The sequence below is a fragment of the Ostrea edulis genome, chromosome 1 (assembly GCF_947568905.1).
Source record: "Ostrea edulis chromosome 1, xbOstEdul1.1, whole genome shotgun sequence".
Classification (NCBI taxonomy): domain Eukaryota; kingdom Metazoa; phylum Mollusca; class Bivalvia; order Ostreida; family Ostreidae; genus Ostrea; species Ostrea edulis.
Window position 1 is genome coordinate 76,708,115 of NC_079164.1, and position 132,500 is coordinate 76,840,614.

Here is a 132,500-nt window from a genome sequence, read left to right on the forward strand (position 1 = left end):
CAGATACCGGTATATTTAACCACGATTAGTTTTATTCTACAGATATTGTGTTATTGTTTATTATTCTACAGTAACTTATTCTGTAATATTTCCTTTTTAAAGATCGTCTTTATAGTGTTAGGTGGTGCCATTAACAGAGTAATATTTCTTTTTTACGGATCGTCTTTATAGTGTTAGGTGGTGCCATTAACAGAGTAATATTTCCTTTTTACGGATCGTCTTTATAGTATTAGGTGGTGCCATTAATAGGTAATATTTCCTTTTTACGGATCGTCTTTATAGTGTTAGGTGGTGCCATTAACAGGCAATATTTCCTTTTTACGGATCGTCTTCATAGTGTTAGGTGGTGCCATTAACAGAGTAATATTTCCTTTTTACGGATCGTCTTTATAGTGTTAGGTGGCGCCATTAACAGAGTAATATTTCTTTTTTACGGATCGTCTTTATAGTGTTAGGTGGTGCCATTAACAGAGTAATATTTCCTTTTTACGGATCGTCTTTATAGTATTAGGTGGTGCCATTAATAGGTAATATTTCCTTTTTACGGATCGTCTTTATAGTGTTAGGTGGTGCCATTAACAGGCAATATTTCCTTTTTACGGATCGTCTTCATAGTGTTAGGTGGTGCCATTAACAGAGTAATATTTCCTTTTTACGGATCGTCTTCATAGTGTTAGGTGGCGCCATTAACAGAGTAATATTTCTTTTTTACGGATCGTCTTTATAGTGTTAGGTGGTGCCATTAACAGAGTAATATTTCCTTTTTACGGATCGTCTTTATAGTATTAGGTGGTGCCATTAATAGGTAATATTTCCTTTTTACGGATCGTCTTTATAGTGTTAGGTGGTGCCATTAACAGGCAATATTTCCTTTTTACGGATCGTCTTCATAGTGTTAGGTGGTGCCATTAACAGAGTAATATTTCCTTTTTACGGATCGTCTTTATAGTGTTAGGTGGCGCCATTAACAGAGTAATATTTCCTTTTTACGGATCGTCTTTATAGTGTTAGGTGGTGCCATTAACAGAGTAATATTATCCAGTTGAAATTTTTTGTGTCAATTTAAATTTTGAAAAGGTTTGACAGGGACTATATTTTGTGGCGGAAGGATTCACTAATCAAAAAGTTCTAATTCTGCATGATATTACAGTTTCTGTTTCATCCAATGTATCGTCTAGTTTTTATACCCCTATACGTGTATTTCAGTTTTATAATTCATGATACAGGTAATTTAGACTTGGAACTAGTTCAAATGTTGTAATTTATCAACTTGGTTGATATATTTTTCCAAACAGAACACCGATTCTTAAAAAAGTTCTAATTTTGTGTTAAAAATTCAGTATTTTCGCCAATAATTAAAAAATTTGGTCTCCACCCCCCACTTTGTTAAGTTGCATTTTAAATTGGAAGACCAGACCTTGAAAATTATGTAAAATTTTAGAAATTGACATTACTCCTAATATGTCCTTTTAAACTCTCAATTTTGATATCATGAAGGGGTTTTTTTTGTGTAGGCCTATATCAAGTGCAAAAAGGTCATTATTTATTTCCTTTACTAGTGTTAGAGGACATGGTTATGTATCTATTTTATGTAATGATTGATTTCTGTTGCTTATGTTGTGTTGACACTAACAGAAAAATCAAGTTTAATTGAATAAATTTTAAGTGCAAAAAGGTCATATTTAGAACACTATAGCTCAATAACAAGCGTTGCGACCCCAGTTTTTCTTTTTAATTTCCTAATTATCCTTCAATGTAGAAATCAAAAATACACTTCCCAAAAAATTGACATTACTCCAAATGTCAGGTGCGAACCTCTTTAACAGATTAATATTTCCTTTTTAAAGATCGTCTTTACAGTGTTAGGGTTAGGTGGTGCCATTAACAAAGTAATATTTCCTTTTTACGGATTGTTTTTATAGTGTTAGGTGGTGCCATTGTGATATTTCTTTTTTACGGATCGTGTTACCGTAAACACGGAATTGACGAAGACAATTCCTTTTGTGATTGTGAATTCATACTTTTTAAATGGATTAGTTAATTGACTTGAAATTAGGATATTTATCAAATATTACCGTCCTGGCGTTCATCATTGCTCTTTCGCGCAAAATCTAAAAAGAAAAATGAGATTTAGGGTGATTTCCCTGTTTCGTATATACTTTACTTTTACTTTTTCCTTCCGCTTGTACCGTCGCGTGGAGATACAGTCGTCTGTCATCAACAAAGCAAGTGGCCTGGAGGAGGGACATCTCGTGAGCTCTGAGGGTGTCTGCCACGTGGTCGCTCCAGCGTCGCCTTGGTCTTCCTCTGGCTCTCCAGCCAAAGTATCTGGTGTTGTATGCATAAAGAGCTGGTTTGTCTGGAGGCATTCCGTGTGAGATGTCCGAACCACTTGATCCTCTGGTGCTCGATGTGTCGTAGGACTTGTGTTGTTTCTACCATGTCTCTTAAGACTTCATTTCTGATTTTGTCTCGTCTTGTCTTGTTCACCACTCTTCTTAGACATTTCATTTCGCATGTGAATAGCTTCCTCTCGAGGGCTTTTGTTAGGGACCATGTCTGGCACTGGTATGTGAGTGTAGGTAAGAAAATGACATTGTTGAGTTTCGCCTTGGTGCTCATGGGGATGCTGGGGTGTCTCAGGAGAGGGGCAAGTTGACAGCTGAATGCATTGGCTTTCTGACATCTTGTCTCTATTTCTCGATCTAGTTTGCCGTTTTCTGTGAAAATGCTGCCCAGGTATTTAAATTCACTGACTTGCTTCAGCTGGGATCCGTTGATGTCCAAATTGTCCGGTCTCCTGCTGACTGTCATGACCTCGATATTGCTGACACTAATCTTCCCGTCATGTTCCTCTCAGCTTGCTTTGAGCTGGTCTGTATGCTCCTGTAGCTGTGCCTTGTCGTTGTTCATCATTACGTGGTCTTCTGCAAACATGAGTTCGTTGAGTGCCTCGGGGTCTGGGTGGCCTCATTTGTAATTTAGTCCATGTAGGTCACGAAGACTAGGTTGGTGGCGTGCTCCTGTAATCTAGCTACTTAGAGGTCAGAGTTCCTGTTTCTAAACAACATTATCAGCGATTTTTTTAACGAAATGAGTTTCGAATTACAGAATATCACCGACTGAAAATCGATACTGACAAAACAAACATGTTCAAAATATTTTTATTTTTTATTTTATCAACATGTGAAGAAAAAATCTATTTCCGTGGCCTTCCACTCAACATTTACTTAGTAGATATATCTACAACAATTTATCTATTAACAATACTCCTCCTATTTATTCAATTCATATGTAGATTCGATATATCCCAGTGAACTCGAAATAAGACACAACAGTCTTCCGTATCTGCTTCATATTTTGATGTTTTATTGAAAATAAATGTTAACAGCAAACTAACAACTCAGCTTTATGAAAATAGCCTAAATAGGGCGACTTCATTTTCTCCTTCGTCAACCTTCAATATTTATGTAACAATATTTTATTCATATCAATTTCAAATGGTGTTTTATGTCTCTCAATTGATTCGAGACCTGGTCATGTTCTGCGTATGAACATTTTTTAACGATCTAGATAGGTTACTGACAAATAAGTTGATGTTACAGGAGTTTCAACAGAGTTAGTTTGCATGGATATAAAGTTAGTTCCTTGAAATCTATCGTGCACGGATTATCGAGTTAGTTATCCAAAAGATTTAGTGTATTCGGATTATCGAATTACTTCTAAGAGATTCAGTCTACATGGATTATCGAATTAAATTAGTCTACACGGGCAACAAATTAGTTTTAGTCTACACCAATTACCGAATTAGTTTATACGGATTATCGAATTAGTTCCTAGAGATTCAGCCTATACACGGATTATTGACTTAGTATTCCATGAGATTTAGTTGATACGGATCTAAAAAAAAAAAAAAAAATCTAGTCTTTATGGGTATCAAACAATTTTAGTCTAAACCAATTACCGATTAGATCTGCAAAAGATTTAGCCTATACGAATATTAAATTAGTTCCAGGTAAATCTACAAAAATGTTGTTCCTATCTGTGGTAGCAGGGACATCTCTTGACCAAACTTTGATACTGTTTTCAAGGTTCCCTTCCTGAATTGCAACTGTACGTAGAAGGTGCGTACGAAATTGTTGTCCCTCAATTTAGAGAATTCAAAAACAGGAAACATCTTACCATACACGTTGTAACAAGATCAAGCGTGTACAAGACAAGTGGAATGATGTCCGGTGTCAGTGAAGAGCGACATTTCACAAATACTCTTCTGGAATTATTTAAACGTTTTTATAGGCTTTAAAAATAACCACGAGATTAGGTGACGAGAGAGGAGTTTCTTTATGTGGTGAATTCATCGTGTTTTCTGTCATAAATCGTCAATTAGCCTGCTCCTTGACATGGACAGTTTATGTCTTTTGCCTCATGCCCTGGATATGAAACATGAAAAAAGTTCAAGCTATGGTGTAGAAAACATTCTGCATTGGACGAATTCCTTGTAGGAAATGTGGATTGTTTGAATAACAGGATGCTCACAAATTTCATCTGTGACGTTTTTATTCATCAAACAAATACTGTACAAAGAATGATAAAATTGTAATATATCTGCATCATGCAATTTTGATTTAGTACATTCATCTGTAAGTGTTTGTCCCATGGTAAGTTTTATATAAAACTATCATTTTTATTTTCCAGACGAAGAACAATACCTATCTATAATAAATCAATTTCACACTGGAAGCCCACATACAGTAATACTGGTTGAATGTACCCGTAAAACAGTTTTCTCAATTTGGATTTCTCTTGATCTGTAACCGATTCTTTAAGTATTCTCGTCATTCAAGAACTGAAAGAAAAAACAATCAACTGCTAAAGGTGGAATGACACAATAATATAAGTATGATACTAATCGGAAACTACGTAGAAATGAATTGTTACTTTTTTCCATACAGATTCGAATGTTGGGTAAAATCCTCGATGATTTGAAACACTCAACCGGGATCTACATTCAGAGATAGAAAATGATGCCGTGGTCTATTTTCTACAGCAAAATTGGCTATATGATGTGGTGTATTTCCATAGTAACATTGGCTATATGATGTGGTGTATTTTCAATGGTAACATTGGCTATATAATGTGGTGGTTGATTGATTGATTGATGTTTTCCGCCACATTCAACAACTTTTCAGTTATCTGGTGACGCCCAGTTTTTATTGGTGGAAGAGAGAACCAAGATACAATGTACCTGGGAAGAGACCACCGACCTTCCGAAAGTAAACTGGGAAACTTTCTCACTTACCGGCGCGAGTGGGATACGGAACTGCGCTGACAGAGGTGAGAGGTTGTGTGATTTTGAGCGCGATACTCTAACCACTTGGTCACGGAGGCCTCTAATGTGGTGGTGTATTTCCCATGGTGACATTGACTATATAATGTGGTGTATTTCCATGGTAACATTGGCTATATGATATAGTGGTGTATTTCCCATGGTACATGTAACATTGACTATATGATGTGGTGTATTTCCATGGTAACATTTTTTATATGATGTGGTGTATTTCCATGGTAACATTGGCTATTTGACGTGGTATATTTCCATGGTAACATTGGTTATATGATGTGGTGTATTTCCATGGTAAAATTGGCTATATAATGTGGTGTATTTCCATGGTAACATTGGCTATATGATGTGGTATATTTCCATGGTAACATTGGCTATATGATGTAGTGGTGTATTTCCCATGGTACATGTAACATTGACTATATGATGTGGTGTATTTCCATGGTAACATTTTTTATATGATGTGGTGTATTTCCATGGTAACATTGGCTATTTGACGTGGTATATTTCCATGGTAACATTGGTTATATGATGTGGTGTATTTCCATGGTAAAATTGACTATATAATGTGGTGTATTTCCATGGTAACATTGGCTATATGATGTGGTATATTTCCATGGTAACATTGGCTATATGATGTGGTATATTTCCATGGTAACATTGGCTATATGACGTGGTGTATTTCCATGGTAACATTGGCTATATGATGTGGTGCATTTCCATGGTAACATTGGCTATATAATGTGGTGTATTTTCCATGGTAACATTGGCTATATGATGTGGTGAATTTCCATGGTAACATTGACTATATGATGTCGTGTATTTCCATGGTAACATTGGCTATATGATGTGGTGGTGTATTCCCATGGTAACATTGACTATATAATGTGGTGGTGTAATTTCCATGGTAACATTAGGTATATGACGTGGTAGATGTTAACCCCAGAGTACATTACCTTCTACAGTAAGTGTGACAGTTCTGGTCCGGAGTCAGGGAAATACAAACAGAACACATGCAGCTCTGTATAAAGGGGCGGATCATAGGGGCGGGCTCACCTGTAACAGAAACAAAGGTAATACCGAAAACGTCATGACTGACAATCTGGGTACTTGAAGAGTCTATCTCTATCTTCCTAACACGTAACTAGCTATTGATCTTGATTACAAATACAAAATCGCCTGTTACAAACTGTAGGGAAGTGCTTGCATGCGTTTTTGTAGTGCGCTATCTTCTGTCCTGTATGGACAGTTTACACTTACAGAATATGGCGTCTTTGTTCTTGATACCACAGAAAAGTTCTGGTGAGTAGCTCAGTGCTCGTTCTGTAATGACACCGGGTGTAAAATTAACAATTTATCACTAAGAGAAATTAAATTACAAGCAAATAAGAGAAAAATGTTATTTACCAAGTCTATCCTGAGGTTCACCAACATCTGCAAAACAGAGAAACGAGGGATTCTAAATTTTCCATACAAACCTAAACCTAAAGCAATAATGTTATTCAAATCCTGTGGGCTGTATTCCTGTCTTATAAACTTACTTTCATCGAATCTCGCACAGAAGAAGTCCGAACAACTTCTGTAGTGGGTGGGGTCGCTCCGACATATGTTACACAGAATGCCATTCATGGCGTTTATAGAGTAGTAGTCAACACCTGGAAAACGAATAGAATGATCTGATTGGTAAAAGTTAGGGAAAAGAGTAAATAGCAAAGTAAAGATAACGAGCAGTGATCAATCGCGTAAACCCTATATATAATCAATACAAAATTGAGAGTACAGTACAGCAAACACGGACCCCTGGACATACCAGAGGTGCGATCAGGTGCCTAGTAGGAGTAAGCATCTCCTGTTGACCAGTCACACCCGCCTTATATCTTGACCAGGTAAATGGAATAATCTGAAGTCAAAATCAGTATGTAAAGAACGGTCTAACGATTAGTATGAAACACGTCAGACAGCATTGGACCTAACGGCAGGTTGTAATTGCAAATAAGATCATTATAACGACGATTTTAAATGAGTCTGTTGAAATCCCTGTAACATCAACTTACCATGAAATCATTCTTCGTAGATATTGTGGGTAAATTTATCTCGCAAATATCACAGCACAACGAAATACACAATCTATTCAAAGTATATACACAATATCCACGGAATTATATCCCAAAGAAAGCGCAAAATCTTGACAATCCATGAAAATTAACCCTCGCCAATTTAAATGACTCCACGCTATTTGTCAGGAACATATCTTGATATAATATTTGATCATGCATAGAATATGCTCTCCCATATTGAATTAGTTGAGAAATATAACACTATATGCGGGTGATAATGCAATAATAATACATAAATATGGGAAGTTTGACGATGGAGAAGATTGATTGATTGATTGAATATTGTTTAACGTCCCTCTCGAGAGTATTTCATTCATATGGAGATGTCACCATTGCCGTTGAAGGGCCATTGAGCAGGGAGGGGTCTCATCCGAAGGACCGCCCCATTTAGTCGCCTCTTACGAGAAGCAAAGGGTACTGAGGGCCTATTCTAACCCGGGCCCCCACGGGACTCGATGAAGTCATCCCGTTTGTCATAAAGTTTAGTCAGTGATGCTGCCTTTAAAAGTGACATTTTGTTATGCTGGTCAGTCAATTATGCTACCTTTAGAAGTGACATTGTGTTATGCTGGTAAATCAGTGGTGCTACCTTTTGAAATGACATTGTGTTATGCTGGTAACTTAATGTTGCTACCTTTAGAAGTGACATTGTGTTATGCTGGTAACATAGTGTTGCTACCTTTAGAAGTTGCAGTCGTTTCTGGAGGGAGTGTAGTAACACCTGCTACTGTTGTTGTCCCGGAAACAATATCTGCCAAGGTAGTTGTCCTCATTGTTGTCTCAGAAGACGCCGTTAGAGGACCTATGGTTGAGGATGTTGTTGTCTTTTCTGTTGTGGTAGGGGATGTTGTCTTTTCTGTTGTGGTTGAGGATGTTGTAGTTTTTTCTGTTGTGGTTGTGGTTGCTTGTGTAACAGGTTGTACAGAACCTACAGGAAGAAACAGAAATTATCTCGTAACTTTCCATGTGATGTGTACTTCTAAAGCTGTTGAATGTTACCATTCTATTTGACTTCCATGATTATAAAATATTACCATTCTATCAGAGGTTCTTGTAAATGAGCTGATCTTTGAACTTAGTCAAGACCTGCAAAACAATCCAAGCCCAAATACCTTTTATTTGTGTGCAGAGATAAGCATTTAACTCACATGAACAATACGTCTCTGGACAGTTATTAGGGCAGTTGTCCATGCACCATTTGTCCATTCCTGGAATATTGGCCACTACGCCTATGGCCTTGCAGGTAGTGATGTCGCCTGTGTCCAACTTCTGAATCAGCGGCATGGAGGGATCTGCAACGCGTTTATGTGACGTGAGACTTCATAGGGAATAAAGAATTATTTGAAAACTTTATCGTCATAATTGGAAGAGAATAACTGAACACCAGGTTTTACACGCAACAAACCTGAACATCGACAAACATCCGGGTAACAGCTGCCATCAGTTGATGATCCGCAGTTATCCTCGCACCACTGATTCATCCCAATAATCTGGGCGTAATAATTAATGGCAAGGCATTTCCTCTTCGTGGGTACTGTAGGAAAAAACATTCTTAACTTTTGCAAACCGATACAATGATTGCAACACTCCTACTGCACCTACATAATGATACGAAATGCAAACGTTATTCTAGCGGGAAATCGGAGAAGCTTTATATCCCCAATGATAATGGCTATTTCTGCGTCTGTAGATGGTACTCACCAGTTGTGGTGGTGAGCCGTGTGGTGACAGTACTAGAGGTGGTGTCTACTCGGTTGATCTGATCACCTGTCAGAAAGTATTGAAGTGCTATATACGTTGTGTTCGAAATGCAGCATTTTTTTTTTATATCTTAAAGAGGTAAGAGTTTTCTTACAAGACACTAACTGTAATATACTGTTGCTCGTAACAAGGCGAGAGCGTGACAAGATATCTGAAACAATTGGTATTGATAGCGAATATCTTGGTCAGCGCTACTTACACTCTGGATATTCTTGACAACTTCCGGTTAGTTGACATATCCGACATTTTGTGTGAAGTCCGAGACTTATCATCATATTCTCAGAAGAACCTGGTAAATAAAAGAAAAAGCTATACGTGTCTTTGTGGGTTTTTAACAGAGTAACAGTAGCGAAGAAGGGTTTTTAAATTCTATATTTAGTTTGTAATTTTTAGTGATATATTTCTTTACAGTTGACAGTACTTACAGAACAACTTCTGACATATAGAATCGTTGCTGTCGCAGGTTGTACAGAAATAACTAGAAAGATCTCTTATTTTCTGGGTCAACGTTCCTGGAGAAAAATAAAACACTTATTCAAGTTAAAGGAGAAAAAGTAAAATTATCTTGGTAATTTAAATTTTAAGAACAGGAATCCATGAAAGTACTAAATAACGCTAAGGAACAGTCCATACACATTTCTAGATATACTGACCTGTGATTTCTACGTTTACGGCGTTGTCTGTAATGAAAAATAAATCAACTGACCGCAAGCTCAATTATGATTACATGCAAGTATGATATTGTCATTTTTAATACTTTGTAATTAGCTTACATCCGGGACAGTAAAGATCAGCACAGTTTCCTTCCTTTCTCTCCCTGCAGTATTCACAACCTTTGCTGACGAGCACACGAACGATACCAGGGGCATTTTCTGTGGAGGAAGATAAAGCATCGGGAAAATCCCCTCCGTTATAGAATCAATTTCATGAAATCCATTTCATACAGACGACTTACGATATGCACTTACCATCATGTGACATATTGGTTGTTGTGGTATGCGCATGCGTCGATGTGAGGTCAGTCGCTAACGTTGTTGTTGAAGCTGGTGTCGTTGGGGGCGTAGTTCTGCTGGTTGTAACTGTAGCGGGGATCAGATCTGAAAGACAATAAATTATTAACGAGGGTTTGGTTGATGGTGAAATTTTATATACGGTGATTTTAGAATACTTCACCCTGGCACTGGTAGTGAGAGGCGAGGTAGGGTTAGGGTAAGATCCCTGGCACTGAGAGGCGGGGCAGGGTTATAGTTAGATTCTTACCCTGGCAATGAGAGACGGGGCAGGGTTATGGTAAGATTCTTATCCTGACACTGAGAGGCGGGGCATGCTTCCGGTTAGATTCTTACCCTGGCACTGGCAGTGACGGGCAGGGTTAGAAGTTAGATTCTTACCTTGGCACTGAGAGGCGGGGCAGGGTTAGCGTTAGATTTGTACCCTGGCAATGATAGGCGGGGCAAGGTTAGGGTAAGATTCTTATCCTGGCACTGAGAGGCGGAGCATGGCTCGGGTTAGATTTTTACCCTGGCATTGGCAGTGAGGGGCGGGGTTAGGGGTAAGATTCTTATCCTGGCACTGAGAGGTGGGGCATGATTCGGGTTAGATTTTTACCCTGGCACCGGCAGTGAGGGGCGGGATTAGGGTTTAGATTCTTACCTTGACACCGGCAGTGAGGGGCGGGGTTAGACTCTAACCTTGACACTGGCAGTGAGAGGCGGGACAGTAACCAATGCCACAGTTGTTCTGACACCATGTGTTCATGTTGGGTAACCCTCTCCACGCTCCAGCAGCGAAACAATTACTAGTAGATCTGCGCTGTCGGGAAATTCTAGAGCACGGTGCTGTACTACACTCCTCCCCTTCACACTGAGTCAGACACCACCATCTCAGGTAAGCACTCCTGGATGCTGATGGAATTCTACGAAACCACAAATACAAATTTAAAAAAACTTAACGTAAGCCGTATTACTTTGGCATTGGCGCTTCAGCAGTTTGATCTTTGACTTGATCACCCATGTAGATATCGATGTTTTGGCCAAATAGCTTAGATATTGTGAATAAATAATTCCTGAGCAGGGAAAACCTCTGATACCTTCTGAACTTTAGTTCTTCGTACTGCTGTCGTTTCTTGAATTGTTCATCTTTCTTTCCCGTAGCCGGTGTGACAGATACGTCTGCGCAATTGTAGAACTCTTCCTGTTCCTGCCCGCAGCCATAGCAACATTCCGTCCGATTACTCTCTGCACAACCCCACAGAGAACCTGTCGACAAAACAAATTGCTATTATTCTTTAGTTGTGTATATAATTACTCTTCAATGAAACTGGTTAAATAAAATAAATCTAAAGTAGATGAAACCTTGTATCATTCTAGAAAAGTTTTTTTTCTTAATCATTGACGCCGCGTCAAACCGAAGTTATTTCTTAATCATTGATGCCGCACCAGCATAAGTAGTTATTTCTTAATCAATGATGTCACGTCAAGCCTACGTACATATATGTAGTTATTTCCTAATCATTGACACCGCGTAAAACCTAAGAAGTTATTTCTCAATAATTGACGCTGCATTAAGTTACTTCTTAATCATTGACAGCACATCAAACCTAAGTATTTCATTCTCAATAATTGACGTTGCGTCAAGCCCAGGTAGTTATTTCTTAATCATTGACGCCGCGTCAAACAGAAGTTATTTCTTAATCATTGATGCCGCATCAGCATAAGTAGTTATTATGCCACGTCAAGCCTACGTAGTTATTTCTTAATCATTGACACCGCGTCAAACCTTAGTAGTTATTTCTTAATCATGGACACCTCGTCAAACCTGAGTAGTTATTTCTTAATCATGGACGCCGCGTCAAGCCTAAGTACATAACCGGCCCCCAGTATAATAATTCCAAAGTATGTATTTTCCATTTATTTAATTATTCTTGGTTTTTAGATACCTCGCCCATCCCCCTTCATAAGACCCTTGACCCGCTACTGGGCGCTTTACCCTAAGCTGGTAACATCGCTTCATAAATAAAAAATATATATATTGAATAACAAACATATTATATTTTGTTTATCAGCGATACATACATATTGTATACAAGTGTTACCTGTATGATATTTCCATTGAAGTAAACATCGATCACATTCCAAATTTTCCGGCAGTTTCACGGGTATCACGTGATATCCCGATCTATTCACTCGGTATCGTGTTGTTCGAGTACCACCAATTTCAAGTAAATAACTATTTAAATCTTCTTGTGCAATGTCTTTATTATATGGATGAATTCTAAACTCCATCCATCCTAAAGAATTTTTGTTCATATTAACTGTTAAGTCTATTACAGAATTTCTTTTATATGAAGATGATATGTGATTAGTGAAATATTTTCCTCCAAGTTCGTGGTCACGTGGATCACTCCACGGATCTCCACATAATCCACATTTTCCATTGTTATTTTTCCATTGAGTCTGAAACATAAAATCGTATTTTCAATAATAAACGTGAATATACAACACATTTTCCAATGTTACTTTTCCATTGAGTCTGATGGTAAAAATGTAACACGTTTAAAATTTTAGATATTTAATATTAGAACGCGACATGCCTACTCAAAAGAAATTTCTGAAAATTCAAAAACCCGTTGGCGACCAATCTTATAACATGACGTCAACATACATATTAATAAAATGATTCACAGAACCACTAAACTCAAAATACTTAGTCACGATGGACAGAACCATTAAAGTTACAGAACCACTAAACTCAAAATACTTAGTCACGATGGACAGAACCATTAAAGTTACAGAACCACTAAACTCAAAATACTTAGTCACGATGGACAGAACCATTAAAGTTACAGAACCACTAAACTCAAAATACTTAGTCACGATGGACAGAACCATTAAAGTTACAGAACCACTAAACTCAAAATACTTAGTCACGATGGACAGAACCATTAAAGTTACAGAACCACTAAACTCAAAATACTTAGTCACGATGGACAGAACCATTAAAGTTACAGAACCACTAAACTCAAAATACTTAGTCACGATGGACAGAACCATTAAAGTTACAGAACCACTAAACTCAAAATACTTAGTCACGATGGACAGAACCATTAAAGTTACAGAACCACTAAACTGAAAGTAGCAAAAAATCAATGTACGATGTGCTAAGAATAATAAGGACAATTTTATTTACCTATCGGATGTCAATTTGACTTGCTTAACATAGTTGTCACACCTGTTTAATTTTATAGGTGTGAAATATGGGACTTTGCTTTAGACATAGTCAAACGTGTTCATATGAAATTGTTAAAAACAACAACAAAAATTTAATTTGAAGAGTTCTTGGGTTTAAGAAGAAACTAGGCGTTTTCTGTGTACCTCAGGGTATATACCAGAATGACCTCGCACTAGAGAAAACTAAAATTCTATCTATCATCTATAAGTGTTTCAGCATACAATTTGGAAAAGGCTTTAAACATGTATTCATGGAATTTTAAACATGTGTGGACTCTCCAATATTTGGTATAAGCAAACGCCGTCTGGATGTCAAATGCACTAGTATACATGTACATGGATTTTGAATTTAGTCGATATGTCCATCTTGACTTCGTTTTTGTTTTTTTAATTCAGTCGTCCTGTCCATTGTGATTATATATTTTAAATCTAGTCGTCCTGTCCATCACGACTTTGTTTTTTATTTTAGTTGTTCTGTTCAACATGACTATGTATTTTGAGTTTAGTCGTACTGTCCATCGTGATTATGCATTTTCAATCTAGTCGTCCTGTCCATCGTTACTACATGTATGCATTAGTTGTTTGCCCATTCCGTTCTGGCCACTAATGTCAAAATCATCACGATGAAAAAATTAAAACAATTCAACCATCTTTTAGCATTCTTACGTAATGTAGCTTTCAATATACATTTCCCAAGGTTAGACAACTCTCTGATGCTTTTCTTCATACGTATTAACTAATAGATTCAAACAATACATTTGGGTTGGAGCAATAAGATTTGTTTAAACAAAAAGGAAAAGGGGGTGTTAAATGTTTTAAGTTTGATTATAAACATACTATTGAACGATTGACATGTCTTTCCCTTTACCTAGATGTTTTCAGTCACACTGTTTGTACAATTCACCTGCTGATTAAGTCTTTGAAATTGTATAAAATTCTTTTTATGAATGCCTAATCGTTCACAAAAAACGCAACTGTTAAACGAATTTCTCGGCTAATGGGTCAGTATGTCGGTTTTTAATGTAGAAATAAACTGCGACCTGTCCAATTATTCCTGATTGTCCAGAATCAGACTTGTAAGAGATGGGCTCTGATAAACGGCGTAAAAATCACATTTCAGCGCCACCAGCGCCCGGGGTCCATCTGTAACGACCCTACTGCGGTCGACAGGTACGAAATATACACCTGGATAAATCTAAATGATGAATCAACAAAACTGACCTGATATTGATTTTTTTTTTTAACGTGAAGTTTTAACAAAATTAGAATATATTTTACTTATAATCCCATATTTCTTATGTCCTAATTTAATTAGTCACAAAATTTAAAACAGACGAGCATTACACTTACGATTACTTATGCTATTGGGAAACTTTTCACGAAGCTTTCGAAGATATCTAAATTCAATTTCTTTTTCTTTGTTTAATTAAAAAGTAGAAAGTCTATTTGAACTTTATTTCGAAACTCCCTACATAAAAAAATTAAATTAAGAATTTTTGAAGTATTCATCAGAGTTTTAAAAAGTTACCTTCACCCCTCCACAGTTCAGTTGATGATCTAGGAAATTAACAGGTGCCCCAGAGATGTTGTGTCTCCATAGAGACCCACGTCCAGGCGGATCCAATAAAACAGCACCAAAGTCGGACAGTTCCGCGAGTAAAGTTAAAGTACTCCCCAAAAGCCTGAAAACTACCGCTAACTTTAAAAAGATGTCTTTTGTAGAAAACATTTCCGTCACTATTAGAATGCGTAAGAATTGTTCTGTGTCAGTATTTACATGGTGGTTTCTGACATTTATATGTAACTGCCCTAGAATCTACTTCAAATTCCTAAACTTTTGAAAGTTATTTAAGCATGACTATCTACAATGAGCAGAAAATCGTGACCTATTACTTGATTGGACAAATATTACTCCAACCAATAGACATTTGTCACTTATTCTGCGCGGGACTACTATGTGCCCGTGAGGGCTAGTGATTGGTCGGTAAGCCCTGATAACTGTTATACGCGTAGGAATCTTTATTGGTAGAAATGGCCGAGGGTCGTCATTAGACAAACATACGTAACAGTGAATGAGAAACATTATACAATTGTCTGATTAAAATCTTATCAACATACTAGGATTTAGTTTATTGACAATATGACGTAAAAAGTCAACGCCCTATAGTACCGCTCTGACACCAACTGCCCGTGTCCGATATAGTTTAGATTAATCTGTTCTCAAAATTAACAACAGAGAGAGAGAGAGAGAGAGAGAGAGAGAGAGAGAGAGATATCTAGTTTTATACTGAATTTTTGAAGCTGCATTTTAGAAATCCAGAGATATAAGACTTGAATTATGCACAGAAAAACTAATGTGCTGGAAATCAAAGGGTAGATTTGTACCTCTCGGCAGGTCTTACCCTAAAAAATTTCCATAGAGTTGACAGATTTACTGCTACACTAACAGATATATTATCATCAGTGGTGTCCATAAGTTTATATTAAGGATGCTACACTAGAGAAATTTGATGTAGATGAAAAGCAGAGGATACATGTTTGTACAACAATACTTTGAAGTTGAAATTTTTCAAATTTATTTTGTTAAAAGATTCAGTTTTAGTAGAAGATAATCTTAGAGAGAGAGAGAGAGAGAGAGAGAGAGAGAGAGAGAGAGAGAGAGAGAGAGAGATGCCTAAGATAAAAAGGTATTCCCAATACATTGCTGTGAGCAAAGTGATATTGTTTTTCACTGATGTGCAACAATCTGCTTTATGAATAAAGTACATTAACATATTTCGAGAAATTGAGCCCACAAGACAATACCAATACGAATTTTGCGTCCCATGCAGTGATCACGTCTTTGTAATTCAAATCCGGTTACTTGAGTGTCGCGCGTCATACACGATTCTAAATGTCCGATTTTAATGTGTTGGAATTGTTAAGAGTTGGTAGCTAATAAATAAAATTCTATCCCAGATGTCATCGACATAGTTACTTTTGTAAAATACCATGAAATGAGGTGGGTTTTTTTTTTTGTTTTTTTTTTTATACACCCCCAACACCAACATTACATAATCCAGAAAGACCACTCCATATATACCCAAGTACCGGTAGGAAGTAGATTTATATATATAACACATTTATTTTGTATTTATGCTAAAGCAAAAGGCACTTTCGATGCTAATATCAGTGGCGCTGAGCCAAACCCCATTTTTCAAATATAAGGTAAATCGTGGTCTCTTGTTTAGAAAAATGTAAACGATAAAAGAAGCAATAATTTCTTCCACTCACTGAGAAATAAATGACAAAATCTTTTGAGTTATTGAATTACTTATTCATAATTATTGGGAGAACTTACTTTTTTCCAAAAACCCTTAAATTGTGCATCATTTTATTAATTTAACCTGATTAAAAATTACAGAAAGTAGTAAAAATTACTATATAGGAGACACAGTTCAAGCCCTGTAAAATCCAGAAGCTTCCCCCACTGGACCCCACCCACTACTGGGGGCTTAAAGGAGGTCCCCAGACACCCTGCATCATAAAGTCGCGCCCCCTAACCGCAATATATTGCTCTGTGTTCTTAATTTGAACAGTTAAGTATCACCTGATTAGCAATGGAGTATAGGCCATGTTCTCTTTCTCTTTATATTTTCAACATCTTTACTGCCTTCTTCCGCACGCCTTTACATCATACTGAACTGTTTCCAATCCTATTATTAGAAACGTGTCTCTTTTTAAAATACAAACAAGTATCGTGTTTTCTTTTAAACGGTATGTAATTAATTTACATAAGCTAATGTGTCATTTCTAACCAAGATGTACCACATTTTTACCCAAGTAGGCATAAAATATCAGTATATTAGCAATTCAAATCTGGCCTCGTTACGTCCCAATGTTCTCGACATTTCGTCAATTCTTCGACCTCCTTCCATCAAAAATATATACTTTCCAATGTTTTTACCTTCCATATCTTTACCTATTGTAATGGTAGCCATTTCCTCGTGAATGTGAACGATGTGCGTATGAATCTTGATAAATAAAGTACGACTATTTTAACGACTGGGAATTGATAGAAATAAAAGAAGGAAGTTAATTAATTTTTTTCCCATTTTTTTGCTAGCCAACTTAATGAATTGCGTTAGTTTTAAATAAATTATAAAATCGTGAAAGTTCTTCCTGTTCCACTTACAAGATGAAATAGTGTTAAGTTGATGTCTTCAGCGCGATACAGTCGTCTGTGTCCCATACCGCCAGGCGTCCTTACATTGGGGCGTGAAGTACATATAATTCATATCTATCGATCTTACACGATTTAAAATATATACGAATACAATCATAGGACAATTTTAAAGCAATACAAGCTGTAACTGGCGGGAAAAAAATTGAAAAATGAAAGAACAAATATCTAGCTTATTTGTGATTGAATATTTATAACTTCATAGAACCAGAGTTAATCTGAAGCAACAAACTGGTCAACTCAGCAGAAAACGTCGATTCATGAATCTATGTCATCCTCTCAGTAATTCCTGCTCGTTATCTCCGATGTGCATTGACCTCGGAGGTCACCACCTCGAGAAAAAAACAAAACAACCGAGAGGCACTAAACACTTCTCAAATTTGTAAACAATTTAACATGACAATTTTATAGAAAATTAACTATAAAAATTTATTTGAGCGGCACATTTGTTTAATTATTACTTTTTTACACTAAGAGTATTTCCTGTCATTCATGCAACGATGTACAATATTTTTAAACAAAGACACGTGTAGTTACTCACTTTGTATATGACCTCGGTCTCGGCAACTCGATTATGTTCGGGAATCATCGTATATATGCGACGCAATGACAGTTTATACGAAACGCTCATTGTAGATATATGCTCTCAAGCAATATTCCTTGTTTATTTTGTTGAATTTTTCATCAGATCTCGGGGATTATGTTAATATCGACAGGTGTGATTTGGTGCATAATTGGATAGTTGAAAAAAATAGCGTCAGTTCCAGCTTCTGTTGCTTTAAGGAGGTTCTCTACATCGTCATAATGGCTGACTTCCTTTTCAAACATGGATGAAAATATGAATATTAGCAATATTTGTCTATTCATTTACAAAGTTATCGCCTAGCTGAGTGGCCCAGTAGGTTAGCACGTCGACTGCTGAACTGTAGATCGCGGGTTCGATTCCATTAGGGGTTTTGATTTATTTTTTTTCAAATTGCTTTCGACTAAAACTGCATTTTTGACTACAAAAAGTAAATTTGAAAATGTTCAATTTCAAAATATTGTACTTATCCTCCACATCAAATTTCTCTGGTGTAGCATACCTCCTTAAGCACGAGTTCACATTTTTTATATTAAAAGATTTTTTCCTAAAAAATTCCTTTCAACAATTCTGATACAATTTGTTTAAGAAATAAAATGAGAAAAACTCTTCGGCGAGATACGTGGGTTAAAACTATAGAGCGCTTTTAAAAACATTCAGATAATTTAAAACCATTTCGACAATTTCTTCCAGACTTTGATTAAAAATGGTCTGATAATTCCATGTAAATAAAAATAAAAATCTATTTCCGTGACGAATTATTCACTGAAATATCTTTAAATACCTTGATGCAAGTGTGTGTTCCAAATTATACCATAAAAACCCATTGTCTCTTCGATGTCTATATTAGTAATAAGATTTTTATAAAAACCTATCCAATTATGTCAACACTTTTAGTGCTGCATCTACAAATAAATATACCTCAAATCAAGTCAGTGAAGTATATTTTATTTAGAGTTGGTATATTTACATGTTAGATGCTGTATTTGATAAGTCTATATAAACCTGCGCCGAACGAACGAGAATATTATATAGTAAACGCGGGTTTCCATACTCTGCATCTTCTAGACAACACTGGGAAAATCCAGGGAAGTAGAACACAATGATACAAGTCTACACGTTTGGTTTTCTTTAGTGAAAACACTCCAAAGTCGCATCACAAAAGAAAATTTAATGTCACCGCGCAGCCTAGTGGTTAGAGCGTCAAAATGTGTTACATGGGTAGGTTTAATTCCAGCAAATGCTTTATCAGAGGACATGTTAGTTAAATGACTTGTCGCTATAAATTTTGAAGAAAAAAATGGCAACGGTAGGATTTTTTCCGCTATACAAAGAGCTGAGTATACGTATAATGGGGCAATCTAATTAAAATTAGATGTTAGATCCGCTCGAGTACTTTTGTTTGTGAGCGGATCCAACATCTAATTTTAATTAGATTGATAATGGGGGTATATTTAATAGCTAGGTCGAAGTATAATTACAATATTGACTGATCGTATATTGTTTACCGTCCCACTTCACAAGTTTTCACTCATATGTAGAAGTCAACATTGTAGGTGAAGGGCTGCAAAATTTAGACCTGTGCTCGGAGTTTATGGGCCTTTGAGCAGGGAGGGATCTCTACTGTGACACGGGACTTTGGTTTTTGCGGCATCATCTGAAGGACCACCCCATTAAGTCGCCTCTAAGTCTTACGACAAACAAGAGGTACGGAGCATCTGTTCTGAACCGGATCCCCACAAATTTATAGAGCACCTTAAATAAAACAAATTACTCAAAGACTTAAAAAATTATAAGATATATCTGTAAAATTACCAAAATAAAACACTCAAGATCAATGGAGATATGTTTAATAGCTAGGTCTTAGCATATTTACAATGGGGGTATGTTTTACAAAGGTTGAAATATTCTTATAATGGGGTCGAAGTATAATTGTAATGGAGGGTATGTTTTACAAGGGGGGAAGTATACTTAAAATGGAGTGATTATAACTCCATTTGCAATTCGAGTCAGATATATATATATGTGAAATATTTAGTCATCCAATCGGTTTTTCTTTCCAGAATAGGACTTTTTTTCCTTCTCTATGCGATATTTGTCTCCTTTCTTGTTCAAAAACGTACTCATTTCATGATTCACGTACAAAGCCATAATTCGGTTGCGTTGTATTTTATCCCCAGCATTTAAACACAAGTTTCCTTTGTATATAGGTCTGGGATGTGTCCCACGGACTGATTCGATGAGATAAACAGTTGATAACATTATGTCAGCACAAACCTTCAACACATTTCTGTACCAAGTCAATGACCCTATGAAAATCTTCTCCCCAGCAATGGTACGGCCAGGCATTGACTCGCAAACCCCAATATCTGTTAAATTCATGATTAAGACATAAAACTACAGAAATGTTTCAATTCTTTTTATTGAACTTTTTGAACTCCCTGGTCCGGATTGACATCAGCCGGGCCTTCAGGCCTTTTAATACCCTCCAGATCAGATAATCATTATCAACTCTTGTAACAATGGGCATTTACTCTCTCAAGGTAAGCCCTCAATAGATCATTTACACAGTGTCAACATTATACATGTAGCTTAACATTGTCAGAATCCATTTTGATTGTGATTTCACTTTAATGACCACATACTTATTTTTCTTTAATACGAGTATTTTGAGGTTGTCATATAATGCTATCTTAACATTCAAAATCAGCTTCCTTCAATATCACAGTTTGAATGAGAAAAATTGTACTTTCTAGTCAGGGAAGGAAGTATTGGATTAAGATGCTTCAATAGCATATTGAACTGGAGAAAAACATATATATTATATGAAATCCTCAGAAATCATTTTACACTTAATACCTGATTAAAATTCTTTGTCAGTAAAATATCAAAGCATGATTTTCTATATCAAAATATTGCACAGATTTGAAAATGGGAGTTGAAACATGCTTTCTATGGTTTATAAACATATTTCACAATCAATATATATTTTCTGTGATAATTTCATTGATATGTTGAATCAATTTTGAAGATGGTATACAAAAACTCATCATTGATGTTGAAAATAATTTTGACCTATTACTTGTTCATATATGTAGCTAAAGATACAATTTTCTTTGGGAATTGAAAAGTTTTTCAAAGACCGAAGCTTAGGAACTGATAGTAAAAAAATACAACTGGTCAGAGAGACCTTTAAAACACAAAATAAAACAGAATAGAGACAGGTTGTCAGGTGTGATATGCTAAAACAATGTTTTCTGTAAAGAATTGTGACCAGTGGTCAGTATCTGGTTGCTGTATCGGGGACTGACTGCTTGACCTCTGGGCCCCAATCACTTCGTTATGACATACCCAGTACAGCGCATTAAAAGCCAATAATGTCAAACTACCACCAGATTCTCACAAATTAAAGAAATTGTTGTCACCATAAAATATTACACAATTTCTGTTGCCGATTTTCCCCATAATTCCCTGACAGAACATCTCACTTGGGTGTGCCATCGGCCTCGATTTCACCAACGTTGATACGATCGGGGTCAGCAGCACAGGTAAATCCCAGAATGCTGCTGTCGATTTTCTGCATCTTCTTTTTCTTCTTTCCTTTGGCTTTCTGCGAGTCTGATTCGCTGTACTGGTTTCCGCTGGATTGACGGAAATCTCGTGCGGGGGCGGGGCCCCAAATACTGTCCTATGAAACGATAACATAGAGCAATGAAATCACCTCTTCAAACTGACATTGTATCGGAGCTTCATTCGGTTTTCACTTTCATTATTACCCCCTTCAAAGAAAAAATGTGAACATCATTTTAAGGTTTGTTTCATTTTCATCCTTGGTACTTATAACTATAAGTTCCAGCCCTACCTTAAATACTTCAGAAGATATTGAAATGAAATTTTTAAAAGATTTTTTTGGATACATTCCCATGAAAAACTTTGATCTCCTGTTGTGGCCCCTACCTATGCCTAGGGGCCACAATTTGAACAAACTTGAATCTGAACTACCTGGAGATGCTTGCATATTAATATGACTCAACATGGCACTATTGTTCTACAGTAAAAGACTTTTAAAAGATTTTCCCCTATATATCCCCTAATACCAATTCAAGACAAATAGTTACCAATTGGATTATCGGCTGGTCATCAGTTGCTTCAAGTTAACTAATACTGTTGATTATGATTTTCAACTGATTTGACCACAATACGGTGACCCCATTCACTTGATGTAGTATGTCCTCTACTGAAAAAATCTTTGTGCTTTACCTAAACTACATTCATTATAATTTGATTCGCGATTTTTTTTTTTTTTGGTACAGGTAAATTTTATAACACCCTCCCCTTACCTCCACTGGCTGCCTTGCTTTGTTGCGTCTCTGGCTCCGTTTCTCCAGAAATTGTTTAGCAAAGTCCTGTGCACCTTTGGATTCCCCAACATACACTCGCACATAGTCGTATACCTACAATCACACACATTATAGTGTTTACATGCCAGATTTAAATGTCAATATTATTTTGGGTGCACTCGGGCTGTATATTCACTTGAAATGAATGAACATGTAACCTTTAGCTACATATTGTACAATGTTCTTTGTAAATCATAAATCATACATGTAAAGGATCAGAATTTGGTTGTCTTACCTCATAAGGGGATTCCACTTCTTTCAAAAATGCCACAAAAGTAGGAACTGTAAATGAGTGAGAACATATTATCTCCAACACATTTGTAACAACTGGATATCACCGAGATGACAAGCATCAGGAAAGGACATTCCTTTGTACAAAGGCATTATTTGTCCATAATAATTTTGAAATAGGGCAAGATATTCAAAACTTGATCTTTAATCCAATGATGTGAGTTCATGTATAACATTATTAAATTCATGAACTGCAATAAATGCCAAAAATAGTCTGGAAAACTGTCAAATTCCTGAGTTTTTCTAAGTTTAAGGTCAATAACTCTTTCAAAAAAATTAAAAAAAAAAAAAAAACAGAAAGAAAGAAAAAAAAAAGCCCAAAATCAAATTTAATCAGAAACCCATATACAAGTTAATGAATAGATTTCAATTCAATTACTGCAGGGATAGCACAAAAATGTATAATAAAAAAAAAAAAAAAAAAAAAAAAAAAAAAATCAAGAGGCACACAGGCCTTATCGGTCACCTGAGTATTAGCGAAAAAGTGTCACTATTCCCAAGGGCTATGAAACCTAGAAAAAAATTCCTGTTCTGAATATCTAAGCTAAATTCTAATGTTCACCAACAGTATAAAACAAGATGTGTTCTTAAAATTTCAATGCCCTCAAAAGTGCATACACTGATGAAAGGCTTTACCTAATATAATAGGTGTATTAACATTAAAACATTAAAAGATATGACTAATTTGAACCCATCCTAGAGTCAAAACCCTGGGTTGTAAAATTTGCCACTTTTTGTACCTCCTTTTCTGCTATTCCCAAGTATGCATTTAGATTTTATACAGTATCAGCAAACTTACACATAAATATCATATACTAAGTTTGGCCCCACCCTTAGGTCAGAACCCCTACCCCAGGGATCATCAAATTTACAATCTTGGTAAAGGACTGGCTGCTCTTTCTAGATATCCATTTAGTTTCTATTTAGTATCAATCACACTAAAGAAGATGTTATTCAAGTGTTTTACACATAAACACTATATATAGTAAGTTTGGCCCCACCTTGGGGTCAGAACCCCTACCTGGGGCCAGAACCCCTACCTGGGGCGGGGGATCATGAAATTTACAATTTTAGTAGAAGCTTCTTTGCTCATCATTACTATACACTCACTTTCTCTGCTAGATGCCCAGGAGTAAAGAAGAAGAGTTTTAAAGAAATACATAAATTCTACAGTTTCTCCCCAAAATTAAGGCCCCTTAGGGTGGGGGGTCATGAAATTTACAATTTTCGATCTCCTTCACCTACAGATGCTACACATCAAATTTGGTCAAGATTGGCCCAGTAGTTTCTGGAAAGAAGTTGTTAACAAATGATGCACGTCCCACAACGCCGGACACAAACCAATTCCAATAGGTCACCTGAGTTTACTCAGGTGACCTAAAAAAACTGTCAATGCAAGCATGTATGAATGCACGCAAAGGATGCCCATTATAGGACTCCTGCCGATAGGCGGAGTCTTAACAATAATGAGATGTCTTTTGGCTGCTGACCATAACTTTATAACAATAAGGAACTGTCTATTGTATATTGATTGTAGTTTTAACCTATGATATATTTAATGACTTACTGTCTACTGATGTATTGAGAGCCTTCAGGGCCTTGTCACACCATTGAGAAAAATCATCCCCTGGCCCACTTCCCTGAAACAATCTCTGGACTGCTTCCTGAGGTAAATAAAAGAATCAAAACTTAAAACAACAAATCAACTAGACCTTGCGTCAAAGATATCAGGCTGCAAAAGAAATTACCGGTTTTTAGATGTGTTTTTTTTTGGTTCAGACATCACTGACGATCTGCATTTTTTATGGATACAATCTCTAAGGATGAAGTGTAAACTGTGAAGTCGTGCTAAAGATTAAGGGTATCTTAATTGCTATGTAAGCAAAATTTGGTAGTAGAAACTATTTGATTCAGATGGATATCAATTATAAAAGGCATATATATGTTTGGAGTTTTCACTTACAAATCTGGACTCAACGACCCCTATTACCTTAAGGCTACTTCAATACATTACTAGTTGAAAATAATCTTCAATCCACAAACAATGTCACTATTCTTGTATTTCATAGATGAATAGTAATAAATGCAATGAATTGAACCTGAAACAAGTGCAGTACAAATTGACAATTATGTTAATATGCTTGATTACACAATTATTATTATACATCTCAAAGGCTAGTATTAACAATAACTTCAATCCCCAATTAAGTACTTATGTGTATTAATTTTGGAAATATTTTTAAAAAATACATTCACATCTATTCCCCAGAAATGAAAACATCTATTTCACAGAAAAGCAATGTGGTCAATGGAACACCATATGAAGATTGCTGAATGAGACTCTCATTTACATAGGCTTCCCTTAATTAGGGTGGGTGGGTGGGTGGGGGTGGGAGGGGGGAGGACTTCTATACATTCATTCCCATTATCAAATTTTGAGAGTTTTCCTTTCTTAGACACTATTGTGGGTAGGGACTTTTATACATGTATACCTCTTCTTTGCCTAATTTTGAGAGTTTACCTTTTTTTATAGGATTAAACATTCTTTTTGAAGAATTTATTGATGTGTAAACTCTGGACATCTTACTCACAAACTTAACAAGAGGTACTGTGAGCAATGCTCACTAAGAATACCCCCCGCTTACCCCAATCTCCCAAAGGGTGTTGGTAATAGGTATAAACTACCTCTTTTCTGAGTGTAAAAAACAAATGGCATGACAAACCGAACCATATTGCTACTTCGATGTCCAGTGTGCGTGACCTTTGACCTTTTGACCCCAAAATCGATAGGGAACATCTTCATTCCATGGGTAGTCCATATGTATGATATGGTGACTGTAGGTGGAAAGGAAAACGCTTTAGAGCCCGGAAACCATATTGCTACTTCAATGAATGTCCAGTGTGCTTGACCTTTGACCTTTTGACCCCAAAATCGATAGGGAACATCTTCATTCCATTGGTAGTCCATATGTATGATATGGTGACTGTAGGTGGAAAGGATAATGCTTTAGAGCCCGGAAACCATATTGCTACTTCAATGAATGTCCAGTGTGCTTGACCTTTGACCCCAAATCTTCATCCCATGGGTAGTCCATATATATGATATGGTGACGGTAGGTGGAAAGGATAATGCTTTAGAGCCCGGAAACCATTGCGTCTACAGACGGACGGACAGACAACCCGATTCCAGTATACCCCCCCCAATTGTAATAAATAACATTAGAATTATTAGACTGTATTGTGGGTAGGGATTTTTATACATAACTCCCCTTTACGTCGTTTTGAGAGTTTACCTTTATCAAATTGTATTGTGGGTAGGGATTTTTTTTATACATACCTCCTCTTTGCCTCGTTTCGAGGGTTTTCCTTTATTAGACTGTGTTGTGGGCGGAGCTTTCTGCTGAGGCTGTCCCTTTAAGGTGGGAAACTCAGTAGTTACTCCTCCCTGATTACTGTAAATAAGCCCTCTCCATTAATCAATGCATCAGTTAAGGACACAAACAAACATCTTCAATGAAGATGAGCTTTTCACATTTAGGGTGGTCTGCTCATCAATCTCCTGTTAACAGTGATTTTCTTACATACACTGATGAGATAGAAATTATAAGCTTACCTTTGTTTGGTTGCTCGTTTAGAGGATATAATAGCATCATCCCAGAATCCAAGTGAGCCAGCTCCGTTACTGGCACTGCTGTTAGCCATGGATGATTGACGGGTGGCATTCCCCCACGCCCCCTCACTGGCCCAGTGAGAGGAGGATGTTACACCCCCTCCCCAAGCACTGGCTGCCCCGAGACTCAAGTTTTGCTGAAAAGAGACATTTTTAATAACAGATAATACTCCCGACTTTTAATAAGCATATAATCTTTTTTAAATTTTCTGGATTAGTCTTGGTCTTCTTTCCATTATCATAATTTGATTTAACTGCATCATGATATCAATACTTATTGGGCATTTGGAATACTTACAGGAGCCGTTAATGTCGATAGCTGCTGTATCACAATATCAATACTTATTGGGTATTTGATATACTTACTGGTGCAATAATCATGTCAACATTTATCCTGACCTCCCATGATTTGGAATATACATAATGAGGCAATAATCTTTTAATATGTTTTGGAACACTTACCAGGACGACTTTAGAAAATTAATCCTTTGGTTCTTATGCCAAAATTTTCAAAATTCAATATGGCAGACAGGTTTTCCATCTCTGTTTTTAATCATTTTTAAAACTGAAAAAATCTTCGGATGATGTTGCATGAGTTGTTTGATATATACAGTAAAACTTGTTTTAAGAGGCCGCCTTAGGGAAGTTATGAAAATGCCCACTTATTCCAGTTTGCAGTGATTGGGAAGGCCAAAATGGCCTATGGGACTATGGCCCGACGCTACCAGTTTTCAATGGGCCATTTTCAGATTTAATGGGCCATCAACATATTTTGAATGGCCATTTTCAATAAATAGCAAATGAGCAGTGGAACATTATTGTTTTAATTGAAACTGAACCATGACCACGATCTTTTCCACAGCTCTTGAAAATGTTTCTTCTTTGTTTCAATGTCCCCTTCTCAAAGGTATAATTGCTTTTATCGGTATTGGTATTTGAAGACGGTCTCTCATTTTTTTTCATTATTTTATTTTCACTTTCTGTTGTTTCTATATATGTCCTTTGACTTCCGAAGCTTAAACGCTAAAGAATAAGCATAAGAAGACATGATGAGATGTGGTGTAAGAGGAAATACTTTATTGGTTATCTATTTTGATTTGTATTGCTTCAATCAATGAGATTCGGTGTATCAGAATACATACATGTAGGAATTAAAAATGAAAGTACAAAAAATAAGTAAGTCATACCCAATTCACTTCTAGAGAAAAAAAACCGGAAGTTATTATCAATAATGAATGCGCACTTTGGTGCATGGATTAAATAATTTAATGCGCCAATTTTCACCGGAATGGGACTATGGCGCAGGGTGCATGACCTTCCCAATCACTGAGTTTGCCTTGTAAACAGCCAGTCAATCAATATATGAACAAGTTATAAACTTTATTACCCTTCAAAGAGTAAAATAAGATGAATTTCATAAGAATACTGATCATACATATATACATTCATTTCCCGTAATGTGTCGCCGCCGTTTTCTTTCTGAGTCCACATTATTTTCAAAATCCTCCAGATATTCTGCTTTTCTTTTCAAAACATTGTTGATCTGAGTCTTGCCAACATTTTTAATTCTGCTGCAATCTTGCGAGAAGATATACCTTTTTTATCCGATCAAGCACTTTAACTTTTTCAGACAAATTAAAACTTTCTGATTTACATTCCGCGAACCCATTTCGACAATGTGTTAAAAATGACAAACGAGGATAACAGAGTACAGAATATTGAAGTTGAACACAAATCTGTAAAATAGCTTCAGGTAAACTGACCAGTATTTAATTACCCAAGTGAATGTGTGTTTTCAAAACAATCAGCTATCATCACAGCTGATTAACTCATGTATAATATCACATGATAAAACCGTGTCGTTGGACAAAATGGCCACCTATTACAGTGAAATTAATGTGTTGGGTGACGATTTGAGTGGCTGCGTTACACAGGTGGTCATTTATTCCAGTACAAATATATAGGAATAATCATCGGGGGGGGGGGGGGAATGATGGATTGAGAGTGACCGATGATCGTTGGGGAGTAGCCGCTGATTTTAAGTGGTTGTTAAGACAAGTTTGACTGTATCTATATATAAAAATGAATTAAAAAATACAAAATGGCATAAAACTCAACTACAAAAGCAAAGAACAAACAGATTGTCTAGATATTGAAATTAATGAGTGTAATATGGTAATTTCCTGGTTATGACAGTCATATCAATATTTACCTTGGCCTGACTGCTGTTGCCAGTTCTTGGTAACTTTCTGGTTATGATAATCATATCAATATTTACCTTGGCCTGACTCTGCTGTTGTTTTCGTTGTTTGTCCTCCTCCAGCTGTCTCTGTTCTTCCTGGATTTCTATTAATGTTTTTGTACTCTGTTGCTGGCTTGGAAATCTATAAACAATTGAAATACATAATCCTCATATTAGACCTTTATAGTGTTGCACTTTATTTTCATGTACAGAGTATGATAAAAATGAAATTTCAATTTCAGGGAAAAAGATACATATCAGCAATCACTTGACCTCATTGATTTTATAATGATGAAAAGTATACTGAAAATTTCTACAGTGTTTTTGTTTTGTTTTGCACTTTATATACATGTATAATAAAAGATACATATCAGCAATCACTTGACCTCATTGATTTTATAATGATGGAAAGTATGCTGAAAATTTCTACAGTGTTTTTGTTTTGTTTTCATCTTTTGTTGTTACTTCATAAAATTAGCAGAATTACTTCATAAAATTAGCAGAATTACTTCATAAAATTAGCAGAATTTTAATTTGGTAAGTAATTAATAGAAAACACCAAATGTTTTCCCATACGTGTCAGAAACTGTTTAATAAACAAGATGTTACAGCACATGACAATCTAGAGGAACAGACCACAATACCAACACAAGCAATCACTCCAGTTATATTACCTGACTGTCTCTAGCAAACTACAGATAAACAAGGCATGATAATCCATTGACAGAAGATGAAGCTTATAAATTAGGTCAGTTGGTCAGTTAGCTGGGACTGTGACTTACATTTGACTGGACCATGACTTTTGTTGCTGTTGTTGTTGTTGTATGGCAATCAGCTGTTGGCGTTCATTTTCCAGTCTCCTCTGTATCTAGACATGAACAAACTCTTCAGTATATTATCAGATCATTCTTATTCTGTTGAGATAGTAAACACAACTCTATATAGAGCAAACAATATAAGGATCTTTATCTAATGTATTTTTAAATTCACTTCCTGGACCACATTTTTCTCAGCTCTTTCTTATACTTTTTCAATCTCTCTCTCTCTCTCTCTCTCTCTAACCCATTTTTTCTTTCTCACTATGTAATCCTTATTTTCTTTCTCGCATACTGTTTGTCTTATTTGTTTCTATCTCATTCTATGTAACTTGTATTTTCTCAATATATCTTTCACTCTATGTAACCTTCCCCATCTTCTCTAGCATTTCTCCAACCTTCTCTCACTCCAACCTCCTCTTTTTCCTGTAATTCTCCACCTTTCTCTCACTCTAACCTCCACCTTTCTCTCACTCTTACCTCCTCTTTTTCCCGTCGTTCCCTCTCTTCCTGTTCCTGTATCTCTAACAGCGACCTGGTCTTTTGTGGAGATTGGGTGACAGGCTGACTTCCCCACTGAGCATGAGAGGGCAACTGTAAAACAATCACTTCAGTAAAAAGGTCTAAACATAAATTTGTTTCATCCTCTTATTGCATCTAGTTTGAACTTGTTCTTTTTTCAATCCAAAAGCTATATCTGCATGTTCAAGAGCAAGATGTTTGAGAAGAGGGAAGGTATGTTTGCCTGCATAATGGCAGGTCATTCCTCTTCAATCTTCTATGCCAAGCAGCTGTTAATTTATTTTCATTACATATTATTTTTCTTGAGAGAGGGGTGTACATGTACATGTAGATTCACAGGTACGAGGGATAATAGTACCTGCTAGATATCTCATATCTTTCCACCTGTGATTATTTCACACTTGCAGGGGGTGCATGTTTTTACCTGAATGTTGGCAAGTTGTTCCTGCTGGAGTTTCTTCAAGGCTTCCTGTTGTTGTCTTTGCTGTTCCTGACGTCGCTGAACCTCCAGTTGTTTTTGTTTTTCTAATTCTTCTAGCTCTCGTTTCCTCTGTTCCTGTTGCCGTAACATTTCCTGTTGATGTCTCTGTAGCTCCTCCTGTCTCTTCAACTCTCTTTGCCTATCAACATCACAAAATACAGACGACTTTAATATCCCAGTGATATTTCAGTTCAAGACCACAAGATTTAGGATACAGACAGATTTAATATCCCAGTGACATTTCAGTTTGAAATTACAAGATTTAGGATACAGACGGCTTTAATATCCCCAGTGTTATTTCAGTTTCAGATTAGGGCTATTCCAGAAATAAATACATGGGGGGGTCGGGAGGCACCTTTTGTATATACCAAGCACCCATAAAAAAAAATAAAAAATTACCCCATGATCCATCTAATAAAAAAAAACAACTAACCAGACCCACCACAAAAATATTTTTATAAATGAAAACGGTACAAATCTCGCGAGGTTTTCGGGACAAACATTCTAGTCAATGACGCGGTAATGCCTGTGCGACATTGTATCACAGTAGTTCTGAAGAAACGATGTCACATCAACAATCAAAGGCATCTATGGCGGGAATGTTGGAAAGATTTGGGAGTCCAAACGATGCTATTATCATGAAATGGGTATGGATATGTTTTTCCACGAATCGTTCGTCTTCTAATGGAGCCCGCGCCCGAAGGCCTCTATATCACCATCACACCTACTGATAAATATAACGCATCGGTACCCTCGTATAAATCAACTATGGTTTGCCTATTTTTATTAGAAAACGGAATACCTATTGGTTTCAAAATATTCCCAAAATCGATGCACTGTAAACTGTAATAATCTACAGAACAGAGTTCGCCGCCATCATGCATCACGTCCAAAGGGACCCTATTAAACCCATCTCTAATTTGAAGAGTGCCGTAATGGAAAGTTATGCGCTGCAAAGAGCGACAACTCGAATAGTTCTATGTTATTTTCGATTTCGAAAGCAGCATTTCGAAAGGACGTTTTCAATTTTCCCTCCGACGTTTTGTAACCAACACGACAAGAGCGACAATAAAAATATTCTGAAAACTCAACACCCACGTAGCACAAAATAAAACAATAGAAACTACCCACTACCCATAATAAATATTTTATTAACAATCCCACCACGGACCAATTAAAATATGAAAAAATACCACCACCCACACAAAAAAATATCATTTGCCGCCCGACCCCCCCATTTGATCATTTCTGGAACAGCCCTTACAAGGTTTAGGACACAGACGGATTTTATATCAGCTTGAGATTACAAGGTTTAGGAGATTGATTTATTTCAGTTTGAGATTACAAGGTTTAGGAGATTGATTTATTTCAGTTTGAGACTGAATTAAGACACAGACTCCCAATTCATCTTCTTAACACACTGACAAGTCTAGTACCCGACTCCTCCTTTATGTTAAAGACCCCAGCATGACCCACTTACTACATCATTTATAACATATGTTGACCCTGACCTCATTTCCTCCTCTTTTTTCCTCTGTTCCTCCACCCTCTGCTTCCTCTGTTCCTCCTCTCTCTGTTGTTTAACTCTCTCCTCTTCCTCCTGTCTCCTCCTGACTTCATCCTCTTTCCGTCGGTTTTCTTCAAGTTTCTATGTAACAAAAATGTTTATCAAGTCATCAGAGAAAACTAGGAGCATGACATGTTTTTTTCAAGAAATGAAACTTTGAGCTAAAAATAACATCTTGTACAGACTACAAATCGACATAGTTATATTGACATGTTATGATAGAGCAGAATTAAAACCATTATTGAATTAGAGCACCTGCTGATCAGTGACCTTGAACTGGCCATACCTGTAGTTCCAGGATTTTCTGTCTCTCCAGTTCTTCTCGTTGTCTCTCCATCTCCTCCTTCTGTCTCTGGATTTCTAGTTGCTGTTTACGCAAGTCCTCTTGCTGTTTCATGAACTCCTCCTGTTTACGTTTCACTTCTTCTTGTTTACGCTTCACTTCCTCTTCCTGTCTCTTTCTCAGCAACTCCACTTCCTCCTTTTCCTTCAAAAATAATAAAAATCAAATTGAAATGTAGTATGGACCAAAGCTACTGCTTTATAGCCATTTGCACTCTTATTCATATGAGTGTATAGTTCTATGGAGAAAAAAGAATTCATATTGACCTCAGCAATAATGATCCATCCATTGTAAAGATTTACAGAGCAACTTTTCTGAGCATGATTCACGTCTTGTATCTTTGTATTCTTACATCACCAGTATTATACAATTCCTAATATACATATATTTTCTCACTACACTTGTTATCGCAATTCACCTTTGAATTAGAACGCTTTACCCGATATAGTATTGCGTTGAATGAGACGATTGAACAATTTGAATGACATGTTTGATGTAATACATCAAAAGTTTTCATTGGCCGATTACAGCCCACCCACTTTCTCGAGCGGATTCAGTGTAGCTGGAGAACTGTACATAGCTCTCTGAAAAGATCCACCTCTTATAGAAAGTTTCGATTTACGGGTCACAAAATCGGTGTATTCTTGTGTTGCTGTCTCATGAACTCAATATAAAAAAATCTTAACATATTTTCCTACTATATACCTGTGTCCAAACATACCTTCAAATATTCATTAAAGCCACACACGACCCGAAAACTTGCAGCTTCAAATGATTTCGTTTGTTGACGTAGCCATGTTAGGTAGCCGGTCAATTCGAACTTTTGCTATTGGTATCTATTCATAAAATTGGTTGTAAGTTATGTATTCGCTCTTCATTTATTATCAACACGAATAATTAATAGAAATTAAAACATTTTTTGTACCAGTTTTTGTAAAGGTAAAATAAGCTCTTGATTAACGAAAATGCTACATAAGCCCATTAGATGGAGACCATCCAGCGCGGCCGCCCATGACTAATGAAAGCCGCATTGCTGTGAGTTTAGCTATTTGAATAATTATCATTTAATAGGACTGGGGTGGTATATTATTTAAACTATTTAGCTAAAATAGTTGTGGGGTATTAGTACACATCTAGACGCTTTTGTGCCAGTATGGAAATGAACCAGGATTCGAATTGACTGGCTACCTAACATGGCTACGTCTACGAACGAAATCATCAAAAGCTGTGATCGAGTTTTTGGGTCGTATGGGGCTTTACTAAATATTTGAAGGTATGTTTGGACACAAGTATAGTAGGAAAATATTTTAGGAATTTTTCTGATATTAAATTTATGAGACAACAACACAAGAATACAACTTTTTCTCTTTCTTCCTCTGAAGTTTGTTTCCATCTGGCCGTCATGTTTTCAAATGCTGACTACTCCCGTATAAGGGAATTTGGGCGGACTTATACATATGGACCAATGAGAGCTTCTCTTGCATTTCGCAATTGTATTACAAACAGATTCAATTGTGTCATCACACAACGCAATACTATATCGGCCAAAGCGTTCTAATTCAAAGGTGAATTGCGATAAAGCCTCATTTGAACTGAAAACTCGCAATTTCAATAAAGTTTGCCTGTTTCCATAACCATGTTGGGTTGCTATCCAATTTAACCCAAGGAATGTGTACATTCAATATAAAGTTTGAAGTAAAAGTGTTTGTAAAGTAATTGTTATTGCTGAATTAAATACCTTTCTAGCTCTTTCTAGTTCCAAGTCTGGAGCAGATCGTGAATGTTGTTGACTCACATCCCACACATTATTGGGACTGGTCCCTGAAATACAACAGACATGCAGTATGTCAGTTTCAGAATTACCATCCATGCTTTGATGAACTAGATCAGTTTGATTCTGTTTAATGACAGTGAAGTCTCTGTCTCTTTGGATTTACTGGGGACTCGGTTCTCCTTAAGAGCCGGCTATCAACAATTTCTCAATCTTACTCGAGACAAAATTCACCAGTTGCTTTGAACAATAATCTTTCAAAAGATTTTAAAAGAAATTGAATTTTCTTTCATGAAACATAATCACAGTCTTATCTAAGCATCAAGATTATTTTCGACATTTATTTGCAGTTTCATCATAAATGTGCATTACCTTATTTTAGCATATTGATCCCAATTTCAGTTTGGTGCATCATGATTGAAAATCATAGAAATCCTACTTTTGTTTTCATTGCATATATGTTATCATAGTTAATATGCAAGATATGCAATACGAGCAATCTAAAAATAAAATAATGGGGCATTTGACCAAAAAGCCATGATTTAGTCCGAGTGGATTTTCATTTTTAAATCCCTTTTACAGCTGTAAGTTGAATCCAATTTACAATTTTTTTTTTAATTAGACTAACATGAATTTCAATGTTGAAACTTAAACACGCTCATTGCCATGAAGAGAGAATGTGGTCCAGCCAGAGCATCAGACATTAATTGATGGTAGCTGATCCTGCAGTTGAATATTTAAATGCAGAGAAAAAAAAAACCAAATTGCTTTTAATCATGTAATTTGTGTATGGTTGAAAGAGATCACGATCTCCTGAGGCTGGGTGACAGAAGACTTCTATAGGTAAAACATCAACATGCAGCACAATTGTGACATGCCCAAAAAGACCTGAATACTTAACAGTTCATTAAACTTACACAACTAATCTAAATCAGAGAAGTTAACTGTCTATATAGCTCATCCTCCATCATGTCAGAAAGTATCATCTACAAAATTATTTCTTCAAAAACACATTTTACAAACCATAATTTTTCTGATATTTTTTGTCTGAAATCCAGGAAATGGCTTCTTATGGTTTCCAAATCTCCGGGAGTGGGAGTATGCCTCTAGACAGGCATCAAGCCAAAGGTGCGCCCAAAAGTTGCCTCATAATTCTTTCAAATTCACTTAGTACTTTGTAAATTAAAAACACCACTGGGGACTGCTTGTTTTCTTTCTCAAAATGATGTGGAAATACTAAAACAAACTGCTGACTTACATGTAGACTTCCTTTCTATAGTTTTGAGTAGGAGACCCATCTACTACATTCCTATTACTATGGTTACACTCAGTCTCATCATTCATCTAACGACTGAGTTTTACCTACAGATGTTACAATTAACCTTACCTGGGGGTACTGCCTGAGCCCCGCCCCAGATGGAGCCATCCTCTGTGTGTAATTCACTGGGCTGAGACATGGATCGATGAAATGTGGGGTGACTAGATGAGGTGGGTGGGTGATCGCTTAATGAGGCTGCCTCTGTTGGTGGTGATCTGTAATGAAGGAAAACCAATCAAAGCCTTCACAGACTGAGAAAAATGTCTGAAAAAATAAAGCATCTGCTTGTCTTGCCAACGCTAGCCATTACAACAACTGAAATACACTGTACTTATATCTAATGATGTTCCCAATACAACAGTGATAAGCAAAACAGGGGGCCAAAGGTGACAGCAGTGCTCACGAGAGTCAAGAATCATCAGTTCTATTTTGTCTGATGAAAGCAAGTGTCACTCCAAAAGTGCAGGAATTAAAACATGATCTCGTCTGATCTTGAATAATAATTCTGACTTCAACCATACAGAAGGAATGTTGTCAATATTGTAATTTGCAGTCATAATATCAAACACACCATCGCAATCAGAAGTTATTCCTTTATGTTGAAATTTTCTTGTTCTAGAAAGTAACAACACTTCATGTAAGACCAGGCCTTCTGTAAAATGAAAATTATTTCACAAGGTGGTTTTTGGTAATGGGTTTGCCCATGATGGCTTCAAGTTTGATTCAAGTGACCAATTTCATTTATTACACTTCTGCTGCTCTCTTCTCACAGGGGGAGTATATAATGTACTGTTTACAACATTTAATCTTCAACTAATAAGACAACACTTTTGTATAACATGTAGCTTGGTAGAATGAAGCTGCTTTGGAGAGAGGTAATTTTTTTTTCAAAAATGTCCATCAGAAGCGATACGGTCCTATCATGTGGAAATACCACAGACTCCAAACAATAACAGATCTATACCACTAGATAAACATTGGTGTCCAGTGCGATGACACGACAGTCAGCTGTTCTAGAGAAGTAGTTTTCCTTTTCCAAATTAGATGAAATGCAAGTGGCTATAAATTTTCAGAACCAATACAGAAGCATATGGTATTCCATTCAACATCTTGGTGTGCAGCCATTCTGTAGCCATATTTGGCATTTTGGTGAGCATCATTTTAGACATGTCCAAATATGGAAATTTACTTCAATCTGAAAGCGTTTTAATCAGTTGTTAATTTAACAGGAACTGTGTTGTCTATGTGAAGGATCTCCTCCGGGACCTCTGACACAACAGTCTAGTGCTCAACTCGAGCTAAAGGGTTAAGCCAGAGCTAGTAGGAGCCATGTATCTAACACCACTGCCCCCCTACAGATAAATAGGAGCCCCACTCTCCTGGAGTGCCTACACCTGTGGACCAAAGTTCTGGTGGTAATCACTCTCACCCATCAAAGAGTACCTTGATCCTAAAGTCAGTGTGAAATGTAACATAGACTGTCATCTCTGCTGTGGCTTGCTTAACCTTTGACAATTTATTCTGCTCTGTAGGTTCTGGGTTTAACACATCTATTACATTTGAAGGGTTAACTTCTAGCCTGAGCTAATAGGAAGTATATAATCTAACAGAATAATATTAGTAAGCTAAATTCTACATGTGTTAAGAAGATGATGTGTTCATTTAGTGCTCTAATTCATACAGTAAATTTATGATTCATAATTATTTTTTACACCCGCACAACACAAGAGGCCCACCTGAGTATTCTTGGCCCATATTTAAAAGATTTTCCCTATATATTCGCATGTAAAATTTTGATCCCTATTGTGGCCCCAACTTATCGCCAGGGGCTATGATTTTTAACAAACTTGAATCTGCACTATGTTCGAAAGCTTTCATGTAAATTTCATGTTTAATACATGAGATTTTCTTTTGCTAAATGGTTCTTGAAAAAAAGATTTTCTCTATATATTTGTATGTTAAACTTCGATCCCCTGTTGAGGGTCCCATCCTATCCCCGGGGGGCCATGATTTGAACAAACCTGAATCTGCACTATGTCAGGAAGCTTTCATATAAATTTCAGCTCTTCTGGCACAGTGATTTTCGAGAAGATTTTTAAATGACCCCTCCCCCCTATTTTTGTGATTATCTCCCCTTTGAAGGGGGCATGGCCCTTCATTCCAAGGGTGCTTTTGGCCAAGTTTGATTGAAATTGGCCTAGTGGTTCTGAAGAAGTTGAAAATGTAAAAAGTTTACAGACGGACAGACAGACAATGGACAACAGGTGATCAGAAAAGCTCACTTGAGGTAAATATTTACCTAGGTGAAAGTTTTGAGACGGACTGCATCGGTAACATGACTGGTTGGGCCTGTTTCATCAACTGCATGGCAATCTGTTTTTGTTGAGTTGGACTCAGATTCTTATACTGTTCATTCTCCTGCATGTGCTGCATCACCTGTTGAATCTGCTGCATCTGGATCTGTCTGTAAATCAACAGAATAAAGAGGGATCTAAGCTACATGTATCTGGATCTGTCTTTAATCAACACTATAATGAAGGATCTAAGCTATCTGGATCTGTCTGTAAATCAACACTACAATGAGGGATCTAAGCTATCTGGATCAGTCTGTAAATCAAGACAACAATGAGGGATCTAAGCTATCTGAATCTTGTCAGTAAATCAACACTACAATTTTGAAAAACAGCTACAGTATTTCTTTACAATGTACAAAAAATAGCCATTTTCAAAGATTAAACGCGTTTTTACTTTATACATATTTGCTCTCTGTCTAAACCCAGGGGTTGATATCAAAAGTGCCTTTTCACTATATACTCTTTTAGGTCCTGCCCTAGAGCCTGAACCCCTGACCCCAAAGGCAACAAAATGCATTCTTTTAGTAGAAGCTTCTCCCTTCATTGTTACTATGTACTAAGTCCAGGAGTCAAGATAAAACTTTAAAAGGAAATAACACATCCTAGCACCAGAACCCAGGGGCCATGAAAATGGTGAAGGCATATTTTGCCAATCTTGGCTATACATATAGTTTACCATCTTCCCTAGCCAAGGGTTTACGATCCGCTCCGCTTCTCTACAAACCCTTGGCAGATTTAGTGCGATTTTTGTAATTTTGAGTGGCACCCTCTAGCGGATGAGAAAACAACCCTGTTTGGATTACATCATGCTTATCCAATGAAAATGCGTGTTTCAGCTACTTTTTAAAAGTTGTTAGAAATGGCTGCGCTCAGAGAGTAACGCAATGTGGTATGCAAATCATTCAAAATATTAATAATAAAATTTAACTATCTCTTAATTGCATACTTGAAAAAGAAATCAGTGAGAATATTATTTTAAAAAAAACATGTGTGAACCCATGAAATACATGTATATGTAGTCATTGAGTCTACGTCTAAAAATAACCCCATGTGTGTAAAGTGAATTCCAAATTGAAGAAAATAGCTCTGACGCACAGGCACTCGACGTTTTAAATATCTATAATAAAAAAAAATTGTCTTCCTGTAAACATAACATTGACAAGATATACCACGCCGCCATCTTGGTTTTCGTTTTTACCAGCTGCATCACTTGAAAATTTTGGCGAAAAGTTCGATATAATACAATAATTAGAACACTACCGTCTAGCAACAACTCTGTCAATATCTTATCTCTCGCATCGTTATGGAAAACTCGAAATAATGTCCATTGATCAGATATAATCAAGCATCAACTATCGTCTACTGCTCCTCTAAATGCGATAACTCCTGATCTAGGGACGGAAGTTGACATCATTATGCAAATGAGAATTCCCTTGCTAATGTACCCACTGACGCTTGTGCAGGGGGGAGGGGGGGGGGGGGGGGCGGGGCACTGAATGCAGGGTAGTTGTAGTCCTGCAAAAAATAAAACTCGGCACAATTGTGTGGTTTCGGGACAGGCTGGCACGGGAAATTTAGTAAATCTATCACATTACCAAATAACATTGGAAATGTTCATGACCCCCCCCCCCCCCCCCCCCCCCTCGACTCCAACCCATGTCATTTCACCCATTGTGACAACACTGAAAATTTACAGATAAGCAGGACAGGACATTTGAATGTATAAATGTTACTGTGTACGTTTGAGAGTATACCCACGTGTAGGCGCGCGTGTGTGTGTGTGTGTGAATTCAATTTTGAAGTTTTCTTATTACGTTATGAAATTTACTTTCAACAGAAACGAATGCATGAATAAGTGAAGTTATCATGTTTAACGTTTAAAAAAATAAATAAAGTATGTATTAATAGAATAGTGTTCAAGATCTATTACCTCACTGACTAGAACATATTTACTGCTAATTATAATATTTACTATTTTTAATTTTATCGACCAATGAAAAAAGGGCTATCCCAAAATTATGTCTACGTACGTCCACCTTTCAGCGATTTCTCGCATTTGAGAAGCAGTAGACGATGTTTGACGGTTGATTATAGCCGATAAATGGACTTTATTTACAGTTTACCATGATGATGCGAGAGGTAAGACCTTGACAGAGTTGCTTCTAAACGGTAGGGTTCTAATTATTGTATTATATCGAACTTTTCGCCAAAATTTTCAAGCGATGCAGCTGGTAAAAACGAAAACCAAGATGGCGGCGTGGTATACCTTGTCAATATTATGTTTACAGGAAGACATTTTTTTATTATTATAGATATTTAAAACGTCGAGTGCCTGTGCTCTGACGCAACTGTCTAAATCTGGGACAGACAGAACATAAAACAACGAATTACAAGAGATGTTTGATATCAAACTTACGGTACGGTACTGTAGTAAATAAAATGCACTTCTTTACGCAGATAGAAGTCTGATCTGCGCACGTGGCATCATTGGTTTGGATATGTATTTGATACACGACCGAGTGACAGTTGTAGGTATTTAAATTCCTTTGTTTTGCACGTGATCTAACGTAACACGTTCTCTGAGTGAGCAGTGGACTTTCCCTGCGTCCAATCATATGCTGAAAGTTGAGGCTACGAAAATCGCACTAAATCTGCCACAGGTTTGTAGAGAAGCGGAGCGGATCATAAACCCTTGGCTAGCGAAGATGATAGTTTACCTGCTAGATGTTCCTGAGTGAAGAAAATTTTCCAAAGATAACATAACTTTTAAGGTTTTGACCTATCCCTCATGTCCCATAGATGTATTCACCAAGGTATTTACAATTTTAGTTTCCCTTAGGGCTATTCCAGAAATAAATACATGGGAGGGTCGGGAGGCACCTTTTGTATATACCAAGCACCCATAAAAAAAAAATAAAAAATTACCCCATGACCCATCAAATTAATAAACTCATTTTACAATGACCCATCTAATAAAAAAAAACAACTAACCAGACCCACCACAAAAATATTTTTGAAAATGAAAACGGTACAAATCTCGCGAGGTTTTCGGGACAAACATTCTAGTCAATGATGCGGTAATGCCTGTGCGACATTGTATCACAGTAGTTCTGAAGAAACAATGTCACATCAACAATCAAAGGCATCTATGGCGGGAATGTTGGAAAGATTGGGAGTCCAAACGATGCTATTATCATGAAATGGGTATGGATATGTTTTTCCACGAATCGTTCGTCTTCTAATGGAGCCCGCGCCCGGAGGCCTCTATATCACCATCACACCGAATGATAAATATAACGCATCGGTACCCTCGTATAAATCAACTAAGGTTTGCCTATTTTTATTAGAAAACGGAATACCTATTGGTTTCAAAATATTCCCAAAATCGATGCACTGTAAACTGTAATAATCTGCAGAACAGAGTTCGCCGCCATCACATCCAAAGGGACCCTACTAAACGCACCTCTAATTTGAAGAGTGCCGTTATGGAAAGTTATGCGCTGCAAAGAGCGACAACTCGAATAGTTCTATGTTACTTCCGATTTCGAAAGCACGTTTTCAATTTTCCCTCCGACGTTTTGTAACCAACACGACAAGAGCGACAATAAAAATATTCTGAAAACTCAACACCCACGTGGCACAAAATAAAACAATAGAAACTACCCACTACCCATAATAAATATTTTTTTAACAGTCCAACCACGGACCAATTAAATTATGAAAAAATATGACCACCCACACAAAAAAATATCGTTTGCCGCCCGAACCCCCCATTTGATCATTTCTGGAACAACCCTTACCCAAAAATGGCTATGTACATGTACTTTTAGAGAAGAAGTTGATTCATGTTCAAAATAAATACTTTCCCACCTACTGTACTTACTCACCAATAAATTGATAAGTCAAATTACAAATAAAAATACTTAATAAGGATGGCCCTATCAGACTTTTTGAATCATGTATGCTATGCTTTGTTCATCTAATACTCTGTATGTGCTATTATGAAATCATCAACACTAACTGTTATTCACTTAGAAAAATAGTACTGCACCAGCTGTGAGCTAGATGCAGATCTATATTAAGGGAGATAACTCTTAATTACAGTTTTTCATAAGGGACTGGGCTATCTGGGCTGAACTATTTAACTAACTGTGATTTCACGTTTTCAATTACAACAAATGGGTAACAAGTATTATCGTCATAGTTTTGTCCAACAACAATTGAAGATAGAAAAACTATATTCAAATTGTATCAAAAATTTCACATAAATCAAATTGTGTCTAGGTCACATGAATGTACACATATTGTGTACAAAGGTCACATGAACCCTCACATATTGTGTACATAGGTCACATGTATCTACACATTGTGTTTAGGTCTTTGCTGTGAAGACTGCTAACCTTAGGAGCTGTTGCTGCATGACCTGTTGTTGTAGAAGATATTGAGCGTGCAGGGCCTTCAACTGCTCCTGTTGCTGGAGATGCTGCATCTGTTCCAGACTCGGCTGACTACTAGGGGCCACGTTCTAGAAGTCAAAGTTACAAATCACATCTACTTCTACCACATGCAGGTTAATGTTCTCTATGCAAACCATCAAACATTCATGTAAATACTGTATTCTTAAGATTGATTTAGCACTTAATGATGACCGTGACCAGGTATTTCTGTACTAAACCAGGTGATTAAGTACTAGTATATGTAGGAATTGTAACTGTATTAAACTAAGTTGGTCTACAATGAACATATTGTGTATAGACTTGCCGGTAGAGGTGGGGCAGCAGTGACTTATCAGTAGAGGTGGGGCAGCAGTGACTTATCAGTAGAGGTGGGGCAGCAGTGACTTACCAGTAGTGGTGGGGCAGCAGTGACTTACCAGTGCAGGTAGGGTAGTAGTGACTTACCAGTAACAGGTGGGGCAGCAGTGACTTACATGTACCAGTAGTGGTGGGACAGCAGTGACTTACTAGTACAGGTGGGGCAGCAGTGACTTACCAGTAAAGGTGGGGCAGCAGTGACTTACCAGTAAAGGTGGGGCAGCAGTGACTTACCAGTAAAGGTGGGGCAGCAGTGACTTACCAGTAAAGGTGGGGCAGCAGTGACTTACCAGTAAAGGTGGGGCAGCAGGTCCCGGCAGGAAAGGAACACGACCCCAACGCTTGATGAGTTCACCTGGAAAAGTTTCAAGACAGTTATCATTGCATGTAAGAGTATAATATTTCATTGAATTTATTGAACAGCTGTTGTTCGTAGTTTCTTCGAGAACCACACTGAACTTGGGAAGTAGTATTCTATAACTAAAATCACACACACCCCTCCGAAAAAAAATGTAACTGCATCTAAAACTATGATAAAATCATTCACAAGGCATAATTTAATTACATGTGGGTGGGATCAGAGAAACAAGTTATTTTGTTGTCTTACCTAATGGGGAAAATTTGTCATCACATCCCCTTCTAACATATAGATCCATAGTAAAATAACCAGCACTGAACCATTCTGCCATTTCATTGGATGCAAATGGACCTGTTAAAAAAGATCATCGAATCATGATCCAAATTATTAACTTGACATGCATCTACCATAACCAGATCAAATCTCATCCGATATGCAGTGTGATAAGACATTAAGAACTCTTGTATTGAGCATGCAGGAAAACCAAGGAGTTCTGAATGGTGAATGTACCTTGTGTATCCCCCTGAGGATCCCTGTAAAACCACTTTTGTGAATTCTCATGGTCCAGTGGTACCGCTACACTAGGAACAGTCTGGGGTACTGTTGGGGGCACTGGATCATTCTTCATCTCCCTTTCTTCTTCCTTAAATCACAGAAACCAGTCAATTAAGTCATTTCAACTAGCATTTAGAGTGAACATAGTAAAATTCCAAATTATCGCTGGAGGCAAGTGAGGTCACATATTTCAGTTGTCAAGCACTGGTTTTTCCCATAGTGCAGTATGCATTTGAAATGCAATTTGAAAATTTGCTGTAACAATTTCAATCCACCCTACCTCTGCTGTCATGGCGGCCAGAACCATGTTTTCCGCTGTATCTTGCAACCGATCCAGCGCTTCCCTTTCCACTTCCGACACGGTAGCCCCTTTCTTCGATGGAGGTGCTGGGTGATCCTTGGGTTTCTCTTCTCTCTTCGTTTCTCTTTTGGCACCTTTCGTGGAACCTGGGTTGGGAGTAGCACTTTGTTTTTTGATATCACCACCAGAATTTTGAGCACTATTTTGTAGTTCCGATTTGTCACTTTTATGTGTTTTGGGTTCTTCCTTCTTTGGTTTGTTTTGTGGTGGTTCCACCTTATTGTTCGTTATCACAGTTTTATTCTCTGACATCTTGTCTTGTTTAGCAGGGGGCACATTGTTTACTACCTTGTCCGACAGTTTAGATGATTCTTTTGACTCCCGTTTGTCGTTGCCTGGAGGATTTCTGTCTGGTAGTGGAGATTTAGCACTGTTTTCCTTTGTCTGATTGTCTTTATTACTTAAATCTTCAGGCTGTTTACAAAAAGGATACAGATTAAATCACAACTATTCATCATCAACGTATTTCAAATGTAAAAGCTTTGATTTTTTTCAATTCATCTATTTGGCCAGATAGTATTTTATAAATTTGCAGCTTGATTACCTTTGTTGACACAAATGCTCCACTCGAATCAAACGTCCCCAATTCTTCCACATCGTCTGAATCAGGCATGCTCCACTCAGGTAAAATTTCTGTAATGAACAAAATGCTTCATTTCAATTGACAGATAAGCTACAAAAGAAAAGTGTAGGTGGTTTTTTTTTATTGCATTTATCAGAAGTCATAAAAGCCCACACTGTAAATCCCCAGAGACAAACTACTTAGTAATGGTACATCTTACTTCACACAAAGAGACGGTGCACCTGTTTACAAATAATGGACGTACACATTTTATCTGCTATCAGAATTGTAAGCAAATGCCCATATATAGAATCAGAAGTGCAGAGACCTTAAAAGATTTGAAAAATATGGAATAAAGTTATTGGCTAAATATTGTGAAATATGCCCTTCCTCGCTCGTTGCGTGGAAGCGGATGTCACATGCGTGATCAGCTTTACCACACAATGACCTCGGGCCATTTCCAGATATTCAGCCAAGAACATATAAACAGAAAATCACTTGCAATGACAGTGAATAGTACAAGATTAGGAAAAGCTGATAATTACATTAACAAACACATAGAACATTACCATCATCGTCCCATGATTCACTGTTGCGCGACCGTTGGTATGACCGTCCTCCCCTATCAAATCCTCCCCTGTGAATCCCATTCTGTCGCCTATCTGGGTCAAATCCTCCTCTAGCTGATGGGTCTCTCCAACTTCCTCTTGAATCTACAGAACAAATCTCCAGACAATGTCACAGATGGTGAAAAATCAAGTTTCATCTGTTACTCAAACCCCGAGCCTCTGGTATACCAAGTCAGTGCTCGATCTGCTGAGCTATTGAGTCCCGACTCGTTGACTGATTAATCCCCCACCAGCACACCCACTGATACATTGAGAATACTGAAACAAATGTAAAACTTCTCTTTTTTGTAATTCTATAAACCTGTTAGATGTGTAATCCAAATCATAGCATTGAACGACCTTCCACTTCCTGCAATTATCTAAATTTCCAGTTCTCCCCCAACATCTTCCCCCACTTACTCCACTTGGATCCCCCTGCTCTTCTCCAGTCTCCTTCCTCCTCCTCCTCTTCATTGCCGCCCCGGTCCCTCCAGTTCTCACTGCTCAAAGAACGATTAAATTCACGTTTTGGGGGACCCCCTGACCCATCCTCATAACGATTCGTGCTGTAATTTCGTTTTGCACCACTATAAAGCAGAAATAATAACAGAACAAATAAATCAAATATCAAAGAATTTCTTCTCATAAACTTTCATGAACCCAACAACAGTATAGCGATACACAGAGCAGTTTTCAGTAAAAAGTCAATCATTTTATTCCACAAATAGTTATAGCCATTTGTAAGCAGACTTTCAATACTATGTTGTTCATCATAAATAACCTCTTCTGTATAAAGTACTCACACTTCTTCCCATCCATCATTTCTGTTGTGTGATGGAGGACGACCAAACCCCCCACCTGTCTCCTCGTAAGACATACCCCTCTGCATGTATTCGCCCCTGCCTCTCCCTATCCAAGATACAATTCAATATCACAGCCCTACAGAGACTGAGTACATCTTTACCTTAAGTCTCATGATAAAATCAGTATGAAGCTAATGGTGTGTATAGGCTTCACATGCTGATTGTAAACAATCTATTATGTAGAGAATAACAATAATTTGTTTGTTGAAATGCCGGATATTTAACAAAATCGTAATATGGAATGTTAACAAAAATCTGTTTAACTGCTGGATATGAAACAGCTGTGAGAGGATATATTTACAACACCACAGACATAGAGGTTACCTCTGCCCCTTCCCCTGTCTGGTCCTCCTCCCCTCGACCCTCGAATCCCTGGGGGTCCACCTCGACCAAACATTCGTAATACTGCTATACTGTTTACAGACTGGGACAATATTCTCTGTTCAAACAAGGATCTACATGTTCAATCACGTCATAAAACATCTGTTAATTGAAGCTTACACCTGATCCCTTAACCATGAAGCACAAATACCAACAGTTTCTTCATTGTGAGCTAGAGAGGATACAGAATGGAAGAATTCACATTTAATGGCAATGGAGAAGTAGCATGCATCATGCTAATCAGCAATGGAACATTCTACTGCCAGGAACTGTGTCCAAGTATTTGAAGAGTTCATTTAAAAGTTGTCTTTAGTTTTCTTCCTGATATTTCGATTCACATGGCAAATAAGCAGGGATAAATTTGCTAAATCATTCAAAACATATCCATTGTAAAATGGCTATGGTGGTGCTCTGTCACAAAGTAAAAAATGATCGGCATGACAAAGTTCTGTATGAAAAGCTTAATTTCATTTGAAAATACAAATGTAAAAACGCTGAAACTACCTGTTCCTCTTCAGATAATGGTACTAAAGCAAGTGGTTGCTGTTTTTTCTCGACATATACAGGGGTCAATTTCTTGATTTCCTCAGGTGGGTCTATGTCAGGATTAAATAAGGCCAGCATCTCCTCCCGACCGTAGCGATGCTCTGCCAGTTTATACTTTCCGAACCCCGGGGAAGGGGGAGGTGTTCCAACATTGTTTCCATCTGACAAGGCACGAAGCCTACAATATCACATAATACACATTGTAATGAAGCCTAAAATACACAATAAACACTGAAATGTAGAGGAACAAAATGGTGGTAACTTCTTACATGTTTTACTGTTCAACATCTGAGGAATGTCATCCAAAGTAATATTTACAAAATGTAAAACAAGAGGCCCATGGGCCACATCGCTCACCCAAGTCATCTTGGCCCATATTTAAAGATTTTCCCTATTTATTCATATGTAAAACTTTGATCCCTATTGTGGCCCCAACCTACCCCCGGGAGCCGTTATTTTTACAAACTTGAATCTGCACTTCATGTAAATGTAACCTTCTTTGGCCCAATGGTTCTTGAGAAGATTTTTAAAGATTTTCCCTATATATCTGTATGTAAAACTTTGATCGCTCATGATTTTAACAAACTTGTATCTGCACTATGTCAACAAGCTTTCATGTAAATGTAAACTTTATTTGGTCCAGTGATTCTACAGAAAATTGTTAATGATTTTCCCTATATATTTGTACATAAAATTTTGATCCCTTACTGTAGCCCGGGCATCCTACCCCCGGAGCCATGATTTTAACAAACTTAAATCTGCACTATGTCAGGAAGCTTTCAAGTAAATTTGTACTTTCCTAGCACAGCCGTTCTTATGAAGATTTTCCCTATGAATTTGTATGTATAACATGGATCTCCTATTGTGGCCCCATCCTACCCCCGTGGGTCATGATTTTAACAAACTTGAATCTGCACCATGTCAAAAAGCTTTCATGTAAATGTCAGCTCTTCTGGCCCAGTGGTTGTTGAGAAGATTTTTAAATGACCTCACCCATTTTTGCATTTTTATGATTAGCTCCCCTTTGAAGGGGGCATGGCCCTTCATTACAAGAACAAAATTGAAGGCCCTTCATCCCTAGTTTGGTTGAAATTGGCCCAGTGGTTCTGAAGTTGAAGTCGAAAATGTAAAAAGTTTACAGACAGACAAAAGGCAATCAGAAAAGCTCAGGTCAGCTAAAAACACTGAATTATAGCGACAAAAATAGTTACTGCTGAATTTGAAATAACTTAAGTCTTACACATCACTAGTTCTAAATGACCCAGTCCTGATGCTTTTGAACACAATGTGATATTTGGTCATATCTTAATGTGTCTGAAATGTTGCATAATTCAATGTGTTGGTAATGTCCAACATATCACCTTAAAGACTCCTCTTAACCTATCATGCACGTCCAATGACTTTCTCTAACACATTGATTGTATACATTTAATTCAGAAATGTTAAACTAGAACATTCCTAATGGACTGACAACCCTTATTCAAAAGTTATTAGCAAGGTTAAAGTTTCAGACAAAATGACAGAATTACAAACAGGACAAAAACCAATATGACCCCCAATCTCGGGGGCATAAAAAGTCTTCCTTTAAATCATTCAATAACACTATGCAATTCATTATTGTAGTTACTGTTATCAATCTTTATCAATTGTGAAGTAGATTACCGCAGAGAATTTTTATGCAATACTGGTGCGATCAGCTGATAGTAGCTACCAGTAATACTCACTTTGACTTAGGAAACTACTAGATATTCTTGTTAAGGGATAAAAGCAGTCATGTATAAAACGTGAATCAAGCAATGTTGCAATTCATTTTCAATAGACCATCCATTTTTGTAAAATTCCTTTCCTTGAAATAATCAAGAAAATCAATGCACATTTTCAAATAATTTTCAAACAAATCCAATGATACTACATAACTACATACGTACATGTAAATACAACAAAGTATTGTACCTACTTAGTCTTTTCTTTTATAATAGTTTTTAAAACCAATCACCAGTGTTAAACAGTTAGTGTTGGCTTATCTATCAGGGTACAAACAATTCATTGTTATCTATGCATCATGCTTTCAGACCTCAGATTACAACACTTCTCTGTCTATTATGACTTTAATCATGGGAAACAAAAAACTTGACAAGAATCTGAGTCAGCTTCATATGGTGTGCTGGATGTCTAGTGTAGTAATGAACTAGAGGTGACGGCATGTCACGAATACCCCCGCCTGCAGTAAAGTCAAATGTAGGAAATCCATTGAAGTATAGCATTGAATGTGGTATTCAGATTGTATGTTACATGCATTTAGTACAATGAAGAACTCAACAAACAATCCTTTCTATGTTTTAACAGCTATAAACAGCCATAAAATAAATACGACTCCATCAAATATCAACGAACTGAAACAAAATTCAAAAATATACAACTGCATACCAAAAAAAAATCAGTTCCAATATCTCAATGCGTTTAGAAAGAAAGTCTGTAAAACTGGGTGTCACAGAAGGACAGACAAGGATAACACTATATATGAGCCAACCACTTTGTAAGGGGGGGGGGGGGGCATAAAAATCATAATGTCAGCCACTAGCAATTCATCGATAGTCGCAGACCAACAAAAAATCTATAGCTGAAATTTGACATCGATAGCTGGTTAACATTTTATTGTGCCGGATTTAAACTTTATGTTTTTTATTTCCAGAATGGGCGATAACTCTAAATTGAACAAGATATGTTTGTAAAATACATATGTCCCCAATGGCACAAAATTGAAAAGGATTATACACATGCATCATTTCATTGATAGTAGTATCACCAATTCAAAATATTGAGCAGACAATATCTTCTCATGTGAGGAGTGGATTGACCATGTGACCTAAAATTCAATAGGGGTAATCTACTCCTTATGTTGTACCAGTGTACCAAGTTTGGTGTGAATCAAACAAATAATTCTTATAATATAGGAGACAATATACTACTATGCCCAATTTAACCCTTGACCTTTGACCATGTGACCTCAAAATCAGTAGGGATCATCTTCTCCTGAAAATGTACCAATGTACAAAGTTTGATGTCTGTGAAGCAAAGGGTTCTCAAGATATTGAGTGGACAGTATATTCCTATGTCCAGTTTGACCCTTGGCCTTTGACCATGTGACCTCAAAATCAATATGGGTCACAGCGGGTTTTTTTTCTACCCACTGGTACCCAATCAAATGGGGAAAATAGCATCAAAATCGAACAAATTGGGAATTTTCTACCAATGTATCTGCAAATGTCAGATTTCAACTAAAAGAGTGAAAAAAATAAAGAACAAAACAATTTTTTACAGTAATATTCGCTGTTGTGAAACATCAGGAATCATCATAGGCTCGTTCTAGAATCATCGTAGCTTAGCCCTACAACATGTGCACTGCCATGATCTGTACTTTCGATCTAATACCGGAAGTGAACACTTTAGTTAACTTGTACAACATTTCAGACTAAATAAATTACGATGTCAGCTATTTTTCGGCAAGATAATTCAGAATTTTAGTCTCAAAATTGGCAGTGGTGACGTCTCCATGAGTGAAATATTCTTGAGAGGGATGTTAAACAATATTCAATCAATCAATCTTATATACATTTACCTTAGGGGGAGAGTTTTCTCACATTATCACCAGTGTGAGATCGACTTTGCCCATGTGAGATTTTTCTGTCTTACATTGTGTATTACTACGCCGCAAACATCGCTACTTTTAAAACGTAAACAAAAATCATCTACAAAAATTAAATACATCTACTTTCATTGAGGTTAATGAAAATTCCAATACGCTTCGAAAAACAATGGGTCATTTGAACATTTTATGTGAGTATTTTGAACTGAAAGGGGAGTCAAGAGAAATTCATGATATTCCCCTCATTGTGCTGGACCCTCTGTTGGCAAACTTTATTGTGAGCGTTAGAACCAAATTGGGTGAAGAATATGAGCCCTCAACTCTAAGAGGGATGTTAGGGAGTTTCGAAAGGCACTTAAAACGTCACTGTTATCAATATTCATTAATTACTAGCTTTGAATTTGCTCAGTGCAGAGAAGCCCTTAAGGCAAAACAAAAAGATTTAAAACCACAGGGATGTGGAAATAAACCTTGAAGATCTGACTCTTTAACACCTGACGAAATTGAAAAACTCTACACAACTGAACAATTAGGAAAAACTACACCAACATCTTTGATAAACACGTGGTTTAACAACACATTGTATTTTGGCATGCGAGGGTGGACCGAACATCAGAAAATGAAATGGGGGTGATGTTGTTTTGAAAAGAGATGAGGGATTTCAACTCGACTATCTAGAATATCATGAGAGGGCCACCAAGACTAGAACGGGTGTTGATGTCACTGATAGCCAGGCTTGCCCTCTTCGCATGTATGCAACCCCTGATGACCCTGAAAAATGTCCGGTATCAATCTTCATTTTGTACAAAGCTAAACGCCCCGAAGGATACTCCAAACAAGAAGACCCCTTCTACATTTCCATTGTAACTAACGAGAAACGCCCAAGGATGCAGGACCGATGGTTTACATCTAGTCCTATCGGCGTAAATAAACTCAATGACCTCAGTGTTTTCCCTAAGAACCGGCCGCCGGCCAAATTGACCGTTTCAAATGATTTTCTGGCCGGTTCAAATATAAAAAATCAAAAAATAATATGTTGTCAATTTCAGTGATGTTGATTTACACGATCGATCTTTGCAAAGAATGTATGCGGTAGCAATTGGTTGGCTATAAATATCTTTCATATTTCTTCCTTGTTTATGTTTTTATCGAGAGCTTTTTGAAACGGCGATTTTGATTGGACAATATTTTAAACTCTCACCTTGCGCGTGAGAAGCACATGGCAGTAGTGATGGGCAATCGGACCAAAAACCACAATCGATTATCGGCAATAATCGGACACATGTAATCGATTAACAATCGATTATAATCGGAATTGGCATTTAAGTATTTTCCCCTCAAATTAGATGTAACAGAATCATTAAATTTATGGAAACAACATTTGAATTTTTCTTTGTTTCATTTATTCACTGGTAAATAAATCAGAATTCCAATATATCAAGTAATGGAATTTATCTATAATCTCAATGTATCGTAGATATCAGAGATAGGCTCCTTTATTTGACTGTTGAATGTCATTGTTGTTTCCGTCCTTCATATCTCCCGCCATTTTGTTTGCTTATTTTTGATCGGGTTTGACATACAGAAAATAAAATTTGAACAAAGTTGAAGTGACGTCCGGATTTTGTTTGGTCAACGATATCGGCGACTTTTATTTTGTAATCGATTAGTAGCATCGTAGGTCTCTGAACGACCAACAATCGATTATCGGCGACAATCGTTTCATCACTACATGGCAGTGAAAAATAATGAAGCGTCGAACGAATACATTACATGATTTCTTCCAGTCAAAACATCGCAAAGGTGTGTATTTAACACCACTGTGACTAACTTGTCTGAGGTAAAAATGTTCAACCCTTTGGTATATATTTAAAAATGTAGGTTAAAAAGTGGCATATGAACAAGGGTCATTTTGCCCCCTGAAATGCCTCAGAATGCAAGATTTTGCGTCTAATTTTCCAAAATTTCCATACCCCCCCCCCCCCCCCCCCGGCCTGTTACAATTCTAAATGGGCCTGTTCAAATGAAATGAATGGAAAACACTGGACCTTCGGAAAAGAATGTCAAAAAATGCTGGCCTACCTGATAATAAGAAAATCACCAACACAAGTGTCCGCAAAACCCTCGTCCAGAGAATGACGGATTCGAATGTCCCCGACACATTGCAAGTGTATGTAACGGGCCACAAAAACATTCAATCATTGAACAATTACCGCACAATAAATGATTCACAGAAATTCGCAATCAGCAACATTTTATCCAAATCCTCATCCAATACTTCTTCTTTGGTTCCAATCCAAAACTCCTCTACACAAAACAGCTCTCGTTTCGAAACAGTATCAGCAGCCAGGGCCCTACCTAGCTCCACAATATCCCAGCCAACCTTCAACTTGGGCACACCGTTTTCAGAAAATACCGTCATTCAAACTCAAACAAACCAGGTCGCACACCAATCTACATCAACAAGTGCTCAGCATTCCACGGGGTCAATATTTAGCGGTGGACTTTATGGCACTGTAACCATCAATAAAACGAACAACACCCATCAATCCAGGAAACGAATCCGTGTGACTGAATCGGACTCAGACAAAACATCTTACATAAACAGACATGACTACGTCACACAAAGGAATGTGAATGACCTACATTATGTAGATCAATTTCTGATGTCAACATTTCATCCAAATTAAAAATTTCTGATCATGTCTGAAATTATTAAATGTATTCCAAACATTATTGTTCAACTGATTAAAATTTAAGTTATACTTTCCCTAAAAATTGTTGCTATAATTCACTTCTTGACTAGCACTATATGTAGGTCGCGGAATGATAAACCGAAGGGGAATTTGATCGTGCCCGTGTTGACATTATTTAAATGATCTAGTCCGAAATTAAAATGATCTGAATAGATGGAAATAAAATTTCAAGTTTACACCTTTGTGTAAACCATTTTCAAGTACGATTTACATGATGAAGTAATTAAATCTAAGATAGGATTTGAAATAAGAAATGTAATTTTTTAAATGCTGGTAAGAGGCGGTGAATTTGGGTCAAATAATGTGAGAAAAATAATCATTCATTATAATCCCTTGTGGGATAGTGAAATTCCACCTCGGGGCCAAGATTCACGGTCTAGGACTCGGCAAAGTCTCGTCCTAGACCGTGAATCTTGTCCCTTCAGTGGAATTTCACTATCCCATACTCGTAATAATGAATGATTATATTAATCTCACATGGCTGTCTCACATGGGTCAAGTCAATCTCACACTGGTGATAATGTGAGAATTTTCCGTCTCACACTTCTGCAACATCATTTGATTGTGACGTCATACATTTTCTATGATTTACGTTACACGGTGATGTAAAATATTTTGTATTGTTGTCAATAAATTTCATTTTGATATACCTTTCTGGTGGACAACCTAGGGTTTTTTAGTTTACACTTAAAGTGTAAATCATTTTCGGGTATGTTTTTTCTTGCTATCTGATAAGTTTTTGAATTGAAGTTCAAAAGAGGATTTTGATAATTTTTAATTTTCTCAAAGCTCTTCAAGTTATGCACTAAACAGTATGTAAAATGTGAAAAAAATAATACTTCATTATTTACTTGTATGGGATAGGGAAATTCCACCTCTGGAACAAGATTCGCTGTCTAGGATTTGGCAAAGCCTTGTCTTAGACCGTGAATCTTGTCCCCTTGGTGGAATTTCCCTATCCCACACTCGTACTAATGAAGGATTCTATTAGTCTCTAAGAGGGGGCAAAATATTGGGGACAAGATGTCCCAACACCTTTATATGAATACTTGCTGTTTACACAATATGACATGAAAAATGATTTTACAAACTTGATTGAAGGTGTACAATCATGGCAATTGAGTAAAAAAATTACACATGTTATTGAAATACCTAACTTCAGACTCTGAGAGACGACAGAAAATCTTCCAGATTCTTTATACTCTCGTGACTGTGTGTACATAATAAAATGTTAATTTTGATACTGATCAATCACGAGAATGAGGTCGGACAAATCAAAGGAATTGCTTTAGTTTACTTACCACTCTGGACCAAATTTTAGTGTGTCTGCCATTCTATCTCGATCTGAAATGAAAAACGACATGCGTCTAAACAGCAAATACTAAACGTGTACACATAATACTGCATTAGTACTCGACGTGATAATGGATAAATTGTCGAGATTTTGTACATGAATCACCGTCAAAACTTGACGATAAATATGATTTACATGCTCAATACTTCTTTGCTTTGTCTAGTTCAACACGCTTTTTGGCCTATTAATGACCGAGCTAGCACTATTGGAGGAATTTCGTTCAGGTATGAAGATGTCAACAGTTTGACGTCGAATTTTCATGCACTTTCTCAAATGCAGCTTTCGCCAGTCTGCATAGTCATTACTGGGGGTGTATTTAATAGCATAATCAACAAAAATTGGCAAAATGTTCCATTACCTATTTGTTAAAATACTTTTTTCACCAGCCTGAACACGAAGCACAAAACCAATATGGCCGTAAGTTTGTGTATGTATCACGTGATCTAATTTTGCCGGAAATGACCGATGACTGCAAAAACTACAGCACACCGCGAAAATTCGAAAATGGTTTTGAGTACTCTTGTACAGAGGATATTGTCAAATATTGGTATATATCTATTCAGCAATTACGAATAGCTTTACGTTGACCAAATTGAATAAAGGGAAAGTTGACACTTATAAAAGGTATCTTTTTTAGGAAGGGGTGGGGGCAAGCGGAGAAGTTGGAAGTAAACTTCTTTTTTTTAAAAATGGGTTTTACCCGATCATCACACTCTTAAATTATGGGAGAAGAAATTTAAAGTCTTCATCAGCTAAACCTACCTCAATTTTTTTTAAACAGATTCCGATTTCTTAAATCGTGTTCATCCTTTTACGAAAACCAAAATTTGAAGAAGAAAAAATTCATTTGAAATAACGAATTCTCAAACTTTCATATTCGTATTCATAGAAATAACTGACAGTTAGTAAGAGGGCGCCGTAATAAATAACTGACAATTAGTAAATAACTGACAGTTAGTAATGGGGTGCCATTATAAATAACTGACAATTAGTAAACAATTGACAGTTAGTAATGGGGCGCCGTTATGAATAACTGACAGTTAGTAATGGGGCGCCGTTATAAATAACTGACAGTTAGTAATGGGGCGCCGTTATAAAAAACTGACAGTTAGTAATGGGGCGCCGTTATGAATAACTGACAGTAAATTAGGGTGCCAAAAAGGTGTCTACAGAAGTAGTAGATAAGTTGGTTCCAGTTTACAGTATAGGTAGATAGTCGTTTCAAACACTTTGAATTGTTCATTATTCGAATTTCGATTGGAATTTAATTATGAAATCTTTCAATTTAGAGTTGTGTTTAATATATCGCCAATTTAAGTAAAATCAGACTTTCCGTTCCTCTACAATACACAATAGCTTAGTGGTGGAGCATCCTTTTCGTAACCGTGAGGTCGTGAGTTCTCGAGAGCCCCGCTCGTGTCATGACTGTGTCAAACCTAAAACGTAAACAAAGGTAGTGATTGGTCCTTCGCAAAACGCTCGGCTTTTAGAAGTGAGAATCACGGGTCTTATGACATAATGGCTGACTTCCTTTAAAAACATGGATGACAAAATCGATATCAGCAATATTTGACTTTTCCTTTTCCATTTAAATACCTAGCCGAGTAGCTCAGTAGGTTAGAATACCGACTGCTGAACTGTAGGTCGCAGGTTCGAGTCCAGAAGGGGTTTTAATTATTTTTCAGATTACCTTCTACTAAAACTGTATTTTTTGACAAAATAAAGTAAATTTGAAAATTTTCAAATTCAAAATATTTTTGTACATATCCTACACTTTTCATCCACATCAAATTTCTCTGGTGTAGCATACATCCTTAAAAACGGATGTCCCGTGTCGCGACAGGCGTTGGCACGTTAAAGAACCTTCACCGCTAAGCACAGGTCTTTGTTCACCTACAACTGGTGACGTCTCAATATATATGAGTGAAAAAATCTCGATGGGACGTAACGCAAACCCTCAAATATGCAGGGGATGAAGTCCGTGTCAGTGCAATTTTTGAGATATTAGGCCATATGACGCCGATGAAAAAGTAAAGATAACACATATCAATGCAATGATATGGAGTATCGAAAGTGTGCCATTCATTAAAAACATATGACAATATAACTTAAAGATCTCATATATGTCACAATTTCAAGTTTTTCCTCATAATTTCCTAATTTGTCTTAGGAACAAGGGTTGCCCAATACAACTAGAGGTGACTTCTCTCGATCTTTCGAATTCAAGTTCCAGTGCCAATTATGTTCTTTATATAACTAAGCAAGTTTGTCTTGGTCTATCTAACCTTCCATTTCTCCAATGTTTTGATCTCTTAAAATGAAATCCGGGGCCTGTAAAACATGTTCCATTGTATTTCATTCTTTAAAACTTTAAAAGTAACCGTTGTGTATACAAGCTGTCAAAGAAACTGGTATATAATTCCGAATGGGCCTTACTTGGAAAATGGCAACTATAGGTAATGGTATTGCAGTTTGGGAAAAAATCTTCATCTGGGTTTGCAAATCTGATAGCCAGATTGATAATACTCCTGTGTCAGATGTGTTGTAAAAGCTATAAAATTTAAATTTGGCATATAGCCCCTCCTCTGAATCAGTCAGGGGGGCACACGGGAACAGTGGCGGATTTAGAGGGGGCGCAGCCGGCGCCCCCCCCCCCCTAAAATTTTCAAATTTAAGGTAAATCGCGGTATCTTGTTTCGGAAAATGTACTAAACGATAAAAGAAGCAATAATTTCTTCCACCTTCGGAGAAATAAATGACAAAATCCTTTGATTTCTTGAATTACTTTATTGGGAGAACCTAATTTTTTCCAAAAACCCCTTAAAATTTGGGTTATTTTATTAATTTCACCTTATTAAAATGAGAGAAAATAGTACAAATGTCTTAATAGGAGAAACATGTCAAGCCCCATAAAATCTGTTAAATCCAGGAGCTTTCGGGGGATTCGCCCCTGGATCCCCACCAGGGTTTCACCCTGGACCCACTGCCTCATAAAGTGGCGCCCCCGTAACCACAATTCCTGGATCCGCCCCTGGGGAACGTAATTGAGTCTAGTCACTCCATCCTTTCCTCTCCAGAATTTGAGAAATGATTACGTCAACGACTGTTGAAACTCCTGTACATTAATTTATTTGCCAGTAACCAGTGTCGCTTTAAAATTTAATCGTATGCAGAACATGCTCTTGCTTATTGAATCAGATGAGAGATATAAGCACCATATACAGTGATCATGGAATATTGTTCATAAATATATTGGAAGTTGAGGAAGGAGAAGCTGAAGTCATTCCGTTTGTCGTAAAGTTTAGCTGTTAATTTGCCTTTCAATGTTCACGTTTTCAGTGACCTATACGATTTGTCTTTTATTGTTTTAAGACAAAGTCCATACGTTTTGATAGGCACCGCCATTATTGCATATCAAGCCAATCTATTCTCTCACCTGATGACGCGTTACTTCACTTATAGTACACCGCTGTCAATGCCTTTTGCAAGATCCGTGTACAACTATTACCAATAATTTCGAAACATTTTGTGTTTCCACATAAAAACATCATATTCTATTATGTATTGCTTATAGGAGTTATGAGATTGATCACTGTTCGTTATCTTTACCTTTCATTCAATGGATAGAAACTGCAATTTTCAACTAAAGCGCCCAAATTAGGCTTATTTCGACTATATATCGTTATTGAGTACTCACCCTGTTCCATATAAAAATTCAAAAACAGTTGTCCAAAATGTGCACAGGAAACATTTCGCATTGTATTTTACATGGTAAGGAAACAATTACCTGCGGGATAAGGAGAAGTCGGACAAACTCTAAGGCAACTCTGCTAATTGTAGAGCTATAAGTGATTTTACCAACAGACGTAAATAAAAAAGCACGAACAAGCACAACAGCTGCATTTGCATGACTTGACTTTTCAGCGTTTTGTTTCCTATTGTTTACTTTACAACTGTTATACACTTCCCACGTGTAATGGTTTCCTATGTTTAACTGGCGTGCTTGCCACCTTGTATAGATTGTGCAATATTTTTGTCCTTCATTTCTATTGTTTATATCATCTATTGAATCATAATGCGGGAACGGTTTTAAAGGTACTGACAGAGGTATAGGTAAAGCTTGCGTAACGCGTTCTCTGGTCAGAGAATGAAGCAAACCAATAAACATATCTGCAAAATTGAAGAGTTCCAAATTTATTATCAGACACTCATTGTTTCTTTAAATCGACGAACTTAATAACGATATTTTGGTCAGTTTGTCCACATGTGGTAAGTAAAATATGAGATCAGCCGTGGGTATCCGACGATTAAAGTTTTGCAGTGTTATTATCTATTTGATAATATGCAGGGCCAGTCATATGTTTAATTCATTGGAACACTTGCAGGTCCACAATCAACTCGAACTTTCGTCATAATGTTTAAGCGACTTCATATCTAAAAACAAAAGTGAAGAGACTAAGATCCAACCCAGATAGAGAACAATCTTTCGAAGACTTTCAATTTGTGGCCCGTATGAAAATTTCAAAGTTAAGGGGCAACAACAGCAAAGTTTCTCTTAAAATGTGTTAAGTACAGGTTCACCTAAGAATCATGCAAAATAGAAATAAAAAATAAATGATTAGTTTCCTGTGACCGAAAGGAAAAAACGTGTGTGAATTGTAGTTTGTAACTTTCTAAAAAAAATAACCAAGTTTTATTCTCAAATACCAAAAAAAAAAATTTAACTGTTACACGATTCTTGGGTGATTACTATACGACACATTAACATGTAAAGTTTATTTGTTTATATCTTCATGGTGATGCCTTGCACGGATCAAAAATAGGATAGAATTTGACGTTATAACTAAACTAATTTGATAGTGTTTGACAAGTAGTACTCTTTAGAGGAAAAAACAATTACCCATCATTTCATTTAAAATATTCACCTTTTTAATATACAATATTCACAACGTAACATGCAATATAGAACAAAAGTTACAAATACGAAATATATAAAAGAAAATTGTATACATAATTCTGCATTCAAAATATAAAAAAAGTATGTATGTGTCCAAAGATAGGGCATACGAAATATAAACATGAAAACGTGGACATCTTAAGCAAATAGAAAATAAATGTGCTCGTAAAACCGAGAAACACTTCCATAGACAAACTTCTACTTCATTTTGCGAACAAAGGCTGCGTAAGTGTAACAGTATCACAGGTAGCTTGAAAAGATCTGTACGACGTTCAGCTTGTACCTGAAAAAAAAAATCAGAGAGCATCCGCTGCATAGAATATAACCAAACTTAAATAAGGTAACAAAATTCCTACATCTACTATTGTTCATCTTTTGCAAAGTAATTATCAAACAAGATCGGCGTTAAATAGTATGTGAGAGTTTTTCTTTGGTGGGGGTGAAGAGACTATCAGGGTAAACATGTTTGATGTTAGTCAATCAAGTCAAACTCCTGGTGATTTGAATGCTATATTGCGTATCACAAGATTCGTTCAAAGAGTGTTTAAATCCAACAGACGTTAACACGTTACAAAACACTGCCACTATACAGTAAGTAATTAAAACGAGGTCTTTCTAAGATTGATTGATAACAGGGAATGCTTACTCCTCCTAGGCACCTGATCCCACCTCTGGTGTGTACAGGGGTCCGTGTTTGCCCAACTATCTATTTTGTATTGCTTGTAGGAGTTATGAGATTGATCACTGTTCGTTATCTTCACCTTGCATTCAATATATTCTACTTATAAATTGTATGTTTGGAGTCAAAATATCATTTTGGTAAATCAGATCCCTATTTCAAGTCATGTAATATTAAGATTCGGATTCTTTCTTGTGTTATCTCATATTATAAATTATGAAAGGGAAAGATAATAAACAGTGATCAATATCATAACTCCTATAAACAATACCACATAGATAGTTGGGCAAACACGGACCCCTGGACACATCAGTGGTGGGATGATGTGCCTAGAGGAGTAAGAATTCCCTGTGGACCGGTCACACCCGCCATGAGCCCTATCTCTTGATCAGGTAAACGGAGTTAACTGTAAACAAAATCAATGTGCCAAGAACGATCTAACAATCGGTATGAAACAGCATTTGACCCAATGATAGGTTGTATTGACAAACTAGATCGTTATAGCAACCATATAATTTGCGAAATGTTGATTTAAACAAGACTGTTGACACCTCTGTACTATCGACTTGTTTGTCAGTAGCTTGTCTCGATTTTAAAAACACTGACCATATGCAGAACAAGCTCATGCATATCGAATCAGTTGAGAGATATAAACACCATTGTGCAGATGATAATGGAATATTGCTACATAAACATGGGAAGTTGACGATGAAGAAGCTGAAATCATCCCGTTTGTTATAAATTTAGTTGTTAGTTTGCCGTTAATATCTACTTTCAATAAAATATCAAAGGATGAAGTAGAAGTGGACGACTCTGTGGTGTCTTTTATTTCGAGTTCACAGGGATATATTGAATCGACATCTTGAAAATTGTTATTGTTAATAGATAAAACGTCGTCGATATATCTAAAAGGCCACAACAAGAGCTTTTTTCTTCTCACGTAGAAATTTTTGAATAAATTTTGCTTCATATGAATATAAAAACAGGTCATCTAAGAAAGGAGCACAATTCGTGCCCATGGGAATTCCGACAGACTGTTGGAAGACCTGATCACCAAAGACCGCGGAGATATTATCAATGGGGAATTTTAGCATATTTTTTACTTCAATTTGAGAGTACTTGTGCGTGGAATCAGAGTGATGTTTAACAAAGTAATTTTGGGGATGACTGATTACTAGATATGAATATTTCCGTTTTCTATTTTTGTTGAAGAAGCAACTGTCTATGATGTCAAAAAGTCTAGTCTTTAATTTATCGTGAGGAATGGTCGTGTAAAGTGTTGAAGAGTCATACGTTTTGATTTTGTTGATTTGAGAAAAATTTTGCCATTTCAAGTTTACCAAAAGTTCTTTAGAATTTTTTAGATTACACATTTGATTTACACCACTTCTGGCATATGTAGTGGCACAGTAATTTTGAAGTTTCTCCTTCACAGCTGTTAATATTATCGCGAGGAGCAAAGATAGGGGCTTGGTAGAAAACTTACTGGATTTAGCAATGCATCTTTGTAAGAGTTTTTATGCAGTTACAAATCCTACTGTATCCGTTGATTTTCCATTTTATAGAGGACCCAAAACTTGCTGAGAAATAAATTTAAAAGAGAGAAAAATAAATAAAAAGTAGTGTCGTGCGGGTTCTCAAGGTGACGTGTCCCTATATACGACATAACATTTTTTTCTCAGTTTGCTCATCCTATAAAATTGCGTGTTACAAATAAATTATTTGATTTACTATATCGATACCATAATTGAAATGATGGGGCCTCCAGTTCGAACATCTCCCCGTCCAGCAGAATAAGTCGCTTTAACATCATCTTTTCCGGGTTCTCTTCGTCCAAACCGTGTGTCAGTTCTACTGTGATTCCTTTGGCAGTTAACACCTCCATCTCATTTCTTGACAATTCCTTTCAAATAATATTGCATAAGCTTGTGTTTGTTGCACATAACATCAACAACGTTATTTTGACAATTTTATAAATAAGTCAATACATGTGCCTTTAAACTTTACAGGTTCCAATTGCATTAACAGTCATTCGATAATTAATGTGGTTGTTTCTAGGTCTCCTCTTCTGTCCGTTGTCAGAAGAAGACACGTGTATATTTTGAGACTAAAAAGGACAATGTCAAGGTCGTAATCAGATAATGAGCTTGACGTTCGTGATTCTTTCCAACAGAAATTTGGGATATGTGTGATCCGATACCGTTGCTTTTCTAACGGATATACGTCATATTCTGGATGTCAGTAGATGATAGTCATTAAAGAGATCATGCGAAAATTAAGGTCAGTATAGCATATTACTCGAGTATCGTTAAACCTTGAAACGTAGTAATAAATTTAAAAATACTTAACGACTATTGGGCATAAGTCAAAGGTCTTGAGCATACCAGCACTTATTAAAGATTGATTGATTATGGTTTTACGCCGTTTTGGCAATATTTCAGCCATTTTACGGCGGTTAACTTATTTTAAATATGTTTGGTTGTCAGTGTTTGAGTTTTCTTGACGGTCCCCAGTGAGCCTACTCTTTTTCGAAATCAGGGAAACAATCTTTTACGTGCCAAGGGGGTTGTGATCCTTGACAACGGGACACCGTTTAACTTTCCATCCGACGGACATTAAAAGTTAAATATATATAAACAGTTGTATTATAAAAATGTTCATATTTCTCTGTAAAAATCGCATTCTTGTAATATTGTATGATATAATGATTGTCAATGTTTTTAAAAGGTTCTTGCAAAAAGTGTATTCTGTATGGGCGTAAAATCACTGTATTCTAAAAGAATGTGATATATAGTTAATGGACAGTCACAAAATATACACTTATTAGAGAATATAAGGCACAAGTTCAAAGGTTTTCATCATACCAGCACTTGTTGATAAAACATGGAATACTGGATGATTTTGTCCAGCGATAATCTACTAAAGAATCATAAAATTTGAGAGGCATTTCTACTGCACATTCCCCATTAATTTTGTGAAAATTTCATGGAATAAAAAATGTGACGAACCATCGTGTATTCTGACAATATAAGAAGAAAAAGCCTCATAGTTTTCCTTTCATTCTCCCTAAATATTTTTGCTATGTACTTCATCAATCAGTCATTTGTTCAATTAGAATCAAATGTGTAAACTGTTAGTATTAGCAATCAAACAATCTATGATTCTATAGAAACCAGTATCCAGCAACTAAATCTTACCATTGGTGTCCTTTCACGGATGTGCTTGAAAAACTTGAATACAGATGCGACAGACACACTGTCATAGAAGATAAAAGACGAACACATTGTTGGTTTGATAACAAACATTTTGGCATCGTCAATCACGACATTACCATCAAATATGACGTTGCCGTTGAGAGTCATCATATTCCAGAACTTCCGGTTGAAGACCACTGTAAAGGAAGTTATAGAAGTACGTTTTAAAATAGCAAAAGTCTAAAGTTTATATCTATTATTTTTGCACCAAGAATGTTGGTTTCACCGATTTGAAATACTGCAATGAATGATAGGAGGCAGTATTGGTGACATGGTATCAGCTCAGGCAAATGTGAAGTATTTTGAACGGTTGCATATGATAGTAGTGTACTCCTGGGGTACGATATCAGTATATGCGTATTCAAAATGACAGAGCTATGTTGGAAACCAGGCACAATGCAGTCATAGTGGTGGCGAAGTACCCTTGCTGAGGTGCAGTAATTGTTATTTAATATTTCAGTCGTGTATACGAATGTCTATATATTCATTGATTTTCGTCAACAAACATTGAAGCCGACAAGTGAACTTATTCATATCAAGCAGTGCAATCTTCATGACGTCTGATAAAAGTCCCATGATAGAAAAAATAATCATGTAGGTAATATAAAAGCTATGTTTTACTGCTTTTATGTATATGTAATTATAACAAATTTTGTCATTATTGATTGTTACCTGTATCAGAAGTATAAGAAGTGTATCCAGTTAGCTTTCTATCAGCAACAAAGATCTCTGTCTCGTTGGTCTCAGTGTTACGTCGCTCGGTGACTCTGAAAAGCATACATATTTACTTGTAATCTCTAAATATCTTATGATTTATAAAGCATTATGCTATGTGGATAGTACTTTTTACCCCTCATTCTGTGTTGGATAATTATATACTTACGATGAGTGAAATGTGACTTTAGCATCGAAAACGCGTTCTCTATGAGATTTGAAACGAAGCATCCACAGCGAAACATCTGCATACAGACAAAAACAAATAATGAAATGGAAAAACAATTCGATGAGTCTGACTCAAAAAAATCCATGGTATAAGGATATTTCATAGAGACAGTCTTTGACACTTACAACGGTATCGAGATCGTCCCAGCCAACGGAACTTTCTATCGCAGTGAAATACAAGATCCGTAATGAACCCATACGTAGAGGCTGCACCAGCAAACCCAACAAGTTTACCTTTACTGTAGAGACCCATCAGATGTGAAGAAACTATTCTCCCTGTTGAATTCAAATTACTATCTGTTTCAGAGGTTTGTTGTGTATTCGTTTTACATGAATATTAACAATTATATAATTATATGCTATATGACATCCTCATGCAATGTCTTGTAAGACAAAATCTCCATTCTAGCCCTTGTTATACTTTGATGGGCATTTTCAATAAAATGTATACACTAAATGCAATGATCGACAGGATCTTACCTTGAACGACATGAAGAGCAGCCGTTAAAACATCCTTGCTGCCTGTGTTATTTTCTGCCACAACATTTCTAGATCCTTTGTAAAGGTGTACAAATAATGTAATTTTTACTTCGTCACCTTAGAACTACAACATTTCAAACAATAGCATATCTATGAGCTACGATTATGGTGGGAACATTACCACATGGTATCATGGCTATTGGAATATTCAAGTGGGAGAGTGATGAATTATGGTCATTTATATCAACGCCTTTTTCTTCCTGTCTCTTTCTCATCAACACGTTGACCACTTCATGATATGACCCGTCACCTCCAAGTACTACAATCCTGGAATAGATATGTTTGAACTCACTGGTGGAGAACTTCGAATGAACAAGTTTTACAATGATCATATTTCATGAATCACACCATACGGTTTATAAACGGTAAATATAACGAACAGTGATCAATCTCATAGCTCCTATAAGGATTACAAAATTAAGCGTTGGGCAAACATGGACCAATGGACATAACAGAGGTGGGCTCTGGTACATAGGAGGCGAAAGCATCCCCTGTGAACCGATCACATCCGCCGTGAGCCTTATATCTTGATCAAGTCAACGGAGCAAACGGTTTTCTCTCTCTATGTAAAGAAAATATTTGAAAACAGAAAATACTTAGTACCCATCAGTGTTCGTAAAATCATAGGTTTTCACAACATCAGTAAAGTGTCCAGAACGCTCCGAGACTGAAACATAAAACATTTACATTAAGTCTTTGTCACTTCGATAGTTAGCAGTTTAGATAATTTCTATATTGTAAAAATGATGTATACTTACAGATTATATCCATGGAAATACCGGACAGTATGAAAAGTGGATCCACGATATCTGTGAAATCTTTCCTGGCAGTACCATTACCGCTAATAGAGTTGATCAACACCAACACTCTTTTGGGATGTTTTGATTCTGAAAAATCTAGACTAATGTAAAAGTTATACAGTACCAATGTTGATGCACCAGATGCGCATTTCGACAAATAATGTCCTTTCAGTGATGCTCAAGCCGAAATTTTGGAAATTCGAAATAACAATAAACTTGTAAGAGCTAAAAGGAAACCTAGAGTGCCAAAACCCGGAGACAAATTCGTCCAAGGATATAAGATCATGATGATATTCTTAACTGCAGAAATAATGGCTTTTAGAAGGCGCTAAATGATATTCATTATAGTGAGATAAACATTTATTTCATTGCTGATTTATTTGAGAAATTAACTGTACCTTTTCTCTTTTCTGTTAAATCATGCTGGAAAGGTTTCCGTTGTTCCCCAGAAATCACCTTGCACTTCTTTAGCAATTGGTTTGATGAACCATGTTCGATTAGCCACAATCGAGTTATCTCAGTCCTCCAAAACCATCCTATCACTATCTCTTCATATCCAATGATATCACCGAACCCATATTTTGCTTTTAAAAAAAATCGATGATTTGAATATTCAGCATATTTCATATTCATGACTAAAAACAAGTACTTTATAAACATGTAATTCACATTAATTGCTAGTTTACATGATTTATGATTATATCAAAATAAAGATTATGTGCTCGTGTATAGGATGTACAGTTTACACCAACATTACATGCTCGTACAGGTGATAAACAATCTACATCAATTTGAAATGATCGCATAGTGATGGACAATCTACATTAACCTGTCGATGTGAAAATTGTGTTTTGCATTGATAGAAAAAGATTTATTCAGCTGAACTTTTTATTCTTTTTAATAATAAGCAGAGTCTTTACTTACTAGGTCACAAGTGCTATATAGAGAGTTTATATACGTGGCGATATGTTTAAATACATACAGAGAGAGAGAGAGAGAGAGAGAGAGAGAGAGAGAGAGAGAGAGAACGCTAAACACCAACAACACTCAACATCCAAAGTGTCGGATCTAATTGTAGATAAGATATCAGAGCATTAAGAATTGTATATATATATATATATATATATATATATATATATATATATATATATATATATATATTTCTGTATGTATTAAAATTTGATATACAATTCCAAGGAATCTGTAAACATTACGAATACTGGGACAGATTTTAGAGTGACTCCTTTTGAACATTTGATGCCACGTAATACTGTGCTCAGCAGACGACAGAAAAACGTTTCCTAAATTCATACGAAAGTGAAATCACAGCAGCACAGAAATTGTGTAAAATAACAATGATACCTAGATCTGCTTGATAATCTGAAGAGATTTCGTGAAAGGTAGTCAGCGATAGAGAATCCAAATCTCTGATATTGTATGTTATTGATAATATGATGCGTATTTTGTAGACTCAAGACAGCTGTGGCGTTCCATAGAAAACAGCAAACAATCAATCAACAGTCACGGTAGACGTAGTCACGACAATGACCCTCACTATTACCGCCATCAGCGCCATACAAGTATTCAAATATTAAGTATATTCTTTATATCATTAGGTCTATTCTTTATATCATTAAGTCTATTCTTTATATCTTTAAGTCTACTTGATATAATATGTAGTGAAAACATTACATAAAAAATATGCTGGAGTTCCTCATTCACAATATCTTCGTGGTCTTCGGTGATCAGGTCTTCCAACAGTCTGTCGGAATTCCCATTGGCACGAATTGTGCTCCTTTGTTAGCCGACCTGCTTTTATAATCCTATGAAGCAGAAATCATTCATAAACTTCTACGTGAGAAGAAAAGAATTCTTGCTGTGGCCTTCAATTCGACATTTAGATATATCAACGGCGTTTTATCTATTAACAATCATAATTTTCATTCATATGTCGATTCGATATATCCCTGTGAACTCGAAATAAAAGACAACACAGAGTCGTCCACTTTTGCTTCTATTTTGTATTGCTTGTATGAGTTATCAAATTGATCACTGCTCGTTATCTTCGCCTTTTATAAGGAACATTTAATTTGGAGCTCCAAGTGACTTCCGAATTATCAAGTTTTATTTACACTATATGATATCAATGAATATAACATGATTAATGCACGCAATTATGCAAAAATTGTTCTTGAATTCATTTTAATTAAAGATATCATTCATTCATTTTATGTGCGCAACAATTCAAACACACAAGTCATTGAAAGGTTCCTCTTCTATTCAATTGTTCTATTTAATTCCTCCTCTATTGTGATTTCCCGCGCTTGAGCGGGGTTTCATCTAGCGTAAATATCATTTAATAGACTGATATCGCTCTATCAGCATGTCTAATCTCCTGTTTCTGTTGGTAGCCCAAGCCACTCAAACATTTTTAATTTTGTTAACTGAAGCAATCTGTTCAGAAAGCGCGACATCCTGGTTTTTGATAGTTACCAATCATTGATAGTCATTGGTTTGATAATTCTAAATACTATAGCATGGTTATCTAAACTTGAAGCTTGGACTTGGGTGTACGAAGTGATTCGGTATAGGCAAAAATGTTTTGTTCGAGTTGTGACACATGTACTAATGACTACGGATTACTCCATTTACCTGATCAAGATTACTGGCTCATGATAGGTGTGTCCAATGAACAGAAGGTGCTTACTTTTCCTAGGCACCTGGTCCCACTTTTTGGTGTTTCTGTGTTTGCCCTAGATGAAGTGTCACAAATTTTGACCTATGCATGGCGCTGATGGTGGTAATAGGGAGGGTCATTGTCGTGACAACGTCTACCGTGATACAGGAGCTTGTATGGCGCTGATGGCGGTAATAGTGAGGGGCATTGTCGTGACAACGTCTACCGTGATTGTTGATTGATTGTTTGCTGTTTTCTAGGGAACGCCACAGCTGTCTTAAGGCTACAAAATACGCATCATATCATCGATAACATACAATATTTATACATGTAGTATATTCTTTATATCATTAGGTCTATTCTTTATATCTTTAAGTCTATTTGATATAATATGTGGTGAAATCACTATTCTATGATGTCAAATCAATGTAGTACATTGTCGAATGCGCATAATATTCAGTCTAAAATCTATAATATTTCGCCTAAACTGTATTTCATTAAGTCATATTCATAAAGCAGTGGGTTTAGACGTTATAGGATGATATCAAAACAACATGGCATAAAGTCTTCTTTTTTTTTTTTAAAACAATGACACCAAAATCATATTATATTAAGTCTATCTTTTATATCATTAAGTCCACTTGATATAATATGCAGTGAAGGAACTATAATATGATGTCATAACTATACATCATTAATTCATTTTTGTATGGCATGTGATCCAATGTGCAATAATGATGTCAAAACGGTGTATGATTAAGGAATTTTCTTATATCGGTTTGTCGTGTTTATATGTTATTTACTGTTTTAAATGTTGTATTGTGAAATATTTATAATACATTGTCCAAATTAGGTTTCATTCAGTCGTTGTATATTACATTACGCTACGTTATAATACACTGTTAAAATAATGCACCGTTATGTCGGTTTTATATGTTATGCTGTTGTTTTCCGAATGATTAAGAGCATTCGGAATTTCTCGCCCCAAAAGGGCTACGAGAAAAGCTTCACTAAAAGGATTTCAAGTAGGAAAACGTATCTCCAGAAATGATCAGTATTTTATCCAACGATGAATTAAAGAGGCTGCACGAGGGGAAAATTTAAAAAAAAAAACACCCCCACAAAATAAAACAAACAAACCCCCCAAAAAATTTAAACAGCAACCTTCTGAGAAATCTTTCAGCAAGTAAACATAGGAAAAATCATGCACCTAAAAAAGTTTATCTCTATGCATTTTCTCTGTTTAGCGTAGACAGGACAAAAGAGCGTCCAAAACGACTATGCTGTTTCTCTAATAAAGCAGGACTAGGAGAAAACTTAGGATGAAAAAATCCCATGAGAAGAAATTGGCAGAAAAACATTTTGAACGAAGTAAACGAAAATGGGGAAAATGTGGGCTTTCCGAAATTAGTCAAAACTGTAGCAAGTTAACTTTAAACTGTTCATGGTCATCTGAAAAACTGCAGAGAAATGTGCACCCTAAGTGACAATATATGTATAAAAAATTACAAATACAGAGAATCTATTCTTAATCATCCCGAAGTAGTCTGGAGAATTAAACATTAAAGAACAATGTGCGACATGTGGAAGACTATCAACGAAAACACATAGTCATGTACATAGCGCAGGAAAGACTCTACCAAAATTGTAAAGTTCATATCATGATCCCCGGGGGTAGAGGTTCTGACTCCAGGGCAGGCCAAATGATCAAGTGTCATCGTATGAGTGTATGGTTGGTATCTACGTGCCATATATGAGATTGTTCCTCTAGCATCATAGACTGTGTTTTTAATCTGCTCATTTTTCTTTCGTTCATATCTGTTTCATTCACACGATGCAGAGTGCAGACTTAATGTCTTAGACGACAGCATTGGATATTAATACCGTTTTGTTTTCTTATTTATCCTAAAACGTTCTCTCTCCGCAATATAGAAACCTTCTATGCATCCACATGATTATCTAGTTCAGTATCAGTTATATCAGACATTCCAAACTTTCTTATTCTGCAATAGATCGTGCTTTCAGAGATCGAAAGTAGATATTTCTTTAATATTTAATTGTTGTTTAAAATGTTTTCTAAAACATTTTCTGAAACTAAAAATTCCCATTGGACTAGAAATCTTGTTTGGGTCTTTGAAAACCATATGAAACGCATGCATATCAATGCCTCAAATCTTCATTTCTTGTGCTAATAATAAACACACAGGAGAAATATCCTCTAGTAAGAGTATTCTCCAAAGCCAATTTTTCCCAAAATGTGGCCCATATTAAAGGCATTGTCAAAAATACTCATTTCATACAAAACATCCACTTTTGAGAGAGAAATATTCGGAACACAGCATCATATATATGACGACTTATCATACGTTGAATGATTTGATGCAATAGCATTTCAACACGACAGGATACATTAAAGTAACTTAACATATTTTAACTTTTTCTCAATGTATCACATATAAACGTGACTTAATAACATGTAGTCACATCAAACTGTTATATATAAAATGACCTTCCAATGACATGTTTTGACTTCATATTGACAAGAACCATGTGCTATACGGATATAACTTTATGGTATATAGTTTTGACAAGATACATCAGAACTCCGACTATATAATACATTGTTGTGACATCATATTATAGTTTCTCCACTACATAGCATATCAAATGGACTTAGTGATATAAAGGATAGACTTAATATGATATGGTTTTGGTGTCATTGTTTTAAAAAAAAACGTATGCCATGTTGTTTTGATATCATCTCATAACGTCTGAACCCACTGCTTAATGAATATGACTTAATAAAATACAGTTTTAGACGACTTATTATAGATTTTAGACTGAATATTATGCGCATTCGACAATGTACTATATTGATTCGTCATCATAGGATAGGGTTTTCACTACATATTATATCAAGTAGACTTAAAGATATAAAGAATAGACTTAATGATATAAAGAATAGACCTAATGATATAAAGAATAAACTTAATATTGTATGTTATTGATAATATGATGCTTATTTTGTAGCCTTAAGACAGCTGCGGCGTTCCATAGTTTATCGCTACACTCAGCATTTTTTCAGTTATCTGGTGGCGCCCAGTTTTTATTGGTGGAAGAGAGAACCCAGATTCAATGTATCTGGGAAGAGACCACCGACCTTCCGAAAGTAAACTGGGAAACTTTCGTACTTACCGGCTCGAGTGGGATTCGAACCCGCGCCTACCAGAGGTGGCCTTGTGATTTTGAGCACGATGCTCTATCCAGTCGGCTACAGGAGCGTACAGGAGCTTTGTTCATATTGAATATATTCGTGACTTTCTTTTCTAATGCCGGACGCTTGGAAGTAACAGTCGCTACTTACGGATTAGGCCTGACGATGCACCGTGATCGAGAATAAAACCCAGACATCCAGGTTGTAAAGCGAGCGCCCAAACCAATAGGCAGTCACGACCGTCATGGGATTTTACGGTGATTTACCAACTGTATGGCGACTATTGTCATACGTCTACAAAGATTCCGATGGATCAGATCATTCGCCATACATATGATACATATTATAGGTTGTTACCTATGCCCTGCACTTATTCAAAATTTGAAAAGTCTTACTTACTGACTAAACTTCCATTCGACTGAAATGTTAATTGTCCTTCATTGAGGGTCACTTTGGTTTCTAGATTATCGACTACCAAATCATACATCTTCCTTACTGCGCAAGTGTATGGGTCAGTCTGTATACTTCATAATATTCCAAAACGCTACCTACAGGTAAATAGGGATTAAAGGAGCAAAGACTACAGGCAGGGAATTAGCTATCACTTTGCTTTGTGCAAGATATGGCCCATATTGTGGACTTATCGAGAACCTGAGGGTCATCATGAGGACAGATAGTTAAGAAAGAATGTGACCTAATTATGGCAGAGTTTGGGCTTAGTGTAAAATGTTGATCGTAAACTTTGGAGTCTGGAGTTATGCAAATTCATGATCAGGGATTTGCTTAAAAAAAAGATTTTACCCTTGACCTAGGCCAAATGACATTGGCTTAAGGTCATATCTTTTGTGTTCAAAGAATGTTTTCAACTAACTTTATTAGTGCCATTGACCTTGATCAAAGATCTACGGACACACTTGTATTCATTGGCAAGTATAATGTCTTTATTACAGGGTCATGGCCTGCGCTACTTAGATAGGGGCGAAACAGCAAAAGTCGGGGGGGGGGGATAAATAGATTTTTTACCTCCTCTTTGCTGTTGTTTTTAGTACATGTATATTAAAAAACAAAAACAAAAAATAAACAAAAAACTACAGTCTCATTAGATAATTTCGATAATGAAGAGTTACTAAAAAGATTGGAGTGCATTTACGTTATGAAAAGTGAAAGAACATACATCGAGCGACAAGTATCCTCGGGGACAGACTGTCCACCAGCAGAGATGATTAAATGAATGCTATTGTACATGAGAGATGATCGTGATATAAAGAATCTGTTTAATATGTTAACTTAATCTTATTCTCCATATGTTATATTTTTAAAAACTGATACTTTTTTCTGTGTCCGACTTTACATCTCTCTTTTAAAACAGGATATTTAAAGTTGATCGGCGTTTTCTGGAAATATATGATTTCTCTTGTGTTTCAAATTAACCACCTGGAAATTTTATCTATTGATTTATATTCATTTATTTTTATTTATCATCAATAAACCATTGTTCGTTATCTTTACCTTTTTATCATCTATTTTCCCTATTCATCTATAAGAGGTTTTTTTTATCTAACTATTTGTGTTCCACATTGTACATGCATTATGTAGATTTTAAATCTATTTACGCATTATCTTATTTTCATTTCATTTTATTTTACTTTCTTTTCCAAAGATCATTTATTTTCTTATTAGGGTTCGCCGATCACCTTTTCCGGTTCTGAATTTTACTATGTTGCTATATACGAAAGACGCTTGATCAAGTCACGCGTGCGTTTTAGAGCGTTACTTTCACTTTCTCTCTTATGTTGATCAACTTTATCTGCGATGGTTAGATATTGTTGTGTGCCTGGTTGTGTGCGATCTAATGGCCACAGATTCCCAAAAGATGCTGCATTACAATTAAAGTGACGTGTAGCTATAAAACGAGAGGATCCTAAAGACGAAACAGCTATGGTGTCCCGGGAAAGAAGATGTAGTTTACCACTACCATTTCCAGAAGTCCGACTACCGAGTCACGGAGTCGGGTACATACAGTCAGTGCAATGCAGTAAAATTGATTTATTAATAATCTTTGTATTTATAAACATTTGAATTATTGTTTTCTTTTTTAATTGGTTTAAAACTTGTTTTAAAATTTAATTGTTATTGATTTTGAAGTTCGTGTTGCATTGTGGTTTCTTATCTTACATTTCAGAGACAGAATTTTCAGTATAGTGAGTAAATATTTAATTAATCGTACTACATGGAGTTAGTATGTAGTTTTCAGTTATAAATGAAGCATTTGTGTCATTGTAGATGATTATGAATTGATAGTACATGTTATGTGATATTATGTCTAACAAGAGGCCCAGGGGCCTTATAGGTCACCTGAGTATCATGTAACAACCTTCCAATGTTTGAATTAGGTCTGTGTTTAAATATAAGAATTTTACTTTTGGATGGAAGAAACATTGAATAGCTATGTGGTCAGCCCCGCCTTTGCACCAGAACCCCTGACCCAGGGGCCATAAATTTCAGTTTTGAAAGAAGCATCCTTGATCATCATTATCATACTATTAGTTTGTCTACTTAATACCCAGCAGTAGAGGAGAAGATTTTCAAAGAAATAAAATGCATTTTCACTATATGATCAATAGGGCCCCACCCTAATACCAGAACCCCTGACCCAGGGGCCATGAATTTCACAATTTTGAAAGAGGCATCCTTGCTCATCATAACCATGCTATTGGTTTGTCTACTTAATACCCAAGGACAGAGAAGAAGATTTTCAAAGAAATAATGCATTTTCACTATATGACTTATAGAGCCCCACCCTAGCACCAGAACCCCTGATCCAGGGGCCATGAATTTCACAATTTTTAACAAGAGGTACTGTGAGCAATGCTCACTAAGAATAACCCCCGCTTACCCCAAATCTCCCAAAGGGTGTTGGTAATAGGTATAAACTACCTCTTTCCTGATTGTTGCTACTTTGATGTCCAGTGCGCATGACGTTTGACCTTTTGACCCCAAAATCGATAGGGAACATCTTCATCCCATGGGTAGTCCATATGTATGATATGGTGACTGTAGGTGGAAAGGATAACGCTTTAGAGCCCGGAAACCATATTGCTACTTCAATGTCCAGTGCGCGTGACCTTTGACCTTTTGACCCCAAAATTGATAGGGATCATCTTCATCCCATGGGTAGTCCTTATATATGATATGGTGACGGTAGGTGGAAAGGATAATGCTTTAGAGCCCGGAAACCATTGCGTCTACAGACGGACGGACGGACAGACGGACAACCCGATTCCAGTATACCCCCCCCCCCCCACAACTTGTTGCGGGGGGTATAAAGAGGCATCCTTGCTCATCATTACCATGCTATTAGTTTGTCTACTTAATACCCAGAGACAGAGAAGAAGATTTTCAAAGAATTTCTACATTTTCATTATATGACCAATAGAGCCCCACCCTAACACAAGAACCTCTGCCCCAGGGGCCATGAATTTCACAACTTTGGTAGAGGGCTCAACGCTCATTATAATTATGCCCACAGTTTGGCTTCTTGATGTCCAGGAGTAAAGAAGAAGATTTTTTAAAATTACACTCATTTTGATGGTTTTTGCCCCACCCCTCAGGCCCCAGGGGGGCAGGGACCACGAATTTCACAATTTTTGTTCCCCTCCACCCACAAATGCAATATGCCAAAATTGGTTGAAATTGGTTCAGGGGTTTCAGAGAAGAAGCTGAAAATGTTCAAATGTTAACGCACGACGAACGACGACGGACAAAAACAGATAGCAATAGGTCACCTGAATGAATTCAGGTGACCTAAAAATGGACAACACGGAGAGGACTTGTATAGGCAGTGCCTGCTGCCCAATCCTATTATGAATTATCATGATAAAATACTGTTTGAATCAAAATGGACAATTAAATAAGATTACATGACAAATGTTGCGTGTAGTTAGTTTGAATTCCACTGCATCACAAACTGAATGTTAGGTGAGAGGTGTTTGCTGAAGCCCTGTGCCATTCCATCCATATTTAACTTCAACAAAGGAAATGGTGAGGAACAATGTGACGAGACTCCACGTTCTAAAAGGCAGAGGTTGGGGGAAATTTGGCAAATACCAAGCACATCATCTGTGATTGATGCAACATTGGATGATACATTTGATATCCAACATGAGGTTGAATTTTCTACAGAAGACATTTCTGTTGACAACACAGAGCAACAAGCCCCTGAATACAAAGAACCAATTCATAAAGAGGTTCAGTGTTCCATGCAGATTTTGGGCACATTTTCTATTGAACATTTTCAGAATAATTAGTAAAATGGTTCAGTATTACACTGGTTTCAACAGTTATGAACACTTTCAGCTATTTTTTAACGTGTTAGAGCCTGCAGTGTATGAACTCATGTATAACTGTCATTTACTTACTCCTGAAAATCAGTTATTTCTAACACTTATGAAACTTTTAACAATTAACTTCTCTGTTACAAAAGAGATGCATGAATAGAAGTGATCCAATTTAGAATTTTCACAATACTCTTTATCAATCCTTATCTTTTGTATGAACAAGTCTTTGAATGTGTATACAATAAAGTAACAAAGTTCTCTTTGGGAGATGTACAACTGACCTTGAATCTGAAAGTAATGCTTTGAATTCATTTTCAATACAATTTCATTGGATTCAGGATCAACAGTCAAGAAAGGGAAATGTTTTCCTAGATGAATTTTTTCTCTGCGGCCTGTGAAAGGGAACTTCACTTCAACAATTGTACCATCATCTATCACTCCATCCGGAGAGGCTCCCAAATATGGTCGATTTTTACATACAAACAAGCAACACCTGCTGACTCTCAAATTGGTTTTTTTCTCAAAGTTTTTTAATGCTCGACTCTCGTAGGTCTTCCCATGTACAAGTGCCTCTGATCTAAATGAAGCTGCTGAAGGCTGATGTAGGGATTGGCAAAGTTTCACCTTGTCTCTCCTCTCTGTAGCCAAACAAATGTCGCCATATCTTGATGCAGTGATACGCCAAGATCTCTCGTTGAACCATTCTTGGGACGAAGACTGCCCTCTAGGTCTCTTTTCAATCGCTGAAGCTCCTGTCATAGTTACCTAAATAACAAAGGGATGATTTCAAAACATATACATACCCAACCCCAAAGAAGGTGGATTTCCTTGCATGTACCCCATCTCTAAAAAGCTGATTAAATTTATATATGCATATATTTTGTCTAGACCAACCTTGTTTTCTTTACATAAATGATTTTGTCAATGTACTTGTAAATATAATGCTAACAAAGGAAGCAATATTTCAAAGACAATGTTAATACCTGAATTGCCTTCTCTACCCAGTATTCTGTGAATGGTTTTTTCAGGTAATCGTGGTCATGTGCAGCAGTCTAAAATATTAACACGAAATAAAAATGTAAAATGTGATTGCACAATATGATAAACTCTACAGGTATGAGTTAACAAATAGATTTTGATTTTTAATCATAAATTATTCTTATTGCTGGGAGAATTTCAAACAATCTGCCTTCTCAATTAAATATCTGTAGGTTAAATTCTCAGAAGTGTGTGAACAATAGTTGATAACCATATTCCTGACTCTGTCGGGATATCCTTGATTATTTCTCAGATGTTGCGGCCGGGGGTAATAAAAAAATATCATCATTTAATTTCTTTTTCTTGGAAGGTCTTCTGTCTTGATTGGAGATGCTAAAATAGTATGTATGCAGCACTTGTATGAATGCGTACTTACAATATGTAAATGTACAAATACTGTCATGAATATGGTCTAACCAACCAGTTACCTCCTTATCTAATGAAAGAAAAAGTGAGCAAGCTCACATACCCTATGTTCAACATTGTTTGACAATGCTTCACATAATGAATGACAATGTTATGCATTAGTAATGGGCAATCAGAGAGAAAATCATAATTGAATATAGTTAATAATTGGATATACATAATCGATTAATAATTGTCATATCTGTGTAACACACATAGGTGCAATGTCAAAAACATTTCCGAACAGCTTCTCTTTGTCATTTAAATTCATGATGTACATCTTAAACCAGTATCACACAAGTTGCACAAAAAAGTACATTTTGGCCAAAGTTCTATGTTCAAAAAGACAAAAATCAAATAAGAATTTCCTGTTGATATACACATCTATAGGGTATGTCGACGTTGACTTACAAAGTTACATGAAATTCTGTTATGCAAGTTTATGACAAGAACAGGATTGACGAACGGGTCATAATCATTATACCACAACTCGTTGGATGGGATATAATTGCTTATTAATCATGATTAATTAATTGGAAGACGTTTATACCTGTAAATGAATATTTTGGCTTATGGAATGTTTGTAGATTTTCAGTACAGGATCTCCTAATACACAGCCCTTTGCCTGCAGCAAAATGATGTAACATCAGCAATACTGCAGCTAAATGTTTACAGGTCCCATGGGGCCCTCTGCCTGCTGGACATTCACAGTGAGAATTTAAAATATCACCTGTGTCATCTATCTACAGTTTGAAGTTGTATGTGACCTAACAAAAACAAAAGAAAAAAGATCAAAATTAGTACAATGTTGCAGGACAAATATTTAAATTGATTGAGGTTTTACGTCGTTTTAGCAATATTTCAGCCATTTTACAGATATTTAAATATCTAAAAGAGAAAGTTTATGATGATTTTTATTGTTGTTATTTACAGTTGAATTGGGTTTCTTTAATCAACTGTGTTTGTCCTATGACAAGGATCAACATTTGCCTAAGCTTGGAATATTGTTGAGATGAATATTTCAAAGTTGTGTTGACATTTGAAAGAAATGTGGGGAACTCCCTCAGACTTATCAAACAAGAAATGAAAAAGAATTTCCTAAAATATTCTATAGTATTGTAAATAGGCTAGTGAATATAATTAAACCTGTTGACATTTGTACTAAGTATTTGTTGATTTGGCTGTTAAACAGTGAAAGTTCATTTTAAACAAGATTCGTAATATTTAAACAGTTTATAGCATATCATATTGTCCATACCCGTGTTTCATGGCTGCACCAACAATGCCAGTAAAAAATGGTGCCTGGTAATGTCTCACAAAAGATGCTGCAAGAATTCTGTCACTCTCAAGGAGTGCTTTGCCTTTCTCAATAGCCCTTGTAACGTATATGCATTGTATATATCAAACTCTGAGATAATCCCTGTTTACCGCACACACTGATAACCACGTGTTTGCATACTCTTTAATAACATGTACTCGGCATTCTGAAATAAACTGATGTAGAGACAAGACGCATTCTGTTATACTGTACTACTTTACATGGTGTCAGAAGTAAAAGTACTAAGTGAAACTTCTGTATGTGTATCTCTGGATATTTGTCACCATGAGCAATCACGAAGATAATGCTGCTACTGCTCCCTCTATTCCTGTCTTTGTGAATCCAAACATTCCAATACCTGGAAAACTGGATCTTAAAGGAAACCTGTGCACGAACTGGAAAAAGTTCAAGCGGATTTGGAGCAATTATGAAACAGCGTCTACTCTCAAGGAAAAAGACAAGGAGGTGAGAACTGCTACCTTTCTTACTTGCATCGGAGCTGACGCTCTGGATATTTTTGATGGTCTTCAGTTTGACTCTGAAGATGACAAAAAAGACATAGACAAAGTTCTAGAAAAATTTGAATCCTTCTGCATTGGACAGACCAATGAAACTTATGAAAGGTACACTTTCTACAAACGAGACCAAGAAATCAATGAAAACATTGACACTTATGTGGCAATTCTCAGATCTCTAGCGAAAACCTGCAAATTTGATGCTCTAGAAAACGATATGATCCGAGACAGAATTGTACTTGGAATCCGTGACAATGGAACACGCAAAAAGCTACTGCAAGAAGCAAAACTGGACCTAAGAAAATGCGTTGACATATGCAGAGCAAACGAAAAGTCAACATCGCAACTTAAAACCATGGAGGAAGTTCACGCTGTCAAATTCAAAACCATGCGAAAAACTAAACCGCTGAGAACAACACAAGCGCACAGAAAAGATTTCAAACAAGTCCCAGAAACAAAAGTTCAAAAGGAATGTTTATATTGCGGTAAAGAGCACCTCTTCCGTAAGGAATTGTGTCCAGCATGGGGAAAAACATGCAGGAAGTGCAATAAAATGAATCATTTTTCATCAAAATGTCTGCAGACAAAGCCGAAATCAAAACGGGAACATGTAAAACAAGTCAACCAGGAATCCAGTGACGAGGAATTCATCCTCATGATCGAAAATGTTAATGCCATTGAGAAAAAGATTTTTGCAGAAATCGAAATTGGAAATGATACAGTGAAATTCCAATTGGATTGCGGATCAACCGTAAACGTTCTACCCGAGAAAATTTACAAAGAAGTCTGTAATGACCCCTATCTCAGGATGTTACAAAAGGCAGACATGACTCTGGTAATGTTTAACAAGTCGGAATGCCAACCCCTTGGAAAACGGCGAATAAGCGTCCGCAACCCCAAAAACAATAAAAAATACAACATAGAAATTGTTGTGGTCGAAGGAAATCTTAATCCTATTCTCGGAGCAAAGGCTGTACAAGGAATGAAAATGATAACTGTCAACACAGAAAACATAGCAGCCATTGAGTCAGCCTCCCAAAGCAACTTCATCATTGAAAAATACAGTGACGTATTTAATGGCCTGGGTAAACTGGATGGAAAATTACACCTCGATGTTGACAAATCAGTTACGCCAGTAAAACTACCAACAAGAAAAGTCCCGATTGCAATGAAGGCACCGTTAAAATCTGAAATCGACAGACTGTCAGATTTAGGCGTTTTGGCTCCAGTAACAGAACCGACTGACTGGATATCGTCATTGGTGGCTGTACGGAAGCCCAGTGGGAAAATGCGTCTGTGTATAGATCCCAAACCTCTGAACAAAGCGCTAAAGAGAAATCACTATGCAACACCAACTATAGATGATATTTTGCCAGAACTAAGCCAAGCCAGAATTTTTTCTGTAGTAGACTGCAAGGATGGCTTTTGGCATATTACTCTCGATGATGAGAGTAGTTTTCTCACAACATTCGGAACCCCTTGGGGTAGATATCGATGGCTCCGCATGCCATTCGGTATTAAACCAGCAAGCGAAGAATTCCAGCGGAGAATGGATGAAGCTCTATCTGGTATACATGGAATCAAAGCGATTCATGACGACATAGTCGTATACGGTTGTGGAAACTCGGATGACGAGGCCATACGTGATCACGACAAAAAATTATCTACCTTGCTAGAGAGATGCAGGGAGAAAGGGATAAAAATCAACAAAGACAAAATGAAACTAAAATTGCGATCCGTGTCATATTTAGGACACATTATCTCAAGCGATGGACTCAAAGTTGACCCCTTAAAAATCAAGGCAATCACTGAAATGCCAAGACCTAAATGCAAAGCAGACATACAACGTTTACTAGGAATGGTAAATTTTGTCCAGAAATTCGCGCCAAATCTCTCGGAGATAACAGCACCCCTCAGAGACCTACTAAAAGCAGAATCGGAATTTGTGTGGGACAATGCTGTACATGGCAAAACATTTGACGAATTGAAAAAACTACTATCTACGAGTCCTATACTTCGTTTCTTTGATCCTAACCTACCGACGACGGTACAGTGTGACGCATCTGAACGCGGACTAGGAGCCTGTCTCATACAAAATGAGCAACCCGTTGCATATGCATCCCGTGCATTAACGCCTACCGAAGTCAACTACGCACAGATTGAAAAGGAACTACTCGCTGTTCTCTTTGCCATGGAACGCTTTGAGCATTACACACTTGGACGGAAAGTAAAAGTGGAATCAGACCACAAACCACTAGAAATCATCAGCAAGAAAAGTTTAGTTTCCGCTCCTAAACGTCTTCAACGAATGCTCTTGCGTCTTCAGAAGTTTGATTACGAGATCACATACAAACGAGGTCTTGAAATGTATCTTGCTGATACACTGAGTCGAGCCTATCTGCCAACTGTACAGATACAAAGAAATGATTCTGAAGACAGAGTACTCGCCATTACCGACCGTGCAAAATCTGAAAAAGATGCAGAGTCCGTTACAATGAGTGAATACGTCACCATCTCGTCCGAAACTCTAAAGAAAATCAAATCTGCAAACTCGCGTGATGAAACAATGCAAAAGCTGTACAAAACAATCAAAGATGGTTGGCCGGAGCGAGATGAACTGACACCCGATATACAGATCTTCTACACATTCAGAGACGAATTGACTTCACAGGATGGTTTAATTTTCAAAGGAGACCGCATTGTTATTCCACCTACATTGAAAGGTGAAATTCTTCAAAAGGTACACTCCAGCCACATTGGTATTCAAGGATGTTACCGTAGAACCAAAGAATCACTATATTGGCCAAACATGATGAAAGATATCGAATCTTTTATCAAGGAATGTCCAGTCTGCGCTACCATACAGGGTGAGCAAGGCAAAGAAACTCTCATTTCGCATGAAATTCCCGATAGACCATGGCAGAAAATTGGAACTGACCTCTTTCAATTTGATGACAAACAATATCTCATCACTGTTGATTACTATTCCGATTTTTTTGAAATTGATCGTCTACATGATAAAAAATCAAAGGAAGTCATCACCAAACTCAAGGCACAAATGGCCAGACACGGAATTCCTGAAATTTTGATTTCAGACAACGGCCCGCCTTACAATAGCAAGGAATTTGCTTATTTCTCAGAGAACTATGAGTTCAAGCATACTACGTCATCGCCATTGTACCCAAAATCTAATGGGAAAGTTGAAAATGCAGTTAGAATTGCAAAAAACCTAATGAAGAAATGCCAATTAGATAAAAGCGATCCTTTCCTCGCTCTATTAGATTGGAGAAATACTCCCTCTGAAAATATTGGAACTTCTGCAGTTCAACGACTAATGGCACGCCGTACAAGAACTCTGCTACCAATCAAAACCGAACTTTTGAAACCAGCCCTAACCCCAAATGTCAAAGAGCGATTGAGAGAACGGAAACATAGATCAGCATTTTACTACAATCGCACAGCGAAAGACCTACCAGAGATTAAAAGTGGGGAAACCGTGAGAATTCGACCTTTTGGACATGAAAAAAATTGGACGAAGGCAAAGGTCAACGAAAAAGTAAACATCCGCTCGTATCAAGTGATCACGGAGGATGGTCGCCTCTATCGACGAAACAGAAAACATTTGCGTTGCACAAATGAGCCATTTGTCGAAAATAACGAGGTAGTGACAGATAAGACCGTTAGCACAGCCGAAAACACACCACCATCAGCAGATAAGACTACAATTGAAAATCATAAACCACCGTCAGCAGATAAGACCAATTATGCTCTGACTTCAACCAGGAGATCTACCAGAGAAATTAAATTGCCGAAACGATACGAGGACTTCAAAATGTATAAGTGATTATATAAAGTGATGAGGCATAATAATCCTCAAATATATATATATAGTGTAAATATATATCCCGATATTTTAGAGACAAAAGATAGTTCTTATTTTTATCATAACTCTGAATTATTAATTTAATTCATAACACTTTGTTAATTTTGCAGTATTTTTTCACTCTCTTATAATGTAAAATAAGAATAATTAAAGAAGGGGGATGTAACGTATATGCATTGTATATATCAAACTCTGAGATAATCCCTGTTTACCGCACACACTGATAACCACGTGTTTGCATACTCTTTAATAACATGTACTCGGCATTCTGAAATAAACTGATGTAGAGACAAGACGCATTCTGTTATACTGTACTACTTTACAGCCCTCACATCTCCAGTACTTTGTCTATCGCCTATTTGTTTATATAATAAATCAGACTAATTAATTTTGACATGGAAATGTTATTGTGCAAAAAAAAAAGCATTTCGACATTTGAAGTGTGAAGAAACAGATTAAAGAATGTTGATCTAGAGATACCTCATAGAGAACTCGACCAGAAGAAAACCATCAGTGTCATGTAAGGGGCGAAATCAAAAGATCAATGTCAAATCAAAATCTAAATTCACATAGTTAGGGGGGCGGGGGCGGGCGAAAACTCCTGTAAGTTTATGTCATCCATAAGTTTCTGTCATCCGACATCGATTACACTTTAGTTGGACAAGAAAAAAGACAACTGGCTAGCCATATAATTATATTACATTTTAATGAGCATTTAAAAGTTTTAATGTACACTTTCATTTAAGGAATAAACAGTAGAAAGGGTTTGCACTGATTTTACTTGTTAATCGATTAGTTTCAACAATAATCATATTTAGTTTTAATGGGGTGGGGGATGGGGTCTTGGTGAAATTCAAAACTACGTAAATTTAGTTTTTTATCAGACATTGAACTTTTGATCTCACCCCTAAGCAAGTTAACATGATATCAATACAACTTAACCCCATACAAAATGGAAGAGGCATTTTGGTATTGGTTTCTTTGGACATCAAGTGCCTGTGATACAAATATTTACAAGTGTCATGTGAAAATTTAATTGATTATGAAGGAATGTACACAAACCTGCAAGTCTGTGCACAAAGTACATATCTATCTGCTCAATACAGATACAAGGGAGGTATTCTTTGTGTTGTGGCTGAAGTTGCTGAAACCCATTTGAAGGCCATTCCACTTCTAGAGGTTCAGGCAGCAAAATTGGGCCATTTAGAAAATTTGCATTTCTATCATAAGCCCGCAGTCTACAAAATTTAAACTAAACAATAACATTAAGTTTTAACGAAAAGCTTGATACATAAAAGTGACTATTATGTGAACATTGTAGTACTTTATATATGAAAAAACCGTATTAACTGAATATGTCCGCCTAGACTTGCTCAAGTTTCCATGTTCAATGATCAGTGTTCTCTGTAATACTTTTTAATAATGCCAAACATCTATGTTTGACATTTGAGTATGGTAGAGAGCAGATATTTAGATTTCTGAAACACAGTAACATTTGGATGAAATGATGAAGTAATGAAAACAACACAGAGACCATAGCAAATCTAATGTCCGCCCTTCTATGATTGATACGTTTGCGATACATGTGGTATCATTCCAACAACAGCTTGACCATTCGCTTCACTGAGCGTGTGAGATTTTCATACAATAGTTACCGTATAACCCATTGAATGGCTGTTTGATTTTAATGAAATGAATAACTTTTGCATATCATACACAGCACCCGAAAATACCACCGATATTACTGACAAATCGGATTGAATGAGTGTTTACGAGAATTACTATAACATTCTGACGTTAATAACAACACGTGGTCCGTCAATGATTAAACTGTAGTAAAATCTAGAATACAAGAAGTATCATTCGAAGTTTTAAATTCATTACCAAAATTTGATTTACATACGTCTATCGTTTCTTGAACGGGAGATGGGGAACATCAACTGAAAATGTGTAAAATACCTTATTATTAATGTCCAGAATTCTGCACAGTTACAGGTAGATGGTGCAATACTGAATACTCCGTGGTAACCGGAACTCCACAGCTCAGAAACCCAAACATTCTGAATTCTGAAATGAATTGTTGTTGCTGCTATTGTTGCTGTTGTTGATGGTGGCTGCATTATGTTTCTGTAACTGTGCAGACTTTAAGAATAATGCATTGTTTTATACATTTTCAGTTGATTTACCTATCTTCTGGTCAAGAAACGATAGCCTTATGTAAATTATTGTAATGAATACAAAACTTCTTGTATCATTGACGGACCACATTTTGTTGATTGCGACAGAATGCTGTAGTAAAATTCTCGTAAACAACAATTTAATCCGATTGGTCAGTGTCTCCATCGATATTGTCGGGTGCTGTGTTTGATACGCAAAACAGTGTTCATTTCATTGAAATCAAACGGTCAATCGATAAGTAATACGGTAACCATCGTGTGAAAATCTCGCACGTTCAGTGACGTGAACTGTCAGTCTGTTGTTTGAATGATAGTATGTCCGCGTTTTTGTTTTTAGATCACCCGAGTCATTCTGGTGACCCACTGCTATTGGTCTTCATCCGCAGGTGTGCGTTGTGTATCGTCCGTTAACAATTTTACATTTTTAACTTCTTCAAAACTACAAAAGCCATTGTTACCATTTCGGTGCGAAGATTCTTTAGGATAAGAGAAATGGAAATTGTGAAATTTATTATCTTAGCTCCCCCAGGGCCTCATGGGTGGGGCCAAAACTGAAAAAAAAAGTTCTTCTCTAATCCCACACGTGGGGGAGGACCAAATGCATGGTGATGATGTCCATGAAGTCATTTACCAAAATTGTGATATCCATGGCCCCTTGGTCATGGGTGTGATCAGTATGGCTATATGCTAAAGATATATTAAATCGTAGAAATTCATATTCCCTCTCAGGCATGTGTGAGAAAAACTAAATGCATGGTTATGATGCCCATAAAAATATCAACCTAAATTGTGAAACTCATGGTCCCCTGGTTTAGGCCCTAGGGTGGGTCTATTATGACTCTCTAGTGAAAATGTATTAAATCTTAGAAAAATCTTCTTTACTCTCAGATATGTGTGAGGAAAAACTAAATGCATGGTTATGATGTCCATGAAACTCTACCTAGGTTATGAAAATAATCACCTCTGGGTTAGGGATTTAAGGTTGAGTCAATATGGCTCTCTAGTGAAAATGCATTAAATGAAAGGTGAAGATAACGAACAAGTGATCAATCTCATAACTCCTATAAGCAATACAAAATAGATAGTTGGGCAAACACCATCTTCACAACTTAAGGGTTATTGATTCGTTACCTCGCACAAACCCTTGACATCAGTGACTATCAAAAAGTTGGGCTCGCTCTGATTGTTTCCACAAAAGAGTGGGAACAATTGAGAATGCGGTTCTATTTATAACAACGCGAAGCGAGAGATTCAAATAAGTACACGTGTATTGATACCTACAGTAATGGCTATTTCAATCGTTTAAGCAATAATGTCTGCAAAAAGGTTTCCAAACTTTATCTACTATAAATAAACGTATTCAGTGGTGTAAATATTACAATTGCGCGTGTTTATCAATATAGCAGTATGAGATCGCGTCATTTGTATCCATGTACACCATAACAAGAAGCAGTGATTTCATTGGATGTTTTATTTATAGTGAATTGCGTAATGGTCTAATGAGCCCAACTTTTATATAGCGACTGATGGGCAAACACGGACCCCTGGACACACCAGAGGTGGGAAAAGGTGCCTAGGAGGAGTACGCATCCACTGTCGACCGGTCACACCCGCCGTGAGCCCTATATTCTGATTAGATAAACGGAGTTATCCGTAGTCAAAATTAGTGAGCCAAGAACGGCCTAACAATCGGTATGAAACACGTCAGACAGCATTTGACCAAATGATAGGTTGTATTGACGAACTAGATCGTTATAATGACCATAGAATTTGCGAAATGCTGTATTCAATCAAGACTGTTGAAACCCCTGTACCATCAACTTGTTTGTCAGTAGCTTGCCTCGATTTAAAAACTGATCATACGCAGAACAAGCTTTTGCGTATCGAATTAGTTGAGAGATATAAACACCATATACAGGTGATAATGGAATATTGCTACATAAATATGGGAAGCTGACGATATAGAAGCTGACATCATCCCGTTTGACATAAAGTTGAGTTGTCAGTTTGCCGTTAATGTCTACTTTCAATAAAATATCTAAGTATGAAGCAGAAGTGGACGACTCTGTGGTGTCTTTTATTTCGAGCTCACAGGGATATATCGAATCAACATACATGTACAAATGAAAGTTATTATTGATAGTAAACAAAACGTCGTCGATATATCTAAATGTCGAACTGAAGGCCACAGCAAGAGCTTTTTTCTTCTCACTTAGAAGTTGTTGTTTTTTATATCAAATTCTGCTTCATATGAATATAAGAACAGGTCAGCTAACAAATAGCACAATTCGTGCCCATGGAAATTCAAACAAAGTGTTGGAAAACCTGATCAACAAAGACCACGAAGATATTGTCAATGAGAAACTCTAGTATATTTTTTAATTTCAACTTCAGAGTGCCTGTGCGTAGAATCAGAGTGGTGTTTAACACAGCAATTTTTGGATGACTGATCACTAGATATGAATATTTCCGTTTTCCATTTTAGAAAACCGTCCTCTCCACTCTCATAAATGTTTGAGAAAAATTAAATGCATGGTAATGATGTCAATGAAGCTCTACTGTACCTAAATTGTGAAATCCATGACATCTACGTCAGTGATTCATGCCCTAGTTAGGTGGGGCTAATGGATATCACAACTGCTTAGATAAAAATCGTATGCAGTTTTCGACACTAATGTATGTCCGTCAGTCCCTGACTGATAAAATCACGGCGGACTTATTGATTTGCTTACCTAGGAAAGTTAAACAAAGTGTTTTTTTATTTATTTGTTTGTATGTGTATAATAATAAACACAGAACAAGTAATACTCAGTATATGCTCTCTGTATAATATACATAAAATGTCTTATGGATAAAGTAGAATACTATCGCATGTTAGTCCTTTATCCAGTGAACATCACCTTTTACATACATTCTAAATATTACACTATGTTTTCCTACGCCGCGCATGGCGTCACAAATGTGTTTAAATTTTACATAGTTTGTTTACAAACATATCGGAGAGCAAAAAATCCCAATAATATTGTTGTAATGATCAACTGAATTAAATCATGAAAAGAAGGACAGTTGCAGCGGTATCATTCTTGGGGACATAAGATTAACAAATCGCAATGCTCTCATTTAACGATTTAGTTCAAACATAAGTGAAAATAACATACATGCCAACCAAATTATGCATATAACTGGTCACAAAAATATGCAATCAACAAATACCGCAGTTTAAATGAAATCCACACAGAATATTTCGACAATTCTTTCAAATTCAACAGCTTTATAATAACGCGGATCCGCCACCCAGTTTCAATTCACTCAAAATGACGTTCGAATCCCGCTCGCCCCGGTAAGTGAGAAAGTTTCTCAGTTTACTTTCGGAAGGTCGATGGTCTCTTCCCAGGTTCATAGTATCTGGTTTCTCTCTTCCAACAATAAAAACTGCGCGCCACCAGATAACTGAAAAATTGTTGCGTGTGGCGGAAAACATCGAATCAATCAATGTGTCGAAACACAATAAATTACAATGGAGTAACAAACACAATAAATGTGTCAGGAAGAGTCTAAAGCTTTGTGAATGGTATCATTTTGGATGGAAAATAATTGTAAACACACAAAACGATTCAAATTCGTCATCCAAAAAAATACTGTCCGCGTGTGATCTACGGCTCCAACTCAGATGACGGACTTGGTACAATACGTAATTAAATTGTACAATTAAAGAATGAAATGTTGATATTGTAGAAAAAAATTTACTCTCATTCGTTTAACTTCATTCAACAATAAAGAAATCTTCTGAAACATGATTTATTTGTGTATTGTAATAGGCATTTTTTCTTTATACGTCATAGTGACGTGTCTCCAGAATGTCACGCGGCTTTGAAGGCCGAAAGGTGATTTAACATAAATTGAAATCAAACCAGGAGGGGGGTAACATGTGATTAAAAAGAATCTCCCATGGTTTGTAGTTTGATATGATTTATATCCAACTCGTTCTATCTTTTATATCCCCTCGCCAAGACTTGGGAATAAAAAAAAAACCCAAATAAATCATAATAAACCATGGGAGATCCTAAATATTATGCTCTACATCGTTCATGTCATGTAATGTAAGGCTGTAAGTTTGCATGACAAGAAATATAACATAAATAAAAATTATAATATATATATACAGTAACATGGATATATATATATATATATATATATATATATATATATATATATACACTTTATAACAAAAATATAGAGGTAATATAGCAGCTAGTATACCACAATAATAGCACATAGTAGATACATATATTTCTAAAATGTATATTAAACACGTGAAGGTTCACAAAACAGGAGAACACAAATAGGCATCAATAATATAAATCACGACATTTTACAGATGACTTGAAAAGATTTGAACAACGTCCAGCTTGTACCTGAAAAATTAACAACATTGAATTACATGTGGTATCAAACTCCTGAAAACTAATTCCGGTACGTACAGCATACGTGTAGCTCTATCAAATGTTTTTTTATAATCAGATTCAAAGATTTAAAATAAAGCAGCTATACCTGACATGTTTATTGTACTGAGGATTGAGCTTTGCTTCGTACCTTGAACATCTCGTGTTCATGCAATATAGATCATTATAATACACCTGATGATGCAATATAGATCATTATAATACACCTGATGATGCAATATAAATCATTATAATACACCTTATAATGCAATGTAGATCGTTATAATACACCTGATGATGCAATATAGATCATTATAATACACCTTATGATGCAATGTAGATCATTATAATACACCTGATGATGCAATGTAGGTCATTATAATACACCTGATGATGCAATGTAGGTCATTATAATACACCTGATGATGCAATGTAGGTCATTATAATACACCTGATGATGCAATGTAGATTATTATAATACACCTGACGATACAATGTAGATTATTATAATACACCTTATAATGCAATGTAGATTATTATAATACACCTGATGATGCAATGTAGATCATTATAATACACCTTATAATGCAATGTAGATCATTATAATACACCTGATGATGCAATGTAGGTCATTATAATACACCTGATGATGCAATGTAGGTCATTATAATACACCTGATGATGCAATATAGGTCATTATAATACACCTGATGATGCAATGTAGGTCATTATAATACACCTGATGCACCCGTTCCCTTGCGGAAACATTTACATATACATGTTTATCTATGGCTGGGTATTTGTCTGGAAATTTCGTATTGCGATATATTGTGATGTTTTAAACTGTATTTGCGATATGTATTGCAAATACTTTCACTAATATTTAGAAATCTAAATCTTACGTATATCGAATGTCTAAGAAACCGCGCTAGTTCTGCAAGTTTACCAGACATATTATATAGGGTTTTTGTTCTGTCATAAAGGGAATCATCAAAAGTAAAGATTTTTGTTCTGGTCACTGCAGCAAACTCATCATTATTTCAACGTGCCATGGCAAGATTCGGTATAGAATCAGTATTGATGTGGGTTAATGACGTGTGGTGTTAGCAGTTTGAAGACAAAATATGTATCGTAAAAATATCAGTTTTCTGAGTACTAAAAGTAGAATCCGACATGATAATACGATAGAATAAAATTAGAAAATGAGAGTGTCCAAAAGTTCACAATTTAAAGTGAAATGGTGATATGAAAACTTTGTTTCACAGTTATGATAGTTGCTTAATGGGCCCACTCTTGTTTGTTTCAGTTATGATAGTTGCTTAATTGGACCACTCCTGTGACAAAAGACGCCTATCGACTACTACGAGTAACTTGGTTCATACAAATTAAATTCATAAGTTTGAGACGTAAATAATATTAAACTTCGAATTCCAGCTGTCCTATTCTTTGAACCTACAATATACATATAAAGGTGATGGGTGGTTCCTTGTAAAGCCTTCCTTATAGTTTCTATAGGTTCCTACGTAATATTTTCAGTCCCTACTGTTTCCAGGGGTCCGTGTTTGCACTACTCTAAACTTCGTATTCTTTATAGGATTATTTGATCACTGTTCGTTATCTTCACTTTTTCACTAAACAAATTTAGGATGAATGTTTATTAACTTGAGAAAATGCACCCTTCTGGTTCTAAATAAGATTTGTAAAGTTATCTCCCTAACATTTGAATTCTGTATGGTGCTAATGGTTTGGAAAATAAAACCCTGATCACTCTTGGACACTGATTTCACAAACTGTCCCTTTGGAGTTCATTAAAAAGTCTTTTCCTCCATGTATGTAACTAAACAGTTGTCCTATACTAAAAGAGGGTGTTTAGATATTGAATTGACTATTATTGTTTTATTCGGTTCTTCGGTCAGCAGAAGGTTTTACCCTATATACTTGATGAAAAACTTAAAATTCTTCTTGTGTGTCCCCCTTGACCCCAAGGATCATGGTTTAAAGACACCTGAATCAAAACCAACATTTAAGGTGCTAGCATATTAATTAGACAATCTGTGACCCTCTGATTCCTGACAAGATATTGAAAGAATCCCATGTAAAGAGCTGAGCCACTACTTTCTGATATCTACCTACATTTTTTGCCGTATGCTAAAAATTTCCCAAATGCTGCTTTCTTAGTTGGGTAAATTATGCACGTATCCTATTACATTACTTACTTAATAACTAATATTTCAGAGAGTAATCAATTTATCGATACCGTAGTTGAAATGATGGAGCCTTCAATTCAAACATTTCCCCATCTAGTTGTACAAGTCTTTTCAGCATCATCATATTCGGGTCCTCATCGTCTATGCCATCTGTCAGCTCCACATTGAACCCTTGGATATTCAACACCTCCAGCTCATTACTAGGTACATCCTTTCAAATGAAATTAATAAATAGTAATTATTTTGCGCATGTGCATTGATCCATTCCATATTGACAGGCTTATGTCGTCAGTACACTACAACCAGCAACCAACCGATAAAATGTTAGCTAAATTAGCGTATATGGGAGTCATATACATATATATGTTGCTCCCCTCCCCTAATGTAGTAATGTGTTAAAGCAATGCATATACAAGACAGTCATACAGTCTTATACATGTACATGCAACATAGATCTCTCAAACTATTTCAGAGTTGTGATACATCAACTTCAGCACTTTGTTCTATTTCTCCTGAAAATCTATAATTTTCATATTCTTCTAATTAACTCCTAAAATTTACAAATCCATAAACCATTGGCATATGTTTGCAATGATCAAATACATTTTACACGCCAGTGTAGAACTTGGGCTACTGCAACTAAGTCTTACCATGGCTGTCCTTTTACGGATGTGCTTGAAAAATGTGAACACAGATCCGAGTGCCACGCTGTCATAGAAGAGAAACGAAGAACACATTGTCGGTTTGGGGATAAACATTCTTGGGACATCAATCTTGACGTTACCATCATAGATGACGTTACCGTTCAGAGTCATCATATTCCAGAACTTCCGGTTGAAGACCACTGTAACAAAAGTCGTCAGTCCAGATAATGCTTGATGTTGAATTAGAAGATGCATATAAAGGACATCAAGCATAATCATCAAAGACTTTTATATGGAGTTATAAAACACGATGGTTGTCTGGAGATTCGTCCGTGGGTTGGTTTATAGACAGCTCTTTATGGCGAAATATTACCACATGCTAGATTATCACAATATTTCATGATCATGAAATTAAGGGTATACACTCCAAGCTTATTGGTACAGAGCATATATATTTTGGTTATAAACTCATTGAAGGAGAAAATATAATAGTTTCGCTATTTGCTGATAATTAAAATGTATGTATTGCAAATAATCATAACAATAATTTTTTTTAAAAACACACCTTTAATCAAATGTTCCATATGAGGGTTTTGTTGTTGTTTTGTGTGTGTGTGTGTGTGGGGGGGTTGTTGTTGTTTTTTGTTGCGATATTAACCCAATGTTGAAGATATTAATCATCCTACGTCGCTCTGAATATATCGCTCAGAATCTGAACTGACGCACCACCAGTTTATTAATATCCTCAAATCTGAAGACAAGTGCTAGTATAGTTTCAAGAAAGGTGAAGATATTAACGAACAGTGATCAATCTCATAGCTCCTATAAGCAATACAAAATAGAGAGTTGGGCAAACACAGACCCCTGGATATACCAGAGGTAGGAGGAAGTAAACTGTTTCATATCGATTTTTAGACCGTTCTTGGCACACTGATTTTGACTACGGACAACTTCGTTTACCTGATCAAGATATAGGGCTCACGGCGAGTGTGATCCGTCGACAGGGGATGCTTGCTCCTCCTGGGTGCCTGATCCCACCTCTGGTATTTCAAGGGGTTTGTGTTTGCCCAACTCTCTATATTGCATTGCTTATAGGAGTTATGAGATTGATCACTGTTCGTTATCTTCCTCTTTCCTAACATAAGAAAATAAACTGAAATCAAAGCCGATGATTAAGGGAAGCTGAAAACGCGATTCCGAGAGATATCTACGATAGTATTCTTCATGAATGGGTAGGATGAATCTTTATTCTCTAACAAATGTATAATGATAATATCGGATATATTTTAATAAATCAACGAATACCTGTATCAGATGTAAAAGAACTGTATCCAGAGAGCTTCCTGTCTTCAACATAAATCTCTGTCTCACTGGTTTCACTGTTACATCGCTCGGTGACACTGATAACCATACATACATGTATATACAACTGTTATGTCTTGGAATAGTAATATTTCAATGAAGATGTGATGGGTAATATTCCATTAATGCTGTTGAAGACAACAGAACTCGTTATACTTTCATAGTATATCTGATATTACAGTGATTACAGTGATATCATTACATACTCACTTTGTGTAGTAGGTGACCTTGGCATTGTAAACACGATTCGTATGGGATTTGAAAAGAAGCATCCACATGGGAACAACTATAAAATTAGCAAATCAAAGATTCGTATCAGTTTTATACAATTTAAATTTGGGAATGTATATCTTTCCGGAAGCTGTTCATTACACTTACACAAGTACCGGGATCGCCCAAGCCACCGGAACTTCCTGTCGGCATAGAAAAGAAGATCTGTCATGAATCCGTATGTTGAAGCTGTTCCACCAAAGCCAAGAAGACTGCCATTACTGTACAAAGCCAACAGATGAGAAGACACAGTTCTCCCTGTCAATAAACCCAGTAAGTTGTTACCATCTAGAAATGCTACTTAGCTATTGATTTCGCTCAAAGATCTATGGTTTGATCGTGCCATTTTCTTTTTTTTTTTTTTTTTTTTTTACCTCAAATCAAATTTATAAAGAGAATAATTCAATAATAGCTTTTTTAAAGAAATACCACCTTACACTGTATTTCAAAAAAAGCAAAATTAAAAATATAACTTACTTATCATATCATTATTTAGTGACGCCACGGTGACTGATACAACTAAGCAAGAACCTTTAGTTATTGTTGGAAAATATACAGGAAAAGCTACCGGTATACCAACACTATTCATATATATGTAATAATGTTACAGTTTGAGTATGTATTTAAAATTAGTAGTCAAGAGAGTGCACAATTTGTCAAAACCTCAACTATTTGGTATAATATACGAAAAATGTAACATTAATATTATAATTATCATACTGACTGTCCATATTCTTTTACAAAACAGATCCAATGGAGCAAAAGGCGATCACTCCAAATAAATTTTCATGTTGAGCGATGTGAATATTTACTCTATTGGAGTACATATGTATAATTATCAAAATTGGATAAATCATCATTTCTGTATAAATCAAATATCTAGGCAAGTTTTATTAATAACGTTCGTATTTGTTAGTGGTAAACAAATATAAGATTTAGTTCGTCAATACAAGCTAGCATTGGGTCAAATGCTGTCTGACGTGTATCATACCGTTTGTTAGGCCGTTCTTGGCACACTGATTTTAACTACGGACAACTCCGGTGCATCCAGGGGTCCGTGTTTGTCCAACTATCTATTTTGTATTGCTTATAGGGGTTATGAGATTGACCACTGTTCGTTATCTTCACCTTATATATATATATATATATATATATATATATATATATATATCCACGATTAGAGCTACAGTGGCGAAATGGATAGTACGTTCGCTTGGCAAGAGTGCTGCCTCAAATTCGAACCCATGAATGAGCAAACATTTTTCTCAATATACAGAGTTGTATCACTTGTAAAAAGTTTGAAGTGGACAAAAGAGTAAAGTTATACAAAAGAAATAGTAATAGTATGTCTATATTCGTGCACTATGAGAAAATAGTATATATATATATATATCTATGAAATATCTCAAATTGGTAAGGAAGCAAGTCTAATCACGATAATTTCTAAACCAGAAGTTTAGCTAACTTTTCGAACTATTATCTTATATTTTAGATGTTTGGAAGTGGTTGATTTTGTGATAGGAACAATTTACGAATTTCTGATGTGTGATTGGGGAAGGTGTTGAAAATGTACCAAATAGTCCTTTCAATAGTTTCATTTTATTAGACGGCTTATAGTTTTTAATGGAATGGAAGACAAAGACTACACAGTGAGCCAATTAAGTACTTTACGAGTATAGTGAATATTGTCAATCACATCTCTAAAAGAAAGATTGATTAGACCTTACCTTTAACAACATGAAGAGCTGCAGTTAAAACGTCTTTACTGCCAGTATTGTTTTCTGACACTCCGTTCCCAGTACCTGTATCAGAATGAACGTTGGTGTTCTTTAGATAGTTATCATTACATCAGAAACACAGACTTAAGCAGATCACGCTGTTGTTTATATGATCTACTATCTGTTTTAAAATGAAGAAATGTGAACAATCAGTTGCCTGAACTTGAAATATACATTTGAGGTATGGATTGTTACAGGTAAATCATCCCTTCCGTGATATCCATCATGATGAAAAGGTATATTTACCTGTTGGTATCATGGCTATTGGAATATTCAAGGGGGATAATGATGAATTTTGGTCGTTTATATCAACCCCTTGTTCTTCCTGTCTCTTTCTCATCAACACGTTGACCACTTCATGATATGATCCGTCACCTCCAAGTAACACGACCCTAGAGGTACGATATGATACATTATTGTTTGTAGATTCAGACAGTCTGTACAACCCAGTAGCTAAGTACTTCGTTACTAGCTTGAAAATACGGATGTATATTTAATTGCTGTAATAAAATTTAGAAATTCATATCAAAATTAAGGATTATCTCCCTCATGCATAACTCTGATCCTTAGACGAATTTGGCTCCAGTCTTTGGCACTCTGTATTTCCTTTTCGTTATCATAAGTTTATTTCGGATTTCCGAACTTTCGGCTTGATCATCTGAAGAGACATTATTTGTCGAAATGCGCATCTGGTGCCTCATATTGGTACCGTATAAGTTTTACAAATTACGATATATATATATATATATATATATATATATATATATATATATATATATTATATATATAATGTAAAACTTATACGGTACCAATTTTGATGCACCAGATGCGCATTTCGACAAATTATATCTCTTCAGTGAGGCTCAACCGAAATGTTTGAAATCCGAAATAACAATGAAGTTTTAGAGCTATTATAGGGGGAAACAGTGTGCCAAAAAAAAAAGCACAGAAAATTTCACTTTATTTGGATACCCACTTCCGCCCCTACCCGGGGTTGCGGAACCAAATCTAGCAGCATGTAACCAGCGCGCTAGACCGCTCGACCATCTAGGCATCTTAGTTCCAACAATACCCGATACCTTGGAGTGTCGGATCCACAACAGTTTACTGTTATTTCGGATTTCAAAGATTTCGGTTGAGCATCACTGAAGAGACATTATTTGTCGAAATGCGCATCTGGTGCATCAACATTTGTACCGTATAAGTTTTACATATATAAGGTCTTTTACTTTGTCCCGAAGAAGGGACAGGTCGTCCTTAGTTGGGCATTCTAAACATTAAAATTGGAAAAATAAAATTTGAAAATTTTCAGTTCAAATCGTCTCCATGTTCCTTTAAACTTATACTTAATCTACATGTAGTTCTATTTCTTAATCCATGTGTACGTACATAGGGTGTTGCTTTTTTTCAGTGTTCTAACCACAGACAATATTGTATCGCTTGGGTTCGAATTTACTATTAAAAAGTAAAGGTATAGAACTTTATAGAATATTAGTCGTATAGTGCCAGGGTCCAGCTAAAAGTCAAACAAAAAATATTAGGCATTTTTCCGAATTCACTTAGGTCTGCGCATTTTGGGGAGTATACAGAATTTCGGGATAAAGTTTGGTAGTAATGTATATTGCTTATGTATGAATATATTAGAATACAGAGTAGAATTTTTCATCGGCTAACTTGGGTACCCTATTAGAGTTCTATACCTTTACTCTTTAAATTACTAAATTCGAACCCGAGCACTATAATTGCCTGTGGTTCTAACTACAGTATTTTTCCTCATATCAAGGCGTCGCCAGCTACAAGTACATGAAAGGCGAAGATAACGAACAGTGATCAATCTCATAACTCCTATAAGCAATACAAAATAGATAGTTGGGCAAACCAGAGGTGGGATCAGGCGCAGTCTCACATATGTTGACCAATGCGTGGCGCTCAGAGATGTAACAGTGAGGGTTCGACGCAGGACCTCACTTATTATGGCATTTTCCTAAAGACCCGTAACTCTCATTTCTAACTATAAGATTATGATAAAGACTTACCCATCAGTGTTGGTAAAGTCGTAAGTTTTCGCAACATCAATCATGTGTCCAGGACGCTCAGACACTGAAATGATTGAAAATAACTGTAGCTTTGAGAGTTTGTAGTTGGTTGCTCTGACAATTTTTCAGTCAAAAAAGTATATTCCTTACACACTATATCCATGGAAATTCCTGAGAGTTTAAAGAGTGGTTCTACGATATTTATGAAATCCTTCCGGGCAGTGCCATTTCCTCCGATGGGGTTTATCAACACCAACACTTGCTTGGGACGCTTTGTTTCTGCAAAATCCTAACTACAATAAGCGTGGAATATCATATCCGTTTAAAAATATGAAAACACCAGTCTGGTTAAAATTGCCGATTAGCGTACATTCATTACCGTATCATAAAACTTATCATTAAATTGTAATTGTCGTATCTATTTCAGAAAAAGCAATTGTACCTTTTCTCAGCTTCTCTGTCAAATCGTGTTGAAAACCTTTCCTTTGATCCCCAGAGATCACCTTGCTTTTCTTTATCATTAAATTGGAGGGATCGCGTTCGATTAGCCACACTCGCGCTACCTCCTTCTTCCTAAACCATCCTGTCATTATCTCGTCACATCCAATGATGTCATTAAATTCATAGCTGACTGGAAAATGATAAAATTATACATATATTAGTAATCTAATCTTTTTATGATTACTATTAAGAAACATATGCTCCGTATGTTCATTCGTATCTTAGTTTCATTCCAGTTTTAGTTAAAACATAAATGGACATTCTTTGTATCGCATGCTATTTTCATTCATATGTCGATTCGATATATCCCTGTGAACTTGAAATAAAAGACCCCACACAGTCGTCCACTTCTGCTTCATACTTAAATATCTTATTGAAAATAGATATTAACGGGAAACTAACAACTCAACTTCACGATAAACAGCCCATTATTACCTGCGTGTGGTGTTTATATCTCTCAACTGATTCGATACGCCAGAGCTTGTTCTATGTATGATTAGTTTTTAAATCGAGGCAGGCTACTGACGAACAAGTTGGTGGTGCAGGGATTTCAATAGTTTCGTTTAAAGTCAGAATTTCGCAAATTATATGGTAGTTACAACAATCTAGTTTGCCAATACAACCTAACATTGCGTCAAATGCTGTCTTGACTTGTTCCATACCGATTGTTAAGCCGTTCTTGGCACACTGATTTTGACTACAGATAACTTCTTTTACCTGATCAAGATATAGGGCTCATGGCGGGTGTAACCTGTCTACAGGGGATGCTTACTCCTCCTAGGCACCTGATCCCACCTCTGGTATATCCAGGGGTCCGTGTTTGTCCATCTCTCTATTTTGTATTGCTTATAGGAGTTAGGAGATTGATCACTGTTCGTTATCTTCACCTTTCATATTAGCCAGTTGTCATTTTATATCACCAGGAGCCGTTAGGCTGGTGGGTTATATAAAATGGCCGAAGGTTGATGTTTCTTTTAGACAGGATCAAACCTATATGTATCAATGCAGAGTTTACTGGATCAAAGGTTAAGGTATTACAAATGATAAAATTGCCCCAATATAGGTAATACATTACAATTTTCCTATAAGGAATTCCAAGGAAAACCAGCACCTGGGCCACAACACTCACCTGAGTCACCTTGGTCCTTCTGATCGTCAGAAGATTTTAAAGGATCTATATCCTCTTTAATCCCATAACAAATGCTGATTCTATATTATGACCCCCCGCCCAACCTAGCCACATGGTTTTGAGAGCATGGAGATATTTCAAAGTCAACATGCCTACCATGGTCTTGCTATTGCGGAAAACACGTTTTAAAATATCCCCCCCCCCATATTAATGTATTTACAAACTTTCATCCCTGATATTAGCCCCATCCTAACTCCAGGGTCCATGAAAAATATCTGAATTCAGAACGTTTGTATATTGATATGATTTAGTGTGGCCCACTGGCCCCTGCTACTCTTGAAAATATTCTTTAAAATATTCAAATTTCCTAAACATTTTCATGTAAATCCAACCGTGGTCAAATATAATCTGCACAACACTTAAATGCTTGCATTTTGTTACATATTTAATCGAGTAGTGGTCGGTCCTTGATAAGAAATTTTTTTCAAACAATGTTATACTTTGATCTCCTATTGAGGTCCCAGAAAACATGAGGATAGCTATACATGTAGTAGTATCATATAGTTTATCACATGTTTACTCCTTTATCCAGTGGATATCACTTGTTACATAAAAAGTCATTCTCTGTAACCACTTAAAAAAAATTCGGCACTCATAGCCATCAATTTTCACGAAACTCGCCTGAATGAGACATCTACATAACATATTCAAGAAAATATATTTTAAAATCAGAAAGTGATCATGGTTGCTATGGAAACAGGTACAATTTTATCAAATTTGGCTATTTTCTAGAATTTGGTAGTTTTGCACAAGAGTTCAATAAAAAACATTATGAACAGTTTTAAAATTTTAGTTTTCATAATAAATGATTTTTAAATAATATCCTTTTTTCTTTAAGAGTGATTTTTATAATTGAATAAATCCACAGGCAATTGCATCGCTTGTAATTAATTGATATAAAATTCTACTTTGTATTTTAATTTATTCATACATAATCAATCTACATTACTACCAAAGTTCATCCCGAAATTCCGTATACTTGCCAAAATATGCAGAAATGAACTCGGAAAAATGCCTATTATTTTTTGGTTGACATTTAGCTGGGCCCTGACACTATACGACTACACAGAGTGTTTGAGCATCGCAACAAGCTATCAAATAGAATGTGCAGCATAAAATATCATTTCTAAAATGAATTTCTTACCCCAATTCATAAAATGAAGTCCGTAATAGCTCCAAGTGACTTATATAAGCAACTGAGATACTTTTTAAAAAACGAATTTTTTGATTAAATTCAATTAAACGGAAATGAAATATTGTAGAAATACCAATACTGATACACCTTATACATGGGAATTTACTTTATCTTTTTCTATTTGATCAGCTTGATTTTTTTTGTTTTACACATGCCACTTACAAGACAAAATTATTTATTAAGGACATATAAGGCAACATTTCTCACATTTTCTCTGAAAGATTTTTTTCCATCTCCTCGATATGAAGAGTTATTGTATAATTCAGGAAATACATTTATATTTTATATTGTAGTAGTATTTAATAATATGATAGTACTAGGTCTAATGTATGTTGAACAAGCATTGATATATTTCAAGCTGAATGCAGGAATTTTTATCCATCGTTCAAATTTGCCTCTAAATTAGCTTTTTCAGAAAATATTAAACAACTATCTTTTCCAGACAGAAAGAAAACATAATAAGAAATATTCAAACCTTTAAGAACTAAATAATAAAAATTCTACATATCATCAAATTATAATGATTTTATATAAAGTCAAACAACTAAATCCAGCATAGTTGAATAAAAAATGTCATTTTTCATGTAAAAATAGACTCTTTCGTGACCCGAATGGTATGCACGTGTTACCATGACAACGGAGTTGCATAGCAACCAAATTATGATGGTTTTACATTACTTCAATTTATGTCATATTAAGTCGATGTCCCAAAATTGAAAAAAAAAAAATCGGTGACAGTGTGTTATATAGATGTTTACGTGGTTACAGAGAATGGCTTTTTAAAATTATTTCACTGTTTTCCTATGCCATTTGTGACGTCATAAACAAACGTCAGTTTCACCTTAATGTATCTGTTTAAAAAATGTCAGGAAACAAAATTCCCAATATCATAGTAATGTAAATGAATAACCGGGGGGGGGGGGGGGGGGTAACGTTAACGTTAAAAAAGAATCCCCATAGTTTGTGGTTGGAAATGATTTATATCTAATTCGTTTTAACTTGTGTGCTTTCTACCCCTCGCTAACACACAGCTCGTTGAATGTAAATTATACAAAACCACAAAACATGGGAGATTCTATATACATACTATACTACTTGCAGGGGATGTAATTTAAACGATTTATTTATGACAAAAACGTGTCGGCAAAACGACTTCATGAGAAGTTAACTAGTACAGAATCGCGTCTTTCGTTCATCTTTGTGACGTATATTGTCCACCATACTATATATACGATCTACCTGTATCAATCTAGAACAGACACCGTAACTCGGGCCAGATCTCTCTTCAGTAATTAAGCTGCTGAAGCATTAACTTGACATATTTTTACAAATTGCTCTATCTACCTCTGAAAGAGATAAACATTATGCGCTTACCGTCCTCACCTCCACTTGATGCAAATGTTAATTTTCCATCATCCAGAACCACTTCCGTTTGCAAACCATCAACAACCAAACTATACTTCATTTTTCAGCCGGGTATGTCCTTCTCAGTGTGGTGAAATCGGGTTAAAATCTACCTAGAATAGCGTTACAATCGGAGTCACGGGCTTCGACTGTTCCAAATTTCCCATCACTTTTACGAGTACGGTTGAGTGTTCGGATCTACAGAAATTATTTTTCATCTGCGAAAGCCGATTAGTATCAAGGGAGAATTGCTCGTATTTATCTCGTTATTGCCAGAATTTATTAATAAAGATCTCGAAATTACAAGCCAAATCTCTAAACAAAGGGTTAATCATTTCGACATTACGAATTGAGTATTTCGAAATTACTAGAAAATATCTCAAAATTATGAGACAAGATCTTGTTATTACGTGTATGATATTTTAAGATCGAGTTTACATGCATACATGACTTGCGAACGGTTGTATAAGCAGAATTGCACAGTTTCTTTTCTTTTTCTGTATATTTTAAATATGCCCTGGTTATCACTACAATATATGTGGATAATCCCCTTCTTGTTTAAGTTGTTATAACATACTGTATGTTTCTTGTTTTCAAATCAGAAGACTATTTTTTTCTTCAAAATATTACATTATTCAGTTTTCATATAATGGGTCATCTTAGATGAATCATGCATAATAATGTATTAATTTTGCAACATCTGTTGGTATGATATGCCATTTTTACGTCATAGGATGCCATGGTGTGTTTCCTTAGGTCTACTCGCCCAAACATCTAAATATGCAAGGGGATTAAGGGGCCATCTAAGGGAACCATAGGTGGAGTTTAACCAGTCTGATTAAAACCATATCCTACTAGATGAAACCCTGCTCAAGCGCGAGAAATCCGACAGAATTAGCATAGAGGAAGGACTTTTTAATACGTGTTTGAATTGTTGCACACATTAATTGAATAACCAATATCTTTGATTCAAATGAATTTAAGAAAAATATTTGAATAATTGCGTGCATTAGTTATGTTATATTTATTGATATCATATACAGTAAATAAAATTTTATTATTAGGAATCACTTAGAGCTCCAAATTAAATGTTCCTTATGCAACATAAATGATCTCTCTCTATACTGAAAATTAGATAATGATTTTACGAAGGCAATTATCGTAATCCGTCATGCCGAATAGTTGACCAAAGACAATATGAACAGTTGTTCATAATTTCAATATTAAAATTTCAAACTCAGTATTGTGAGTGTGAATATAATGGTAGTTTTTGTCGATTGCGACAATTTAAGGGAAAAATTATAAATACACATCGTATGGGTGCCCTTCATTGAATGAAGTATATATCAGTAAATTGATTATAAATCTTCATAAAATGATAAATATGGGCCTTGTCAAAACTATCATAAGTGTAACTAACACTGAACACCTATACAATTTTATGCTGATAATGCTGTAAACCATTTGCATCTTCTCGGCTTGTTGGAAAGGCCCGAGACTGTGCGATTGGTATGACGTTACCTCGCTTCGTTCTGGAAATTTCCACAAGGCTGATTCAAGACTAAAATCACGGATTGAAGAAATGAACATACATATTTTCTATCAAAACTTATTTCTTCTGTAAGATCAAAATCAAACATCGATAAACAACGGATAAACTTCAGATCATATCTTAAGTTGTCGTTTTAAAAAAAGAAGAAAACTGGTTTACATCCGCCACTTTACTTTCATTTTTGCTAATTTATGGTAGTTTACCGAAAACGAAAGCAGAATTTTAATTAATTTTACGATATTTATTAATCAAGTAAGATTCTATCATAGCTTATGGACTTCACCTCACATATGAAAAAATATTAAAGGTGTAAGCCGTTACTCTGTCCAGAGCAAGCGTTTCGGAGTTTATTGGCAAAAATTGTTAATCTATAGATGATCCGCTCACGTAGATCGCTATACTAGTTTAACTAGCTGTGTCTTACCTGGATACCAAATCCAACATAAACTGGGCCAGATTGGGCCTACTTCAAGGGGAACTATGATGCTGTGCAATGAAAGCCAAAAGGAAGCTGCAGGGCTGACTCCCTTTCTGACACCCAGGAAAACCATCAGTCTCGCTACTTGGAACATCAGAATAATGTATGAAGTAGGAGGAACAGCACAAGTAGCAAATGAGATGAAGCACTACAACATTTGTCTCCTAGGACTGAGTGAGACGAGGTGGCTACAGACAGGACAGTTGAGGGTGACCACCGAAGAAACACTGTTGCATTCAGGACACACCGTGGAGGGAGCCTCCCACACCGAAGGTGTAGGCCTGATGCTATCCCTGGAGGCACAACGCGCTCTTATCGGATGGGAACCTGTCAACTCCCGGATAATAACAGCTAAGTTCAGCACCAAGAAAAGCAAGATCAAATTGAACATCATCCAGTGTTATGCCCCCACCAACGACGCTGATGACGAAAAGAAAGACGCCTTTTGCCAGTAACTACAGGTAGTCTTGGATAAAGCAGGGAAGAAAGATATGACAATACTTATGGGCGACTTCAATGCAAAGATCGGAGCTGATAACACTGGCTACAATGAGGTCATGGACACACAGGGACTGGGCTACATGAACGAGAATGGCGAGAGATTTGCAGACATATGCTCCCTTAACCAGCTTGTAATAGGAGGAAGCATCTTCCCTCATAAAAGGATTCATAAGGCCACATGGAGATCCCCTGACCATGTTACAGAGAACCAGATCGACCATATTTGCATCAACAAGAAATTTCGAAGAGCATGGAAAGATGTCAGGGTGATGAGAGGAGCAGACATTTCATCAGACCACCATCTTCTGTTGACGGCAGTAAGACTATGCCTCAAGAAGTTTAACAACATAACAAACATGAGGACAAGGTACAACGTGAGTGTCCTCAAAACAAAGGAAGTGAGGACAGCATTCCACTTCAACCTGTCCAACAGATTTCAGCCGCTACAAGACCTGCTGGAAAGCAATGATACCAACATCGAGATCCAATGGCAGCACATCAAGGAAATGTGGTGAGACACATGTGAAGAAGGCCTTTGCAGAAGAAAGGCTCAACACAAAGAGTGAATATCCGTTGATACCAAGAGGAAACTGGATGTGAGGAAGGAAAAGAAAGCGGCTCTGAACACAAGCCGGACAAGAGCAGCAAAGCCAAAATCTCAAGAGGACTACACAACCACAGATAAAGAAGTTAAAAAAGCATCAGGAAAGATAAACGGGATCACATTGACCTGGTCAAACAAGCTGAAGAAGCAGCGGGACAAGGAAACTTGAGAGAACTGTATATGGTCACAAAGAAGGTCTCCAACAAGTTCCAGCGAACAGACAAGCCAGTGAAGGACAAGAACGGAAATCTTCTCACAACAACTGAACAATTGAAGAGATGAGTAGAACACTTTGGAGAGCTATTAAATAGACCAACACCAGAAACGCCTCCAGACATACATCCAGCCAATACAGACCTCCCGATCGACTGCGACAAGCCAACGAAAACAGAGATCAGGAGAGCAATTACCACACTTAAGAATGGAAAAGCGGCAGGGCCTGACGAAATACCAGCGGAAGCCATCAAAGCTGATACAGAGACAGCTGTTAACATCTTGCATAACCTCTTCAAGAAGATCTGGGAGGAAGAGAACATCCCGGAGAAATGGAAAGAAGGCATCCTCATTAAGCTGCCAAAGAAGGGAGATCTGAGGGACAACAGTAACTACCGAGGAATTATGCTCCTGTCAGTGCCTGGCAAGGTCCTCAACAGGATCCTTCTCGAGAGGATGAAAGAGACAGTGGACCCAAAGCTCCGGGACAAGCAGGCTGGTTTCAGATCATGTGCTGAACAGATAGCCAGTCTGCGCATCATCATTGAACAATCACTGGAGTGGAAGTCGCCCCTCTATATCAACTCCATCGACTACGAGAAAGCGTGCGACAGCGTGGACCGTGAGACACGATGGAAGATACCGAGACACTATGGAGTACTCGAGCAGCTCGTCTCCCTGATTCGTAACACCTACCAAGGCATGTCATGCAGGGTTGCCCATGCTGGCCAGATGTCAGAGAGTTTTGAGGTCAAGACAGGAGTTCGACAAGGATGTTTGCTGTCAGCATTTCTCTCCCTCTTGGTTATTGACTGGATCATGAAGACTACCACATCGGGCAGTAACAATAGTATACAGTGGACACTCCTGACGGAACTCGACGATCTCGACTTTGCCAATGACCTGGCTCTCCTTTCCCACAACCACAGTCAGATGCAGGACAAAAACAACTCACCTTGTAACAACATCAGCAGGAACGGGACTCAAGATCAATTTGAAGAAAACAGAATTGATGAAGATCAATTACCAGTCACAGTTGGTGGTGAGCCCATCAGAGAAGTTGAGCGTCTTTCATCTACCTGGGAAGTGTGATGGAGTGTGATGGACAGACAGGGTGGTTCAGATCGTGACATCAAATCAAGAATCGGCAAGGCAAGAGCTGCGTTTACCATGATAAAGAACATCTGGGCCTCAAATAACATCCGCATTACTACCGAAATGCGGATCCTCAACTCTAATGTTAAGTCCGTCTTACTGTACGGAGCAGAGACATGGAGAACGACTAAAACAACCCTGCAGAAAATCCAGACATTTTACGACACCTGTCTCAGACGCATCTTCAACATCCGATGGCTTGAAAAGATCACAAATGAAGAACTATGGAAGAGAGCAGGGCAGGAACCATTAGACATGCAACGGAGGAAGTGGGGCTGTATTGGACACACCCTAAGGAAGCCACCTTCCAGCACCACACGCCAGGCCCTGACCTGGAACCTGCAGGGCAAGAGAAAGAGGGGACGTCCAAGAAACACCAAGAGGCGTGACTCGGAGGCATAATTGAAGGCGCAGGACATGACCTGGCTAGACGCAGCAAAAGCAGCCCAGAATCGAGTTCGTTGGAGGACTGTTGTTGATGGCCTACGTTCCTCATGGAACGACAGGCCTAAGTGAAGTGATCTTACCTGGATATTTAAATATTGTAAAACATAACTTTAAAAGATCAACAGTAATAAGTCCAAAATTATTATTTTTGGAAAATGTACTTCAACTACATAAACATTTTTTTTTAAATATAGCAATGAAATTCTTGAAATAGTTGATAGCATTACTTTTCGCAAAACTTTATTTTATACTGAAAACATACAACAGTCCTTGGTTTAATTACATAAGTGATTGTGGATTATTTTACATATGACAGAATACTCAGTCACTTAATGCGACTTGGTTTAAAACTACAGTTTTTCACATTTTGTATGACCAATGTAAAACTTATACTGTACCAATTTTGATGCACCAGATGCGCATGTCGACAAATAATGTCTCTTCAGTGATGCTCAACCGAAATGTTTGAAATCCGAAATAATGATAAACTTGCTAGAGCTATTTTAGGGAAAACAGAGTGCCAAAAATTGGAGTCAAATTCGTCTGAGGATAAGAGATGTGCATGAGGGAGATAATCCTTAATTTTGAAATGAATTTCTAAATCAATTAAAACAAAGTTGGACTAGTGATATGTAGAAGCATAATTCTTTAAAAAGGAAGGTATTACAAGATTTTAATTATACAGTCTGTATTGAAGAATACTTACTTAGATTGCCTGAAAAACATTTTAGTAAATTTAGAACTAGTAATACAAAATAATTATATTTCCACACAGCCCAGTAAAATGTTTTGTTGCGATTTTCATCGTTTTATCTCTAGTTGTTTCGTGGCCGGCCTAATGCCATGTAAAAGGGATACTGAGTTTTTTTCAAAAGTTGTTATAACATGAGGTATTGCTTGTGTTCTATATGTCGAGTTATAAGGTTTTGTTATTTTCTGAATATTGAAGAAAGTTTCATGTTTCTTTCTGCAGATCGTTTTATTGTGTACGTAGAATACAATAAATTACGGGTGTCCAGCAGTCACGACAGGCTGTCAGGCAATGTGTGTTAGCGTAGTGTTTTGTGTTATAAAGGTAGCAAAGTTGATACCCTATAGAAACAGAAGGATTGAGAGACCAACCTAGAGAATATAAAATTTGTCAATTATATAGCAGAAATGAGATTAGTGTTGATTGTCATTATATATTTAATTGTTCTGATATATCTGTAAAACTAGCTAGACAGTCCAATGTTTCAAAGTACTACTACACAAATCCTAACATTCATAACTATTACACAAATCCTAACATTCATAACTTTGATTAACTATCAACTAACAGAAATACATTTATCAGATTATGTAAATTTATAAGAAGTATCATCGAGAGAGTTAGTTCTCCTAGTTAAGCATTCTTTTTTTTCCTTTTAGTATGCTTGCTTTTGTTTTGTAATATTTGTACTAATATATTCCTTTCAATGCTTTACTTCTTTGTATAGCAAGGAAATGAAACAGTGATTGATTGCATGATTTTTTGAATATTTTGTTTTGGATCATAAGAAATTCTGTAATGAAGAATTCATAGAATAGCAAACCATTATCAAGTTTTTAATTGACCTGATGACGTCTACAGATTCAGCACCCGAAGTTGTACACAACATGGACAGTGATGTTATATGGGAACTATAAAAACAGTGGCAGTGACAACAAAGAAAAAAAATGTGATTCGATATCAACGCCAGAAATGAATTTTTTTGTATGACTGAAGAAAATATACATGTATATGAATCAGTGAGGGTGTGAACAAGTGCTAAAAATAGAATATTGAAACCGTATCCTATATACCTTGAAATTACTTTTGTAAAATGCATGAATATACATTGGATTAACAGTGTTTTTATATTGTATACTGTATTGTATGAAAATTATCAGTGCTTCGTGTGTACATATAGTGTCATTGATTATATTTAATGAAGATTTCTCTGCTTTGTTTATACTTAGATTATCCAGGTAAATTCTACCAGTCCCCCTGAAATGATGAGTTTGGCGAGTAAAACGTTCAGGGAATAAACCGATGCCATAAGCTGTTAGGTTATGGTGTCTGGTCGTGTTCAATGAAACATACAATATTTTTCACAAAATCTTTCATCGCTGATACATGAAAGAAGGACAATGTGTACCATTTGGCTATTTGCATGTAAGGTGAAAACTTGTCAGTTTATTTATCGTACTCATGAAATATTTTATCTGTCAACCAAATATTAACTCTTCTCGTAATTTCGACGTTAATGTAGTTTGCTTTGATTTACGAGTTAGACAGCATAGATTACGTATATGCTGACACGTTCACAAGGATTTCAAACAATAACAATCAGCAGATAAGGATTCGACAAAGAAAGAAAATTCTCACATTTTGATCAAGCTTTCTGATGGATTGCCAGCTTTGGATTTTTTATGGTACACGTAAAGTGTAAATCATTTTCGGGTGTGCTCTTTTCACTGTCTATAAGGTGTTGAGTTTCTTTGGAAGGGGTGGCATTTAAGTTGAAATAAGGATTTTGATGATTTTTAAATCTTTTCAAATCTCCTGAATTAATGCACTAACCTGTAGATGATTACTGTGAGAAAAATTATCCTTCATTGTTAACTCGTGTGGAATAGGGAAATTCCACCTCGGGGTCTAGGACTTGGCAAAGCTTCGTCCCAAACTCCGAGTCTTGTCCCCTCGATGGAATATTCCAAATCCCACACTCGTACCAATAAAGAATTTTATTAATATCAATCTGCTACAGGTAAGCCATTGAATATGACGTCATACACTTTCCATAGGTTGCATAAAGTGAAAATAACGCATGTTTTCTTAACATTTTGATTTGATATAGCTTTCTGGGAGACAGCCTTTAGTTTTCAGTTTACAGGTAGCCATTTTCGAGTATGTTCTTTCCAAAAATCTAATTAGTGTTTAGTTTAAATGAGGATCGATTTCAATCATTTTGAATTTTATCAAAACTCCTGAAATAGTGTACTAAACTGTGGTTAAAATGTGAGAAACATAATCCCTCATTATTTACTTGTGTGGGATAGGGAAATTCCACCTCTGAAACACGATTTGAATTCTAAGGATTCGACAAAGCCTCGTCCAAGACTAAGGTGCTGATACTATTTCTTCTGTTATGTTTTAACCAAATCTGAAACAGTAATTTTTTTGGGTGGGGTGGGGTAGGGTGGTGTATAAAATGCTTTTAATACTAAGATAAATATTTCAATACCTTTTCTAGGATGTGACCAAGCAAATAATATGCACATATAAATGCAATCAAATTTGACACAATCAAACCCTCAAAATCATGTATAATTTTCAATTTAACCAAATTTTATTGCTTACAAAATAACACAAAGTACTCAATGTTATACTGTTTTTGGAAAGCTGAAAGTGTCTACGTTGCAGTGGTGTTATTCTTGAAGCTGTATCTATTAAAACAAAAGATATCTGCTTCCATTTTCGGTTAGTAGAAATTTTCAACTTGATTGTGTTTTAGCCGTTTTGTTTGTAAACAGTATTCATTTTCATTCATATGTCAACTACCTATATCCCAGTGAACTCAAACTAAAAGCACAGAATCTTACACATCCGTTTCATATTAGATGTTTTACTGAACATCTAGACGTTAACAGCAAACTAACAACTCAACTTTATGACAAACGGGATGATTTCAATTTCTCTATCATCAGATTTCTATATCTATTTAGAAATATTCCATTAACACCTCCGATATAATAATCATATTTGCAACTGAAATACAACCCGTCATTAGATTGAGTTTCATTCAAATTATTAGGCCGTTCTTGACGACAGATTACTCCGCTTATCTGATCAAGATAAGTGGGCTTAAAGCAGGTGTAGCCGGTCAACAGGGGGTGCTTTCTTCTCTTAGGCACCTGATCACACCTCTTATAGTGCTAGGGGTTTGTACTGCCCTTAATTTTGCACTCTTTGTAGGATTCATTTATAAAGATATATAAACTGAACATTTACCACGTGTTTGAGGTATATCATTAATATGCATGAAAATCAATTTAAAACAAGGAAAAAAAAACAACTGCACATGTACCTGAAGTGTATCGTTTACTGTAGTATAAATATTGATAAGAAATACATATTTGATAACATATCGTTAATAATAGTCAATATACATGTAAATATTCAACATACTATTACATATTATTATGCATGAAGATTAGAATGTTGCTCTGTCATTGGATAGAACACGTCACGTGACTGTCAATTATATTTCCATAACATAAATTCATATACCGCAATATAGCTAATTTGTTTAAAAATTTATCAAGAATTTTAAACAAAAGGCCCATGGGCCACATCGCTCACCTGAATTACCTTGACCCTGCTGTTGTTCAGCTATTATTAAAAAAAATTCAATCTTTAGTCCCATGGGGATCCGGGTCAGAATAGGTCCTCAGTACCCCTTGCTTGTCGTAAAAGGCGACTAAATGGGGAGGTCCTTCGGATAGACCGCAAAACCAAGGTCCCGTATCACAGAAGGTGTGGCATGATAAAGATCCCTCCCTTCTCAAAGGCCATAAGCGCCGAGCATAGGCCTAAATTTTGCAGCCCTTTATCGGCAATGGTGACGTCTCCATATGAGTGAAATATTCTCAGAGGGACGTTAAACACTATTCAATCAATCATCCCATGACAAATGTTGACATATTGTGGTCCCAGCATATCCTCAAACGGTAATGACATAACCATGATACACGGTCAAAAATCATAATATTAAATGTAAAGTCTTGTCATGAGGAATCTAAATACAAGATATGAAACCCCTACCTTAAACAGTTTAGGATATGTTATCTAGGTTAAAGTTCCTTATAAGCAGATCAAAATCCAATGTCAGGGTTACCAGGTCAAAATCTTTGGTACCAAAATTAATGTCTTCTCATGAGGAATGCATTAATCAAATATGAACGATATATCACTCACCAATCTAAAGTTATGAGCACGGTTAAAGTATCTGGTATGCTAACATCTTAATATGAGTAATCATGGCTGTGGTGTTATTAAGACGATTTTCCTCTATATTCCCATGTAAAACTTTGATCCCCTATTGTGGCCCCACCCTATCCCCTGGGACATGCATGTCAGGAAGCTTTCATGTGAATTTCAACTTTCATGACCAGTCATTTTTGAGAAGATTTTTAAATGACCCAATGTTTTCCCTATCAATTGTGGAGTCGGCAGTTTTGTCGGCAAGTGCGCTATAGCTTTTTCGATCAGAAAAGCTTAAAGGACACAACGCATGTTTCTAAACTTTTTCATTTTTTCAGCAAAATTAACTCTTTTTATGCCTAAAACTACTTTAAATGTGTTTTAAATGAAATATTTTGCGTAGTTTGCGAGTTTGAAAGCGATGAAATTCAAATCTTGCGATATGCATATTTTCTTTCGCTAGTTTACGCGCCATTTTGTGTGACGTCATATGCGCCCTCGGGTTTGAAAACATCTATTAGCCATTTCATAAACAGATTAGATTTAATCGACAAAAAAACAATTGTCACGTTAACGGCTTGTAAATAATAATGCATTAAGATGTTTTGTGTCGTGCTCGGGTGTACTAGTTGTCGGTAGAAAGGATTTAGACTGAGTAATTTTCAATTTTTCGAAGGAAGGTACGAGAAAAAAGACGTGGATAATTTTTTTGTTGGAGCAAGAACTTTACCTTTAAAAACACACCCAGTCACCTTTTCAAACATCTCTTGGACAGAGACCCTGATAAACTGCGAGAAAATGGATATATCGAAGCTATAAGCACTGGTAGGCCTATAGCATACATTCTGTTTTGCTCTTCAAATTCAATACACACTCGGATCAACTGACCTTCACCTTGTAACAATATATATCGACGATACAATGTAACTTCTACCAACTGGTAGATTTACAACAACAAAAAATAAAGATACAAAATAATTGAACTTTTGATTATACAAATAATAGAATATTGTATGTCCTAACTTTAAATTGAATTATAAAATTATTTCTTTATTGAACTTACGCATCTTGAGTGCGTCAGTAGGCTATAACGCCGTGCTCCCACTTCGTACTTCCTAAAGACGTGCAGATCACAATTCAAAAATAGTAATAAGATTGCTTTATCAAAATAAAATAATGTGATTACCACTTTAAATTTGAATATTTTTATTGATTTGTGTGTGTGTTGTCTTTTTCTTTCTTTCCGAAATGAGCGCGTGACAATAGCTTGGCATAGGGCCTAGTTGTCAACAATTTAACGTATCATAATTGTGTAATCCAAAAATAAATAATGATTGCACTGTTTATTTTAGAAAAACAGCGCCAATTACAGATGTATAAAGGAATAACATCCCCAAACAGTTTGTAGACAGCGACCCATATAAACATTATTTACTCACAATTTTGCCGATTTCATACACGCTTTACTCGCTATATTTGGGTATTTACATCGTTATATGTGTTCACTGGTGGTGAACACATATAAAACTCGGACAATTTATCAACATCGATTTAAATGTTGCCCATGGTAAATTAATTAGGCCCCTAAAAGTTGAGTTTTTAATGATATCTCGCAGTACTGTCACAATCCGAAGGGCGCATGTGACGTCACTGTACCACGTGACAACCTACCTAATTAACTTGACTTTTTGAAAGCGGGGCTTAGATTTAAGTCTGTATTGTGGTTAATTATCGCAAAATTTCGGCGAACGAACTATTAGAATTAATTACTATAAGCATAAAGAAGACAAAATGCATGTAATATTGTATACTTTGAAAACATGAGATATGTCCTTTAATTGAGTAATTGGCTCATGTGAGCTAAATAGAAAAGGACTTTATTGCACTTATTATATTCCGTAACATGAATTTTCGAAAAAATTTGGATATCAAACTTTTCATCTATGTCATTTTCTAGCATTTCTACTGAAATGTAAAATGGCGAGTTTGGTTAGGATTATTTGGGTTCTTGGCATGCTTTAGATTGTGTCTGTTCTGGTATGCCCATTGACGAAATAAAACGTACACACCGAATAACCAATAATAATATTACATACTAATGTAATAGGCCAAACGATAGACTTTGATCCGATAGTAATTGGTGACTTACAAACAAGAAAAAACGCAAGCACATGTTTGGAAATTAAGCATACTAAATTTCTACTTCTTTACGCATGAAAAATATGAAACTACGATTATTTCACAGATAACTTGAGAAAATCTGCACAACGTCAAGTGTGTACCTGAAAAAGAAATAAAAATTTTAAGATTTTAATTTCAAGGAAATAGTCATCATATCTTTTAAATATGAATTTGATGCAATGATACTAGGAACATATTTATTGCATTTTCAAGTCCGAAAAGGCGTAAGTATAGTTGCAGAGTGCTTTACCTGTGCAGTTACAGAGTCTAGATCGGGGAATTTCAGATTTTCAATGTGTTTTTCTAATTCTTTTTGTCTTTAGAACTATGTACTTTTAAAAATGTTTGATTTCGTTATTTTAGAAATATGGGAATCTTTTGCAGCATTCCAAACTCAATTGGATTTCCACATCAGCAGCTAGAAAAAATTATTGGGGGGGGGGGATGTTGTTTTGCGTCCCATTCCAGAATTTTTCACTCATGTAGAAACGTCACCAGCATAATTTAGGTAAGGTATCACAAATTTTGAACTATTCATTGCGCTTACGGCTGTAGCAGTGAGGGTTCTTTATCCTGCCAATGCATACCGTGACATGGGACATTCATTTCTAAGTCCAACTTCTATAATGTCTGGTGCTTGACAAAGGAAAAGTCAGTACGCTAGTATGCTATACTGACGCGGCGCTACAGAAGGAACAGTCAGTACGCTAGTATGCTATACTGACGCGGCGCTACAGAAGGAACAGTCAGTACGCTAGTATGCTATACTGACACGGCGCTAAAGAATAGGCGCTAGGATCCAAAATGCTGGTCTCCAAAATGCGAAGGATGTGCCCTAAGCACTGAAAGGATGTGCCCCAAGCACTAGGCTATCGCGACCAGTACATAAACAAATATTTTGTTGTATCAGAAAACAACTTGGATTAATCATCATATAATTAGACTGAAAAATTGCAACTTAATTAAAATCAGATCCTAAGATACAAATGTACGCTCACAACAGAGTATACGGCGCGGATCTAAGAAGTCTGATTTTGACATTAGATTGGAGAAATTGGTACATGAAAATAATTAGTACTTTGCTAAATTCTTGCATTCTCAAAATCTAAGGGGAAAAAACATTATATTTCATAACATTTTCTGGATATAATAAACGTGAAGAAAAGGATGGTTTTTGGTTTTCAAATTTAGATATTAGATCTATAACATGCACAAAATTATCAACATCATAGTAACATGCACTTTAGAATATTTTTTTAAAAGTACAATGTAATGAATTTATCGATACCGTAATTGAAATGATGGCGCCTCCAGTTCATAAATCTCCCCGTCTACCTGAATAAGTCTACTCAACATCGCCATATCTGGATTCTCGTCATCCAACCTATCCATCAGTTCTACGTTAAGCCCCCGGACATTTAAAACCTCCATCTCATTAGCTAACACTTCCTTATAAATAGAAAAGAACCGTTTTTGTGCACATTTGTTGAGTGAGTACTCCATATGTCGAACTTAAAATCCACAATCGTATTATAAATTAAGTATGTGCAAAAAATCATTTTTCTTCTGAATGAATTTAAAATTTTATCTTTAAAGATAAATGATTTTTTTTTTTTTATTCATCTGTAAACATGACAAATACCGAGACAGAATTTGGGGCGATTAACCTTCATACGTTGTGATGTCACGTGATGACGCGTTCAGCAGACATTTTGTCGGAAAACAGTGATGTCACAAAAGGACAACAGTTACATTTTTGTACGTCTCAAATTTATACGAAAGTGGCATTACATCAGCACAGAAATTGTGTGAAATGATAAACATACCTAGACCTACTGTATATAATAATCTGAAGAGACTTCGTGAAGGAAAGTCCGAAAAATGGTGCCCAGGATATGACCAGAAGAAAATTTTGACGAAATGCACAAATTGCTGCCCCTAATCCTCAGGTAAGCAATCAATTTGCGGGGATAGGGTCCCGCAGTTTTAGTTCCTAAATGGACTATATGAGTCGGACTTCACCTTGAAACAATTATTCTAAATCCGTATGTCCACTGAGTCAAAGTAATAACTGCAGGACGTAAACGGCAACAAGGGGCTCGGTACATCACACATCAAATTAATGAAGAATCAGACAGAATGATTTTATAGATTAAACCCGTTTTCAGTTTTACAGATGTACTAGGAAAAAAATATCAAGATTATCAAAGCTTGGTCATTTTCTGAAACTGGGCTGAAGTTCTCGTTTACCGTGTCAGTGTAAGGAATATGCAAGTTGGGTTTGACGACGCTTGTTTCTGTGAATATCTGCGATGAAATATTGTGAGATTTCTGGATTTAACTTACCATGGGTGTCCTTTGAACGACATACTTGAAAAACTTGTACACGAATCCAAACGAAACGGTGCCGCAGAAAATGAAAGAGGAACACGCTGTAGGCTTGGGTACAAACATCCTAGGGACGTCAAACACGACGTTACCCTCAAAGATAACGTTTCCGATCAAGGTCATAATGTTCCACAACTTTCTGTTGAAAACCACTGAAAAAAATATAATTTGTCGAAACCGTTATTTACAGCAGTTATCGGGCATTGTAGTAGTAACTATGCAAGATGCAAATACAGTAGCTATTATCATATAGTACATCCAGGTGCGGATCCAGGAATTGCAGTTACGGGGGGCGCCACTTTATGAGACACTTTATTTAGTCATTTGTACTATTTTCTATCATTTCTAATAAGGTAAAATTAATAAAATTACGCAAATTTTAAGGGTTTTTGGAACAAAACTAAGTTCTCCCAACTTAAATAATGCAGGAAATCAAAATATTTTGTCATTTATTCTTCCGGGAGTGGAAGAAATAACTGATTCTTTTATCGTTCAGTACATTTTTCTAACCAAAAAACCCCGATTTACCTTAAATTTGAAAATTTTAGGGGGCAGGCCGGTGCCCCCCCCCCTTAAATCTGCCACTGACATCTTGTCAGCTGTTGGGTGGACTTTTCAAGGCTAAAAAGCTCCTATGTGGTTCATGTATTATTCAAATGTGCAATTGTAACTCTGTGTGGTGTCAATAGAGATAACATCAGAACATCTTGTAAACCCATGCTTATCATACACTGTCCATCTACATGTACATCTCTATTACACAGAAAATTATTAAATGCACAAAACAACGAGCTTAAAGGCTTGTGTTTTTGGAGCAGCATGATGGCAACTATGATTGAAGAAACGTCTGACCGATTCAAATCCACCGGAAAATATTAAAATCAAAACTCTGGTCAAAAGTTATATGGCTATAAAAAGCACCAAAACGATCTACAACAAATTGTGAATTAAATAAAATCGAATACGACTAGTTTATTTACTCTTATATTCATAGGGTTCAAATAGAAGGTAGTTACATGATAAAACTCCATGTAGTAAAATAAAGTGGTAGCATTTCGCAAATTCTATGGTAGTTATAATAATCTAGTTTGCCAATACAACCTACGAGTATCACTGGGTCAAATGCTGTCTGGCGTTTCATGCCGACTGTTAGGCCGTTCTTGGGACACTTATTTTGACTACAGATTACTCCGTTTACCTGATCAAGACATAGGGCTCACGGCGTGTGTGATTAGTCGACAGGGGATGCTTACTCCTCCTAGGCACCTGATCCCACCTCTGGTATGTCCAGGGGTCCGTGTTTGCCTTTTCATTTCGTATTTCTTATTGGGGTTATGGGATTGATCACTGTTCGTTATCTTCACCTTTCAGTAGAGTTTGTTGGTAGTGTCGTATAAATGAATCAAAACCTAAACTCTGCAGCAATATATTGTATTGAGACTTAATTGTTACCTCTCTCAGCCGTATATGAACTGTATCCAGACAGTTTTCTGTCTCCAACAAAGATCTCCGTCTTGTTGTCATTGTTACGTCGCTCAGATACTCTTAAGTAACAAATGCAGTTGTAAAGTTTTAACATGACAGTGCCTTCGATGTGAATATGACATTTGACGAATAAAAATAAATTGGAACTTTCAAAACTGATACGACCGGTTAACCTTTTTCTCGTCCAATGAGAACTCCCGTCTTTACTCACTTTCGACTATGTTGGACTATAATTGTAAAGAAAGGCTTACTTCTAAACCATCTGTTGAATCTAAGGTCAACTCCACATAATCTAGTAACTGGTTTCAATGTTGTGAATTATCTAGTCATATAATAAACAATAAATCGCATCTTAAAACACTTTCGACTGGGGCTTCCACTCTAGCTGTATACAAAGATGGCCGACCAGGTATAATTTTGTAAACTCTAGTAACCAGTTTCGTTGTTTTGAATTATTCAATCATAAATTAAAACAATTATTGACATTTTTTCCGTGCTCGGTGAACATTGCACTTTTGGGGTAACTAAAGCATCGTAATGGCCTCAATGTCAATAATTGTATGTTATCTATTCAACTCTAAAAGACCTGGACATTCTTCAGACCTTTACAACTTTTTATTTGTTGTTTTCCGCCCCATTCCAGAATTTTTCACTCATGTAAAGACGTTCGCAACTTTAGATGAAGTGCCACAAATCTTGACTTATGCATCGTCGTACATGTAGTGAGGCGGGTTCTTTCTCGTTCCAATTAACGCCTACATGTACCATTACACGTGATCTCTGTATCTAAGGTCGTATTCGAAAGACCCCTAACTTTCTCTTCCAATGCTAGGCGCTTGGCGTAAGACAAGTCACTACTTACATGTATATTAAATGTTTAAGGTAGCTCATTACACTAAAATCTTATTTTATGGCTCGTTAAAACACCTCTTATGAAGTACGATTTCACCATCGAAAGAGTGATACAAGCTCACAATTAATTTATATGAATTTTTTGTGATTTTTCCAGGAATGATAAAAAAAAAAGTGTTTTGTTTGCAAATAAGAGATTCTTGAGTCCAAAAATCGCTGTATTTTGGTGCAAGATATGAATATTTAATAAAACATGTCTATAAGATTCGGATATAAACGTTCTAATTTTTTTTAGAAAAAAAATATTTATGAAAATTGAAAACGTTATTTGTTAAAAAAATTTTAATTTACGGATAAAATCTTCAAAAAAAATGTCATTTAGAAAAGAGATAAGTCGAAGAAATGTATTATAAAAAGAAATTGAAACAAAATGATCAAATTTTAGATACAATCACTATATTCAAACTCGAGAAAAAAGTACCGATCCCGATCAAAATTGATAGAAATGACTGAAATAATCATATTGTTGCTAATTGTATGCACTGTTCATCAAGAAATAAGTTTCCTTTATAAAGTCGTTTAATTTGTAAATCCTTTCACATCAAGGGAATGTAGTTTTCTGATTTCAATGTTCTCTATGGCTACTTTCCGATCGGGTTTGGCTCAAATTAGAAAATTCGTAATATTTCTGAATCTTGACCATTTCATTTCAATTTCTTTTTAAAATATATTTCTCCGATATATCTTTTTTCTAATTGACGGGTTTTTTTTTAAAGATTTAATCCGTATATTTAAAAAATATTAACAAATAATGTTTTCAATTTTCATAAATATTTTTTTATTTCAAAAATTAGAATATCTATCTGAGTCGTTTAGGCATATTTTCTTAGATATTCATATTATGCATCAAATGAAGGCGAAATTTGGACTCTAGAGTATATTATTTGCAAACAAAGTACCCTTTTTATCATTCCGGGAAAAATCACAAGAAATCATTTAAAATACTGCAGAGCTTGTATCACTTTTTCGATGGTGATGGTGAAATCATACTTCATAAGAGGTGTTTTAACGAGCCATTACATAAAAATTTAGTGTAATGAGCTACCTTAAAGTCTGAGGCGGCGCCAAGATCGAGAATTAAACACAGGTTTCCAAGCAAAGAAGCAAGCACCCTAAGCTCTATGCTGCCGCGACCGTACAGACCTTAATGATACCGTATAATGGGTAAATTTCGCGTCTGGAATATTTGGCATACCGGTATTTCTTATAAAAGTATAATATATGCATATAGATTGAAATGTTGTCTCTTAATTTTTTGTCGGAATTTTACTTAACACATTCGACAGATGCTTTATTGATTTCAATGAACATTATGGCGCTTTTATTTTGGTGAATGTTTCTCATCCGCCAAAATTACTATAACAAAATATTGTATATCGGGGGAGGGGTTGCTTGGAATATAGATATTTTCAGGCTCATACTTACGTTGTGTAATAGGTGACCTTGGCATCGAAAAAACGTCGTGTATGGGATTTGAAAAGAAACAGCCAAATAGGAACAACTACAAGTTCGACAAATTGTAGTAAAAATAAAACAGTTTCATCAACTTTGAAACAAAGCTAAGGCACCGATATATGATAATATCATCAGCAAAAACAGAGACAGACATTTTAAAATTCTTACTGAAGTATCGGGATCGCCCTAGCCACCGGAACTTCCTGTCGGAGTAGAAAAGAAGATCTGTCATGAATCCGTACGTCGAGGCTGTTCCACCAAAGCTAATGAGTTTATCATTGCTGTACAGGGCCAACAAATGAGAAGGCACAGTTCTCCCTGTTATAAATAAAACATAAAAGCTAGCTATTCTGTTCCTGAGTTAATGTACATTCTGCCATTTAAAGTAGAAATCCCGATTGCAATCCAAAACGGAGACATACTGCTATTTTCAATTACACACCAAAGACATGTAGAAGGACTAACAGGAACGCACCTATAACAACGTGAAGAGCAGCTGTTAAAACGTCTTTACAACCTGTGTTATTTTCTGTCACCCCACATCCAGTTCCTATATAGAACATTACGAATGATATTAATTGAAGAAGAAATGCCTAAATTGTTTGTATATAAACAATGGTTGCATGTGGAGAATTTGTATGTTCGATAGAACCTATTATTGTACAAATTATCTCATGCATAATTTAAGAAATATTTACCTGTTGGTATCATGGCTATTGGAATATTCAAGGGAGATAATACTGAATTTTGGTCGTTTATATCAACGCCTTGTTCCTCCTGTCTCTTTCTCATCATCACGTTGACCACTTCATGGTATGACCCGTCACCTCCAAGTAGTACGATCCTGGGACCAAGATATCATATTGAACAAGTTACATGTATCACCGAGCTATTGGTAGTGTAGGACATTACTTACATTATGTAGATGCCATGTAGTATTTAAAATGTTTCTTCTCGGATATTTACAGACATTTAAAACATTAATCAGTACCCATTAGTATTGGTAAAGTCATAGGTTCTCGCAACATCAATCATATGTCCAGTGTACTCAGAGACTGAAATATAAAGATGTTCATAATGTACTCTATGGAATATTCAATGTTTTGTTTTGAAAAGCATCGTCTCACAAAGAAAGACCCCACTTACAGATTATATCCATGGATATCCCTGACAGTTTAAAGACTGGTTCAACAATATTTGTGAAATCCGCTCTGGCAGTACCATTACCGCCGATAGGGTTGATCATCACCAACACTCTTTTGGGGCGCTTTGTTTCTACAATAGTAAAATACTGGTTCTACTCTCTCATCAATGTATATATTTATTAGGGCAATATGAAAAAATGTGTGTTACATGTATCATATTTCACCCGACGGTCGTCTTCAGATTTGTGAAGACAATGTACATGTAAATGACAGACCTTTTGTTAACATTTCCGTTAAATCATACTGGAAATGTTTCCTTTGATCCCCAGAAATCACCTTGCACTTCTTCAGCAAAACGTTCGAAGAACCGTGTTCGATTAGCCACACTCGAGTTATCTCGGTCTTCTGAAACCATCCCTTTACTGCATCTTCACATCCGATGACATCATCTAATTGGTAACTGACTGAAATTTGTTAAGTAATTTCACGTTCATCAGCAATCAACTTGTACTTGCTGGAATAAGTAAATGTTCGGATATACATGTTAACATAGACCAGCAAATTGATATCACATCCGTATATTAAGTAAGACCTAGATGTTTCTTCTTTATCATGCAATATTTTCTTTACAACAATATACTGTATGATATAGGAACTATGACCTGCAATGTATCACAAAAATAACTAGATCATTTTGTGTTTAATCAGGGCGTGTGAAAAATATTTAACATAAAAATACAGCAATATGAAAACACGGTTTTCATAATGCATTCAAGTTTGATTTTGCTGTCTAAAATGTCTGAATTTTGTTGTGACCTTAAATGACATCCAAGAACTTTTCTTATGGTCATTTTGAACATAGGCTAGCTCACCACATATTGATAGACATCATGAATCAAACTCGTTCTTTTTGTACATAAACATAACTGATAACTGGCATCCTTTCGTAATACAAAAATGATGAAGTGTTGCCCACATCCAGTGATCCGTGAAGAAACCGTACGGTATTTTTCGGGTCTTTAAAGAAAATGAATTGTACGAGACTAGAAATCGAACCCAGTACCCCTGAATCTCTAGTCAGGTGCTTTATCAACTGATCTTTCACCACGGAGATGAAACCGGATTCGCTGCCACTTCCATCCCTCCCCATAGGGCTTCACCCAAGAGACTCAAAACCCAGGATTTAACAATCCTTCACTTCTCAGTTCTATATCCTTGTCTACAGGACTAAATGCATTGGGGAGGAACAAAGGCAATTAACCAGATAAACTGGTACCCTGTTGACCTCGCTTCTTTGTGTGTAGCACCAATCAGCGGGGAACCAGTTTACTAACCAGACAGAGATTCGAATTTGCTCCGCTGAATCTCTGGTCAAAGCAATACCAATATTTCTGACCACCGGCGATTGAATCCGGTTAAATGCTATATTCTAGCCCCCTGAAAGGTTATCGCCTCTGAAGACGCATGCCCAGTGATCTCTTTGCAGACCTTTCACCTTACCTTTCCTTTTACATTTTCTTGCCTATCTGATTATCACAATTCCTTCCCATGTTCACAACAAGCTCAAGTTTCGTGCTTTTTATTAGAAGGGGGTTAAAATTTCAACAAAATGGCAATCTTGCTACTTACGGTACTTAAGACTCCTTTGTTATGTAATGCTTGTACTTGATTGATACCTGTGACCTATACAAGATTCTAGACATTCTATTTTTAGAACGATGTTTGTCAGAGTTCAAGTGAAAGATACTTTTAAGAGATGGAGTTTTCCAGAAGTTTTGTTTACTGTAAATTTTGTGGTAATAAGCACTCTACAGAATTACATTGTATTAACTCACTGGAATTCACTGTTGTTAATAGATAAAACGTCATCGATGTCATGTCAATACCTAATCAGATGCACTGATGCGACATACATACAATCTTTGATAGTATTGTTGTAGTACTAAAGACAATGGTCACATGATGCTGATAAAGTTGTTAATCTCTTTCTGTATTTCCCCAGCATCATCGTTATCGTCCATGCATGTGTCAGAGTACAGGGAGATCAAGCTGACAATGATTGATTGGAAATACTAAACAAGGTGGTCTAATAATTTAAAACTTAGTACTGTCTGCTAAGGCCGTTCTCTTAGGTACTGTTCAACCCAATCAAAACCACAAACAGCAACCCAATCAAAACCACAATCAGCAACCCAATCAAAACCACAATCAGCAACCCAATCAAGGTCACAAACAGCAACACAATCAAGGTCACAAACAGCAGCCCAATCAAAACCACAAACAGCAGAAAGGTCGACCAAAACTCTCCGACACGAATTTTGCAAATAACAACAGGTTCATAATGACGAGTTCTACTTAGGTTGTAAATTTTCCGTCTGGCGAAAACTCGTCGGCGTCCGAATCTCTGTCTCCCACGACCTCTCCTCTCTCCTTTAGGAACCACAGGTGCTTGAGAAAAGGACTCCCGGTACCCCCCCCCCCCCCCGTATTTTTAAATGTTCAATATCTGGGGTATTTCGGGTGTATTTGTAAAAGAATACATAATATCAGTGTTTTTACTACAATGGAATATACAAATCTCACATAGAAACTGTCTTAAGAAATATCTAATCATGTCTCTAAAACAAACACACACACACACAAAACCATGCAGCCAAATTAGGTAAACTCGAACGCAATCGAAATCACCAGGTATCGACATGTACAATATGTCGCTATATACTGGTAAATAACTCAAATTTTGAAAAAAGTCCAGTTTTTGCAATGGCATAAATCAAATGATCCATGCATGTTACTCACTTTTTCGATGAGTTTGCCCGTGGATGAATTCAGTCGTGATGTCCGTTGTCGCAGGTTTTTTCGGCAATTGTATTGATCATATTATAGCTCGCATTGTCCACCGTAATTCAAAGGAGATACGTACAAGAATGTACGTTTCTTATCAAACATTCTTATTTTTTGTGAATAAATATAAAACTAAACAATAAGGATAGATAAAATATCTCTGATCTTAAACAAAGTGTACTTATACCTGAGACATAAATCATGTCACTGTTGTTTTAATACTTACTGATTGTTGAAATTCCATCAAATTTCGAAACTGAAAATGTCAATTTCTCCTCGCCTAAAGTCACTTTGGTTTCAAAACCATTCACAACTAAATTATACTCCATAGTTAACCATGTGTATCGGTCTTATTGTGTGCCGAGATCCGGATCGGGACTTAACTTAATCACTGTGGATAATTTACGGTAGATTGTTAAGAACATCCGAAATATTCACAATTCTTTGAAAGTACAAATGATTGAAGACTATATTTATGAAATTATTATAAACTAAATTCATGTTTTATAAGTAAAATCAATACGATTCATCGCATGGAATGTTTATAAATTAAATTTCATGATTAAGTCCAAACAGTTCCCATGGAGACCCGGGGGTCCTATAGTAACCCTTGCTTGTCGTAAGAGGCGACTCAATGGGACGGTCTTTCGGATGAGACGGCAAAACCTGAGGTCCCGTGTCACAGCAGGTGAAACACACACCCTGCTCAATGGCCATAATCGCTGAGCATAGGCCTATTAAATTATGCAGCCCTTTACTGACAATGATGACGTCTCTTTATGAGTGAAATTTACTCGAGAGGGTCGACTTAAACAATACACAATCAATCAATCCAAACAGCGGGGAATATATAGGGAGCGTAATATATTTTAACTTCTGAACATCACAGAAAATTTATAATTTTTTATGTCAAGTGTCCTTGATTAATTATAAACCGGGGAAAATATCTTGGTTATCAGTATTAGGGGGTAGATGTATATAAACAATGGAAACATAGGGTAATGTGTGTTATCGGCAAAGCTTCCATTAGTTTTATACCCCATCATTACTAATTATATGCACATCCAAGATGTTTATTCCTTACATGTACAGGTATTAAATTTTATAATAATTCAATTTGAAAGATAATTCTGTGTTTTATTTTTTTTTCTAAATGATACATTAATTATATTGTGTCTGGTCTAAGATTTCTTTGACTTTTATAATTATCCTTAAACTGGTCGGGGGCCATGCTAATATAACATGTAAATCAGAGACAGCACTCCTTATAAGAGGGAAAGGGAAGAATTTGGGTCACCTATATATGTCATAGACCAGTACTAATTACTCAAAATCTAGATTTTTTATTCACTCAGAAACCATGCAGATCACTGGTAAACAAGGTAGATATCGATTATATTACACAGATAACAGGTAAGGGTAAAAATAGATAATAGTAAAGGGTTCAGGAAACACAGAAGGCTTTTAATGTTTTTTTCTTCAATCTTAACAATGATTATAAGATTTCTACATTGTTTGTGATCATTAGCTAATTAAAATCAATCGTTGGTGTTTATACAATATCCAATATCACTTCTTCAGGAACCTCTTCTTTTTAATGTGTACATTTCACAACGTAATGAAATTCATGACCAATACCATTACACATTGTATAACTTATTAAATTTATGTAAGCATTATTCCATCTACCAGGAAGACGATGATTAAATGTTCGAAAATTTTGTTGATGTAAACTAGGTAAAATCAACAGATATAATTCTGAAGACCTAAATCTGTTTCTAAAAATCTTCTAAAGGTAAGATATCGACAATATCATGATTGCAGTCTTGTATAAAATAGATTTTAAGTTTCTTTGAGGGTGTTGCACCGAAGCGGGAATTTTCCCTAATCGGAGCTCCATGCCAGCACTCAAGACGTGGAACTGAACTGCATTCATATTTATACTCATTGCGTATTTGCCATTTAAATACCTGAAGGATTCCCCAGTACTAGGAACAAGCCTTATACATTTTATGTGTCAATACATTATACATGTAGTCTAAAGACAATTTTTGAAATCGTGAAAATTAAATTGTCTTCTTTTTTTCTGAATATCAAATACAATGCATACGGTTACATGTTACGAGTGTATCAAATATTTAATATTCTATACTACTACAGTCCAAAAGCTCTATATAAGAATACTAAGAATACCTCCATAAGAATAATAATACTCGTAAGTATTCAACAATTAGCAACTGTACATGACTCTGGCCAAAAAACAAAATATGGGGAGTTTAACACGCATTAATATAGTTCAACGTTATTCGAAGTATATGCACCTGTAAAAATTGATTCAACATAGCAATTTGCTACTGTAATACATATAAACTCAAACTGTTTAACGGTTATTTACCTTGTTTGGCTTAAAGTTTTTCTTCCAAAGCTTTGCAAAGTTCACAACGGTTTTTCATAAAAGGCACCACTTTCATTCAGAAAAACATACAAGTTCTCGTTAGCAGCCTTGACTATTAAAACACAGGTATTGCATGCTGTATTCGGCGTGTTTGTTGAAAGTCCTATTCACAAACAAAACAGTGTCCAGGTTGGAAGCTTATTTCAAACTCGATACATGGTGATAAACAGAGATTTGACATGAAATATTTATAAACACTAGAAGCGTGTTTCAATTAAGAAAAAATAATCTACCAAGGTAGATGAAAAACGTAATATGAAAAAAAAAAATGTGTTCGTGAGGGAGACGAAACCAGCCGTTTTAAAAATAGAAAACATCTTTACATATAATCTTGAGTCGACGACCTTTTCCACCGAACCACGCAATAGACCATACATTACTAAGGAAAATTAACGTACAGGTGAAGTTGAAAATAATACCAGTGAAGTCGTTTCGATTTTTTGAAATTTACAAAAAAATGCCTCCGTGAAACAAAATTTCAAAGCGACAGTTTTTAGAGGAAAACTCGAAGAACATGTTCATGCTAAATTTATTTTGTTTCACGGAGGCAGTTTTTCTGAAAATCAAGGATACCCCTCCATTTTAACGCTAAAAATCATATAAATCGCTTATTGCTTGATTTAAACTCGAAATATTTTGGCTAATTTTGTCAATACACGTCTTTTAAACTTATTTTCAAAAATTATTGAATCAAGACATACGTTCCAATTAGTTTTATCATATATTTGAATAACTTAAAATTTTCGATCTTTCATGCAACACCTTTTGGGAAATTAACATCACCTATGGTCCGCGCGGGTTCGAATCCCTCTCGCGCCGGTAAATGAGAAAGTTTCCCAGTTTACTTTCGGAAGGTCGGTGGTCTCTTCTTCCCATGCAGGTACATTGTGTCTGGGTTCTCTCTTCCATCAATAAAAACTGGGCGGCACCATGTAACTGAAAGCTTTCTAGACGTTCCGTCCCATTATCAATCCGTCCCTTAGTCGATTCGTCCCATTACCGATCCGTCCTCAGACTACCCGTCCCCTAGTTAATACGTCCCCTAGTCGATCCGGCCCCAAAAAAATAATTACTTTTTTCCAAAATATTTACAGTACTGAATTGGTTTAATTCATTTGCGTATTTTATCTTCATGTTGTGTGTGCCGCTGATATCTTCTGTCATCAGGTAGGATGACAATAATATGCTGTTTTGATATTTGACAGCTTTTTCAAAGATCATTATACACATCACAATATTCAATAAAATGGGCTTCATTTTCAATACAAAGAATAGTTAGGTTACTGTAAGCTCGTAATTAATGATCAAAGGTTGCACAACAATGCAGTTATAAAACTATTTTCACTCAGGTGTTTTCACAATGATCAGTGGACAGGGGACACACATTTACATTGATTGCTATACATATTTAAATAACGATGTTTCTACAATAGTTAATGAGCACACATTTTCATAACCATCGCACTTCAAACAAAAATTATAAATCCTGAATAAACAATTTTATTTACACGTACGTCTAACTTCGGCAGTTATCTAATAGCAGGGGCCCTACTGGGCTGTCTGCGCTATAAATTTACTAAACACCATCGCCAGTTGTCTAATTTTGATAACTAACTGCAATATATATGCAAAAACGTCCCTTTGTCTTAAGTAATTATTCATTTATTATATCTTTGATAAAAAAAAAATGGAGGGGCCGGATCGACTAAGCAAAATGGGCCGAATCGACCATGGGACGGACCGACTGTGGGACGGAACGACCTGCTACCAACTGAAAGATTGTTGAGTGTGGCGGAAAACATCCAGCTGAAATATTTTGTAACTGCAGTCCATGACAGGACTGCTAAACTCTCAGTGTCTGAGCTATATGTATTTGTATAATTGACATCTGAGGTTTGTGCATGTTTTGAACCTACCAGTCTAGTCCTTCCTACTTTGTCCTTTAGGTTTCTGAGGCGTCTGAAGGAGGCCCTAGGGGGCTCTTTGAAAGCACCAGCCATTCTTTTATTGGTCCACATTGTTTACTTTTCCTTACCTTTTTTTTTTTAAGAAGTAAAATTTTTACTCTAAGTATGCCATTTTACTGATTTATCCAGTGTATATGTAGGAATCTCACCGGACATGAGATAATTTTTGCACCGATTACCAACATTAATTAACTCGTACTCCTTCAAATTAAATAAATCAGTCATTATCACATTGCGCAATGGATCAGCCCATTGGCCAAAAAGGACACGTCCCAATCAACTCCCTAGAAAACATGAGGAATAGCAAACCTAAAACAGTAAACAGTGTAAATATGATTGTAGATTTAATGCTTATTTTGGTTGTTGTTTTTTGTACATCTTTTACTACCTTTAGCCATCTTATGCAAACTGTTTTCGTTTGTCTTAAAGAAGGGATGAGTCATCCTGAAAATTCGACAATCAACACAATTGGTTTAACAGAAGTATATGTTTATGATTCTATTGCATTATATTGTACAGTGTATGTATGTACATGCTTCTTTGTAAATTACTCAAAATCATCCCTTCTTCACATCAGTGGAAGTATCACAGAAATGACACACATCATTTAATTACATCTATGATCCCTTGGTTTTTCTGATCATGGCCTCCAGCTGGTCCCACTGTTCATTTGTTACAATCTTTAAATCATTGAATTCACCTGCTCTCATTACATACTCTCCACCATCAAAACAAACAACCTGTAGGAAAAAATGCAAGTATGAGACCGAACAAATTCTGAATACATACATGTCTATCATTAAAAATGAAGTCTTATCAGTACACTTCACTCCCGACAAACCATTTGCTAGATTATTTCTCCAACAATGTGGCTGAGATTTCATTTGTTCCAAGCATGAACTTTGGAACCAATGAGGGGCCTCCGTGGCCGAGTGGTTAGAGCATCGCGGTCAAAATCACATGACCTCTCACCTCTGTCGGCGCGGGTTCGAATCCCGCTCGCGCCAGTTCGAATCCCGCTCGCGCCGGTAAGTGAGAAAGTTTCCCAGTTTACTTTCGAAAGGTCGGTGGTCTCTTCCCAGGTACATTGTATCTGGGTTCTCTCTTCCACCAATAAAAACTGGGCACCACCAGATAACTGAAAAATTGTTGAGTGTGGCGGAAAACATCAATCAATCAATGGAACCAATAAAAAGTATGCTTTAATACATCAAGTTAGCCAAATGTTTTTCTTATGCAATGTCATTTAATATGTTAAGGCAGCTCATTACACCAAACTTTTATTTAATGCCCCGTTAATACACTTTTATGAAGTATGATTTCACCATTGAAAGAGTGATACAAGCTCTCAATTATTTTATATGAATTTTTTGTGATTTTTCCCAGAATGATAAAAAAGGTGTTTTGTTTGCAAATACGAGATTCTTGGGTCCAAATTTCGCTGTGATTTGGTGAATGATATGAATATCTAATAAACCATGACTAAAAGATTCAGATATAAACGTTCCAATTTTTTTAAAAAAAATATTTATTAATATTGAAAATGCTATTTGCTAATATTCTTAAAATCTATGGATAAAATTTAAAAAACATGTCAGTTAGAAAAGATATATATCGAAGAAATATGTTATAAAAAGAAATTGAAACGAAATTACCAAAGTTTAGATGTAATCACTTTATTCAAACTGGAGAAAAAAGTACTGATCTCGATCAAAATTGATAGAAATGACTAAAATAATCATATTGTTGCTAATTGTATGCACTGTTCATCAAGAAATTAGTTTCCTTTATAAAGTAGTTAAATTTGTAAACCCTTTTACATCAAGGGAATGTTGTTTTCTGATTACAATGTTCTCTATGACTACTTTTTTATAATTCCGATCGGGCTTGATTCAAATTAAAAAATCGTAATATTTCTGAATTTTGACCATTTCATTTCAAGTTCTTTTTAACATATATTTCTCTGATATATCTTTTTTCAAATTAACATGTTTTTAAAAGATTTTATCCGTAGATTTAAAAAATATTAGCAAATAACGTTTTTGATTTTCATAAATAGTTTTTTATTTAAAATATTAGAAAATCTATCCAAGTCGTTTAGGCATGTTTTCTTAGATATTCATACTATGCATCAAATCACTGCGAAATTTGGATGCTAGAGTATTTTATTTGCAAACAAAGTATCTTTTTATACTTGAGGGCTTGCATCACTTTTTCGATGGTGAAATCATACTTCATAAGAAGTGTTTTAACGAGGCATATTTACATAAAAATTTATTGTAATGAGCTACCTTAACATGTGTTCATAATAGTCAGTTGTCATAGAAATGAAGTCATTTCCCTTTTTGTTAAAAATGTTTTTTAACATTCCCTTGGGCAACTCAACTGTATCCTATCAAATTTTGTTGTTTTTGTTTAGAATCTTTATCAAACTTGTCATCATGCATGAGATCGGGGGAAACCCCCAACAACATAGGCATGAAAGCATTTCAAAACTGCATGATGTCCTGAAAACAGCATTTCATATTGATAAATTAAGATACTATGGTATTCTTGAGAGTCATACATGTAATAGGGTACTGTACTTGTATATATTTTTTCCAAATAGGAATCAACCCCTGGCAATCTTTTTTTTCAAAAGGGATCCAACCTATTGCATGTGGTCCAATATTTACCTTTTTACTTCATAAATTGCACCAAAATAGTCACATGGTGTATTTTGTCAAGTATCCGGTGGGTCTTGGCCCCAGCTTCCTCCAATCTAGACCTGGTTATGTTTTATTTGTAGACTTAATTTTGGCCAAAACCAACACATAACTGGAAAACTGACAAGTCAGAAAGCCCCCCCCCCCCCCCCCCACACACACACACACACACCAATGAATAAATTCCAAGTCTCATAACTCCATCAACCAAATCTGAAAATTGAAAGCGGTCTTCCTCTTCCTAATTCATAAAAAGTGCTGATGGATGGACAAAGGGATGCACGGACAGATAGAGTGGTTACTTAGTACTATAGGGCACCCACTATATGGCCCAGTCCTCACAAAAGAATCTCTGGGAAAATAATGCAATACTGGAATGATTAAATCAGATCATTCTTTTGTAATCCTGAGTCACCTAAATGAGTGCTAGA

General features: G+C 36.2%; 7 protein-coding genes and 1 long non-coding RNA gene across 16 annotated transcripts in view; 1 reads left to right on the forward strand and 7 right to left on the reverse strand.

Annotated features, from left to right (window-relative positions):
- Window positions 1-4,537: 4,537 nt before the first annotated feature.
- LOC125673192 (uncharacterized) lies at window positions 4,538-15,177 on the reverse strand. Its single transcript, XM_048909670.2, has 18 exons — window positions 14,977-15,177; window positions 12,314-12,674; window positions 11,300-11,477; window positions 10,911-11,134; window positions 10,188-10,316; window positions 9,993-10,091; window positions 9,873-9,899; window positions 9,645-9,731; window positions 9,419-9,508; window positions 9,160-9,225; window positions 8,864-8,992; window positions 8,607-8,750; window positions 8,138-8,386; window positions 6,883-6,996; window positions 6,749-6,775; window positions 6,602-6,664; window positions 6,298-6,397; window positions 4,538-4,846 (listed from the first exon to the last, which is right to left on the reverse strand). Exons 1-18 carry the CDS (start codon window positions 15,175-15,177, stop codon window positions 4,840-4,842), a joined length of 2,295 nt encoding a protein of 764 aa, XP_048765627.2. The 3' UTR covers window positions 4,538-4,839.
- Window positions 15,178-20,657: 5,480 nt separating this feature from the next.
- On the reverse strand, window positions 20,658-55,276 carry LOC125680756 (GRB10-interacting GYF protein 2-like). Of its 5 annotated transcripts, none has more exons than XM_048920521.2 (29): window positions 55,190-55,276; window positions 54,779-54,821; window positions 47,034-47,253; window positions 46,473-46,587; window positions 46,089-46,194; window positions 45,706-45,872; window positions 45,247-45,390; window positions 44,660-44,748; window positions 44,035-44,529; window positions 43,710-43,842; window positions 43,449-43,550; window positions 43,132-43,196; window positions 42,428-42,552; window positions 37,973-38,137; window positions 35,743-35,888; window positions 34,323-34,405; window positions 32,528-32,728; window positions 32,186-32,322; window positions 30,618-30,813; window positions 30,152-30,265; window positions 29,639-29,724; window positions 29,531-29,548; window positions 28,893-28,998; window positions 26,558-26,751; window positions 26,282-26,396; window positions 24,512-24,608; window positions 22,889-22,935; window positions 22,594-22,707; window positions 20,658-21,941 (listed from the first exon to the last, which is right to left on the reverse strand). In XM_048920521.2, exons 2-29 carry the CDS (start codon window positions 54,808-54,810, stop codon window positions 21,738-21,740), a joined length of 3,816 nt encoding a protein of 1,271 aa, XP_048776478.1. In that variant the 5' UTR covers window positions 54,811-54,821; window positions 55,190-55,276; the 3' UTR covers window positions 20,658-21,737. The 5 variants fall into 5 exon arrangements, with proteins under 5 accessions (XP_048776478.1, XP_048776492.1, XP_048776485.1 ...); XM_048920535.2 differs by having other exon boundaries at window positions 20,658-22,032; window positions 55,190-55,265; XM_048920528.2 differs by lacking the exon at window positions 29,531-29,548 and having other exon boundaries at window positions 55,190-55,265.
- Window positions 55,277-59,737: 4,461 nt separating this feature from the next.
- On the reverse strand, window positions 59,738-72,642 carry LOC125680836 (uncharacterized). The gene is made up of 12 exons (XM_048920618.2): window positions 72,294-72,642; window positions 66,402-66,587; window positions 65,962-66,090; window positions 65,807-65,870; window positions 65,325-65,470; window positions 65,144-65,218; window positions 64,790-64,939; window positions 64,605-64,680; window positions 64,394-64,488; window positions 63,665-63,858; window positions 62,210-62,370; window positions 59,738-60,071 (listed from the first exon to the last, which is right to left on the reverse strand). The coding sequence occupies exons 1-12, from the start codon at window positions 72,379-72,381 to the stop codon at window positions 60,029-60,031; spliced, it is 1,407 nt and encodes a 468-aa protein (XP_048776575.1). The 5' UTR covers window positions 72,382-72,642; the 3' UTR covers window positions 59,738-60,028.
- A 1,015-nt stretch (window positions 72,643-73,657) lies between these two features.
- LOC125680735 (uncharacterized protein K02A2.6-like) lies at window positions 73,658-83,683 on the forward strand. 4 transcript variants are annotated; one of them, XM_048920496.2, is made up of 4 exons: window positions 73,658-73,915; window positions 74,077-74,095; window positions 78,262-78,384; window positions 78,608-83,683. In XM_048920496.2, the coding sequence occupies exon 4, from the start codon at window positions 79,278-79,280 to the stop codon at window positions 83,349-83,351; it is 4,074 nt and encodes a 1,357-aa protein (XP_048776453.1). In that variant the 5' UTR covers window positions 73,658-73,915; window positions 74,077-74,095; window positions 78,262-78,384; window positions 78,608-79,277; the 3' UTR covers window positions 83,352-83,683. The 4 variants fall into 4 exon arrangements, with proteins under 4 accessions (XP_048776453.1, XP_056016950.1, XP_056016942.1 ...); XM_056160975.1 differs by having other exon boundaries at window positions 73,658-73,929; window positions 78,262-83,683; XM_056160967.1 differs by having other exon boundaries at window positions 78,262-83,683.
- On the reverse strand, window positions 76,740-78,441 carry LOC125680919 (uncharacterized). Its single transcript, XR_007372102.2, has 3 exons — window positions 78,225-78,441; window positions 77,215-77,283; window positions 76,740-76,996 (listed from the first exon to the last, which is right to left on the reverse strand). It is a non-coding gene; the product is annotated as an uncharacterized LOC125680919 (long non-coding RNA).
- Window positions 83,684-88,315: 4,632 nt separating the features above from the next.
- Window positions 88,316-102,795, reverse strand: LOC125680899 (ceramide kinase 1-like). Of its 2 annotated transcripts, none has more exons than XM_056161119.1 (12): window positions 102,566-102,795; window positions 98,749-98,937; window positions 98,457-98,585; window positions 98,307-98,370; window positions 96,517-96,662; window positions 96,220-96,294; window positions 94,601-94,750; window positions 94,433-94,508; window positions 94,166-94,260; window positions 92,867-93,060; window positions 92,267-92,427; window positions 88,316-89,982 (listed from the first exon to the last, which is right to left on the reverse strand). In XM_056161119.1, exons 1-12 carry the CDS (start codon window positions 102,654-102,656, stop codon window positions 89,940-89,942), a joined length of 1,413 nt encoding a protein of 470 aa, XP_056017094.1. In that variant the 5' UTR covers window positions 102,657-102,795; the 3' UTR covers window positions 88,316-89,939. The 2 variants fall into 2 exon arrangements, with proteins under 2 accessions (XP_056017094.1, XP_056017097.1); XM_056161122.1 differs by having other exon boundaries at window positions 102,575-102,778.
- An 8,838-nt stretch (window positions 102,796-111,633) lies between these two features.
- LOC125673096 (uncharacterized) lies at window positions 111,634-125,340 on the reverse strand. The gene is made up of 12 exons (XM_056161117.1): window positions 125,169-125,340; window positions 122,374-122,562; window positions 122,100-122,228; window positions 121,945-122,008; window positions 121,652-121,797; window positions 121,429-121,503; window positions 121,122-121,271; window positions 120,924-120,999; window positions 118,554-118,645; window positions 117,060-117,253; window positions 116,002-116,162; window positions 111,634-114,814 (listed from the first exon to the last, which is right to left on the reverse strand). Exons 1-12 carry the CDS (start codon window positions 125,269-125,271, stop codon window positions 114,772-114,774), a joined length of 1,422 nt encoding a protein of 473 aa, XP_056017092.1. The 5' UTR covers window positions 125,272-125,340; the 3' UTR covers window positions 111,634-114,771.
- Window positions 125,341-129,836: 4,496 nt separating this feature from the next.
- LOC125680859 (2,4-dienoyl-CoA reductase [(3E)-enoyl-CoA-producing], mitochondrial-like) overlaps window positions 129,837-132,500 on the reverse strand; it is a 9,890-nt gene continuing 7,226 nt past the window's right edge. The window contains exon 8 of the mRNA XM_048920654.2: window positions 129,837-130,104. Within this exon, the coding sequence (XP_048776611.1) occupies window positions 129,982-130,104 (123 nt within the window). The 3' untranslated portion in view covers window positions 129,837-129,981. The remainder of the gene's footprint in view (window positions 130,105-132,500) is intronic.

Coding starts and splice junctions, on each gene's coding strand:
- LOC125673192 (XM_048909670.2), bottom strand. CDS start 15,177: ATGTTTTCTACAAAAGACATCTTTTTAAAGTTAGCGGTAGTTTTCAGG. Junction 6,997..8,137: donor AACGACTGCAACTTCTAAAG/GTAGCAACACTA, acceptor TTCGTTTTCCAG/GTGTTGACTACTACTCTATA. Junction 6,776..6,882: donor CTGTGCGAGATTCGATGAAA/GTAAGTTTATAA, acceptor TCTGTTTTGCAG/ATGTTGGTGAACCTCAGGAT.
- LOC125680756 (XM_048920521.2), bottom strand. CDS start 54,810: ATGGCAGACACACTAAAATTTGGTCCAGAGTG. Junction 45,391..45,705: donor AGCAGGGGGATCCAAGTGGA/GTAAGTGGGGGA, acceptor TTTGTTCTGTAG/ATTCAAGAGGAAGTTGGAGA. Junction 21,942..22,593: donor AAGCAAGGCAGCCAGTGGAG/GTAAGGGGAGGG, acceptor ATCGTTTCATAG/GACAGTATTTGGGGCCCCGC.
- LOC125680836 (XM_048920618.2), bottom strand. CDS start 72,381: ATGTATGATTTGGTAGTCGATAATCTAGAAACCAAAGTGACCCTCAAT. Junction 64,940..65,143: donor TGCTCTTCATGTCGTTCAAG/GTAAGATCCTGT, acceptor TGAATTCAACAG/GGAGAATAGTTTCTTCACAT. Junction 62,371..63,664: donor TCCGTGAAAGGACACCAATG/GTAAGATTTAGT, acceptor ATTATTTGAAAG/GAATTGTCAAGAAATGAGAT.
- LOC125680735 (XM_056160975.1), top strand. CDS start 79,278: ATGAGCAATCACGAAGATAATGCTGCTACTGCTCCCTCTATTCCTGTC.
- LOC125680899 (XM_056161119.1), bottom strand. CDS start 102,656: ATGAAGTATAGTTTGGTTGTTGATGGTTTGCAAACGGAAGTGGTTCTG. Junction 98,938..102,565: donor ATCAAGTGGAGGTGAGGACG/GTAAGCGCATAA, acceptor ATCATTTTCCAG/TCAGCTATGAATTTAATGAC. Junction 94,751..96,219: donor AGCTCTTCATGTTGTTAAAG/GTAAGGTCTAAT, acceptor GTTTATTGACAG/GGAGAACTGTGTCTTCTCAT.
- LOC125673096 (XM_056161117.1), bottom strand. CDS start 125,271: ATGGAGTATAATTTAGTTGTGAATGGTTTTGAAACCAAAGTGACTTTA. Junction 121,504..121,651: donor AATAGCCATGATACCAACAG/GTAAATATTTCT, acceptor TGTTCTATATAG/GAACTGGATGTGGGGTGACA. Junction 116,163..117,059: donor TCGTTCAAAGGACACCCATG/GTAAGTTAAATC, acceptor TCTATTTATAAG/GAAGTGTTAGCTAATGAGAT.